Source organism: Micrasema longulum, unplaced genomic scaffold (genome assembly GCF_059751315.1).
Source record: "Micrasema longulum isolate JH-2025_06_02 unplaced genomic scaffold, ASM5975131v1 h1tg000180l, whole genome shotgun sequence".
NCBI classification, from domain to species: domain Eukaryota; kingdom Metazoa; phylum Arthropoda; class Insecta; order Trichoptera; family Brachycentridae; genus Micrasema; species Micrasema longulum.
Window position 1 is genome coordinate 1856579 of NW_028277385.1, and position 138422 is coordinate 1995000.

The window sequence follows — 138422 nt, forward strand, 5'->3', positions numbered from 1 at the left end:
CACTGTCCTGAAAACTGAAGTGCGCGGGTAAAATCACAATTTCTAGAAAGATTTTTGCAAACTCCATTTCTACAACAAATTGAACAAAACACTCACGCTTTATAAAAAGGGACAAACGATTTAAAAGTTCGTAAATGCCCTGGTTTTATCTTTTAGCGCTTTTCAAAAAGTCGCTAAGTTTCACTTCCGACTGAAAAAAAATTACAAACATGAGCGCTAAATAATAAAATACAATTTCAAAAATGTTTTGAGTATGTTCGAATGTTTGTAGAAACGCTGGATTCTCTCTCTAAGCAAGAAATTAAGATCTAAACTTTCTGCTGCAAAGAGGGAAATCATTAAAAATAAATTATGGATGTCTAGGCATTTACATGACTTATGACCTGTCATTGACCACATTAAGTGGCCACTTTACATACTATGTAAATTTACTATTCTGCCTATGTTAAAACATCTTCATTTCCTCATCAAGCTCACGTCGCACCGGCTGGTGGTCAAGGAACGGCAAATACGCGTTAGGAATCACTGAGCGTATGGCCATCAGTTAAGTGTCGCAAATTTTGAGGGCTCAGGACAGGTTTGTTGTGCATTAGTTGTTCAATATATTTTATATAACAATATTTAAATTTAAAATAAAGATATCGTTTCCGAAGATGTGGCGCAGGCAATTAAATCAGTAATTATTCGTGGATATACCCAAGTATAACTCCTCTCATATTTTCATACGTTTATTAAATTAATTAATTTCTTGCAAATGAATGTTAAGCAAACATGAGTCCGGAGCTTGCTTCTCCCACTCCTTGATTTTGCATATGTATGTTAACCAGATGCTCATTCCGAAATGCTTGATAAGTTGAAACTATTGAAAATGGTTTGTATACGTTATATCTTGAATCTTCGCTAATTTGACCGCGTAACCGAATATCGCACGCAACTATACTGGCTTAGTATCAGGCATAGAAAAAACATTCACACTTTATCACTTCTTCACAATATTTTGAATAATCCCACTTTGTCTGTTTATCATGGATTATCACTTCGTTCTTGTTACGAGAGAACCCTTTTAGCACCCATTCAACATCTATTTTTTTTGCCTTCTCTTTCACATTAGTAGCCGTTCAATTGTGTAATAATTCACCCACCAATGAACAAGGCGCCCCATTTAAACCAAGGTTGAAATGTCACTACCTGAATGTTTAAGTTGTTCCTTTCTCCTCCTTCTTTCTTTCCCATCCCCTCCTCTCTTTATAATAAAGTGTAGGGTTTTAGTTACTTTTTAATTCAAATTTTGTACAAAATTATCAAATTTTGTATTTACCTAGAATATGTACATGTATTTTTTTCAAACTGAACGGTTTGGGTAGGTAGGAAGAAACTTCTTTAAGGCAATATGCCCTTCCGTATATGTACGTTTAAAAAGTGTTAAATAAACAAAAAATAAAACTTATTTATTGTGTATGCAGATAATTGGTAGAATTCCATATTTTTAAAAAAATAAAGTAGAATAACAATCCAATAAACTTGTTTTATTTTGGATACATTGCCAAATTAAAAAATAAAACGTTCAAATAATTCATTACTTTAAGACCGTGAATTTCCAAACAAGGGAAAATTTTAAGATTTTACATGAAATATTTCTTATTTATTTAAACATTAATATTTTCTCCTCCATTTTTTTTACGACCGAGAAAACTTCAGGTCTTTAATAAAAGTCGAAAATCAAAAAAATAACTGCGCAGTTGATTAACAGAAAAATAAATTCTACCTTTGATTTTTAATTCCAAGTCTACTTTTAAACAATGATCAAAGGCTTTTGACTGCGGATACCTTGAAATAAAAACGGAAGTCTTTGATTGTTTAATAGAAGACGTTTTAAAAATCATTGTTCAAACAGAAAAATAAACTTTATTTTACTGAGCTAACAGTTTCACTAGGTATGATGAAAGTTAAAAGTGTTGAAAAAAGTATTTTTTCAAATGCCAAAATATAATAAATTTAAAAAAAATTAAAACCCGAGTGAAAACCGCATTCAATTATGTTATGTTATTATTTTCTGTTTTACTATTTATTTCATACATTAATTTGATTTTTTCTCATGTCTGTTCAATATTAAACAACTTCAAATTACTAAATAACTATGACACTGTAAAACAGTGTAACCATTACGGTGGAACATCGTATAAAGGACTATATTGAAAGGTTGTTTGATTATTGATCGAAGGAAGATTATTTTTTAAAGCTTTCCTAATGTGAAATATTTCCATTTTATTTACTTTTGACTGATGGTTACCCTTAACCTATTAAACTCAACCCCCCCCCCCTCCATTCCCTCTACCTTTTTTCAACTATTTCTCGAACAACTTATAATATTTTCATAATTTAATCAGTCCGCGTTTATCCTAATCAGTGCATGTGCTTATTAAAATGCATGTCGTGTTGGTTTTACATTTTTGTGCAACAACTATGGTGAAGGTGTATAGTGGGTTTTGCATGTTGGTTTAATTGGTGTCCTGATGAAGAGACGAGTACGTCTCGAAACCGGTAGACATAGAAAAGTCGGTAAGTGGTTATATACAAATATTTAATAATATTTACTGAATTATGGTTGGTTGTGAATCTTTAGTAATACATTAATATAAATGTTCATAAAAGCAGAGATAGAGAGGGGAGGAAAGTAAAGTCGGGACTATACCATGCCTTCTCCTTTTTATGTACTTTTTATGTGATTTTAATCATACATATTTTTTTCATTTAATTCTTTTCCCCTCTCATTCTGCAATTATAATAAATTAATGTGAAATCTGTAATTGGTCTTACTTTTTGAAATTGTTTTCTTGTATTTTGTGTTTATTAAAAAGATTGTTATTTTCATAATAAATAAATGAAAATAAAAATAAAATAATGATAATAATATTCATACCAAAATAGAAATACACACATATTTTTATGAACAAATATAGAAAAGTACATTCATGAATAAAGTAATTAAGTAGCAAAGGAGATACTAATTTAAACATTGTTTGGTTGATAACTTATTACGTTGTTCTTGAGTTTTTTTTTATTAATGTATAATTATTTTGAAAGGGATTTGGAGTTTCTAAACGTAACTAAGAGAATATTCCTACACAATATATGGATCTAATATGGGTATTTTTTTACTGTGGTAAGTAAAAACAAAAGGGTTCGACTTGATGAAGCACGTGCCTCAGTACGAAAATAAATCGATAGCACAGTGTCAAACAGCACTAACTCGAAAAACGCTTGTTCAGAAAATCCATTATTAAAAAAGTCTTATTCGGGGCTTTCGTGGTATGTATTTTAAGTTGTAAGTACTTCTTGCCGATTTTCGGTTAATTCTTCAGCATACATCATCTTCGGCATCATCAGTGATACTAGTAGAGGTTAGTCGTATATTGTCAAGTCTTTTTTGGGTGTGCGTGTGTAAACATTGCTGTGAATTAGAGGTGGTAAAAATAACAACAACAGGGAAATATCACATTTTTTTCAACATTTTTAAAGGAATAAGGGTATTAGAAATACTGCCGTGTAAAAAAATATTTTCTGTTAATTATTAGTAGCATGGAAAACGTTTTTAAATTGTTATTTAACCCGCCAAAACAGTCATTGCATTGGCCACCCCCCTAATGCAACTCGATTGATGTTAATTTTGATTTATTTTTCTTAGCCAATCAAATATTTATAAAACATCGTCACGAATTTTGACGTCACAATTATCAATGCCAAACATGTCGCGTTTTTCTAGTGAAATACTATTTTAACATATTACAATGAAGATGAAGAACATTTTCGAAAAGGTAATATAGAAGTCTAGACATCTACAGGATTTATGACCTGCCATTGGCTGGTTTAAGAAGCGGCTTTACAAACGTGTAACATTCACCATTTTGCCCATATTTGAACATCTTTGAGCATCTATATTCCTTTGATTCTTTCACCTGTTAACGTTTTGAAGTTAAAGAGCTGAAACCTTTATTTATGCGGGTGAGATTCATCTGATTGAATTATATTACCTACATACTAGGTAATGCCTGAAATTTTTATTTTTCATTTTTTATACTTTTTTATGGACCAGGTGAATTTATCAACAATATCAACTTATCAACAAATTTGGACAAACTCAAAATATTGTTGACATATTATTTTATATTTTTTTTTTTTAAGGTTATGTACGAAAATATTTTTTCACAATACCCAAATTGATTTTGGAAATACAATTAATCTGTCTTAATCTATTTCATATATTTTTACCGTTATTTGAGATATGTGATATTTCCCTATTATTTTAAAACAGTTATTCTTCTAAAACAGCTGAAACAGTTTCAAAAAAAAAAGCTGTTACTATAAAGAAAAACTAGTCATAATATTAATGTTATCCAAATTAAACCATTTCTAAAAATAACAGTTTAAAGTGGCGTAGGAAAAACCTCTGGCCACTTCCCCCGGAAATGCAGTATTTTTGTTACGTTTGGGGAGTCACGGTAATAAGCGAGCAACCGTATAGATTTAGCACGCCCTGACTATTTTTTCGTTACGAATACCTGTCAAGTGTTACTTGTAACTTGTTTCGGCAGTTGCTTGACCGAATTTTTTGCCTATGCTGCTTTTAACTGTTACTGAAAAACCGTTTTATTTTTCAAATGTGAAACGGTAACTGTTACTGCTATTCCTTTTAAACAACCGAAACGCCCATCTAACTATGAATCGCTGTATATTTACGTTAAATATGAACTTTCTGACTTGCTTCACTTTGATACTTAAAAATTGAAACGTCAAATAGTTTGTGCACAAATAAACAAGGAAGGATGATTGTGAAAAAACTTAATTACCTACCAGACGAGGTTCCATTCCAAATTAATTGTTTTTAGAAACGGATTTTTTTACATTTTAAAATATTTCTTCAGAGTTCTTCCAGAACCTGGATCCCAAAAAAGAAGAACACAGAGTTATTATCAATTCATGTTATTTTTAAATCAACGCCATGTTATTTTTTGTGCCACACACCAATACAAATATTTGACAAAAATCAGAGAAGAAGAACAGGTACTCTACTTTACTCTACACACAACTTAGTGATTACTTTTTAGTAAAATTTACAACATTTCGAAAATGGCACTAATTTTGAAATATTTTCTAGTGCATGACAATTACAACTATCTCTATGTATGAAGAAAATAAAGAAAAAATAAATAAAATTATCACGAATCTTGACTTCACAACAACCAAGGCCAAAACGTCACGATTTTCTAGCAATCTATTTTTATTTAATTTGTTTTTTACGTTTATGTATGAAAACATTTCTCCACAATAACCATACTGATTACAAAAATACAATTAACTATTCTAAATCCATTTCATATATTTTTATCAGTATCCGTAGTGTGTGATATTTCTCTGTTGCAGTCGTGCTCAGGGCACCAAATTATTATTCCAACTGCAACATATTTGGATCATTTTTGAAACTGAAAGGTAAAGTGATTAGTCTTATATTTCAGGTGCCAGTCCAAGAACAATGAGAGTTCCCTGACATTTCATGATCAGATCGAAACAGTTTGTAATAATTCGTTGAAGATGTTAGGATTCGTCCTGCGTACTGCCAGGGTTTTTGGTAATAACAAATGACAACAGGGATGGAGAATACCTCAAATAAGGGAATCCGGAAGTCTAGGCATTTACAGGGCTTATGACCTGTCATCGGTTGGTTTAAGTGGCCACTTTACACACTGTGTTACAATTAACAATTTTGTGTATGTGTGAACATCCACATTTCTTCATTTCTTCCATTTGTTGATTTTAGTGAAGTTAAAGAGCTGAAACCTTTATTGCTGTGAAGAGATTCATCTGACAAAATTATTCCACATACTAGGCAACGCCTGAAAACATTTTTTCAATTTTTCAAACATCTTCTTGGACCAGTTGGTTTCATTAAAATATTTTACTGTGTCCAAATGTTCGTAGACAAAAGACTGGATTTTACCCCCTCGGGAGTCATTAAGACAAATAACATCAGGGATGGAGAATACCTTAAATAAGGTAATAATAATTTTTGGTAATACACGAGTACTGAGAATTCTTTATAACTCGTCGATGCGAAGTATACTTGAGAGTGGCTCGATGATTTGGGAACCGTGTGAGTTGAAGTACTCTTTTATGGTGGAGAGGGTTCAAAAGAAACTTCTTCGGTTTCTCTACATGAGGGAGTGTGAATATTATCTATGGCTTTATCCCACTAAGTTCCTCCAGGGTATGCTTGGTTACAGCAGTTTGATGACTAGGAGGAATGTGTATTTAACTACGCATTTCTTTCGATTGTTGCGCGGTATTATTGACTACCCTAAGTTAATGTAGTGTACTTTTTAAAATTTATTTAACGCTTTATATACATTTACAATATATAAACATAGGGCGGGCATATTGCCTTAAGGCAATTTCTTCCTACCTACCCAAACTGTTCAGTTTGAGAAAATCACAAGTACACGGACATTTACTCAGGAATTATACTTAATCTTATAACTTATTTAAAAATAATAAACACTATACTATAAAGAGATAATATGAGATGGGAAAGAAAGAAGAAGGAGAAAGGAACAACTCAAATATTTAGATAGTGATATTTCAATCTTGATTTTTTATTTAAATTTTTTTGTTTTTCTACAGCAAACATAAGAGGTAAAACAGAGTATTCAAAAAATAAAAAATATTTACATAGCAATGAAATACATGTTAATAGTAAAAATAGTAAACAAAAAATCCTTCAAAGGCATGGCCTGTTCGTGGGTATACAAGAAAATGTTAATGATTTTTTGCTCCTGTAATAAATAATGGACAGTTATAATATTTTTGTGTAACATAAAAAAGAGAAAATAAAATATTCTGTAAAAGATTCTTTGGTACTTTTTGATAGGAATTTAAAAAAAGGAAAAAACAAAAATATTAAAAAAAAAAAAAAACATTAAAAAATTCCTTATTATTAAAGGGCAACAAGATATAGCATAAAAAAAGAGCTCATATCTTTAGTTTGAATCTAGGATAGTGCGTGTTTTTTAAAAGAGGGAACATTTGGAAAGTTTGGAATTAATGAAATATTATCAGTAAAAAAAGAATTAAAAAATTTGGGCCTATAAAATATGCATGTCTCTGTGCGAGCCTCGTTTTACAATTACAATGTGGTATTTCTAACACACGATTCCTTCTTTGACTTGATCTATTTGAATTACTTGTAAATAAATTTTAGTTCTTAAATACATATTTAAAACATTGGAAACAATATATAAATGTAAATAATGAAGAGACGTCTCTAAGATTCTAAGATAAGTGGGTAGGTTATTCTACAACCGAGCAGCTACAATTGTGCAAAAGAAGGCAGGGAAATTAGAGCGGTGAAAGGGTATTCAAAGGATTCTCTCGTTACTAGAACGAAGATATAGTTTTAGCTTTTATGTTACGTATAATTACCTTGGACAGCGTCAGCATAGACTGTTTCACATTTCAATAAACAGTACCAACTTGCCAATGGTTATGCCTGTTGAAAGGACTATCTCTATTTTGAACAATATAACTTTGGATATTGACATTGTTCACGTTTCTGAGGGAGTTTTTCGTTACAAGATTCTCTTACATTTTTATTTATTTATTTATTTTATTTTCAGTTCACAAACAGTAAAAGATATCGCAATATAAATACAATTTATAAAATAAAAAATAACAATAAATATCTTTCACTAATTATATGTGAGCACCAATAGTCACAAAATAAAAATTAAAAATTGTATATAGACCAACAACATATTATTCTCTGGATATTATGTAAACCTTTGTGTTATTTTTATATATACCTAATTTTACTTTATTATTTTAATTATCTCTATATGTATCAATGAAAAGATATTCCATTTTAATAAAATTGAAAAAATTTAAAATGAAATTATTTCATGACATTTCATGTAGGTGTTAGGTGCTTGGCAATGTGGTGTCTAAAATGAAACTTAAAAAATATTATTATCTCCCGCTAGTATTGCTGACAATATTCAAATGTGTGTTTATTAAACGAAAATATTTATGTAAAGCCGACTACCTCCAACTGTTTACTGTTAATTATTTAATTGATAATACTCAGAACAAGCATAACGTAATATCGAACTTCACATAATTGCCAATAATATTAGATAAGTCTAATCCGTTCAAACAAATCTAACCACAAAAGGGGCATTACGTGTGTAAGGAAGCTTTGAAATATGTGATTATCACTAAGCAAACTATAAGTATCTAAAAAATGAATGTTTATATGAAAATAATCGTTTGAATCGAGCTAATGACCTTAGTTCGTTTCTTATCTTTCTTAATTACTTCACATGCGATTGGTTCCCTTGGGACACACATAATTGGCCCTTAAATCTGTAGATTCCCTTTCCTTGATTCCATATTAAATCTAGTCTTCAAACTAAAACTAATTAATTTAAGCTCAGGATTAAGGCATTTCTGTTCATTGAGTCAACATGTTCTAGTGCAAAGAACGATTAAATCTATATCTCCGATAACTGACACAACTCATATAAATCTACAACACTGATTTAAGTATATAATCCAAAATAAATTATTATTATCTAGGTATTCATTTTTTTTTCATTTACGCTTAAGGGGTTTTACAAAAAGCAAAAAAAATGCACGCTAATACACTTCAAAATAAAGCACAAAATATTCAGAAAAAAGACGTGAAATTAGTTAAAAATATATAATGAAGGTTGACAAGAAAAAACAGTAAGCATATATACAAAAAAGGCAAAGATATAAGTTAATAAAATAAATGCTGAAAAGCTAACTAAGTAAATAAAGTGTAACGGTTAGCAAGAAAGAAAAATGTGAGTAAAATTAATAATCAAGCAAGCATATTATCGAGAAAAAAGATGAAATAAAGAAAAATATAGTAAATGCGTATTTGTGCATACCTAAGAGCAATTGGATATTATAGAAAATAAAAACAGGGATAGGGTAAAAAAAAAACAAGTTAGTGATTTTATAATTTATGAAATTTAATTGTCAATTGTTTGACGAGCAGCTACAAATAAAATTGATGTTGTAGACTTGGAAAATATTGAAGTATTGGACAGAATGCCTGCAGGCGTTCCATAAGTGTTACCTAACCTATGCAGTTTCGGTATCAATGAACTGTTATGTTTATTTGAAGAAGTACTGAAGCAATGAAACAATAAAGTACTCCTAGTGCTGACAGCAGGTAATCTAAAACATAGAAATTTAAGTCTTTTTAGGACGTCAAAAAGAGAGTTTAGATTCACATTATGAGTGAATTTTCAGTTTATATATTGTAGAAATTTATTTTGAACTTTTTCTATATTATAAACATTAGCATTATAGCAAGGGACCATATTTATGAATTAAATTCTAAATTACTTTTACTAAATATTATACTCTTTAATCCAACCAATTATTAGTTCCTTAGTTTTGAAACCCAAATGCCTGATTGCCTGTTTATTTTATTAATATTACGAAGAGAGATAGTATTAGAAACGAGGAAATCAGACGCTAGACTTTAGTCTAGCGTCTGATTTTTTCTAGCGTCGTTGACGTGATAAATCGTATTGCCAAACTAAAATGGCAATGGACAGGTCATGTTGCTAGGCAGGGAATGGACAGATGGGTATCCTAAATTCTCAGGTAGAGACCATTAGACCGGAAAAGAAGCATAAAAAGGCCACAGAAAAGATGGGCTGATGATATATGATAGTGAAACCCCAAAAGAGAGGGGATTGAAAAAAAAAACTAAGAGAGGCCCATATCCAGCAGCGGAGAGACAACTGAGAAAATTAAGAAAAATATTCAGCCGTAAATTAATATTATATTTAAAAGGCATGCGTATTTTTTTAATTTGCAACAGTATCATACCAAGCATAATTAAAATAATTTATAAAGGTAATTATTATTATAATTTATAATCAGTGCACCCAAGAAGAGACAGGTACTTCTTGAAACCGGTAGACATACAAAATTCGGTAAGTGGTTATTACAATTATTTAGTAACATTAAATTCCACACAAGACATGGTCAAAATAGTTTTGTTTTCAAACGAACAAAAAATTACAATAATAATTATCAGTAAATAAATTCAAAGTAATTTTAAAGAAATATTTTGAACCCAAGTGAAAACCGCATTCTTTCGGATTCAATAGGAGAAGTGGCTTTGATAAAACGGTTTTTAGATCTCAGACGCGATGCCGTTGATTGGTGATGATGTAGGAGATGTCTAGGATCGTGGATATTTGTTTGATAAATAATATTATTTATAAAGTTTTTCCAATGATTTTTAAATTATTCGATGTATAAAATAAGGATCATTTTTATACTCTAATTCGCCATTTTTTCGTTAAAGCCACATTTTTATGACTGTAGAAAGATAAAGAATAAATATAATCCACAGGAATTGTGAAAAAGGATTTTTTTTATTTGACTTTATTTGGAAATTAATCTTTCATGATGATATTGATATCCAAGACTCTGATAACTTATTAGTACGGTAAATCTGAATTAAATGGAGGTTTGAATTACGAGTATAAAGGTTATAAAAGGGATAGGGGTATATCTAATGTACATTTTCATTTTACCTTGAGCTTTAGTCAGTGAAAGGTCAAACAGCTTTGGCAAAACTTAAACTGTTATATATTAAACTACCTTACAATTCGTTGCATAACTCACAACTAACCCTTTTAAAAGACAAACAACAATTTAATCGTAAACTAATGAAGCAGTAATTTTGGAGATTATTCAAAATTAAACGGGTGTTTTCTACGTTTCATGTTTTTTTTATTTACTTTAATTTGAAATTTATTTATTTATTAACCCTTACAGATTACCTCAACAAAATAATTGAAAAAATAAAAATTTCATTTAACAAAATAAAAATATTTTTTTAAACTCATATTCTATTGTAAATGATAATATTTTTAATACCTTATGTGAAGGTTGTATGAGTCTTTTGTTTGGTTTTGTCTTAAAGCATAAATTTAAAAATTGTTGTATTATTTCTGTCCCTTGTTTATTAGTCTTGACTGTCTTTATCTCATTTTAGAATGTTTATTTTTATTTTTTACATATTTATTACAGCAATTTACAAGTAATTATTTATACAACAAATTAATTAAGTAGTAAAAGTAAACATATATACTTTTTATTTTTGCTGTTGGTTCACCTAAACTGCCTAACTAGGGATAGCTTCCCCGTTCTAAGGCAGTAATGTTACATATGATATTGTTCTGATATTCTCGTATTGTGTATATGTTTATAAAAAGTGTCCTTTTTCACATATACATATGATCACTCAACACCATCTGGACTCAAAGAATCTTATTCAGACTGATAAGAAGTTATTTCTAAAACTCAATTATGGAGAGTGCCAATTTTCCTGATGGACATCTATGACATCGTCAGCACATACTGTTTTACCTCCCAGCTTCCAAAACCAACATCCCTCTGGTCATGCCGATGGAGAGCATGAGTACTTTGGAAGCTGGCATCTTTCAGATAATTGAAACTATGTATACTCTTGCTATTGGGCCTTTGTGATATTGGGCCATCAGTTAAGGGTTCCTGGCATGATTCCATTCTGTCTTAATTTGCGCCACAAATATTTTGTTTTATTTGTAATGTTATTTTGGTATAATAAAAATTAACAGTATTTTGAGTTTGTCCAAATTTTTGTAGACAAGGACTGGATTTAACTGTTAATATTAACATATTACAACAGAGATGAAGAACATTTTAAAGAAGGTTATATAAAAGTCTAGGCATCTACAGGGATTATGACCTGTCATTGGATGCTTTAAGTGGCCACTTTACACGCTGTGTAACATTCACCATTCTGTTCATATTTGAACATCTATATTCTTTCAATTATTTAATCTGTTGATGTTTTAATAACTTAATAAAACAATATAATCATCTCTTAAAATACCGATCAATGTGTACTTTACTCTACCCATATAGCATTAAAAATATATTTATGCAAGTTGTTTGAACTGTTTTTGATGTAAAAACGTTATTTTTATTCCAATATAACAAACTTATCTAATTTAATACTTACTTATACAGAATCAAGAAAGGGGTGCTGCGTTGGTTTGGACATGTAGAGCTAATGGACAACGAAAAAACGGCTAAAAGGATCTACGATGCGAATGTTGATGGATGCAGAAAACGAGGAAGGCCGAGAAAGACATGACACGAGCAAGTCCATCAAATACTTGAAGATGGATATGTCAAAAGTAAGAATAATCGGCGTGCGTGCGAAGAGAAGATGTATGAATGTAGAGGGAGCGAGGTCTGTATGCCAAGATAGAGTGATATGGCGTTCTATCCTCTTTGCCTACCCCTACGGGGAAACGGCGTGATGGTTTGTTTGTTTGTTAAACAATATAATCATCTCTGAAAGAATCGATCACTTAATACTTTACTCTACCTTTATAATGACGCTACATTGGTAAACCAATACCAATCGTAGCCTGTCATGATGAAGGCAGATGTTACAGAAAAGTTTTTTTATTTTTTTTTTATATATTATTTTTTTTAAATATATTGCTGTAAAAAATATATAACATATTTACCTTCCTGAGAAAAGAACCAGGACCTCATGAACGGTGGGAAAATACATTATTTTTTAACAAATAATTTAGCGTTTGTGTCATGTACTGTCTTCCAAAAAAACTCAAAAAAATATATAAAGAAAAATCGCAATATTCGCATTTTCGACTTAATCTTCATTGAGTAACCTAAAGAAACTGAAAGTCTTATGCCAAAAAATATTTATGATTAATTTTGGTATTAATTATACAAGTTGATAAGACTTTGTGAACTAACTTAGTTACGCATACATAAATATTGTTTTGAGTTATGCGAGTTTAATATTTAAACAGCTTTTGCCCAAAACCACGGTAGCTGTACTTTATCATTATGTTTAAGGTACCCATTAAAATATACAGCTAAAAAAATACAAAAAGTAAAGAAAAAGCTTTGTCCTTCTAACTAAATAACTCTTGTTATATGATCCCAGGATAACGTTGCGATAAAAATGGTGTTAGGGTCTGAGTATGTTAAGAAAGAGCCATAATATTACACTACTTGGCTAATTGTATCTCCTGGGAATGTTATAATATAAACTTTAATGATAGAGCTTTTGCAACACGCAGTTTCCAATTTGTTTTTATTTATAATAACCCTACAGTAAAAGTATTCATGTATTCGAACCACACGATGATCTCCGTGTCCAAGCGGATTAAGAATACAGTTTTGTGTATGGAATAAAACCAGAATCTTGGATTAGTGGTTTTAAAGCGATGGGTGCTTTCAGGTAAAAAACCTGAATTAGAAAATCGAGTGGAAATAAGTCCACCTCATTTTGTAGCGGTTTATGCATTTGCCTATCATTTTCGAGGTTCTAGATTTTATATATCACTGAGTGTGGAAAGGGGTACGATGATTTAAATGCGGTTTTATTTTTACGTTAAAATTAATTTGTTTACTAACCATACAAAGATTTTCTTATTTATTTTTATTAATGTTCATCGTCGTTTCCTTATCTGAATCCAGTTGTATAAATACTATTGTATTTTTTCAAGAAAATTTATGCAGGTAAAATTATCAGTCTTACGTGGCAGATGGCCAGTCCAGGGACTATGAAATATATCATTGGAAAAACACCTTCTTGAATCAGGCTGTTGTCCAGTGGCTAGTGTTGTAGACGCATAGATCAAAATTCCTTGTTTTACACCCCACGCTACCACAGCTTGATTCCCATTTTCTAATAGTAACTTATTTAAAACTCGTAGAAAAATGGTACTCAAAATCAATAGGTTTGGGTAAATCATAGGAATTGCAAATGTTCCTTTTTAACCTAAAAAATTAAATTTCATGTTAATTTTTATAAAAGAGATGAAACCCGAGACCTCTAGCATGGTAAGCAACGCAATAATCACGAGACTGACAAAATATAAAACTTAATCTTCGTTCTTAAATAATGCGCTGTCACCGGTCGAGATAAAAATATTATTCTTCAAATTAAGATTGAGGAAAACAAAATTCTTTTTAAAGAAAGTAAAGAACCTGAAATTTAAGTTTTCTTCTAAAAATAAAATACAGTCCAGCTGACAACATAATTTTCAAATAACTTTATATAAAGCGCGGGCGATTTCAAACTCACCCCCATTTCCTGAAAATAAAAGAATGCAAATTTTCGCCCCGGAATTTTATTTTCGACGGAAAATGGTGGGAAACCTATTTACTCGACAGGAAAATTGTTTCTTCTCTTCCTTCTAAGAAAGTACTTGTAGTTTGATCCCAAAGTGTTGGGAAGTACGTGTATTTGCCTTGGAATAGATTAAATCTCCCTTACTGAACTTTGACGCATGTGTATGTATATAGGTTTGTATATAAATACATGTTCACATAATATACATATGTATTATGTAAAGAGGGTGAAATTAGAAACACATCCATTGAATATTGACACTTTCTGTTTAATATAGATGGCTGGAAGCGTCTGCAGTTTGATTAATTTGAAATGAGTATTAACTCTCAAGGTACTTATAAGGTTTGGTGAAAAAATACAACGAATATTTGTATATCATATTTGAACACGTCATTATTGGAAAAAAAATATGGTCAATGCTAGTTCAGAACCGCGGGAAAACGATGTGTCTGTGTTTAGGAGGGACAAAAAAAATCTCATTTTTAAAAAGATAAAAATGATGTTAAATGCAGTTTATTTTGTGTTGTTGATTTCCATATGAACAACTATTTTTACAATCGTATTCGTATATACAAAGCTTATAGTGTTTTGATAACGTTAAAAATAAACATTTTATTTAGAACGAATTTTTACGATTCTAATGATTAACGTTATTTTTCAGGTTTAAAAATGAGCACACATACAGAACGGCTCTCAGTTGGCGTAACGATCGCCGATTGGGGTTCTAATAAACATTGCATACAAATTTATCTGCAAAACGTCATACATACCGTTTGTCCAGGGCGCATAACGTATAGTTTTCGGGGTATTAAAAATAAGCATATTTTAAACCTTTGTAGAAAACTTATCCGACGTCGCACAAAAAAATTAGAACCGTTATCTAGGTATTTTTTTTCTTATTTTAAAAAAAAAATAATAAAAAAACGTAAAAAAACCCTATTGTGGCAGTTAAACTGACAGTTACGTATGGCGTATTCGCTGTTTTGCCTTTACGCAAATCGAGAACGACTCATCCGGTGTATTGGATTTAGAGATATACGCCATATTGCTTGCTTCTTTAGTGGGGATGATTCATTCGCGGTATTGAATTTAATCGAAAGCATTTATTTTTTCTAAATTTTCTATTTCTAAATGAAAATATGTTGAGTTTATAGTTCATGATCGATGGCACACACGTTTTAATCGTTTCACTTGAAATATAGTGCGACGACCGATGAAACAAGTAATTATTTTATATTGAATACAATACATTATATTCTAAAAGACATAAGAGCGACGTTCTGCAGTACATTTACGCCATAGGTACATGGCCAAAAAAACGTGGCTAAATGAACGTGGCCTATAAAGAGACTACAGAGTGTGGTAACGCCCAGTTAGCCCCAGTCAGCCTGAACAGTCATTTCTACAAGTCAGATCAACGCGGTCACTCAGTTCCAGCATGTAGTCCATCCTCATTGCCTCGCGCTACATAATTCAATGCATTATTTATTCGCCATGTAGTAAATACACATTGACCATCAACCTCGTGTCTTCTATCAATTTCTAGCTTGGGTAGGAGCACAACAATTTTAAACCTACATAAACACCAATCAATGCCGTTTGATCAATTCACCTGAAAACGCCAAAAATACTTATTTAGATCTTTTTGTCTCATTCGCGGTATTGAATTTTCGTAGACGCATTTTTTCCTATATTACAAGACACATATTTATATTTGATGAAATTCATTTCAGCCATTTTGGACGCGTGGTTGATTTTTGACAGACAAGCTAGTAAAACGCGTTTAAGTGATTGGCGAATTTTTAAAATTATTCCAGAACCAAAATGACGAACGCCCGCTCTAGCCTCGCGGCTTATTCGCGACTTTTTGATTTAAAAAAACCTGAGCGCATTGACGTTCCAGAAACTGTATTCACCGGACTTGTCACCCCGAGAATTAGTAGTTTTTTTTAAAGATGAAGAGGACTATAAAATAACGAGATAAAGACCGAATCGCTGACGTAACTGAATGCCTTCCAATAAGTGCATTCCAGAAATGTTTAAGGATTGGTAAAAACGCTGACATAACCACCCCTAATATTGTAGCATAAGTGTTTTATATCCGATAGTGGTTACTTTGGAGAGGAAAATATTAGTACTCATGTTTTTATTTATATACACATATTCAACTTAAAATAACAAATTATTTTCGATACCTGTTTTTTTTATATTTATTTAAACGCCTTGTAGTTTCACACGTTTTACATATATAAATAAGAACACAGACATATATTTTACACAAAAGTAGCAAAAAATAAAAACGAATTAATAAAAATAAAAATATGAAAAATTACCTTACATATTAAAACTTTAAACGATGAATATTTAAAATAATATTATTCAACCCTTTCAGTCCAGATGTTCATTAAAATAAATAAGACATTTTAGATTTATTATAAAGGAATTCTCTGTCTTAAATGATATTTAAAGCAATTTTTTTATTCGCTTCACAAAAACATTTATTTTTGTAAATAAATATTTATTATGTAATAATAACACATTGTTTATGAACATTGCCGAACATTTGATTTAAAATAAAAACGTGATGCTTAAAAAAATCTCCATTATCATTTTTTTTGTATACTATCTTATTTTGAATCTAAAGGAATTAATTTAGGTCTGAAATACATAGTTGAACCAAAAGTTTTCTTTGAAAAACCAAATTACGTATCTGATTTTAGTATCCAGATAATTAAACAGTGCAATATTATTTATGTAGGTACTTCGAGAAATAGTTGATTTAAAGTCGTTAAATTGTCTCTACTTGTATTTCAATTATTTGTTTTATAGCTCTGTTAAATAAAAAGCATTTGTTACGACATGCTTTTAAAGACGTATTGCCCTTGTCTTACTTTAACACAACAACAGTAAAAGCTCGGATAAAAGCTTCGAAGCTTAAAGGATAACGGAATAGTTCTTTCCTGCAATGGGATTGAGACTTGGAATAATAATTACTTATAGTGGAACAGCATTGGAAGTTTTTCCTTGCAAGGATTGTGCTAAATAACCCTTACTTTGTATTGTTCATTAAAAAAGAGACATGCGAGGTCTTTACTCGACCTAGAAAAGTGATTAAATCACTTTGTTTCGAGAGATTCCCTAAAGTAAACAATAAATTAAAACTTACGTAAAATATGTATGTAAGAGTTCTAGTTGGGCCGATGATTTATGACGTTTATTATTTTTTTAAACATCAAAGTGAAAGCGGTCTAAAAAGTTGCATTATGGATCACATTGAATCCAAAAATTATTTTTTTAAATATTCCATACTACTTTTGGCCTTCAACCGAGGTTTGAAGTTTATCACTGTCAGAACATTTTGTTAATTATCTATACTGCTAAAATTATTTTTTTGTTATTAAAGATATAACTTTATCACATTACAAATTCGAACACGTTTTTAAACTACCGAAATACAAAAATTTTACACTCCGCGGAACTGATTCCGTTGAGCGCCTGGTATATAAACGAAAACAGTGGCTCATTAAAACGATGCTACTCATTTATTACAAAATAAAGAGCAACTCACGCTCTTTGTTGCTTAATTAATATAATTTAATGCACATTATAAAATTTAATAAGGTTGATTTTCTTACTTAAATACGAAATGACAGCCGATTTAGCGCAAAAAATCGACTTTTTCAAAAACTTCAAACTCTGGTTGAAGGCCAAAAATAGTATGGAATATTTTTTAAAATATTTTTTGCATTCCGAATAATCCAAAAGGCAATTGTTTTAGACCCCTTTCATTTCGAAAATCAGAAGAAAAAAAATATCGGCCTACCCTCATTGTATTTATTCCTGCCTTAATCTAAAGGCAGGGTTTACTTTGTAGTATCTGGCGCGTACTAATTCCGTGTATTTTATATGGTAAGAATTGCACTGCTCTAGCGTGGTCTGTCGTGGGTGTTATGATGCAGTCCCGGTCAAACGATTTTTAAGTCTGCGCCATAGTGACGGAGGGGGGTTATTTGTTTGACCTTAAAATAGTACCAGAATAATTTAGGAAAGTCCGAATATTAACTTAATTCAAATTATTAGTATACTATATATTAATCATCAATATGTTTAAATTATACACATTTTTTATTTACACTTCATTAAAACACTAATGTGGTAACGAAAAAGATTATAAAAATTTTTAGTTTTTGTGAAGAACCAGAAGATATGTTTTTAAAAAATTAATTTATTTGAAAAAACCACAGAAAAATTATAAACGATTCATATTATATCATTATGTATGAGTCCAATTAAAGTTTTTCACCACTAAAAAAATATAAAAAAATTGCTATAAATACTAAAAAACAGATTAAAAATATGCGTGAGTTTATAAAAATATTTTTTTAAATATCATACGAGAGAGTTAAATGAAATAATAATAATTTCACTTATTTGTTTATAAATTTGTATCCACCACTTAATTTTTTTAATTACACTTCGACCGGTTTAGAGGTTACTACCTTATCGAGTCAATAAAAATGGTTTTCGTTTAGATAATTTAGAACGATTAGAAATTAGTAAAGCCATTAATCAAAAACTTCAAATAATAAATAGTCAATTAAATTTAACTTTGAGTCCTCTTTTAAAACTATTCCCGTTATGATTTATTTTATCTTCTTTCTCTCTCTTTCTTTCAATTTTCTATCTCTTTCATACAATATTTTATTATATAAATAGCAACGCGTGTAATTATAAGTTAGTTAAATTCCTGACGATGAGGTAGTAACCTCGAAACCGGTCGAAGTGTAATTAAAAAAATTAAGTGGTGTATACAAATTTATAAACAAATAAGTGTAAAATGTCATACCACAAAGTGAAAAATGTTTTTGATAACAATAATAAAATAATAATTTCGTTTCCTAAGCGTTCGGAGAGATGAAAAGGATAAAAAAGATTAGGGTAAAATATGAAAAAGGAAGGATTCTGTTAAGGAGATTACCCTTAAAACGCTTATAAAGAATAGAGACAGGAAAAAGTGTGATAATGATACATATTTACTTAAAGCAGTTTTAATTTAAAAAAAATGAATAAGTTTTTAATCAAATATATCAAGGAAATTATAAAAGATTAATAGGCAGATTTTCATTATTCATGCAATGATTTTTTCATTATTCATATTTTCATTTTTCATGGAATGTCTTGAATAAGTAGAAGAATTTGCAAATCTGAGAAGCATGTTTTCAAGAGATGGAAGAGTAGAAAAAGATATAGAAAGGTGGGTGAATGTGGGCAACGAAACGAACGGCGCACTAAGCACAGTAATTGCTAATAAAAATATGTCAAGCGAAGCTAAACTGGCAGTGCACAGCGGAGTTTTAGTCCCAAAACGTATGTATGGAAGTGAAACATTGAACTGGTAGACGAAGGATGAAAGCCAAGTGAACGCGGTCAAAATGCGATCTCTTAGACGAATATATGGGAAATCAATGTATGACAGGGTTACAAATGATGAAATCAGGCGAGAGTGTAAATCTGAGTCAAGTATAATTGATAAGATTAAGAAAAGGTCTCTGGGATGGTTTGGTCATGTAGAACGAATGGACGACAAAAAATGAACGGCAACGTGAGACGAGGAAGACGAAGGAAGACGTGGCATGATTAGATAAACCAAAATCTTAAGTCTGGTAATGTCAAAAGCAGACAGAACCGAGGGGCATGTATGACAAGATGTATGAATGTGGAAGAAGCTAGGAATGTATGCCAAGATAGAGGTGTGTGGCGGTTCATTCTCTCTGTCTACCCCTACGGGGAAATGGCGTAATGGTAGTAGTAGTAGTAGGAGCATGCAAAACAACACTGATACTCGTATGCAGAAACAAACCTTAAGGTGAGGAAGGTACATTCTATTGTCTTCACCTTCGGGTTATTCTCTGCATTTGAAATTAGAATGTATTTTCCTCATCTTAAGTTTTGTCTCTGCATACGGGTATGAATCACACACCAACAACTGCAACAGTACACAATCCTATCATACCAAGAATATTGAAACCATATTACAAATCAAAGCTCTAAGTATAATTTTTATAAGAAAAATAAAACAGATACGTAAGGGTAAAGTTAAGCTAACTCTTAAAGAGTCAATTGACCTGCTACACATATATATAAAAAAAAAAAAAAATTTTTTCTTTGTTATCTTAATTCTAATGATTTTCCCTTATATGTACAGTCCGGTGCATCAACAAGTTCTCCGCCTTCTTCTTCTTCTTGCAAAATGGCAGCCTTATTTTATTTTGGTTTTTAGTTACATATTCTCGTTCACATTAATTATAGAAAATCCTTTTGGTCAACTCGTTATAAACTCGTCAAAAAATATCCGTTAAAAATCTTATGAACAAAAAACATGGTCTCATAGCGCGTCACAATCACAATACTGTTTTGTGAAACGTTTTCTTCGCGCATTGAGTCACTTTTCACAGCCACGCAAGTATGTTAATCAATCTAAGCCAACATGATAAATGATCAATAAAAACGACATAAGAGCTCTCAACACACCTAACTACTCCATAATACGACATATTGTTTAATAATTAGTTTTCCATAATTTATACAAATAAACGTTTAATTTAGCTCTGTTTTAGCAAAATAAATTAAATTTGATAAATACGCTGTTTATTTTACATATGTGCGTCCCTCATCATTGCCAAAAACCGACTAAATCTGTTTCACACTGTGGCGGACAAGCATCAACAGCCGTGAGGTTGGCAGGTCCGAACTTTGCTTTGGCCCGCAACGCGTAGTCCGCTGCAACGTCAACCCTGACGAGGCTACTAAACACCGTACATCAAACGTATTTGAGACATTTCATTCAGACAGTTCGTGTTGTCTGACCACTATCTCTCCGCCAGTGCTCACTATTGTAAATTCCTTCTGTACAAAATAATAGGCTGTAACCCGTATGTAAATACTTAATAAATAACTTCTATTATAATCCATCTTTCTCATTTAACCCCACCCATCCTATAACAAAAACACTGGCCACAGAACAGCGTCTCTGTCATCCTTGTTGTGAATTTTATCTTCATGGTCTCTCTTATACAGATTGAGTGTTGTATTGGAGGACATTTATTCTTCGCGTAGCAAGGATTAATATTTTTTGTATTAAAATCCAGCAGTCGTACATTTTTTTCCAAATCTGGTGTAAAAATGTCTATTGGAAGATTACAAAAACACAACTTGATAATTTAAAAAAATTAAAGAGATAAATCAAGTCTTGTATCGTGTGTAGACTAGTGTGACATCACAGCCATACAGTAAAATCAGATTAAAAACATGACAAGTCATTTTCATGCATTGGCACTGAGGTTATCCAAACATGTCGTCATATGTCTTAATGGAAAGCAATCGTTTTCAATTAATATAGTTTAAATTTATGATCTGTAATATTTCAGACATTGTCAGGTATTTTATTATAAAATCAGTTCCCTACAAATAATGATTTGAAATGATCGGGGCTGCTATTCCAAATGCTCTTGCGGCTGTAGAAAAAGCTTTTATCTCGTGTGTTTATATACAAAATACGCGAGATATAAGTGTTTTATAATGGGCGCGAGAGCGCTCAGAATAGAAGTCCTGTTCGTTGTATATCTTGTTAATATTGAAAAAAATTGCAAAATTACTATACTTCGTTTAATGGTTTAGAGTAAACATTTTTATTGTAGTTTGAAATTTTAATAAGACAGTAATTTCTTGATAAAAGTATTACTTATTAAAATTTAGTACCGCAGTACCACAGGTGTACTTTATTTTTATGTTCATTTGTACTGAATTTGTTAGCTGAGGATATCATTAATTTTTTTTTAGTCAAGACGTTTACTTTGAAAGTAAAAAGGATTGCTTGGAAATAAGAAATATGATGGTGACGAATAATTTATATAAAAAAATATGGAACGCCCATCACTCCTATCATCTTCTTCTGTTTATATGTACATTTATACTTTCATTTATGTATTTATTTTATTTACATTCACATACATATATGGATGGGTATATTACCTTAAAACAACTTCCTTCTACCTACCCAAACCGTTTGATTTAAGAAAATACATAATAACTATTATTTATGTTTAAAGCATTAATTTTGTGGTCAAACATTTTACCTAATGTTAGTAAATCCCGTCTCTTCGTCAGGACACTCACTACACCAACATGCAATTACTAAAGTACATCTCCATCTTCGCCATCACCGTAGTATATATGAGGGCGTTGGAAGCAAAGATAGCAACCTCCAAAAAAATATTTTTTTTGGTTATGATATCATTCTGTAGTTTATCAACCGCAACGCGTAGTTTTTGTTATTTTTCTTGAAAACACCAAAACAGGAGTTTGCTATCTTTGCTTCCAATGCCCTCATATTTTACAAAAATACATAAATCACATTCAGATTAATAGAGGTGCGAACACCACCATGTCAAAGCATGCACTAAGCTCAGTTAAAAAATATTTAAACGTATACTGAAGAGTTGGTTGGGAGTTGAGAGGGAGGGGGGGTTGAGGTTAATTTTCAATTCAAATGTTCGCATCTCTAAAAATCTGCATGTGATAGATGTATTTTTGGAAATACTTTAAATATACTTCGGTGATGGCGAAGGTGGAGGTGTATTTAAGTATTTTCTTGTTGGTGTAGTGAGTGTCCTGACGAAGAGACGGGTACGTCTTGAAACCGGTCGACTAAAAAAGTCGGTTAACATACTAATATTTACATACATAGTAGATGTAATAGAACCGTTTTATTTATTTGTATAAAGAATATATATATATATTTTGTCGGCCTCGTTGCTTAGTGGTCAGCGCGTTTGCCTACCATGTTAAAGGTCTCGGGTTTGATTCCCTACATGGTTGACATGAAATATTTATCTAAAAAGGGGTTTTTACACCAGAATGTTTCATAGTCCCTGGACTGGTACCTGAAGCGTAAGATTGATCATTTTACATTAATGTAACTTTTTTTAAATCAAAATACAGTACGATTGATGTACCGTTAACCAGAGCAGTGCCCTATGCACCATTAGGTGCGGAAAGTGAATGATGATGATGATAATGATATATATATTTACGTATACGTATTTAATAAAGGTTAATTGATATTTATATCCGTCTCTTCGTCAGGACATTAATTAAATTAACATGCAAAACTCACTATACACCTGATCCATAGTTGTTGCACAAAAAAATAAAACCAACTTGTCGATTTGAAACCCCATGCTTTAAGTAGACATCCCTTACATGAGTCTCAAAACCAGTAGGCATAGAAAAATTGGTAAGTGGTTATATACATTTAATAACGTTTTGTTAAATGTTTGATGGGAAAGTTAATGCTTTAAATATTAAAATATAAATTTATTAATGTTTAATTATACACAAAAATGTTTTAAGTATGTCCAAATGTTTGCAGACAGGCTAGAAATACTCAAAACATTTTTGAATCAACTAACTGGTGAAAGAAGAAGTATAAAAATTAGAAAATTGTTTTCAGGTGTTACCTAGTGAGTGAATTAGTTCAGCCGGATGAATCTCACCTGCATGATAAAGGTTTCAGCTCTTTTACTTCACAAAAGTCAAGAAATGGAAGCGTTGAGAAAATGTGGATGTTTTAACATAGGCAGAATGGTAAAAGTTACACAGTGTGTAAAGTGGCCACTTAAATCAGCCAACGACAGGTCATAAGCCCTATAAATGCCTAGGCTTCCATATTCCGTTCTCAAAAATGTTTTCCGTCTGTTGCAACATATTAAAATCTAAATTCTACACTTTAATAAGGAAGAGAGGGGGTTAAAGTGGTAAGGGAAGAAGCAGTAGAAAAACTCAAGTATTCAGAAAGTGACATTATAATCGTAATTTAATTGTAAGCGGTGATTGGATGTCTTTGAGATTATTGGGTTGTTGGCTTAGAGTAATTATTCGCTAGCGTTTAAAATTTTTGGTTTAACAATAAACTAGTGACGGGTGGTTATGGTTCGCGCTGGCAATTCTCGACTTTAGCACCTACGGCCCGTTGTATTGCTAAAAACTATAGCTGACTTCGTGGTTAATAATCATGGAATAGTAATTGTCCATGTGAGCGACTATATTAGTGAAGGTTTTATTACTTAATGTTTGTTGTATTGATATTTAAAGAAAATTTAATGTTATGACCTGTATCGTTTTTTGAATTGAAGGAATATCATACAATACGTCACATCCAATCCTGTCGCCATTGATATTTTTAACAATATTTTTTTTTAAATACATAATAATAAATCTTTATGGAGCATAATTTGAGCGAAAATAAATTTTTCTTACTCTTTAATATATTCGGGAGTAAATATATAATGAGTGTCACTGTCATAATTTAGAAGCTGAGAGTTTTTAAGGCTTGTCCCCCCTGGTACAAAGGATTGGCGTATTCTTCGAAGAGCATTTTAGGGGGAGTCACGTTTACATGCCAGAATAACAACTTCAATTGTTGTGTAGAATAACAAGTGTAGACTAACTAGTGTAGAATAAGTGTAAAATTAGAAGAGAAATAAAGCCTTATTTACAGATCTTGAGAGTTGAATATCTAAATTCGAATTGAAGAAATCAGAGTAAAAAACATTAGGAAACTCAATAACGCAATTATTGATATGACCATTTTCTTATCCGCACCAAGTAATACAAAGACGTTATAGTCAATGACAAGTCTTACGCCCTACAAATGCTTCGACTTCGTCTGCGTCTGTCGGGTCCGCTAGTAAATATATATAAACATTAATAATGTGCTATAAAATCACTAGACTGTGTGCAAAAAACTAAATGCCAGTAATAAAATAACGGTATATCTCAGATATATTATGAATTGAACGTTTCGAGTAACCCTGCTGTGTCATTAAAGTTAATCCTGCCATCCGTAACCCAATGTCAACCGGTAATCCATTATCACCTTCATAGCGCCGTGTTGACATTGGTCCCTAGAATGCAACTCCCACCATGGATCATTAATTCTGATGAGATTTCTCTTGGAAAAGCGCTGTAAAAGCTCATTCTAGAATGCAACTGCTTTTAAATGGATTTAACCCCTCATAAATAGACGCAAAAACCACTTTTAATTTATTTTACCAACGATTTATTTAGTATATTTAAATGCCAATAGATAAGCATTTTTATTATTCTACACGGCTTACCGCCTTTTATTGTACACAGTAATACAAAATTAAGTATACATACTAAATTAGAACACGTGGTAATAACATTAAAATAAAACAAATTACTTTATATAAATTTAATTAACTGCCTGATGTACTAAAAAACAAAAAGTCGAAAAGCAAATCAAAAAGTGTTACAATTAAAACATATTTCTCAAATCTTTTTTAAAGTGATAGTTATATAATTTTTGTAGATAGTGTATAATACTGTGTTTTAAGTTTCAAATATTATGTTAACTTACCATTTTGGATTTCATTAAGTGATATTACGTATTGTCACGAAAATTTTTTCTTTTCTTTTTATTTACCGTCCCAAATGAATTTAAAAAAAATAAAATTCCACAAAGAAGGAAAACATTGTTGAGAAGGGAATATGGAAGTCTAGTCATTTATAGGGCTTATGACTTGTCAAGTGGCCACTTTACACACTGTGTAACATTCACAATTCTTCCCATGTCAGGTCATGAGCCCTGTAAATGCCTAGAATTCCATATTCCCTTCTCAACAATGTTTTTCCTCTCTGTTGAAATAAATTTATATATGAATAACTCCTTAGGGAGGAAATTCAGCCAGTCTGCAAGCATTTGGACATACTCAAACATTGTTGATTTTTCAAAAATTTGGGAGTATAATATCTTGTTCGTGTATTTTACGTTTTATCAATAATTTTTTTTTTAAAAAATAGGATTCAAGAACAACATTAAAATGGAAAACAAACATAAAGACATGATCCATAATACACTTGTATATGAAGAGAAACCTAATATAATCAAGGTAAATTTGAAGTAAAAAATGTGATTTTAGACATTTTTTGATTTGTGAATCACTCGTGTTAAAAATATTCACAATATTTCCCAATTTATTAGCAATAAATTATTACCAACTTATTAATAACGTTCTTATCATTTACGTTGGTTGGGCAGTTTTGTTCTAGAAATATTTTTTGTTGCCTTGCACGTCTTTGTGGTATTGTACAATATCAGGAGCTCAATCACAGATGGCTATCGACATGCTAAAAAACGTGCTAAGTATTTGAGCAATCACCACGAACAATCATGAACACGCTGAAGTTAAAGCGGTCGCGTTGCAAAACGCCATAGATAAGTTCCTGTGCGAGATTCAACCAATCCTCTTGAACTGACCGAAGTTGAATTTCGTTTTGCAACGCGACCGCTTTAACTTCAGCGTGTTCATGATTGTTCGTGGTGATCGCTCAAATACTTAGCACGTTTTTTAGCATGTCGATAGCCGTCTGTGATTGAGCTCCTGGGCAATCAGATAGAGATTTTTAATCAACCATTTGATCTATCATGATTATATTTATATGAAATTCTAACAATTTATTCGAAATGTGCCGTTTGAATAATAATGAAGTTGCAAATTTCAGTCTTTCAGTTCAGAAGTGGGTTTAAATATACTGAAATTTGCAAACTACGGCAGCGAACGAGCTAAAATGTTACATAAATATAATACGGTAATAAATATTCTGAAAATAAATAAGTGAAGGTACGGTATCGTAATATGCTAAACCATAGTGCTATGGACAAATGTTATATTTTCTAAATATGAAAAGTTTACTGCAATAATGATAAATGTTCCAGAAATGTTGTTTTGAGAGTTTTAAAAAGTTTTTGATAGTTCTAAAATGGTAAATGCAAAACTCCGATTTAAAGTTGAATGAATAGCTAAACTGTCTGAAATTATACAATAAGGTGGTGGTCGTTTTATATACTGACATTTATCATAATTGTCAATTATTTCTGTGAACATTAGTGACGCTAAGAATTCTGGTCGGGTAGGTGTCTTTTTAAAAAATGATTCATCTTAAAACTTACTATGATTTTAATAAGTTTTTAAATGAGAAAATGTACTACTTCGATAAAGCAATCGAATTGCGTGCTTAGTTTAAATTTGACATATTATGGACATTTATCATTATTTCAGTTAACCCATCAGAAATGATGTTTTCAATGAAACGAATTTAAATAACATTGTTTACCAAAGTGGATTTCTGAAGAAAGATAATTTTCAAATACCGTTGAAACCCAAGGTTTTGTTTGCGGAATAATAATTTGTTTGAAGTCAACTTGTAACAAAACTGCGGCTCGAATAAAAAAAAATGTGAAACTTTTCACATTAACAAAATTTCGATTGGAATATAAAGGTGCATTATAAAAAAAGGAAAATGGAAGCCTGAGTATTTACAATGCTTATATTCTGTCATTAGTTAGTTTAAGTGGCCACATTATACGGCGCCTAACATTAATCATTCTGCTTATGTATAAGCATGGGTATTTTTAAAATTATTTCATCTCTTTATTTTTGAGAAGTTAAAGAGCTGAAATTTTTATCTAAACATATTATACTTTCGCGTTCTCTAATAATTTATTTATTACAGTCTGCATTATTTTACAGGCTGTTTAATCCATTACGTAATGCAGACTGTTAATATAAGTTTGAAGTTAATAAATAGAAAGCAGATAGCTGCTTAACTCCGATAAGTACAGAAAAATAGATCAATATTATCTGCAGAAGCCGTATTCAGCAAGCAAATCGCCTTATTAATGGGTGAATTCTGGCTTGCATTTGTACGGCTCCTGGGTGTGTAAAACAGTGCATGAGATCTCGCTGTGATATACATAATTATTGGGAACTAAAAAACTGATCTCTTTCAGTATGATACCAATATATACATACATAATATGTATATAAATATATTTTCACAATATAAAATTGCTATTAAGAAATGGATAGTGGAGGTGGGTTGCACACGGATCGATGAGTGGATCAAGCTAAATAGGTAAAATGTGTAGACTGTTTGTGAAATTTGTTCTATTGGTCTATATATATTGGTTATGTTTTTTATGATTATTTAAGTTTTTTATTGTTTATTATGTTAATGATAATTAGGTTAATTGGGTTAATTACATTTTTTTATTGTTATTATTATGTTAATTTTGTTAAATAGCAAATCTAAGGCATGTTTCACATTTTGTAAAATGTTTCCCTCGGCACGGGACACCCCAGTGAGGGAACATTATTCTGTATAAAAAGATAATACAAACAATGTTAAAGTATAAATAAATAAATATAACATAATTATGTCTTATTGAACTATGATATTTATTTTTCTTCTTATAGGTTTTTTCGTTTTCGTAATATTTTTTAACGCCTTTGCAAAATTGAATTTTGTGACCTTTTTGAAATGGAAGTCTGATCTTTATTTTTTATCTTGTATTTCAATTATGTTTACGTTGACTCTCATATTTTTTTCGAAAATTCCATGTTTATATAAATATAATCAAGGAATTGCAAAATATTTTTTGTCTATGTAGGTATTTGTAATTTATTGAACATCATTTTGAACATCATTCAAACTTTGTGTTCCTATTTTATTTAAAAAATAATTCTTAAAGCTTTATCTTGTAATCAATCAATAAAATTATTCTTCTATTGAATGTAGGCTCTATAATTATGCACAATAGTAGATGCACATGAAGAAATAAAGGAAAAAGAAAAAAAATAAATATTAAAAATTAATTAGAAAAAATATGTAATTGAGAAATTTTGATAAAAAAATTGTAGTATTATTTAAAGTTTATATTAGTTCTTAAGATGTTAAAAAAAATATTTTTTTGTATAATTCATCCAGGATTAGTTATCGTTGGCTAATACGCGGGCTTATTACTACTTTTGACGCCGCTTCAGAATATTGAATTTAATTATTTATTTATTTAACTTTTTGTAAATAATGTTCTTTGTACATTGGCGGGCTTATTGCCAAATGGCAATTTCTTCCAACCAACCAATAAAATAAAAGTTTTGTTTTTATAATTCAAGTTACAGAACATATTCAATAGAAGAAAAAAAAAGTTTAAAATATATAAAAATAGAAATAAACGTATTTGTTTATAAATTACCTTAAATCAAAACTATTACTCAATGGGAAAAAGGAAAAAAGCGGAAAGAGGAAAAAGGAAAGGAGGAGAGATTAAGGAAGAGAAAGGAGATGTTTCTTTAGACGTGATTTAAACAGAGATAATGTAGTAACATCTTTGATGGTGGATGGGAGATGATTCCACAGTCGAGCCGCATGGACACTATTATATTAAAATTATACTTAAAATTTAAGTAAAACGATTTATTTTATCACATTTAGTACTGACAATATTCTAGCTAACATGATTAATTTAGCTAATAATAATTAATAATGATTAACATGGCCAAAAAAATTTTGTTTTGTTGAAAAACATGCTGCTACTGTAGTTTATGAGTAATTAAATCATTATTGTAAATAACTTTGTGAATAACTTGGCATAAATCCTTATCAACAAATCAAACTGAAAAAATATTTTGTATTCTTAGACAAAAACCTTGAATACCCCCTACCATGTACTATAACTTTCTAGAAAGTATTAAGTCTTGCGGATGAAATTATTAAGAGCTTAAATTATTCATGAATAAAATAAATATTCCAGGTCGGTATTGCTTACTGAAATGAGATTCCTCTTTATTTCTCATTTCTTATTCTATGTACAATTTACGTTTTACAATCCCTTTAAATTTCCTTGAAAATGCAAATATGCATTAGGAGTTCGATAAAAATAACAAAGGAATGATTTATTTGTGCTTTTGTTTTGACAATATTGAGAAACGGTGACCCTTTTATATTTCATATAATCAAAAATAAAAAGAATTCAGCTATATTGGAAATGTAGAAACGTTATTTATTTATTTACGGATATTGTTAATTTAGACAATTCATTGAGATTAATATTACAATATAAGACCAGTTAAAAACATTGAAAAAATAACAAAAGAAGAATTGACAAACATAAGGGACATCAAGGCAAGATCTAGACGTTAAACATAACATTGTAATATGTCATCTTTATATATATAATTCCTCTGTACGTGTGATGTCACCGAACGCCTCCTAGACGGCTTAACTGATTTACGTGCGGTTTTCAGAGAAATATAGATCTTTGCGCTGTGCGTGTTCGTAGATATTATAATCTTTAATCTTATTTGTAAAAAAGAAATAAGAAAGATAAATGTTTTATTCATCAATCTACCAGGATTGCATTCGAGGAGAATGCATTTACAAAAAAATTGTTTTTGAATGTTTACAAAAGGCATTTGATCCTTTCCTTAAATTCCTTATAATTTCTACCCTTTTTTTATACTGGATATTAGGTAATACTAAAATAATATTAAATAAAAAATCGTTTTCCTACATAAGTACACCCCTATGTTGGTGAGAAGACCGAAGTTTGACGTTAGCAAAAATAATGCCATATTTGGAAAAACAAAAATTATATGTTTTCGAATTCAACCATAAACAAGTACCTAGTAACCAACTTATCAATAAAAAGTATTTTTCCAAACTAATAGCAGGCAAGCCAATGTTTGGGCAGGACAACGTCTGTCGGGTCCGCTAGTATTATATAAAAACATAAGAAAATTGAGAAACTTTTTTATACGTGAATTATAAAAAAATATAGTAATAGTAGAAGGAAATATGGAAGTCTAGGCCTTTAATTAGGTTTAGACTAGTTTTTGGCTAGTTTAAGTGTCTGCTTTACACACTGTGTAACATTTACCATTTTACCTATGTTTGTACCTCCACATTTCGTCAATTCTTAAAACAACTTTTCATATTTTATACTTCTTATACCAGTTAGTTTAGCCAACAATGTTTTGAGTATGTCCAAATATTTGTAGACAGGCTGAATTTCCACCCAGGGGTCGATCTAAATTTGATGCAACAGAGAGGGAAAATATTTTGGAGAAGGAAATACGGAAATTAAAGTTCTTATACATTTTCAGGGCCTTTCACTTGCACAATATTTTTTTCTGGGCTATGCTGTGTGCTGTTCGTACTTTTTACTAACGTTCTGGATCACATTACAGCGTCCGTCATCAGGGTTGATGTTATTTGTGTGGATAGATGTGTAAATATTAATTACTTAGATTTTGTACCGTGTCGCAGTCGTTGCGGTCTACAGTTTGTCAATTTGAAATCTGTGGCGCTTCACAATTTACAGTTTTATGCGATTTCTGTATAACTGTAATCTTTGTCTATTTTTTTTTTATTTGAAAATTTACTTATAAACCCTAACGGATACAAAAAATACAAAAACTAATATAAACATTTTTTATTCATACTCTGTTGTTCAAAATAATATTTTTTACATCTTTTGAAAAGTTTGTCTGAGTCTTTTGTTTAGTTTTGTCTGGTAGTTTATTGTATAATTTCAGTCCCTGGTTGTCCTTGTCTTGTTTTAGAAAGTTATTTATGGTATTTGTCTGATATTCTCGTATTATGTCCACATTGACTACAATTTTTTACAAGTTTTATTTCTTCGTCTACAATAACATTAGTGGCTAATTTGTGGATACATTTTGACGATTCTTGTTGAAAAAGTTCAGTTAAATTTAATTGCTTAGTTTGTTTAAAAAGTTCTCTAGTTGCAGTTAGATAGGGAAGGTCATATACTAACTTTAATATTTTATTTTGTTGTCTTTGTTGTCTGTTTATGTCATTTTGATATCCTGCTCCCCATAGTAGTTGCGTATAACATATTTAAGTTTTTACATAGGCTTCATACATTAGAATTTTTTCCGTTTTTGAAACAACGTTTTTGATTTTTTTAAAAAGACTCGATAATGTCGCCACTTTGCTAATTAAATTGTTGATATAAATTGTCGGGCTATATATTATATTGTCGGGCTGTTTGTAGATCTTGATCGCCTCTTTTACCAATCGAGTTTGGTGACTTTTTCGTTTACCCTTATTACATACTTCTATTTTTTCGACACACGGCATAATATCCCAAAAAATTTTTATGCAAATATGGAAATATTTTACTTCTCTTTTACATCAAATTTGAATCTTAATAACTCTCTAGGGAAGAAATCTTGCCAGTCTACAAACATCTACAAACAAGAACTGACGCATTAAGAAAACTTTTTTTTTCATATGTACGTAGTGTCTTAGAGTTTGGTTCACTGATTTTGGAATCCTCAATATAATATTTACAAAAATCGTATTGAACATATTCAAAACTATTTTTTTAGACTATTACATTTCAAAAATAATGTTTCATTTTCAAATAGGACTGAGTCCGCTAATTTTAACAAGGTTCAAAATCTCGCAACTCGGCGTACAATGTTAGATATCAGCTTTCTCTACAAAATTGTTAATATCGTAATTGATAGCCCAGAAAAGAGGCATTTCATATCGAGTCCTTGTCCGTAGAACTCGTCAATCTGTACTCTTTGAAATTCCTAACTCAATGATATTTTTTTTGAAAAATAGCACTATCGAAGAATATAGATTACCTATAATGACAGTTTTAGTGACATCGACATATTACATTGTAAATACCATATTTTTATCAGATCTGTTGAATTTACTGTTTTAAATTTATCTCCTGCTTGACTTATAAATTTTAATTTGACTTTTAATTTTATCTCCTGCTTGACTTTAAACTTTTAATTTGACTTTTAATTTTATCTTTCAATTTTAACTTTTAAATTTAATTTTAATTTAAACTTTAAATTTTAATTCTTAATTTTAACTTTTAATTTTAACTTTTAATTTTGACTTTTACTTTTGATTTTAATTTTAAATTTTGATTTCAACTCTTAATTTATACTTATTTATATGTAAGTCTGCTACCTGCATCTAATAAATTATTGTTGATTGTGAATTTTTACGAAGAAATTGAAATGTTCGTGGAAGCAGAGAGAGAGGGAGGGAAGTAGAGTTGGAGCTTTACAATGTCTTCTCACTTTTATGTACTTTTTATTTAATATTCATATTTTTACTTTTTAAGAATTCAATTATTTTTCTCCTCCCCTCTTGCATTCATAATAAATTAGTGTGAAATCTGTAATTGGTCTTACTTTTTTAAATTGTTCCTTTGTACCTGGTGTTATATAAAGACTGTATGATTTCCTTAATAAATAAATAAATTTAGACATACTCTAAACATTGTTAGCTCTTGTGTGGCTGTGATGTCACACTAGTCGACATAGGATACGAGACATGATATATCTCTCTTATTTTAATATGATTGAATCGTATTTTTAAAAATCTTCAAATGGACATTTTTACACCGGATTTGGAAAGTAAAATTTGTACAACTACTGTACAGGATGTTTATACATCCGAAAAATATGTATCCTTGCTACGCAAAGAATAAATGTTCGCTAATTCATCAACACATCTGTATAAGAGAGAGCAAGAAGATAGAACTCATAACAAGGAAGGCAAAGACGCTGTTCTGTGGCGGTTGTTGTGTAAAACAGATTCAGTCAGTTTAAGACAGTGATGGGGGACGCACGCGCGTAATATGAGAGGTATATTTATGATGTTTAATTTATTTTGCCATGACAGGGCTACATTATATGTTTATTTTTCATAAATTAGGTGAAAAGGAATAATTAAACGGTATATCTCAATGTTTTTTTTCTTTCATATATTGAATTTTATAATATTTCGTCTGTTTCTTGTGGGTAAAACGATGTTACATCACCGCGCGCAAAGGATAATAGTTAGCCATAAACTGTATATGTATATGAAGTCATAAAAAAATATACAATAGCAAACTCAAGTTCTATCAAAAAAGTGTTCGATTTGTCTAAAAAAATGTTAAAAGAGAGACAAAGCGAACCAAAACGAGATAAATATTATGTGTTTTTACAGGTTATTTAAAGTATTTACTCAAGGATATAAAGGTCCTTAAGAACTTTTCAGTTATATTCCCGCGCGAGATCTCGGTATTGTAAATAATACGTTCTTAACTTTTCCAAAGGTCGAAATCCTATTGAAAACGCATGTCCCAGGAGAAATATAACACTCTGAGAACCTTTTCGTATTCTATGAAGCCGTAAGACGTAAAAATAAGGAAACGAATTCGCGCTGCGATGCCTCTAGGAAGCTATGAAATACGAAGCATAAATAATCCTTAAAGAAGGAAATAGTCCATATTTTATTTATTTATTGTATTAAAATGAAACTACATTCATATTGGTTAGCTAACGGCAAGTTGAGACCAGTTGTGGTCCCGTGTGTAATGTCACGGACTTCGGTTAAGAAGGTCCGAGGCTCGAATCCCGCTCTACCACAATTCGATTCTCATTTTCTAACAAGGTAATTTACGAAAATGGCCCTGAGATTGAAATATTTAGGTAAATCATAAGAACGCAAATAATTAAGATACAAAAAAAACATCACACTGTTTCCCCGTAGAGGCAAGGAGAGAACACCGAGTGCCACTTAAATTTATCTTTACATACATATCTCGCTTACTTTACATTCACACTCTTTTCATGCACGCACAATGATTATTCCGAAAGAAGAAAGTACATTATTGACAATACTATGGACTCTAGCAACACTAGGCGCTATGCGTACCAATACAGCAACGCAATACGTTACCAGCAAATGCAAAATTAAATTCAGACTCTCATCGTTCAGCGCTGGTTTCGGTTGTCCCGACACGACACGACATATTTAACGACTTTCAACATTCCCCTAAATTAAATCCATACATCACGATTACGTTCAGTCAGTAGTGTAAGCATTAATTTTAAAGTAGTTTCCCTTAATTTTAGTCAATTAAGTTAATCATAAACTCCTCATAAATATTTTTGTGATTTTTTTGACAAATAAAAAACACCAATAAACTTGAAAATAATATTCATTCATTCTTACGGAAAAAAAATTACACCATTAGTTTCACAGCCGTATAAATGCCTAGACTTATATTTTTCCCTTTTGAAAATGTTCTTCATCTCCATTGTAATATGTTAATATTTGTGAATTTCAAATTCAGCGTTGATGGTGGTTCATGATGGCGGTGTCGTGAAGGAATTTGGCAAAAGTACATGAATTTTTGTTGCCATGGACCATCCGCTTAGAGTTTCAGGATGTTAAATGAAAATAATATAATATTTCGTTTGGTAACTTAATGCGTTGTTAATTACAACAGAGTGCCTGAAAAAGCTGAAAGCGGATACTGAAAATTCTCCTGAAACCTTATTAAGGTTTTCAGTTAATATAGAAGGAATCTTCAACACTAACTGAAGTGAAGTGTTTTAGGAATATGTAAATGGTTATTATCTGAATACGGTGTTATAAAACCTTTTAGTAAGTTAATTTCTAAAAAAACTGATAAAATAACTTCAGAATAATTATTATTTTTAATAATTTCTCCAAGGGGTGAAGTTTTTTATTAAGACATATTTTTTTACATTTAAAAGCAAATAAACAAAAAAAAACGGATTAAAACATAACGAAAAAAACCCAGCCCAAAAAAAGCCTATGGATATACACGATTCAATACGTTACTGCAGTGCACAGTAAAAAATACACAGAATAAATATTTTAATATATCATAAGGAACAAAAAAATAAATTCAAACTCTATGTTTTCCAAAAAAAAGTATCTCTAAGAAATTATTGCAACTTATTTATTAAGACTTTACTTCTATCTAGAGATGGTGAACGCTGATTTGCTGAAAGTTTCGAAGGTTTCCATACAGTTTTTTATCCCATCCCATCTTTCATCATCAATTTTATTTTTATTTTTTCGTATCTTTCAGAATTTTTTTTATTTCTACCTGAAGCATTGTTATCAAATTTGAAATATTTACGGTAGTTTGAGATGTAGTTGGTGACAGTCAGTGGTGTAATTTCAATTTATAATTTCTTTTTAGAAGACATTTTAAAATTTGAACAGTTAAATTTACGTAAGAAAAAAGTAATTGATTAATATTTACTATTTTTGCTTCAGTTTGATACATTGACATCCACTGACTGCTTCTCAAAAGTTTTCCTTGCGTCATATTTTCAAGTTGATAATTTGGACAGTAAATATAGAATTTTAAACTCTAAAAAAACATAATAAAAGACCCCACCGTGCTAGATCCTCATTTTTTCATGACAAAAGCAGGCCTCATGGCCCTATTTCAGTGGTGAATTACAGTATATAACATCCAGGCTTAAGATAAACAGATTTAAATTTTTGTGTTCTTACAGGGAATCGAAGCCAGAATCTTCCGTTCGTGAATCAAGCGTCTTAACCATTATACTACGGTATTAGTTGGCGATTACCGACGTTTGCTTGCTGATTAATATTTAAAGCGTTCACTTTGTCATCAAACATTTCAATTAATGTAAGTAAATCGGTAATCAGATGGCAGAAGGGACCATCTGTAATGTTCAAAAATGTTCAGAAGAGCTGAAATACGTCTCAATTTCAAGACTTTAATCCACAAACTAAAATATTTCAGTGTTTCTTTTCAATAATAAATTACCATTCTAAATGACGCTGATTTAAAAAAAAAAATCTGTGTTTTTACTGAAATATTAATCAAAACTTTTGAAAACTAAAACATAGACAAAAATACAGATGGTCCCTTCTGCCATCTGACTACCGAAATATTTGAATGTAACAATTCACCGACTTTTTTATGACTGGCTTCAAGACGTACCCTTCTCTTCGTCAGGACACAAATCTCTGTACACATCTTATCCAACGCACGTTGATATAAGTTTCTAATAGCGTGTATCCTATAAGCATGTTGGTTTTATATTTTTGTGCAGTTAATATGGCGAAGGTGCAAAAAATATCAATCGTGGACAATAGCCACGGGACTCCAACCCGATATTTAGTCAAAGAAGGTTGTAAGTTTAATTACAAAGTACTTAAATTTATTTTTACGAAACATTTGAGAGTCCTCTTCATAGATCTTCATATAAGAAAGAAAGAAGATGTTTAGTGTCCTTTTTTTTTGTTTTCATTTCGCTTAAATATTTTGTTATGCTTAAGCGTTATTTTACAATATTTTTAAAAACCTTTTATTCTTTTTGAAATGTGGTTTTTTGAGAAAAATAGTTTTTGTTTCTTTGACTAAATTTGATGAAAATTTTTAAATAAAATGCTATGGTAATTAATCAATCATTTTGTAGGCAAAAAAAAACTTTGATAATGTTATAAAATATCCCGGACACAGAAAATAATGAGAACCCCTTGGCAGATTTTATTTCGTTTAATTAAGAAAACAAAGTACATTCAATGTATTTTATACATGAAATTCTAAAAAGATTATTAAGCTTTGCATCAAAAATAATGAAGGTAATTCAATAATGGCGTAATAAATATCCCGAAAATGTAAATCAGGAATTTTGTAAGCGTCGAAATGTAATTGAGTTTAGGATTAGGGTCGTGTAGGAAGATTGAAAAGGAAATATCTAAATAGGTTATATATTATTTAGTTACCTTCGGAGGATTTTCATTAAAATACTGGTTATGTTGAAGTAACATGCGACATTTTCATCTGACAGAAAATCCAGAAAAAAACCTGCTAGAGTGAGTAAAAAGATACACACTTAACTTCAAATGGGTGTACCTAATACTTTATATAAAAGTTTGATTAAATATAAATATACATGCTATAATTTTTAATTTAATCGGCATATACGAAAATAATTTAACACGTATTTTAAATGTGAAAACTTTGTATGTGAATTTCTAATGAATCGCCACACAGCATAACAACTCATAAAAGCAATATGTCTTTATATATAGTTTTATAAATATTGCATATTTTTATCATGTTTTTGATCATGCGAAACATCTGTGTAGTTTTTATCGTATTAATATATCAAAGAAAATTTAAAGAAAAACACACAATTGTTGCGTCTCCGCCAAAAATGACAAAAACGGTTGCATGAAAAAAAGAGATAAAAAGTGAAAACTTCTTAGACGCACAGCGAAGGGGAGGCCTACCTAAAACCGTACAGCTTCTTAGGTTAGGGCTCTGTAACTAAGTTATTTAAAATAAAATAGTGAGTTACATACAGTACTTGTTTTATTAAAATGTGTTGGAATTATTACATCTGACAAAGTTAAACATACAACTAAATAAAACTTAAAAAATTTAAAAAGATTTCAACGAAGAACATATCACAAAAGGAACATTTAAGATAATCTTTATTACGAAGTTAATTTTTTTCATATACACAACCTCTGATTTTTCGGATTTTATTTTTAATTAATTTTATAAAACGGTAAACGGGTTTCAAATAAAAACATACATTTTCGGATGTATTTCTAGTAAAAAACATTCTTAAAAATAAAATTATATATACATAATAACTTTTCATCCAGATTACGCTTGCAAAATTAAGACTTAACTCATGTGCAATATTTTGAGTTCGTACAAATTTTTGTAGACAAGGGCTGGGTTCTGTTGTAATATGTTAATATTAACAGCTCCCCAGGAAATTGAATCCAGTTCTTGTTTACAAAAATTTGAACAAACTTAAAATATTGTTGATAAATGCACCTTGTCTATAAAGAAGTATAGAAATTGAAAAAAAAAATTTTTTCAGGCGTTGCCTAGTATGTAGGTAGAGTAATTCAATTACACGAATCTCACCCGCTTAAAAAAGGTTTTAGCTCTTTAACTTCACCAACATGAACAGATAAAAGAATTGAAGTGATTTAGATGTTCAAATATGGGCAGAATTGTGAATGTTACACAGTGTGTAAAGTGGCCACTTAAACCAGTCAATGACAGGTCATACGCCCTGTGGATGCCTAGACTTCATTATTTCCTTCTGTGAAGTGTTCTTCATGTCTGTTGTAATATGTTAAATTAAACTCATGAACATTTTAATTTTTTTTTTAAACGCCTCTACTCGTACATTCATATTGATTATTTTTTATTCATACTTAGTTTATACATAAAAACGAAGATTTTAAGATAAATTTGTTAATAGAGTTCAGGACGATAAATTGGAGTTATTCGACAAAAAAAATCGGTTTATAAAAGGAAACACAAGCATTAAGTTCACAAATTTTTAGGTATTTTTCATAAATTCAATTATCAATTACACTTTTAATGATCGTTTTAATAAATTTAAATGTTTACAAAATAGTTCACTCTTCTTTATGAAAGCGTTTTGTTTGTAAATTTTTCATTTCTGCTGTATGCTTTTTAGCAAAATTTAATGCCTTTGGACAACCTATACGATTATTACAATTTTGCTTAACACGTGTAAAAAATAAATATTTTCAACCAAAATGTTCTTATATAATAGACATATTATAGGTAAATTTTCACTTATTTATTTGACCAATCTAATGGGCATCTTCAGACTGGTGAATATTATATGGTGTAAGGATAATTGATATAAAACTAAATATTATCTTAAGTGTAGGTACATTTAAAAATAAGTTGAAAGAGATACAATACGCAATAATTTAAATCAAACAAAGCTATTTTCTTTAAAAAAAACTAAGAAAACTTTATTGCATAAAAAGGGTTCGAACTTAAATATTTTTAACGATTTTATTTATTTAACAATTAATTTTTTGAATCCCACAAATTTTTGTGATTCAAAATGCATTTTATTTCTTTTAAAACCAAAATAAGGTTTTTTCTTCAATAACATTTTTATTTAATGCATTATCTTTAAATAATTAGAAACAGTTTTACTACTTATTTATTATTGATATTTTTTTATTTTACTTAAATACTTATTATATAAGAGTACCAAAATGTACATGAGTTTCATTAAAAATTCAAGAGGCGTAATCTGCCGGTCGAAAAGTAATTAAATTATTTTGTTACACACAACTGTTAAGTATATTTGGTATCAAAAATACCACAGAAAATGAAAATTATTATCTAATGTTTAATTACTTTATATTTTGAATGCGTGATTTTGAAAGAATGGCGTTTTAAAATTGCGGAATTGTATAACAACAGCTTGAAACATAAAGTTAAAAATAAAATAAAATATTTTTAATTTGTCTAAATTTTTGTAGAGAAAGTTGGATTCGACTCCTTGGGTAATTATTAAAATATCGTTGATTTAACTAAAACTGGTGTGGGGAGGAGTATAAAAATTGAAAATTATTTTCAGGCGTTGCCAAGTAGGGAAAATAATTCAGCCTTAAAATCTCAAAATCCAAAAGGGAAGTCAGTTAGAACTTTTACAATTCACTCAATAAATTTTAATCCAATGGACTACAGTGAACTAAAAGATTTGACAAAATATAAGCTGTCGTCCCCTCCTACGATGAAAAGTTTGACAACAGAGACTATTTCATTAGTTTTGCAAGATGAAAGCCTAAGTCTGATTTTTTCATTTTCCGTGACATTTAACTATTGGAATATCCGTCAAAACTGTCACAAAATCTGCAAATAAGCGGACGAAAAAATAGAAACGCTTTCGTTAGAGAAAGTTTTTTATCAAGATCAATGATTCCAAAACTCGATAAAAAATCTAATTTTAAAACAACGTCCTTATAAAAAAAATATTTTACTAGAGGCAAAAAATGTCTATCGCCTGTTACGTGTTAGGTAGTTATTATTTTACAAATCAATTTAGATGTTTCAAAACTTTGGTACGCGATTTCTCAAAACTGTTAATTTCTAGATATAGCTTTAGGAACTGAGATATCGATATGCTGATTCAGTATTTTATGGAGGAACGTAAATAATAAACCATCATCAAATTAATTTAGTTAAACTTCTTAAAATACAATGAGAACGTGTTTTACTAAAAAGCATCAAAAATCGTTTTGCTTATAATATTTAAAAAAAAAATCCTTTTGGTAATTTTTTTTATGTGAATCTTTATATGGTGAGTTATGGATGCATGCCAATTAAATAAAAAATCGGATAGTGCCACCTAATTGGGTTTACTATTGGTTTATTTTATTCGGGGACATGACCTAAGAAAATAATACATAAAATCGTGTAAATACAAATCTTGATGTACATGTACTTCCCAAAAATTTCATTTTTTGACGCAGTTCAGGAAAAAAATCAGATTTAAGATATTTATTAAATAGTATTGTTAATGTTCTTGTCAAATGAAAAACACATGTGCTGTATTTGAGTTTGTCCAAATGTTTGTAGACAAACGACTGGATTTTACCCCGTCGGGAGTCATTAAAATTAACAAATTACAACAGAGATGGAGAATACCTTTAATAAAGGAATATGGAAGTCTAGGCATTTACAGGGCTTATGACCTGTCATTGGCTGGTTTAAGCGGCAACTTTACGCACTTTGTAACATTCACCATTTTGCCTATGTTTGAACATCCACATTTCTTTAATTCTTCTATTTGTTGATTTTAGTTAAGTTAAAGAGCTGAAAAACCATTTTATTTGATGTGATGAGTGTGACTTATGATGATGAGTGTATCCTACGAAAAATCTTATTAAATTCAACACTCTTAAATGTTAACTAATTTTATTGAGTTTTTCAAAAGTTTGGAATAAATTTCTATCTTTGTTATAAACGTTATTTTATGTATAACATTTGAGATATCATATCTATAGCTCTAATAATTTGTATTCAAAATGTTGGAAAATTCATGAAAATAGTGATAGAAAAATGCCATTATTTTTTTCAAAGATTTTTTAAAATATAATGCAAACTGATTTGTTTTATTTTTTAGTTGGAGAATATGAGATTTTACAACATAAAATATGGAACATTCCTGGCAAGTTATGCTACAGCATTCCTTGTTCAGGAATATTTCTACCCCTTTGAAACTCAACCAGTTTAGGTCACGATATGGTAAGTGAAATATTATAATCTCATAATAATAGGCAAATAATGCATACTACATTTTAAGCTTTTACATACTGAGTGAAAAAACTCCCTCAAGTCACTGTGTGGTAAACTGGAGTTTCCTTAGGTTAACTTTAAGTAACCTGAGGTTAGAAAATCACCTGATAATAATCGTCTCTTTTCATCTTATTTAAATTATATCTATGTCTTGCTTAGTGATCAAATTAAATTATTTATCTTTCTCTCAAATGAATATTTTCCCATATTTTTTGACCCGAAGGAGAAAATATTTCATTTTAAATTACATAATACACCTTAATTTGTGATCCATTTTTTTATTTGTTAAAGTTAACCGGAAGATTGCAAAACCGTGGTAATTTTCATTATAGTTGCCGAGATATTAATAAATTAAAGGCAATTTGAAACGTCGGTTACATCACAGGAACAGGCGGGTTAAGTGCTTTCAGGTATTGCCTAGTTGGTAAAATAATTCGAATTTATCACATTTCGATGACGGCTTATGGTTTTTTACTTCACAAAAATCTGCAGTAAGGCAATTACTTCAAACACCCGAAAGTCATTCTAAAGACAAACGGTCTTTTTATCGGTTTTGCTCATACTTAAATATTTTGTGAGTCTTAAGGTACTTTTGAAATGCCAATTTCATAAACCACGGTATTTATTCAATTTAACTCTGCTCCATTAATTGTCCCTTTCATTGCGATTTGTACGGAAGGCTTATGAGAAATATCTTCTTCTTCTTCATAACCAGATTGCAATTACGTACACAAACGGTAGCATTATCCGTGTTTATTCAAGATACACACATCACAAAATAGGTAAGAACACTTTTGAGAAGCATTTACAGGTCTTATAACCCGCCATTGGTTGGTTTAACTAGCCGCGTTACACACTGTGTAAACCATTTTGCCTATATAATAAATTGCAGAGTCATCTGCAGGCGATTACTAGTACTTAATTTAACTCGGAAGAGTCTTAACTACATAAAAAAAAGTAATCTGCTAATTAAAATACTTAACTTCAATATCAATACATAGATGGCGCTCCAACTCGCTTGTGGATGGTTTCTCGATTCGTAACATATATACAAAAATCAAAAATGTTACCTGTGTGGATATTCGCTAATAAGCGGAATGGGGAATGTTGTAGTACCTAATTAAAGTGGCCACATAACCCAGCCAATGACAGGTCATAAGTCCTGTAAACGCTCGAATATCCATAATCCTGAATTTGAAAAAATTCTACCTCATCTCTGTAGGGATATACATAAAAACATTTTGCCTATGTTTGAGCATATATACTTCTTCAATTCGTCCATCTGTTTATTTTGGTAACACTACTTCTCTATAATGGGAAAGGACGGTAAAGAACATTGGTGTTGAAATTGTCAAAAGTAGTACCTACCTATTTATAATCCTTTCACTGTGACTTTATTAAATTGATGTCGTTAATAACCTTTAAATAAGAGGTGCTACATGCATGATTATGGGATTTACCTTTTACTGACTTATATCTTATGTGAAAAGGCATACGTCGGAGTTAGGTGATTTTAAAATAATGATAGTAACAATCCAATCTGACGTTATTTAATTCATAAAATTATTGTAATGGACAAAGGCTATTGTGATACAAGGAAATACAGTTTTTTCTACCATTCATGTTTGAAATATGGTCATGAGGATAAATGACGGTATCCGACAAAGGCTCACCATATAATTTTCGAAACACACAGTGAAAAGGCCAGTCAAAGTAAAAGAGTTAAATTCAGTTAACATTGCGATGTATGAAACTAAAATGTTTTAAAGAGAAACTCGTTTATTGAAAAAAAAAACTTTTTTGAATGAACGAAACCGAATGAAAAATCCACGATCTTTGAAACGGTTTTGGGTGTGTTGAGGAATATACTTTTGCTGTTGATTTTAGTGAAGTTAAAGAGCTGAACCCTTTATTGTTGTGATTACATTTATTTGATTGAATTATTTCACTTACTAGGCAACGTCTTAAAACAATTTTCTAATTTGCATACTTCTTTTTGGACCGGTAGGTCTAATTCTAATATTTTTAATTTATTCAGTTGTAAATCCCGCTATTGAAATAAATTTTTACATCGTTCAGTAAAAAGGTGGTAGAACAAAGGGAATATGAATGAAAGCATTTAGGAAGAATGGTAAATTAACACAGTGTGTAAGTTTATTTTATAACAACCACCCAACAGTGATGTAAATTTCTGGATTTCTATGTTGCCGTCTCAAAAATGTTTTTCATCTCTGTTGTAATAAATAAATATAAAATTAAATAATATTTTGTTCCTTTTTACAGAAAAAATTGCCGTTGCTTTCAACTGTTGTTTCTTTTCTCGTTGCTGTCCCTTTTTATCTGTTTTTAGAGTTGCTTTTCAGTATTGCCCATGCGGTGTTGATAAACTGGTGGAAGAAAAGTTTAGACACTTAAGTTCAAGCATATGACACTCGCAATGTAAAAACGGTGGCTTGCAATTGTGACAATGTATTACTAATGTAATTGCACATATTTAAAATTTGTAAAATCAAATTTGACAACTCAATTAAGACGTAGAAGAAGATGTATCGTTCAGCCCTGAGAAACATAGTTCCTCTTTCTAATCGTAACTTAAAATAAGTTGTTAACTGTTAAAAATAATTAAGTGAGTGTTAATAATTAGTCAATGTGCTGACAAAAAGTAAAAAATAAGTCTTTATCTTATTGCATCGTTTTACACTTTATTCTTAACAAAATATGTTACAAGTAGTAAACGACGGAAACTTTCAAACAGAGCGCCTATTACTTTAAAATTAGATAAATTACATGGTTCCATTAAAACCATTTAAAAAATATATTAACAAATTACAACAGCGATGGAGGATACCTTAAATAAGGGAATAAGGAAATCAAGGCATTTACAGGGCTTATGACCTGTCATTGACATTTGTCTACGGACATTTGGACAAACTCAAATATTGTAAAAAATATTTTTTGTGACTTGAAAGTACCTAAATTTTTTATCTGGAACACTATCCCCCATAATAAACAGTGCTGTTGAAAGTTAACTCATGTTTTTTTGTTAAATACATAATATATTAAATACCTACGTTCTAATAAAATGCAAAATGATAAAACAATCCTAAGACCACTCTCATAAACGCATTTGTATTATATAAACGTAAAAAAAAAATAAGCTAAAATGTTGCGTAGCTAGAACAAAACAATTCAGACCAAAATGGACACCAAATCATCGAAACAATACGCACCATCCCTCGGTTACAGCAATTTCAGGAATAAACGAGCAGCAGTCTACAATAGCTACTCTTCGGATATCTTTCTTTATTTCGTAACCACAATGTTGGAACAGTGCTTTATTTTTATTTTTGTTTACTTTTTTGCATGAACACTTGACAAAATCTCTAACCTTCTTAAAGTTTATTTTTTGTAAATTTATTTATGTAATTTTAAGTTGCTAAAATTCCACTCGTCCATGCGCTTTGTAGCAGCAGGACGATTGGTAATCTTGCTTCAATATTTAAATGTTATCAACCATAAATTTTGTAAATTGGGTCTAGAATTCCAACAGTCCATGCGTTCAGTAGCAGCAAAACTTGTTGTAATCTAACTTCTATTTTTAAAAATGAGTTTTTTTTGTTTTTACTTTAATATCATTCAAACAATTTACTTTATTGTCAAATTCAAACAAAATATAAAAGAGGACTAGATTACTTACAGTCCATGCGCTCTGTAGCTCCAAGACGTACTGTAACCTAGCTCCTTTATTATGTTGAAATTGAAATATATTATAATTTGAAAGGAGGAACTAGAATCCCAATCGTCTATGCGCTCTGTAGCTGACGTGTAGGGATATTTATTTATTGGACTGCGCCCTTGAGGCGATTTTCACAAAAATGGCGCCATATAAATTATCCAACTATATATATTAAAAAAAATATATTTTTTAAAAGAAATATTTGCGTTATTATGATTTACCTAAATACTAAATTTTGAGAGCCATTTTCAACGAGTTGTAAATAACTGACTATTAGAAAATGAGAATCAATTGGGGGTAGAGTGGAATTCGAACCAAGGACCTTTGATCTGTGAGCCCGAAACACTAGTCACGGGACCACAACTCGACTCATATATATGTAAAGATTTTTGCTAAATATTTTGTCATTAAATATATCAATTACTTGCTAAATTATGTGCGAATAAGTACATAAATATAAAATGATTAAAATAATTGTGACTTTTGAAAAATGCCCATAATATGCAAGTTTCTACTCTCAGTCAACGCAGCCGAAGTTGAGGCAAACCCATTACTCATACAAATAAATAGCTTGAATACAGAGTGTTCCTTTTCGGTCCAATTTATATTTTATTAAATTATTTTAATTAAGGGTGATGTAATTTATAATAAACCCTATAAAATTAATTAACATATTGACACAAATAAATTACATAACACATTCTGTCTTCCTTGTTATAACTTCTATTATCGTACTCTTTCTTATGGAGTTAAACCGAATTATTGTTGCGTTGGCATCACTTTCATTCATATGATTATTATTCGTTATTCAACGATATATTTTTTTAAATATAAAAATCCTGCATGTGAGAAAATGTGAGAAACTGTCCGTTTCAAGATTATAAAAAATATAACTTCATCATTCAAACAAGTAAGAAAGATATATGAAGTTTTGTTTCCTATGTTGACTCATGTTACACCATAACCACACAAGAGTTAATTACAATGAATATCCGCCAAGAAATTTTACTTACAAATACGGAGTAATATTTTACAACTAAATGTTATAAAACGTTGAACTAAGCTAGTAAAGTTTTTTGGTAAGTTCAAAGTAATTTTATAACAAGAAAATGAATGATATTACCTATGTTAAATCCTATTTTCTTTCCTTGCCATATTTTGTAACCTCGAGACAGATAAAACTTTTTTTTCTCTGCCGTATTGCATTTTCTTAAATGTGCTTTGTGACATATACGAGCAAATTATTTGTGACATCTCGTGTACCAAGATTCTGTAGTAAAATAACAATCTGTGTTAGTAACAGCACAAAATGTCCAACTATATTAATAAAATATGAAAAAACGCTTACGTCTCAAAACAAACCAAATTAATCAAAAACTTTTTGAGAAAAATTGATAAAGACAAACAGAGATAAATAAGTTTTATTAATAATGGTTTTCGTAGATTTACTGATGGTTTTTGCGACAGTGTAAAATTTTATCTATCGTTTCCTTATAAGTATTATGTAGGTATTTTTTTACAATTATATAAAGGGATGTATATTCAATAAAGACATGAAATTGAAGACAGTATGTTAACAAAAAATGACATATAAGTACTTACATAATAATATGAAATCAGAGATAAAAATAGATAAGTCTACCAATGAGGAGAAAAACAGTCTCAAAAATGACATTTTTTTATTTTTTTTGAGTGATACCGCGTGTGTTGGATTTATTCCGATGTTTTAGCTACCATTGCAGGAGCCATCTTCGGGGTAAACTGAGTGTTTTGTAAAAAAAAGTACGTTTAAGTACAAGTTATTTGTACCCTGTCTCAGTTGGCAGTAGGCACATTTCTATTCATTTTTGTAGTATGTAATGCTGGGAACCATGTTAAGTTTAATTTAAGTCCGTCGTCTTTGTTTATGTCATTTGGGTGTCTGTGTATTTTGATTGCCTCTTTTATTATTCGTGCACTGTAATTACTGGGTTTATGCAAAATTTTCGGTTCAAAGGCGAAAAAATGTCCGGTGTCTATAAAGTTTTCCGCTATTGCAGATTTGTCAGGATGCCCAAGTTTACACGCTCTTTTGTGTTCGTCAATCCTTTTCTTTGCTGTGCGCTGTTTCTCCTATGTACACTTTATCACATCCTTGGCAACTTAGTTTATAAACAGCTTCCGTTTCCAGGGGATTCTTATCTTATGGGTTCAATAAATGGTTCTTTATTTTTCCCACAGTCCCAAACGTTGTTCCAATATTATGTTTCTGAGCTTTAAGAATTTAAGTTAGTATAAGCTTAATCGATAAATCATAAATACACATAATAAACAAATATCACAAATATACAAATAAAAACAAGTTGTTTGCGTTTGCATTCATATATATGTACATTACAAAATAGGGTTGCTTAATCCATACATATAGAAATAATAATAATTATAAGTCATTAAAATTAGGGCTCTACAAAAATAACACGTGGGTGTACATAATATCTTGAGAACAATATTAAGTGAAAAAAGTAAAAGAATCTTGCAACAAAAAACTCACCCAGAGACGTGAAAAATTTCAATGTCCAAAGTAATATTGTTCAACATAGAGATAGCCCTTCCAACAGGCATAACCAGTGGCAGATTGGTCCAGTTTATTGGAATATGAAACAGTCTTTGTTGGCGCTGTCTGTGGTAATTATCCGGAACATAAAAGCTAATGCTCCGCATAATTTTAGGGTTGTCAATAATACCGCGCAAAAATCGAAAGAAATGCGTTGTTAAATACACATTCCTTCTGGTCTTCAAATTGTTGTAACCAAAAATACCCTGGAGAAACTCAGTAGGATAAAGTTATGGATAATATCCGTACTCCCTCATGTAGAGAAACCGAAGAAATTTCTTTTAGACCCTCTTCACCATAAGAGAGTACTTCAACTCACACGGTACCCAAATCATCGAGCCACTCTCAAGTTTACTTCGCACCAACGAGTAAATAAAGAATTCTCAGTACTCGTGTATTACCAAAAACCTGTTTCGATCTGATTATGAAATGTCAGGGAAGTCACAAAAATGATGCCAAGATCTTTTATCTGGCCTCCCTGTATAACAGATGATCGATGTACGCTGCGTTTGATTTAGCAATGTAGTGCCCTATTCTCCACCAGGTGCAAATAAGAGTTTGATGGTGATGATAAAAGTGCGTTGAACATAAGGTACAGCCTTTCCATCACATATCGCACACCGCATCCGAGGACATAACGAACATTTAGGACAAAAACGACTCAACTCAAAAAATCAACTTTTTGGGAAACTACAAAAGAAGAATGTAAATTGTGACACCTTCGTATTCTTTCGTCGATTGTTTCATATTTTCGAAATGAGCACCAAATTTGAGTTAAAAATTATACTGAAGGCTTTCAGCTATGAATCTAGGAAAAAAAGCGTTAAAAATAAATTATTACAAGTTTAAACAAGACATTTATTTAATGAGTCATTATTGGATTGAAAAAAACAAACAAACAAATGCGCTTTGATAAATACGAGAATGACATAGTTTTTATTAGGTCAGATCAAGTCACCAAACTTATGTTTTTATTTATTCACGAAATGACATAAACTTAAATAAGTCACTAAGATTATTGGTAAGTGTGAACGAATCAATCACAACGCTAAATTGGTAGTTTTGATATTTTAAAAATAAAGTAAAGTTGCCATTTGTATCGGAATAAAATCAATTCAACCGGGTTTCGGTCACTATATGTTTGTCTGCGTTGCGTTCCTCACACAGCAATATAAACACAACACTTATAGCGTCGATTCCGCACTGACACGGAACCTAAATTTTCTGAGTAACAAAGAGACCGATGTAACGGTTTTGTTGTATTCCCACCCGAATGTTGCGCTTTTTTTTAATGCAGAAAGATGGATAATGTTCATTGAAGTCGTTTTATGATCTTAACTCATTTTGAGCTTTTTTTTGAGTTAAGTTGTTTTCGTTCTAAAGGCGCGATAAGTATCCTTGGCGGTGCCCACATTCACGAAAAAGTTGCTCGTTGCCGAACGAGAAAAGCTGCCCGAAGGAGCTCTCCGTTATTTGAACATAATGTACATTGAAATCTGCTTTCGGAATATACAATGCCAATATATTCGCAAAACACATACACATACGTGGATAAATTATGTTGTAGAAGTCTCTCCAAATTCCCCAAAACACTTTAATCCGATTAGAGTGTCCCGAGGGAGGCCTTAAACGAGTAATCAAGGTTTAAATCCCGTTGTTTAGAGAAGATGTTCGAATGCAATCTTAGAATCCATCACGCTATTGTCATTAGGAACTGGAGCGAACCGGTGATCTTCGTAACTGGATGGGTGGCTTAACCCTCCCCATGCCACGCCCTCGGACTAAGGTCAAAAGAATAATATATTTTCACCAAGGAAATACAGAAAACTTTTATCAACAGTGATTTGAGTTTGTCCAAATGGTTATAGACGGGGACTGGATTTCACCTCATGAAAAGTTATTAAGATCAACATATTACAACACAGATGAATAACGTTTTGAGAAGGGGGTATGGAAGTCTTCGCATTGACAGGGTTTGCGAACCATAATTAGCTAGTTAAGGTGGTAACATTAAACACTGTATAACATTCGCGTTTTGTCTATGTTTGAACAATCATATTTCTTCAATTCTTTCATTTGTTGATTTTTATGATATTAAAGAGTTAGTTACACACCTTTATCTATGTGGGTAAGATTCTTTGGATTGAATTATTTAACCTACTAGGTACCGTCTAAATGTGTTTTTCGATTTTATTACTTCTTCTCGGATCATTTGGTTTATTAAAAAAAACACGTTTTATCTGGCGCGGTGTGAGACACCCGGTACATTTTTAAACGCTCATTTCTTTTAGAATGATGAAGCTCAGTGTTATTTTTATTTTATCAACTATTACACTGATTTTGAAAAGGAATTCGATCGTGTGGATCATATCATCCTTCTGAGAAAAATTCTTAACCTTGGAATACGAGGTGACGTATATCGATGGATATCATCCTACGTAAGCAACAGGAGCCAAGCTGTCGTACTCGGAGGTTTTCGATCCAATTTTATAGATATTACATCGGGAGTTCCTCAGGGTTCACACTTGGGTCCTTTGCTCTATAATGCTTACCTTTATGATATATATGCAGTCATCCATAATTCAAATTTCTTGATGTATGCTGACGATAAAAAAATATATTTGAATATTAAAGATACTAGTGACTGCTATAATCTCCAAGACGATCTTCACCGATTAACAGATTACTATGAAAAAAATTTCATAAATGTAAATGTCTCAAAATGTTTACTCATTTCTTTTTCACGTAGCTCCAAACCTATTTCACATCAATATTTTTTAAGTAATCAAGCTATACAACGAGTTGAAAGTGTTCGTGATCTTGGTGTGATTCTAGATAAAAAACTTACGTATGAAAACCACATCGAAAATATAGTGAACCGGGCACACAGAAACTTAGGTTTTGTTATCCGCACTTGCCAAGTTTTTAATGATATTGGTAGTATCAAATTAATTTATTTCGCTTACGTTCGTAGTCTCCTTGAATATGCCTCCTCTGTGTGGTCTCCCCAGTATTCCATACACAAGATAAGGCTTGAAAATATTCAGAAAACATTTTTGAGACATCTCAATTGGAGATCCAGATTTTACGGACCTTAACTATAAAACTTCTTGTCATAAACATAATATACTTAGTCTTGAGGATCGTCGTTTGTTATTAGATATGGGTATTTTACATGACATTCTTAATGGACGTCTTGATAGTCCTGTTCTGGTTTCTGAGTTGGCCCTTAACGTACCTGGCTACCGCACCCGTCACACGAATCTATCTCTTTTCCATGTACCCACAGTTCGCACCAACTATGCTCAGAACTCTCCTCTGATTCGCTTGACGCGTAATTATAATTTATTTTTCAATAACATAGACATATTTAATTACAGTAAACTCACTTTTAAAACAAAATTAAAAAACTATTATTTGAAAAAAATTATGTTTCGTTATAAAAAAAATATATTTATATTTTTACATTATAATTTTGAATTGTTTCCATTCACTCATATCAAATACACACTTACCCTGTCCTTAAACCTACCCTCACACCCATATACAATCACACACATATTCACATACCTACCAAAACCACACTCCACTTTTTTACACACGCATCCTCACACACAAAAAAAAACTCGCACACATGCACTTCTATAAATTATATTTAACTGAACTGGATTTTTATAATTGTATTAATGTGAAAAACTGATTTGGCTTTATTTTCTGTTTTTTTTATTATGTTGTGTATATTTCTTTGTATTGCTGTTGTTTTTCTTAATAAACAAAATAAACTAAGCCAAAAAAAAATTGTATTATCAGCGTTAGAATTTTTTAATGGTTAATGATCAAAGGTTCTCTTCCGCTTATTCTCGATCAGTTCTGCCCATTGGTTTATTCACGGCAAACAAATCAGAAATCCTCCATAACTTTCTCATAATTGATTGATTCATATGAACGCTTGTATCAAAATGTTTTTTTTCGTACTTTTTTAGGAAACTTTTCGGTACAATTTTGTGGTCCAATTTTTATTACGCGCAAGAAAATATTTATTGTATCCAATTTTCCGTAGTTCTTAATTTCCCAATTGATAACGTCGCACCTCCTCCCATTTAGTAGTTTAAGTAATATGACTGACATATTGATAGCTTGCGTTGTTTTAGTAGTGCCTTGTGCGAGAGGTGAGATAGGTGGGTTCAAATTGCGTTCGAGTGCATCACACCCATCAAGTTCATAGTTTGTGTAACATTTTCGAATACAAATAATACAAGGACAAAGGCTTAAAATTTAACCAAGTTAAAACGAAACGTCAACAAATATTTAAGATAATTTTTTTTTCGCTAAAATCACAATGATTTTTCACTAAAATTCAATCAATAATAACACAAAGAAAAAGGAAAAGAAAGTGAGATCTCTTTAGATTCATATAGGTACTTAAGCCTTTTATAATTAAGATTTATTCATTGGTTTCATTTACTTGCCATCTTACTATACTATGTTTCATTTATTGATTTGGTCTAATACCTACACTATTTTTTAATTTATTTAATTTTATTTCAATAAAATACAGTTATTTCTAATTTACTGAACACTTTTTATTATATTTTCTCATAACTATTGTTTTCTGTTTTTTGTTTCAAAGAATGAATTTTTTATTCATGTTAATATTGTAAAAAATCGGGTTATGGTCCCGCGGCTAGTGTTGCGGACTCACGGGCCGATGTTCAAATCCCACTCTAATCCAACTTGATTTCCATTTTCTTATATTGAGTCATTTTCAACTCGTTGAAAATGGCCACCAAAATTGAAATAGTAGGGTTGATTATAAAATCGCTTATATTTCTTTTTATTAAAATATATATATATATATAAATATATATATTCTTCGTTACAATTTATAAAAAATTTGGATGCCTGAAATATGCCCAATAAAATTGTAATTATTCTTACAAACATTGGTAATGATAAATCGATTCCTAAGTAGAAAATGGCTGCCATGATTGAAAATCTGAATCTGTAGCATATCAAAACTGTTATAGACAGATACGCACTTTTACTAAGCCTTATAGAAGTTGGGAGTTGTTTCCAATTCGGGTCATTAAAAGTTTGTACTGAGTAGCAAAATAAACTTTCTTGGCTTTTCTTTTGTTTGGAATACAGATTAAAGGACCCACCATAGATTAATTAAGGTTGTCATAAAAGAAGAAAAAAAACATTTTCTAATTCAAATCGCCCCACTGAGAAACACTAAGACGACGTGATTGGAGAGTAGCTAAGCAATTATGTTTGTAAGTACTGTACTACTTGGTGGATAAGATTTTTGCATTATTTTGGTAATTAATGTACCAATGCTAGGCCCAAAGCATCATTATTTATTTATGTTTTAATTAAGAATATTATATCGTATCTGAAGCCAGAGCCAGAATCCTGGTCAACTGTTTTCGACTCGATGGCTTCTCTCAGTAGGACAGTAATTTTTGAAAAAAGCATAAAGTCATACTGTTAAATTTTTTTTTTTCAAAATTTATAAAAAATGCAATATCATTAAGGCCTGTTATAGGAAAATAGATGAAAAATCATGAATACCCCAGTCACTTAACTAACGTGCACCCCTGCTTACTGCTAATAACCGACTGAGTGAACCAACGTTTTCTTTTATTTTTGTCTCTTTCATACAAACATCGGCCACAGAACAGCGTCTCCGTATAATTGTTGAATTTTCTATTCTCGTGTTCTTTCTTTTGTAAGGGGATCACTTTTATTTATTTAATTATTCCCCGCATAGCATAGATAAATATTCTTACACATTCATAACAAAAAAAACTTTCCAAATCCAGTGCAAAAGTGTCGATTTGAATATAAGAAAAAATACAACTCCATTATTTAAAAAAATAAAAAAGATATATAAAGTCTTGTATTCTATATCGACTCATGTCAGGTACATCATAGCCACACAAGAGTTAAATATAAATTTCAAAAAGCAACTAGTTGAAGCTTATTATTGACCAATTAAAAAAAAAAGTATGAGCAAAACCTATAGAAAGACCCTCGGCCTTTGAAACAATTTTCGGGTATATGGAGGGTGCGCTTGCGCTGCAATATTTCACTGTCCCAGGACTGGAACCTGAAGCGTAAGACTGATTACCTTACCTTCATGCAACTGATGATTGTGATACGCTGCATTTGGTGTTCCATTGTGCCCTATGCACCATCTGGTGCAGATAGGGGTTTAATGATGATGATGAATATTTGAATAATTACCATAAGTTTCCATTAATATACGCGCAATATGTCAGCATGTACAACAGGCAACTGAAGGGTTAAGTTACAGGGTGGAACATAATTATAGTGTTTTTCTTGATTAGCAAGTATCCAATTATTTTATATGTGTTTACCGTCATCCTCGTATAAATACTGTTCTGTAGATATTGTATATATTATCTACGTATGGAACGATTTGATAGAGTTGTCTTATATGGGTACCAGAAAGGTTTGAAATTAAAAAAAAAACTATATTGGTTTTATTTACATAATCGGTTAGTAAAAAAAAATAAGAACAAAATATTTTGGAGTAAAAAAACTTCGATATTCGTAAAATTAAGTTCAGGAGAGCCAAAAATGTTAGGCTGTGCACGGCCGGCAGTGTTCGCAATCCTGTTCCAAAACTTTGACTGCGTTTTTCTCAAAACATCATTTTCCGCTAGTTTTGCCGCGATGACTCAAGAACGGCTAAAGATATCGACTTGATAAAAAAAAAATTGAAGATAAAGATGTATTACATAAACTAAACCAATGTCTGTTTATAAAAAAAATAATTTTTAATACAAATAGCTTGAATTTTTCGAAGTTTTTCATTTCTTGGCCATTATTGCTCTAATTTTGACAATTCTTTATAAAATTTTGGTTTATTGTATAGAAAAAGATTCGACCAACAAAATGGCGATAAGAAAAAAAAACCGACTCGTTCACCTGGAATCGCGGAAAGAAGAAAGCAGTTCGCGAGTTGCGCAGTCGCCTTTAGATATAAATATACCTCCAATTATTCATGTTTTTGAAAATTGGCTTGTTTTGTTACATAAAAAAATTATCAAAAAAGAAAATTTGTTTCTGTTTATTTGTTCGTTCGCAACCCTCATTCGAATCTCACCCAGCTTTCGGCCGTTGGAAACTTTCTGGTCCTCTTAACAGGTATGGAGTCGGCTGTCCATGGCATATGTTGGTCCTTCGGTTTAATTTTTATTGGCCAATTAGGTCTTTTTGGATGGCTTTTAGAATCATTTTTCATTAATTGCCTTTCGGACTTTCGTTGTTTGGTTTATCAGACCAAAAAAACCCGGAGAAATACACATACTCGCACGCACCCTTTACACTCATACACAAATACTCACCCACTTATGTACACTACACACTAAGGGCCTTACTCATAAACTGGGCATAAAGTTACGCCTAGGTATAGTAATAGGGGTAGAATAAATATGATGTTTCCATCCTTTTTTTACCACCATGCCTAGGCGTAACTTTGACAGGTTTATAAGCAAGGCCCTAAATAACACACACTATCTCACACAAACAAGAATGCTTGGACGCAACATTGAAACAATCAAATACACTGGACCCTCGTTTAGCACGGTTTCTATATAACACGATCCAAAAACTAAAATAAAATTTGTTTTAACTCTTGAGTGGCTGTGGTGTAACACGAGTCTACATAAAATACAAGACTTCATATATCTTTCTTTTTTTATTTTAATTATGAATTTGTATTTTTGGTAATCTTCAAAGAGATATTAAAATTTGTATAAATATGCTGCATTTTAACTCAAAAAAGTATGTTTCCTTACTATGCAAAGGATAATTATATGAATGGTGATGCCAATACCACAATAAGTTTGTTTTACTGTATAAGAAAGAGAACAAACATATAGCGTTTAACAAGGAAGACAGAGACGCTGTTCTGTGGCCGGTGTTCGTGTGAAAGAGACAACAACAAGAAAAGGAATTCGTTTGATCAGTCGGTTATTGGCAGTAAACCTGAGGACACGTTTGTTATATGACAGGCGCGGCGTATTTATGATTTATAATTTATTTTGCGATCACAGACCTAAAATATTATAGTTTTTTTTTTTTTTTTCAGTAGTCTGAACTTCAGAATATTCTGTTTGAGGTACTATAATGTTACATCACCGCGTGTAAAGAAATTCGAAGCCCAGCCTTTTAAGAGTTAACATAAGTTTGATAATGCGTAATAGTAATATTAATTAGTAAACTGCCCTACGTCGCTCTTTTACTTACTTGGCAGCTAATATAATTATATGATAGTGAATAATCGCTGTAAAGATTTTTTAAAGTATTTTGTCATATTAAAGAAAAAAAAACATGTTTAATAAATGGTAAACAACTAAAATTTTTCCTGCCCCAAATTTATTATACACAAGAAAACTTAATGTGTAGAAAGTGTCTCCCGTGTAGAGGAATAAGTTCCAGTGTAACTCTAAAAATATTGAAATACTCACATTGTTTACAAAAACCCCGTTTTTCACGTAAAATAAAGAGGGGTATTAAATAAATTAGTTTGAAAACTTTCCAAGGTTAAGATAATCCTTGCAAAGCAAAAACGGAAAAAATATATTTATTCAATCAAAATTTCAATACAAGAGATGAGTTTTCATAAACTAAGGAATTTTTGCGTAAAAAAGATGGCAAACCTGTTTTGTAAAAGAGCTTGTTATTTTGATTATCATATGTTATTTTTACTGATTACATTAAATTTAAAAATAAGGTCTTACAAAAAACACCACTAACAGGAAAGTATAACATGCTTCGAATTTCGATAAAAAAATATAAAATGGATTTCGAAAAATTAATTGCATTTTCACATGATATTGTAGAGAAATGTTTTCATACATAACTTTAAAAAACAAATTATTAAAAAGTATGTTCCTATAAAAACAAAACATGTTTGCCTTGATACAAGAAGGCCTATTATATACACTACATACGTACATATATAGAGGTCTTGCCTTGATAAATGTGACTTCAAGATTCGTGACGATATTATATTTAAATTTTAAACGGTCACAAACAAAGCTCAAAATTTACACGAATCGTGGCGAATTAGAGGCATGGCCAATGCTACTAATGGGTAGTAAAAACATATTTTTTTTACTAGACAGTATTTTGTAGATACTCATTAGTTTAAAATTGTAAAAAAAGTCATATTTCCCTATTGTCTAGTTTGTCAAAAATAAACATCTAATTATTTAATTAAGGAAGATGCCTTCTTAGGCGAAAGAACTCTTTGGTCAAATTAAATCAAAGTTAAACTAAGCTAAGACGTTTTATTGATAATTTTATCTAAATAATTAACTATGGAGTTCTTTCAAGAGATATCTACAAAGACATCAATATAATTATTTAAATTACAAAAAAACACACAAAACAATAAGACATTGGTTTTTATTTATTTATATCACACATTTTTTTATTGACAAAATATAATATACCGACACATTTAGCAACACACATTTTTTTGTCTGTTTGGTACAAGTTTTTTTTTGACATGGCTAATTTATTGGATCTCAAATATACAACCTTATCTCTATTATATAGAAATGTGGTGGCGTTGTCAAGCTAAAAAAAGTGCTGGCCTCGTTTCTTTATGCCATTGGTCAGGAGGAGTCGGAGGATTTAATTACTAATGAAGGCAGATAAACATTATGTCAAAACCTCTATCTGTTTATGTCTAAACGTTAGTAATATAATATGTTAAAAAGTACTTTTGTGTTAACGAAATTTTTCACAAATTCATTAAAAAAAACACGTGCCGGCCTTAGTACGACGTACTAACTCTAGTTAGAATGGCAATAATACGAGTACAATGAGAAAGTTTAGTGGTTTAAAAAAAAAAAAAAATGTTAGTAGACTATTAAACTAAGCCAGTTTTTTTTATTTTTATGTATCGCATTGTCCGAGCGATGATTTTCCAAAGTTTTGTATTTCTGAAACTACTCCAAGTGTGATTTTTCAAGTTTTCTTCCGCTTCTTCTCGGTCAGTTCTGTGGATTGGTCCGTTGATGGTAAGTAATCCGGAAAACTTTCACATCTCTCTTATCATTGGTTGATTCATATGAATTAATAACGTCGTTAAAAGTTAAAGTAGAGTACGTTAAAGTAACAATGTTTTGAGTATGTCCAAATGTTTGCAGACTGGCTGGGAGTGGTTCATGTTTAAATTTATTGCAACAGAGGGGGAAAACATTTTTGATAAGGCAATATGGGAATCTAGGCATTTACAGGGCTTATGACCTGCCGTTGGCTGGTTTAAGTGGCCACTTTACAAAGTCAACAGATGGAAGAGTTAAGGAAATGTGGATGTTCAAACATAGGCAGAATGGTGAATGTTACACAGTGTGTAAAGTGGTTACTTAAACCAGCCAACGACAGGTCATAAGCCCTGTAAATGCCTAGATTCCCATATTCCCTTCTCAAAAATGTTTTCCCTCTCTGTTGCAATAAATTTTAATCCGTTAAAGTAGTTTGTTTTTATTAATATTTTTTTTTTTGTACATTTTTAAGAAACTTTACCATTTAATTTAATGCTTTAATTTTTACCGCGCGTATGAAAATATTTTTTGTATCCGATTTCCCGTAGGGCTGAAGTTCCTCATTAAAATAATGTATAATGTCTAGAATTTATGAACTCTTGACCTATTTTCATGTATGTTTATCAGTTTTTTCCTCTTTGTAAACTGTTTTGTAAACAAACAAACCATCACGCCATTTCCCCGTAGGGGTAGGCATAGAGAATAGAACGCCATAACACTCTATCTTGGCATACATACCTCGCTTCCTCTACATTCATACATCTTCTCATGCACGCACGCTAATTATTCCTACTTTTGACATGACCATCTTCAAGTATTTGATGGACTTGATCATGCCATGTCTTTCTCGAATTTCCTCGTTTTCTGCGTCCATCAACATTTGCATCGTAGATCCTTTAAGCCGTTCTTTCGCTGTCCATTCGCTCTATATGCCCAAACCAACGCAGCACCCCTTTCTTGATTCTATCGATAAGGCATGCCTTACACACTTCACGGATCTCTACATTTGTGCACCTATCATACATCCTTTTACCACACATTCGCCTGAGGGATCGCATTTCGACAGCATTTTTGCATTTTTGCAGCATTCACCTACTTTCATCGTCATTTTTCCAATTCCGTACTTCGCGCTCCCATACATTAGAGTTTGCACTAGAACTCCGTAAACGAATACATAAATAAACGCGAGGAAGTAAAACAGCTACAAAAAAAAACAATGAATACCCGAACATAACAGAAATGTGTATTCAGTATATTCATACAACTTTTTTAGGAATAAACGAGAACTACTCATAAATAAATATTTATTGGAAAATAAAATGGAAATAATATTGTACCGCTCAGTAAATCAGTTTAAGGCTTACAAATCAGAGTAGTTAGCCCAATAGTCACAGAGTATTTGTTCAGAGCGGACACGAGAGCGAAATACGATTTTGATTACAAAACGAAAGCGTGACATTTATTTTTAATTTTTTATATTTATACACGGGGTTTCTTCCATTTACATAACATGTTATTGAAATAGTGTTTATAAAATAACAATACAATATGAGGCATTAAAAGATTCACACATATAAACAAATGCCTACATATTTTATGTATTAGCGACAATAAAATACCTACACTGCCCACTACATTAGAGAAATCATTACTATTTTAACCCGAACTATTGAAGTTGATTTCCTGTTTTTTGCAGATAATATATTGGTAACTTTATTTTTGTAGTTGGGCAGTGATAGATTAAATTTTTATCAGAGATGGAATAAAAGGTATAATGATAGCAGAACACCAATGCCGAACACTCTTCAAGTGGATTGGCAGGTCTGTTGACGAATGACCCTCTTCTACTGACGAGTTTTCTATGGTTTCCTCGTCACTAGAGCAAATGCGAAGAAGCTCCTGAAACAGGCCACTGCCGAAAAATCTCACCTGATCCTTAAATATTATAAACATATCAACTAAATGAAGTTTTTTATTTAAGTCAATTTAATAGAACATTGTTTTTTGAAGTAAACAAATAAATGACTTTAAAGAACTCACACGAGAGGTAGTATCATACATGATAAATATAGCGCAGGAAATTGGTAAAATAAACCAAAGTAGGGAACAAAATGCCGAACACTGCTCTAGTGAAACGGAAGGCCTGTTGACTACTGCCAACAGGCCGGCTTTTCCTGAAGAGTTTTAAGTGGTTTTCTCTCCACGTGAGCAAATGCTGAGAAGTTCCTGATTAGCCCACATTAATATATCCCTCCTGATCCCAATAGTTTAGATAAATTTTAAGATATTTAATTGCAGAAAAATCCACTTTTTTAAATATAAACTTTGTATATTATAGGCAAGGTAAATAATAAAGCAACTCCCATATTAAAAAAAAATATTAAAAAATTACTATCCCTTTAAACTAAATATTAACCTTGTACATTACAAGCAAGGTAAAAAAATATGCAACTCCCATATAAAAAATATAAAAATATGTTCTTATATCAGAATATAAGGCTTGTTCATAGTAAGTGTCATGTATTATATTAATACGTAAATTACATGTTAGAGGAATGAATTTAATTCATTGGCAAATCGATTAATATGATTTTGCACTGAAAAATCTTGCGCCAAGGTAATGCATTTCACAGTTCCATTGTTTTTTGGAATAAAGATTTTTTCTATGAATTCTTTTGATTTTTTAATTCACGTTAATTTTCCTGAAGCATTGGCTCTACATTGGTTAACTTTATTCAAAGAACCGCTGTAATCCGACAAATCAAATTGCAATATTATCACCATGTAAGTTGACACTGATCCGAGAAACTGAAAATTAATGAAAACTTTAATCATTTTATTAAAATCATTTTGATAAAAATAAAGTTTTGGGAAATGGATGATGCTGATATTTTTACATTATAAAGTATATTTAATTCTTATGGTAATGCAAATTATTCAAACTCATTCTGTGAACCTTAAACTCTTTTCTATCACCAACTTTAGAAAATTTTCAGCACCGGATTTTTAAAGAATTCGTAATATAATCTAAGTATTATTATAAAAAAATATTATTGACTTGTGATTTTCAGTAATAAGTATTAATCACAGTAACATTAAATTAATGAACTTAAGTGTTTAAAAACACATAGAGAATGAAACTCTCGCAAATACCTTTCAAAAACTGTGCGAACAAAACAACTGCGCTTCGGACTGATTATGCCTAACTTAAGTCAACAAATTGACGATTTGTTGTCACGTTTTCAGCACCTTAAAACTGAACCGATTTGGGCGCTTTTTTTAAAGAAAAAGTATCAGAATAAAATTTTCTGTGTTAATACATTTTGCGTATTTCAAAAATAGTTTTCGCATTTGTATACCATACGTCTGAAGATGGCAGATAAAACCTTAAGGGTTTTTGGAATGGTCCTAGTTTCCATAATAAACCATTTATTAAAAAACAAAACGATTGGGACATGTCAATGGTTAATATCTAAAGTGTGTAAAAAAAGTGCTTTAGTACTATAATCCAGGGAGAGAATACGGAATACGTTTGTATGAAGACAAGACAGACAGATATTTTGATGAATTGAGTAGGTACCTAAATGAAGTTAAGTTAATGAAAAAATTTAAGTATAGTAAACGTACCGAACACAAAAATGATACATCCAGAGGGAAGAGGCCAAAAGCTGTAAATTTAGCTTTATTGTGTAGAAGTTGCAATGAAAACATCATAACCTGAAAATGAAAAATATTTTATAAAGTTACTCAGCAGGCTCTCAACTTTTTAATAGTGTTAATAGATCTCTATAAAATAAGGAAAAGTAGACAAAAAATGTTATTCACCATTTAATATTCAGAATAATATTTATTTACACTCACGTCATTTTTATCTTTAGCATCAAACCGCAGACTGCGTTCAAGTCTATGTATTATAATTGCTGTTTGCTCGCACTGAAATTAATAAAAATTTCAAAAACTAATTATTTTTAACTATTTTTGCGACTGAGGAAATCAAAAGAACATGTTTTTAATGTAGTTACCTTTTTGGATGCCCTGGATGCGAAATGTGCTATTAGAATAATTAGCATTGCATCAAATATTATGGATATCGTTGAAAACAGGAGTACACATTTATGTCTTAATTTATAAATGGTTGCGAAGAAGTTATATAACTTGATTGTGACAGTTATAAAACACAACATAACACAAAGTAATATCTGGAATGAGAAAGCTTCCTCTATTTTTCTCGCAATAAGGCACAGTTTATCGTGAATACGTCTTACAACGGAGAAGCGAGTACTTTTTGCCGCCACTGGAGTTACCCAAAATATTTCGTTCGAGTTTATACAACTCGAGTGAAATAGGCTGAGGTAATCATTTAGCAATTGATATCTTTTCGCCAACAAACAAACCAAAGAAATAAATTGCGTTTCAGTAATTATCTGCGTCCACAGCGGAATAGACTGAGCTAATTCCAGTAAATGTTTCATCCCGCATGATTTTCTTATTGTTTGATCGGAAATAATGAAAGCCAACCCAACTAAAAGAAAGGGAAATAGAACTAATCGGATGTTTTGTCGGGTCTTTTTATACGGAATCTGCACATTCATTATCAACAGCTCATTGTCAATTTCATGAATAAGCGACAGAATAGAAATCAAGTTGGTTTTTCGAAATGGCACCCAACCGACCATGGTAAGCATAACCATTAACCCGACGAACGTTTTAATGCGTTTTATGTAGGAAGCTAACACCGTTACCTTAAACATAGGAGGCGCGATAACATTCCAGTCGGCAAAAAATATGTAAACGAAATAGGCGTAAATCATGAAAAAAACTAAAGAATTGAAATTCGAAAAAAAATTATTATTTTTTATTTTAAGTGGTAGTTGGCCGAAAATCTGCGATATCAAAATGATATCCGAAAGTGCTGTAAAAACAGTTTCACCCTTTTTAAATTTATTTTTCGATGAAAATTGCATTATTTTCTGTTGCTTTCCCATTGATTAAGTGTGCTTCTTCGACTGAGAAAAAGTTATTTTAAATATCTTTTATATACAAATAATATGAATAAACCCACTTAATGTTTTTGACGCTCCCCTTTCTATTTTACTTTCATCGAGTTCTTAGTAAATACAACAAGTCATTCAATTTTCAGTCCTTTCAAGATTACATAAGTAGGTACTCAACGTCAATTGTACTTGTGCTCCGTGATTTAGTATAATATTTTATTTACCTACATACAGTACCTATTTAATAGAACTTACTTTGTATAAAATTGATGTTAGATTTTAGAGTTTTCATTATCATATTTTGACTCAATGCTGAGCACCGTGGTCTTCAGGACATTAGATATACGATACGCTTCCATTTCTCCCGGTCCTAGGCCAAGTTGAAGGCATTGTTCAATGAAGACCCCGTTAATTTCTTTATTTGGTCAGTGTATATTTTAGGAGATCGTTCTTTTGGTCGCTTACATTCAATTCTCCCTGGTACCAGCTTTTCGAAACTATCTTGCGGTATGTCCGAAACAGCATAAAATCCCCTTTCTGCGTGTCGTGGAGAATCACAGTTACAGTTTTCCACATAATAGATTTAAAAAATGATCACCACATAAATTTACTAATAAATTTAGTTAAAAATTTTATAAAATCACCAAAATGGTGTTACTTTCAGAAAGTTCCTCAAGACTCAGACCTCAAGCATGGCAGGTAAACACGCTAATCAGTTGACCAAAAGGCGGACTAATCTCCACATTATTTCCTCTTTTTAGATACATATTCAGTCAGAAACACTAATCTAGAGTTCTGATTATATTTTGCATACAAAGTACTAAAAAATATAAACAAAAAAACAGTGCAAATGCAGAGAAGCTCTTTGAAAATACCATAAGCGAAATTCTTTCCTTTCCAACATTTTTTAAATAATGTAGATAGCCAGGAAAAAGAATCCACCCGTGAAATAAGCAAGGTTTAATTACTGTCACTTCAATACAAAATATTTAAAAAACATACTCACAGCTGTATCCTTCATCCTACCTGCGCACAGGTCAAACATTACATATAGGCTTATTTATTTCGTTATATGCTGACATGCTTTCTCCTTAAACATTCCAAAGAAAAGGCTTTATTGATTATGGGTACCGAGGTATACTTGTAGGTACATTGCTTTTGAAATTTCTTATTTTTTAGGATTTTCAAGGCTTCTAGATTTGGCGATATTCGCATCCCAAATACTATTGTATCCGTTATTATAATGTTTATTTGCTCCAAATGCAAACCACCGTAAATTCCATTACGTAATTTTGTGTATGGTCGTTATAGGTGATAAGAGATAGGACCTATTAGACAGGAGATATGACATTTTATCAATATTCAGGTTACTTTAATTACTTTTTTAAGATCAAGCTTTGCTTTTCTACAGCTTGTGTATTTACACTCCTGCGCACTGCTGATTTCGTCACCATTTGGGTAGGTACTAACTATACAAACATCATCAGCCAGCAGTCCGGAAAATGGAATTCGAAATGATCTGAGAAGCTATACGAAATGATACAAGCATAATCTTTTTAATAAAAGTGACCTTAATACGAAAAGGCATCTTAATTTTCAAGAAAATCAAAAAAATCTATTTCCCATGAAACAAATATTTTGTGGGTTGGTTTCATTGCTTGCTGTTTTAGAATTTCATTTGAGTAGTGATGTATAGTCGGCTAAGATCGGTATAAACCGAATAGTTCATTTTTCACAGCAATAATCATACATATAAAAATAATAGCCAATCGATAATAATCAATCGTACTCACCGATCGTACCCAGGTATGACTACCGATTTTTTTTCTTTGTTTACAGCTGAACTAAATTTATTTATTTATTTATTTATTTATTAACGGACATAGTCCATGTATACAATTTATAAGGTTTAAATATTACAATAAAAGAGTAGTTTAAAACATTTAAAGAAAAAAGAAAGAAGCATTGACAAACATAAGGGACATCGAGACAAGATCTGGACTATTTATTTAGTGCTCGTTTAAATCGTTGTAAACTTAAACCAAAAAAGTCCAGATCCTGTCTTGAGTTAACAATACGACAAAGGCGGGTCATTGGAGAATTTAGGCCATAGTTTGTTCTATGCTGATCGATGAACAGTACTTCACTGTTTCTCAATCTACGAGTCGGAATATTGAATTTTACTTGTCCCAGTAATGATGGAACATCGATTATACCATTTAGTATGCCGAACATATATATGGAGTCAATATTAGTTCTACGTTTTTGTAGACTAGAAATATTTAACATTGACTCTATTTCAGCATAAGAATAATTATCTCTCTCTAGTCCAAGCATCCACGCTATTTTTCGAAGCAAGCGATGTTGGACTGATTCAATGTGATTTATGCGATTGACATAGAATGGAGACCAGACCACTGAGGCATATTCAAGAAGAGGGCGAACAGTTGAGCAATAAAGAGTTTTGATTGTACGGACATTAGTAAAATCAGAGGATATTCTGTTTATGAAGCCAAGTAATTTCAGTGATTTATTTACTGTATTATCTATATGCTCGTTGTATGTCAGTTTATAGTCCAAAACAACTCCTAAATCTCTGATGGACTTGACTACATCAATTTTGGAGTTTTCTAATAGGTACTCGAAGGAAATTGGTTGCTTTGTTCTATGAAATGACATTATTTTGCATTTTTTAATATTTAGTTCTAATTTATTGACTTTACACCATCGGTTAAAAGAGTTAATGTCTGATTGAAGAAGAAAGCAGTCTTGTAAAGTTTGAATTATTTTGAGAATTTTGTTGTCGTCCGCGAAGAGCCAAAAACGAGAGTAAGAGAATGATTTAGCAACATCATTAATAAACAAATTGAAAAGCAGGGGTGCCAAATGAGCACCCTGAGGTACACCCGATGTAACATCAATACTGGTTGATAAATAGTTATTTATCCGAACATTTTGTGTCCTACTAGTTAGATACGATTTAATAAATGATAGTAATGGATCTCTTATTCCCAAGGCATGTAATTTATACATGAGAATTTTATGATCTACTTTGTCAAATGCCTTAGAAAAATCTGTATAAAGAACATCAATCTGCTGACCATTTTCGAGTGCTTTGACAATAACCTGGGTATAATCTACCAGGTTAGAGGTGGTTGATCTGGCAGATCTAAATCCATGCTGTTCATCGATTAGTATATTCTTAAACATGGGCGTGATTTTGCTAGCAATTATAGCTTCAAACATTTTAGGGATACAAAATAATGTTGAGATAGGCCTATAATTGCTAACATTAGATTTATCGCCTGATTTAAAAATAGGCCTTATATAACTTATCTTCCATAAGGATGGAAACTCACCAGATGACATAAATATACAAATACAACCGGTAAGTCACCACAGTTGAAAGGAAAAATGTTCATTTTACACAAATGTGCTAATAATCACCTTACAACAGAAAACGGAATATATTTTTTATTCGTAAAAATACAATTAATAAATGAGATAATATTAAATCCTCTTTAGTGAAATTTAGGATATTTTAAGTTTTTCATTATATGTTTTTCAAAGAAATTAATTAAAATATATATTCAATGTTAACATTGAATTCCAAAATATTTTTTTATTTTCTATGAAGATTCAAAATTTTATGTAGATTCAATAATACCATACTACGATTTAATAAAGAATAAAAAAGCCGGCAGCTATTTGAGTCATACATTTCAACTTATTTTATCCTTCGCCGCTGATGATCAAATGGAAAGTGGCAGAAAGTAATTAATTACTTTTGTTTATTTTTCACTCTAATTGGTCTTATATTACTGATTGAATTAGCATAATCTTTATGGAATAACATGATTAAATATTAAAATTATTAATAACACCTTTAGATATAAGGATTTGTGCTTTCCGAAACTAGTAATGCATAAAAATAAATTTAAATGGTCTAAAAACAATGTGTTTTATTAGTTTTATTTGTAATTTGTAGTTATAATATTTTTGTTAACCACAGCATAAAAGTCCTATGGGTGTTTAAAAATAATGAAAAAATGTTAGTACAAGCGATTCTACCGATTTGAGTTATTTATTTATCGTTACTAAACAACACTATACATTGGAATCACGGATACCAACATTGAGAAGTGACACTGACAGTTGAGTAGAGTCGAATGTTTATAAAATAATATGTGACTTTAGTTAGTAACGTATTGTGCCGTGTAAATTTAATTGTAATTTTCATTTGTGGATTCATTTTAGAATTTTAGCGGCTAATTTTTCAATATACGTTTTAATTAATCCGGAAAAGTTACAAGAATGGAAGAAAGTCTTCTTGATAACGCCGCTCAGGCGACTTCCGAACTCCAGGAAGCGTTATCTACCGTTTCTTCCGAGCAACAGAGAGATGAACTAATACTGGAGCATATAATTAATTTATCCAAGTCAGGAACTTGTGTTTTAGACCCTAACGAAGGTACGTTATGTCCAATGATTTAATAATAACGATCCACCGGTTTTATCGCTGCGTATAACTATGTCCAATTTGAATTTTTTTAATCGAAAACTTTTCTCAGCACCCATACCATACATGTATATTTATAGTATTATTATATTCATTATAAGGGAGCAGCTCAAAGCTAATATGCTTAAATCTATTTTAACGAAAGTTAGCTGTTGGCGCACTATAACTTTTCCGAAACAAATCTAGTCCATTTTTGAACCCATTGAGGCTACACATTGAGATCAGTTCTCGTGGCAGCTTATTCCAACCATCAACAACCCTTTTGCTCAGTAAATGCTTCTGTGGATTTAGATTGTATCTCGTTTTCTCCAGCCTGAGACTGTGGCCTCGAAGACGAGCATCTTGTTTAAGCTTGAACATGGGATCCAAATTTGGACAGCTATAGTGACTGTTGAGTATCTTGTATGTGTCTATCTGGTCACCCCTTTCTCGCCGTTCCTGCAGTGCTGTGAGACTGAGAGTTTCCAATCTCTCCACATACAGAAAGACGTTTTAGGCTCGGCGACAACTTTGTAGCTCGTTCTTATGATCCTTATAAACTAACTTAACAAATCATAAATAAATAAAAGCTAATTAAAAAATATTTCAATTGAACCTTACTAAATTTAACGTAAACATTGCTAAATTTGCCAAATAAGAATGTAGGTTAATAATGCATCCCGATTTTTCATTAATATTCTAAATATGTTATTTTGTCTGATTATAGCTGCTGAGTGGGTAACAGGACTAGCGAAAAAGGAATCTCTTTCATCCTTTTGCTTAGGCCGATGTACCTTGATCGATTTTTTCACATATTGCTGCATTAACTGCCAACATGTGTTGCCGGATTTAAAAGACCTTGAAGATCTTTATGCTGGTGATGAAGGATTCGCTGTGGTGAGATACAAAACTCAGTTCTCAGCAGAATCATTTAACCCCTTTTCAACTAGGTTTATTTTAAAACGACATGAATTTTAAAAATGATTTGCAAAGTAGGAACTGAGCCTATTCACTTGTGGTTTTTAAGAATTGATTTAGTTAATCTTTTCAGGAAACTTAAATTTTTTTGGAATAATTCACAAAAGCAAAATTTATACCATAAACATACTGCCGTGTTCGTGTCTTTAGAAATTCTGTCATCTGAGGTAGCTGTTTTTACCAAGCTGTAAAGATACTTTTTTAGATTTCATTATATATATTTTTTTTACCATCAATAAATATTTTAATAATAATTCTCATATTTTTTTAATTAATATTTTATATCAACCATGTCGGGAATCGAACCCGAGACCTCTTGCATGGCAAACGCGCATGAGTTATACACCACCATTTTTTTAAAAAGAGTGTTTTCACACTAGAATATATCATAGTCCCTGTACTGATACCTGAAGCGTAAGACTGATCATCCTACCTTTATACAACAAAAATGATCAAGATACGCTATGATTGGTTACCAATGCAGTGCCCTATGCACCATTCGGTGCGGAAAGGGAATGATGATGAATCACAAATATTTCTTATTGTTTATCGCCATTTTTAAAAAAATATTTATAATGTTAAAAAATGCTTTATTTACCTTCCTACAAAAATTTTTCAGCAAGTTTTTTACCCCTCGCAACACAGTTTTAAAAGGACTCCTAAATTATTTGTAAAAAAATATTTAGACATTTTTCAAATAATAGTACACATCAATAAATATTAGATAATTATTTTTAAAAGACAAAATAAAAAAACCAACATATTCTATTCCTTGGCAAGGGATTTTCGGAATGAACATGTGTTTATATTAAATTTAAATTAAACGAAACAAATGTTTTTAGGTCGGAGTGCACAGTGCGAAATTTGAGGCAGAAAGAGTTGCACAAAATGTTCTCCATGCCGCACAGAGGCTCGGAGTATCGCACCCCATACTAAATGATCCTAAAGCGGAACTATGGACTCGCTTAGGAATACATTGCTGGCCTACTCTTCTTCTTTTAGGTACTAATTATTAATTAATTTATTTTTGTCACTGTACCAGGCTAAAAGACCCAATTAAAGTGAAGAATTACAGCACAGAACACCCGGGTATAACAAAAATCCAACAAAGTTATTATGATCTCACCAAGGAATTGATCCTGAAACTTTTTTTCCGAGCCATGTGCGGCCTAGCATTATCATGATGAAATAACTCTTTCTTGATATTTACCAACTGCAGGCATTTTCTAATCAATTCTGAGTTTAAACGACGAAGTTGTTCACTGTAAACATCTGCATTAATGGTTTGATTTGGTTTTAACAGTTCATAATAAATAACACCATACATATCCCACCAAACGCTTAAAAAAATATTTTTAGGATGCAAAGATATATCTGCTATTAGTGTGGGCTGCTTATCTTTATCTGTCCACTGTCTTACTCTTGTGAAATTGTGATAAACAATCCATTTTTAGTCACCTGTTACTAAACCGTCTAAAAATCCCTCTTGTTCAAAGCGAGATAAAAGAGAACTGCGGATGTTTATTCGCTGCTGGCAATCGGCTTCAGGTAGCTCATGTGGTACCCACTTCTCAAGCTTGGATACTTTCCCGCTCTCTTTTAAGTGATGAATGATTTCTTTGAGATAAATCCATCCTTTCTGCAATCTGATCCAGTGCTAATTGTGGCTCTGACTGCACAAGACTATTAAGAATGTCGTTGTAAAAATTAATAGAATGTCTAGAACTGGGCTCATCATCAATACTGCTTTCTCCTCCTTTTATATTTTCTAAACCATTTCTGAGCAGTCCTAATACTGATACTGTTCACCATGTACACTGTTAATTTTTATCGCTGCAGATCTGGCAGTTTCACCACACGAATTTTCTAGGGAATCTAGTCATAGGGAATCCTATATATGCTATAAATGCGCACAAACTTATGGACTGACCTGATATATATATTAAAAAAACATTTAGAAATACAGTCGAACTTGGTTATAACACTCACGTAAATAGCGAGATTTCTGATGGAATAAGGAAACTTTTTTTGACATTTAAGATTATGGTGTCCTCCATACATTTATTTACTTTTAGAACCAGTTACTTCTCGGATATACTGTGGACGTCGGGATAGTATGAGGTTTATGACACTATATAAGTGTCTTAAGTACCTATTATAATTGGTGTTTTCGCCGACAACACTGGAAAAATATCACACACACAGTTGAGATTGCATGTAAAATATCCAAGCTTTGTGAACTCAGTACTGGCTCGACACCACATTATAATTTACAACTTCTTTTGTAGTTTATGAATGACATTTTTTATTTCGGGGGTTTTTTTTAATTTTATTCTTTTTTTTAATGTGGGTGATGTTATATCTGTTAAAAAATATCCCTTAAATTATAAACATGTCTACTAACAAGAGGAAGTATCTCTCAATTCTTGAAAAAGCGGCAATTATTTGTGAAATAGAATGTGGCGCAAAAAATGTTGAAGTGTGTAAATTTTTTTCTTAATCCTTATCCAGTGTCAACATTGTGGAAAAAAAAGAATTTTTATTTATCTGCATTTAAAATATAGAAAGTGGTATGTTTGTAAGCATTTATTATAATTTTCCTCAATATGCAGTTTTATTTTTTAATAGTGCATAATATGAACTATACGTATTATTTATTATTGTAAATATTATTTGTTTCCTTTTTTTATTTGGCGATTGGATAAAAAAAAATCTCACTGGTATAACGAGCAAATTCAGTCGGTCCTATCTTCCTCGTAATAACCAAGTTTGATTGTATTTAATTTAAAAACATTTTTTTTATTCATACAAAATAATTTACTCCAATTTCGACTTTTGCGTACTCCTGGAATATATAAACTTTTAAATACCATCCCGGTTTTCTCGCAAAAATAATTAGTTTTTTACCCACTGAAACAACCCTGGAATATTGTCCTATGGTGCAGAAAGAGGAATGATGATAAGTTGATTAACTCATGTTGTTGTTGACAACGAAAAAAAATAAAAAAATAAAATTAATCCTCCATGTGCATACAATGTGATTGATGTTCATCTAAAACACAATTGAACCTCTTCATATTAGTTCATATTTTTTCAATCATTGTAAATTAAAATTAATTTATTGAATTGCAGATCCTGCCGGTAAACCTATCTTAGTGTTAGCTGGTGAAGGACACAGAGAAATCCTGTTTCAATGCGTTTCTGTAGCTTTGAAGCATTTCAGAGTATCGGGAAATCTACAAAAAAAGTTTATTCCTCCGACACCTTCCTTCACAATACCTGTTCTCAAGAATAATTTAAGATTCCCTGGAAAGGTTTGTTGATAATTCATATCTAAAAATAATATTCAACTTACGTAAGTAATTATTCAAAATAATGATGTAGGTAAGATTCATCTGACTGAATTATTTCACCTACATAATCTTACTTCTTAATAATATATTTCAACAGAGATGGAAACCATTGTAGAGAAGCGAATATGGAAATCTAGGGATTTACAGGATTTACGATATGTCATTGCCTGGTTTAAGTGACCACTTTACACGCTGTAAAATTCACCATTTAGCCTATATTTAAACTGCTATATTTCAATTCTTCCATCTGTTAATTTTTGTGATCTTAAAAAACTGAAACCTTCATTGATGCGGGTGAGATTCATCTGACTGAATTGTTTCACCTACATACTAGGCAACGCCTGTTAGTGGTATGGGTGGTATGACAGGTCATTAGCCCTGTAAATGTCTAGACTTTCATGTTCTCTTTCTTCTTCGACTTCTCTAAAATGTTCTCCATCTCTGTTGTAATATGTTAGTTTTAAAACTGTATTGTCTTTTCAGATTATACTCAATCCTTTTATTAAAGTTGCACCCAAAGAACCATGGATTACAATTTCAGATTCTGGAAATAATCGTATTTTACTGGCGGATTTAGAAAATAACATCATTCACATGATTGGTGGCCTTGATGCAGGTTTAAAGGTAAAATAAAAACTTTTTGCATTCTGTGTAAATATTGTATTATTTAAATAATATGTGAATAGTGTAATGCTTAAATAATCTGAAAATTATTTGCGTTTTGTTTTTGAAGGATGGTTCTCTTAATGAAGCCAAATTTAATAACCCTCAAGGAGTGTGCTGGTTGGATTCAACATCCTTAATCGTATGTGATACAGGAAATCACGTTCTTCGTCTTATTAATTTGCAAAAAAAGAAAGTTAAAACTTTTGCAGGAACCGGTCAACAGGGCAAATACGGAGATCAAGGTAAGCTATATACATTCTTTATAACAATAATTATTATACACAAATTTACACATTTTAGGTACATATGGTTCCAATTGTAATTTTATGGGGAGTAGAGACTTATTCACAAGATTTTTCTATGCAAAACATGGCTGTGACTTTTGTCCGCCGTTTATTCAGATTAAACATGCAAATCTGCCTAAGTTCATCTTGATGTTAAGTGCCTTCTCTCCCACTTTGCTATAACAAAGTTAGTCACATCTAGGTACACCCATATAATATGTCAATTTCTTTCATTTATCTGTCGTTTTCTGTAATGGACTTCTGTCTTTCACACACATATTAGGTGTACAACTTGGCTTCCGTCATTTTCCTGTAGATGGCTTTAGCGCTAAGTACTGGTCAAAATAAATACATCTTTTACGTCATGCAATAAACTTGGGCATCTGTTAGCATAACCTTATAGAAATATTAGTCGATTGAAAATGACAGTTTAAGAGCCGAATTCTCGTCATTTGCGGGAGGTTTTAATTTTCTGCTAATATGAAGAAACCTGCGGCTGAGGCTCATTGAATGCTCTCAAATACTTATGGTGAGGCCGCTATTAGTGAAAGAACATGTCGTGAGCGGTTTCATGATTTTCACGTCGAAGACAGCCATAGGGGTGGAAAATAGAAGATTTTCGAAGATGCAGAATTGGAGGCAATACTTGATGTAGACACTTGTCAAAGTCAAGAAAAATTGGCACGATCATTGGGGGTGACTCAACAAGCAATTTTGAAATGCCTTTAAAATTGTGGGAATGTTTCAGAAGCAAGGAAATTGGGTGTTGTACGGAGAAAATCATGGTTATTTCCCAGCTATGCTTCCACGTCGACTGCCAAACTGAATATTCACAGCTCTAAGGATAACCTGATGGCATAAGCTCCGTATTTGGTGGGATCAGCTCGGCGTAGTGTATTATGAGCTGTTAAAATCGAGTAAAACACACATATGTGATAGTTATTGAATCCAATTAAAGCATTGAAAGACAGTCGGCCGCAATACGAGAGATACGATAAAGTGATTTTGCAGCATGACAATGCTCGACCCCACGCTGTGAAAATAATCAAGTCATGCTTAGAAACGTTGAAATTGGAAGTCCTACCCCACCAGCTTTTTTTCTAGATGTTGCTCCCCCTGACTGATGGCTGACCAACACTTTCAGTCTTATGAAGACGTAAAAAATTCAATTGGTTCGTGGATCGCTTCGAAAGATGACCAGTTTTTTCAAGGCGGGATTCGTACGCTGCCCGAAAGATGGGAGAAAGTAGTGGCCGGCGATGGACAATATTTTGAATCATAAATACATAACCAGTTCTTTTACTATAAAACGACAGAAGCAAAGTTGTACACCTAATAATACATTATATTGTAGATATGTATATGTTGTATATGGTGTATTATAACAATGGGAAGAAATAATATCGGAAATATTCCTCCTTTCAACACTACATTTGGTCAAAGGTGTAATGATTATTTTTATAATGAAAAAAAGAAATCGAAATGTAGCTGAATCAAATTAGCATAGAAGAAATTTAAAAAAAAAATTGAGTTACATATGATCAAAGTTAATTAAATTTTGAACACTGTACAGTCCTTAAATCATATTTTTCTAGTGAGGAGGACTCTTAAATTAATTTTGTGTAGTTTAAAAATAAATGCGTACTTATATAACTAAAAAAATATATATTGTTATGTGAATAATTTAAGATTTTTACAGTTTGTTATTACCAAAAAATATTTTTAAGGTGGTCTTAAGTTTCGTGAACAAGCTCTGGCGTCTCCGTGGGATATTGTCCTTTACAAAACTCTTGATATGGACTTGTCAGTACGATTACCAGCGTCGAAAAAAAATGACTCTGATGATAAAAAAAAGGTATCTTACAGTTTTTGTTGATCTATGCAAAATTTAATAAATCGTCGCGTTGGGGAAGCAAGGTTCTATCTAAAAAAAAAATTATTTTTTACATTGCACTTTTATTATATTTATATTTAAATATCAGTTCTATCTGCATCAAAATTTGAAAGAAAAACAAAATTAATCCTTAATTATTATTAAGTTTATTAAAACAAAAATGAAAAAAAATATTAGATTAAATAATATCTTTATTTCAAACTTTCATGTCTCAAAAAAAAACAATCTACCTCTATAATAGATACTCGTTTCCCCAACGCGACAAAATGTTCATAAAAATAAAGGATTTCATTTCTGGTCTCTAAGTGTATTCTTTTTTAGAATTTCAAAATGCAGTAGGTAATGTTTTAAAGCAGTTTTCCTTTCTACAAAACTGAATTTTAGAGCCAGATATATAATCAGTTACCTATACTTGTTTTTCCACAAATATGGTCATGATACCGCTTTGCATTTAATAGTTTTTTTACACCTTTTTTACCAGAATACAGAATTTATTTATTTGATTTCAAAGGGAAAAACTGACGATGAATTGAGACGTGTCATATTGATAGCATGTGCTGGTTCGCACCAGATTTGGGCGCTTTTCTTGGATACTACAATATGGTGGAAGTACAAAACATATGCTGAAGGTAATAATCATCCTCTTTTAATATTTTCAGACTGAGTTCGAAAATATGTAAATCATTAATTAAAAGTATTTTTTTGATTTTAGGTACTCTTGTTGCTATTGTGGGCAGTGGTCGAGAAGAAAATAGAAATAACAGGTATCCTAATTCAGCTGGCCTTGCTCAACCATCAGGCTTAGCTCTTTGTAAGGATTCTTTGTTTATAGCCGATAGTGAGAGCTCTACTGTCAGGAAACTCGACTTATCTTCGGGACAACTATTTCCTCTAGTCGGAGGTGATCGGAATCCTAGTGTGAGTTATTAAGTTATTAGTCTTTCTTTGTGTATCCAGACAGTTTTATATGTACATATGCAGGCGTGGTGACTTGAAATATAAAAAATATTCCAAATCTTTACGGGGTAATATAATGTACTGAAGCTAAAATCATTGTTCACTATGAATAATAACCACCATCTCAGAGGTCATTTATTAAAATTTAACACTACTTCCTTCTCATCCGACCCCAAGAAGAACTTCCTGACACACAGAGTTTAGAGTAATGGAATAGCTTTATCGGGGAAGTGATTGGTGCACGCTCAGTTAATGTGTCAAAAAACCACCTGTACAAACACATAAATTTATGTTTTCCATTTATATTTTCTGTATTTTAAACACGGTGCAATAGATGTATAGACTTGGTCTACATTAAAGGCGCACGGTAGGAATCCGGTAATGTATTTTGCCGCTGCCCGGTTGAGTTTCCATAAAAATTGGTGCCTTGATATTCAAAAATATTTTATTTTATTAACACATAGTACAAAAATGTATTTTACAAACATTTAAATATAAACATATTTGGTTTAATTAACGCATACACTACTTTTTACCCAAGATTTAGAAACAAAAATAAAACCTAAAAATTATATAACATATTCAAAAGAAGTTTAAAACCATTCAAAATAAATGTTAAAATCAAATTAAATAATAAAAAATTTTTAAAGGATTAATCTAACAAACAAGAAAATCACTAAGCACTGTTTCATAAAAACGCATACAATACTTTTTACCCAAGATTTACAAATAAAAATTAAACCTAAAAATTATAAAACACAGTAGAAGCTTAAAACAACTTTTTAAAAAAATGTAAAAATCAAATTAAATAAAAAAATATTTGAAAGAATTATTATAACAAAAAAATCACAAAGCGCTGTTTCATTAATATATAATAATTCAACTAGAGGTTTAATCACCATTCACCGTCCGTGAAAAAGATAATATAATATATTTGTGAATATCGACCAGCTAATTTTTATCGAAACTAAACGGGATAGTGTCACAACACATCGTATTCCATGCTCTTTGGTTGTAGACCCCTACTACATATATGTACATGCATCAGATTAATGCTGCTAGTGTTTATTAAAATAATAATAACACTCTTTAATTTCCAATTGTACATAATACATATGTAAAATATCTTAAATTGTAAAAAAAATAAATAAAACAACTTTGTTTTTAACCATTAATTTTCTTAAAATCTTAAATTCTTCGAAAAAATCTTAAATTGTTTTATAAATCTATATGTGTACCACCAAACTGGTGATGTTTCTTTTATAAAAATCATTCAATTGCTTTATTTTGTTTGTTACGACCCATGACGCCAAAAATTCGAATTTGGCGCTGATGGTCTAAGCGGAGTCTGAGTTAATTTAACTATCAAAGTATGTGTTTCCTAATTTAGTGGAGTAATATAGCTTACATATGTTAATTTCATGATTTCATAAGTGTTTTCTCTCCATTATATTTATTTAGTGTTTGTATCACTGATATTGGTAAGTAAAAATGTTATGTTTTTTTAGAATCTATTTGCATATGGTGATACCGATGGAACTGGTTATTCAGCCCGACTCCAGCACCCCCTTGCAGTTGCCTGCTGTTCCAGAACTTGGAAGCTCTATGTCGCTGATTCATACAATAACAAAATAAAACATATTGATGTTGCAACTTGCAACTGTACTACTTTATATCCATTCGACAAAAACAATGCTAACCTCACAGAACCGGGTGGGATGTGTGTCATGCCAACGGGCATTTGCTTGTATGTGGCCGATACAAATAATGATAGAATAGTTTGTATTGACCTCATTAATAACGAAGGAACAGTTTTAAGCCTCAAATTCCCCAAAGAAGATTTGCCTGCTACCATCAAAAGTAAAAGTGAATCCAGGATTAATATCACGCCGTCTGTTATGAAAAACATCAAAGTGTGTTCTTCGGTTGGAAGTAAACTGATTTTGAATATAAACTGCATCCCAAAAGATGGCAATTCTGATATTCATTTGACACCAAAAGCTCCTCAAAGATGGGCGATTAAAATTTTGAATAGCTCTTTGACTAGTGATGCCATTAATGAGTGGGATGTTATATTTACGAAGGAAGGAAAAGACCTCCCTGCGAAGTTTGAAGCTAACCTCAAATCTAATGTTGGAAAAAATGCAGAGAGAGTAATCTGTGCTGAGCTTACCATTTCTCTTTGTGAAAACCACATTTGTTTCATGAAATCTGTCACTTCAAATTGTTTCCTTTCAATGAAACCAGACTATAAAAAGATCGCTGAATATAATATGGATTTTACTGTAGATTCTTCTAGGAAAATAAAATGCGAAATTGAAGAAGAAGATGATTAATTTGTTCAAAGTCTCTAAAAATAATATTTTCAAGGAGTTAAATAGGTACTATACGTACTATGGCATTTATGGATATTTTAAATACTTAAAAAGTTTGATAAAAAGGAAAGCAGTTCTGGCGATAATGTCCACTATAAAATAATTTTATGTTAAAGAAAACAGTCTATTTTTTTTATTTTTACAGTTCTGACAATTATGTAAATAAAACTATGTATGTAATACAAATGTTATAAAGGTTTACATGTATATAAAAAAAACATTAATATGTGACTTGTACAGATGGTGTCATTTTTGTACCAATTTATGAATAAATAATATATTTTTAACAATGCATAAGATTTTTTTTTAACTTTATTGTTTTTAAGACATAGACCATTTTGTGAACGCATATTAACCTTCAAAAATGTAAAAATGAAAGCAGTTCTGCCACGTCAAATGTTGTAACTCTGCTAAAGTTGAGTAAGAGAGATTTAAACTACACAGTTTTCTGAAATTATACTTTTTTAATGCTCAATGATCCACTATGAATTTTAAAAAAAATGCATTTTAGTCATTCAAATACGTAATAATTGTATGTTTAATCAATACTGGTGGAGTTTTAGAGAAAAAATATGTCAACAAGAATACAGCCATAACACCAAAGAGAATAAAAAAAATTGACTTACATCGAGAAAAAAGGCAAACTCATAATAAAGCGATCGAGATATTTTATGAAATCCGAGAAGAGGTGGTAGTAGTTACTATGAATTGAAAAAAGAAAATCTTAATTTATCATAAAATCAATACATTTGTACTGCGATGTGGTGAGTAAAATAATACTGTGTATCTAAAATGTTCTCATGAGAATACATTTTGAAATTATGTGTCTGAATACATGAAAAATAGAATATGGAGTAGACTATGAATGTATGTATTTGTGTATGCTTCTGACATCTCTGGAAAAAATATCAAACCCTAAAAAATAAAAGGTGTTTGTTTTTGTGTACTAAACTTGTTACCATGGTTACGATGTTGATGTTTACTTCTTTTGCTTGTCATTTCCAATGTTTCGTGTTAACTTTAAAATAAATCCATGTTAGCAATGTTAAGCCAACATTATCGTACTTTAATTATTGTTTTATTGTATTTTGAAAATTCATTATTTGTGCTGGGATTTGTTGAGATACTTACATACACTCCTGCAAGCAATTGTTCAAACAGACAGTTTTTTGATTTGGAATCTTTAAAATGCATTCCCTGTGGATCAGGGTTTGTTAAATCTAATGGTGGTATGTAAAATAATAACTCGAGGTGTTCATAACAATGAATAAATTCTATATCATGATAGAATTTTATTATTTAATACTTATTAACCTTTCAGGTTTTAAATGTATCTGTCCGCCATCAAACAAAATCATAGAATCACTAGGTAGTGATTCTCAACAACAGTGTTTACCATGTAAACCTACAGAATATGTGTCTCGTGAGCAAAGTGTTTGTGTTCCGAGAAGTTGTTACAATAATACAAACGGAAAGCTGAACTGCAATTTGTGTAAAAAGAATCAGATTATGGGTAAGACAATAAATACGTATACTAAGCACAAGACATGTGTTCCATTCAACAAAAGTTTCGGAGCGTATCTTGTATTTGGTGGGAAATAGTGTTTTTCCTTGTATATGCTAAGCAAATGTGAAGCAGTACGAAAGAACACCTTTAAATTCAGAAGAAGCAGCATAAATAGTTGATCCTTTTTATTCTATTATGCGTTTTGTATGGCAATGTTGTTTGATAATTTTATGAACACAATTTCAAATTTGCGTTATGTGAAGCATCATCTCTATTCGATTATACCTCAGTGGTATGTCACAGGGTATTTGTAAGTACAATAAATTTATTCAAGGCGATAAAATTCTGTTAGTGTGTAAATTGGTATCAAATTACGAGTTATTTAGAAAATGTCCCTAAAATTGAAATATTTGGGTAAATCTTTTTTTTTAGAAGTATCTTATTTACATAGAATGGGTTGTGTTGTGTGTCTATATTATTGCATTGAAATTGTTTCAACTGTATAAGACCATTGGTCCTGCTATAAAATTAATATTATTATTGATATAAATTTCTTTATACTTATAAAATGGGAAAAAGAACAAAAAGGATTAAAAATAAATTGACATGGACAGAATTTATGAAAGAAAAAAATTAAAAATTACGGTCTTAGAACGGGGAAACTATCCCTAGTTAGGTAGATTAGATGACTCTATACTTTTACTAAACCTTTTGTAATTATTATTTAACTTTAAATTGCCATAATAACTATGTAACTATAAATAAATAAAAAAATTGCCAACAAAAATAATTTAACAGAAAAACATAAAATCAGGAAATTTGGCCTACTGAGTAAAAAACTAAACAATGCTCTTTAACTAATTTTTAAATCAGCTACAGTAAGTTCTCGTCTGATTTAGCCTGATGAAGCCTTAGAATACTGCAATCCTGAAGATATCTTTATTTTGCAAAGCCAAAATATTATTATTATTTTTTTTTTTTATATTAAGGCAATCCATCCTAAGAAAGATGATTTCTGCCAAGGGTAAAATTTATTTAAAAGAATAAAAATCAAAAAACATTTTTAAAAAAAAACTAAAAATTTATCATCTTTTTTGAGAGGAAGCTTCCTATATGGTGGATAATTTCAGGATCAAGGTTTTTGGACTTTTGATAGACATCATAAAAAAAAAACATCACCCATACTAAAAGTACTAGATCTAAAATTGAAGGCAAAATAAACATTCCACAGGTGAACATTTCTTTTGCCCAAAGGGATTACATTTTTATAGGCCCTCGTGTATACAATATGCTACCACAACAAATATTATGTTCAGCTGGAAACACATTTAAAATTTATACAAAAGAGTGGCTTTTAAAAATGGGAAGGAGCCAGTTGGCAACATTTTTTTTTGTCAGTGAGTTGTATTTAAAAAAAAATGTTTTGTTTAATTTCATATATTATTATATTTCACTAGATTCTACTTTCTATCATTTTCTACTTTCTATCATTTTAGTTTCATACACTTTGACAGTCCCATCAATTTTGTAAGATTTCCATATTTTTAAATATTATATTTTTTTTATAATATATCCATATTTATAATCATCTCTAGACATTACTAATACTAAATATGCTGTATTATATCAAAATAAATCAATGCTGCCTACCTTAGAACAGGTATTTACGACACCTAGTTATGATAGACATAAGCTTATTATTGTAAAACACCTAATTTGACTTAATTGTACCCTTTTCACTGTTTCGCAAACAGGAAATATATTATTGTATAATTTACCATAGTAAACGCCGATTTTCAGCACTAGATTGAACTGAACTGAAGATGTAACAAAAATGACTAACTCGTCTGTTATTTATATAATAAATTACAATGAATATCCATCGCAAACTGAAACATATCCCATATAATTATCATCTTATATATATTATCAGATTAATTTGAATGTATTTCTGCTTTTGTTGTGCTAATTTTATTATACATATTTGTGTTTTAGTTACTCACAATCTAAACGGCTCAGTGTTGCCAACAATTCAGTGCATAACTTGTAGTTTCGGTACTTTTCCCAATTCTGATAAATCATTTTGTCAGCAATGTAGTTTGAGAACATCAAACTCTATTAAAAAAGTTTGCAGCTGTGGAAAAACTTCTACTCAACTTAATGATGTTTGTGTTCCGAATACATTTATTGAGAATACACCATCCTTGACAAATTATAAAGAAGGTTTCATATCATTATACTACGAGAAAAACTGGAGTTTGAATAAATTTCTTTGCTCAGTAAGTAAAATATTAATTTTTTAGCTGAATATTTCTATTGATTTAGCTTCTAATATATTGCAGATTAAAGAATAACTTATTCACACAGCAAAAAAATATCTTAAAATGACTAATAATTTTGTACATATTTAGTACTATATCATTTATTGACTCGGCGTTAACATTGTGGAATAACATATTGAATTGTATAAATAAAACACTTTGTTTTAAGTCCACTGAGTTTATATATTTAACACGACATGTTTCGGACACGCAGTACTGTCCATCTACAGGTGTATTTAAAAACTGTTTTTAAATACACCTGTAGATGGACAGTACTGCGTGTCCGAAACATGTCGTGTTAAATATATAAACTCAGTGGACTTAAAACAAAGTGTTTTATTTATACAATTTAGTACTATATCCGTTGTAACATATGGTTTATTCCAGCTACAAAATGCAACTGCTTGCCAAATATTAGCTAATATGTGTGTGCTGTCACTTTACACTATGGGAGATAGTAGTCCTTGCAGCAAATGGCAGAATCAGAAAAATCCTGGTAAGAAATTAAATTTGATACCTAAACTGTATACATAAATTGTAACAGGAATAAAATAACATTATATAAACAAAATATGAATCTATCGACAAAGTTGTATTAAGCATCATAATTATTTTTATTTTAGCTATGCCAGTTTTAATGTACGGTGAAGATGAATCGTATTCAGTACTTTTACGTAAGAAGATTCCCGTGATTTATAGTTTAAATGAAAACTCTGAGGTATGTGGTATTATATAAATCTTGCGTGTTTCTTGATTTAAACAGTTTTTTTTTTAAATTATTTTATTTTATTTATTCTTCACCACAACAGGCCAGGAGGCCCAATTACAGTGGTGAATTACATCACAGAACACCCAGGCTTGAGAAAATACACATTTTAATTTTTGTGTTCTCACCGGGAATCGAACCCGGAACCTTTCGTGTGTGAGTCAAGCGTCTTGACCACTACACCACGGAGGCTGCCAATTAAATTTGTATATAAAAAAAAATGACACAATTTATACATAAAATGATTTTTTAGGTAAACCATGTTAACATTTCTGCCTTTTCTATAAACCTTGATGGAAAAATAAAGGAAATCAGTGATTCAAAATCAAAATGGATCGTGCCATGCCCATCTATTTGGAAACTGACTGAACCTAATATATTCAAGTTTGCCGTAAATTACAGGTACCTCACATAATTCTCTTTCTGCACATAATGTTGCATAGAGCATGGCAATGGCACATCAACCTCAGCGTATCTTGATATATTTTTTTGTTACATAAAGATAAGATGATTGGTCTTACACTTCAAGTGCTAGTCTAGGGAATATGAAATATTCTTGTGTGAAAGCAACCTTGTAAATCAATATTTTATATGAACGAATCAAACCTGGACCTCTCGCATGGTAGCAAACGCGCTCGCCATTTGACCACAAGGCTGAGAAATATATTGTTGATTAGTAAATAATCTAAAATTACCTACGTTATCCTCTTTTAGCTGTGTTTTTTTGTACTTCAGTCCCTACATATTATGTACAGTAGAACTCCAACTATCCCAACTCCGACTATCTTAATCACTTTCAGAATTTCAGAAAAAAAAAATTAAGACTGAAACGTACTGCAATTTGCAAAAGAACGATTCTGTCTTCGCGCACTATTGTCCTTCCCCCTGGGTATTGTTCTCCCTTCCTTTACTGTTTGTTTGCAAGCTTGGAGCTTGGTTAAGGCAGTCACATTAAGACGCGCGTGGAACACGTTGAAAGGCATAGAAGCTCAAGAAAAGGAAAGGGAAGAGACAGGAGTATCACTTGAGGAACTTAGAAACATTATTTTGAAAATTCCTGGATGCTCAGAAGTAAGTGCTGAAGATATAGGAGATCGGATGGTGTGTGATTCTTAAGACCCTTGGTTTCAAATTCTAAATGACGATGAACTTATTAAAAGTGTCAAAGAAGAAGATGATACTAACATGCAAGTTGTCAAAGCAAACACAGGACCATCAGCTAGTGAAGCATTTGCCGGCCTTGAAACTGGAGGAGCGTCAGCCCGAGTGTGACCACACCACATGCAACATCTCACTGTCGTACATACTGTACTAATGTACAGCACTTGTAACTACGCTTAACGTTTAAAAGTGTTGCTTTTTCATTTAATCAATTAAAACCTATTTTTCTTTAAAAATAGTTTTTTCTCCCATTTTCAACATACATACAGTAATGAATTAAAATAGTCAATTTTTTCGGAAAAAACCGTTTATCCGAATTTAAGATTATCTGAATGGGGTCTGGTCCCAATTGATTTGGATAATTGGAGTTCTACTGTACATTTATCCTAAAGTATAAAAAAAATCCTTATTGAAAATTCAATGTTCTTTTATTTAATTACCTATAAACTTTCCCCAAATATATATTTATCTTTCCCGCTTATATGAAATAAATAGACACATTATTCCTTTACTAGTTACATCTAAGATATAGCAAATCCGTAGTCCTGAACAATTTGAAAAAAAGACAGAGCATGTCATGATACACGATACCTATGCAATTATTTATATTTATACCTATGCAATTAGTTACATCTAAGATATAGCAAATCCGTAGTCCTGAACAATTTGAAAAAAAGACAGAGCATATCATGATACACGATACCTATGCAATTATTTAGTAAGAAAGAGATGATATAGGTACATATTTCCTCAGTTCATATTATTTATTTGTGCGTAACTCGTTATCATAGGTATAACACTACCTGGTAACTGTCAGATATTCATGTACCTACTTTAAAATTAAAATAATAAATACCTAAAATATAACTAATCATCCAATTTTTTCATTCATCGGGTTGTAAATATTTACTAGCGAAACATAATATCTGTAGTGACTGCTTCTCACAGTTAGTGTAATTTAGCATTTTCTCATCACATACGTCGGCATTATTATTCAAAGTCTTGAATCTAAAAATGCCATATATTTACATATTTATTTTATTTGATTAATATTTTGTTATTTAAAAAAAAAAATTCTTTATACTTAATCCATCAACAAATATTAATATTTGAAAAAAAAAAATAAGTACTTACGATCCGTGTCCTACTTTTACTAGAGATGTTATTTATAATATTGTTTTATTTGTAGATTTAAGTGTAAAATTGGTGTAGAACAGTTGATTTTACAATCTGACACTTTGTTTTATGAACCATATCTGCACTATTTCGATAAAGAAAAGTCTTCACTTCCAATGCTATATACAATTCCGGTTTTCATTCGAGGAAGACTAATTGATTTTAACAAGGTAACTCATATAATTAATTTTGTAAGAAAACTACATTAAAATATTCATACTGAAATACGTAATGAAAAATTTTTTTATAGGAAAATGATATAAATACATGGCAACTTGTAAGAAGATTTTACATTTTTGATAAAACCAGTGGCATTACTGAAAATGCAAATGGGCAAGAAGTTCTAGAATCTTTCAGATATGCGAAGAACATCCACGTTAATATCAGGTAAATGTTTTGAAACTAGAATAATATTCAGTTAGAATGTTTTTAGACTAATCTTAATGTGAAAATGTTTGATTTCAGAATCAGACGCAAAGGTAAAGAAGAAAGAAACAAAATCTATCCACCATTGTTCATTATTGAATATGATGAATTGTCAGAAAACCAAATAAAATCCAATGCGGATGTGGCTCTAGAGTTTGCAGTCAATTATGAATTAGACGGAGGAAGTATGATTCATGGAATTGAAGTAAGAAATTAAAATAAAAACACTTTGATTTAAACACTTATTAGTTAACTAACGGTAATTAACTACCTAACGGTTATAGAGTTACACTTGCTCCCTTGTAAAGGTATAATCTCGTAATGAATATGGTTGAGTTTCTGGAACAAGTCGGTAACTACAAATTGTCAAAAATTGTTATTTTACTCTATTTAATATTAAAGTTTCTTTTAGTGCGTTCTAGCATGTGTAACTCCGAAAACGGTCAGTTGTTAAATAAATAATAAGTGGTTTAAAAAATGAAGTGTTTTTATTTAAACTGGGGAATAAATAACCACAAAGTGGTTCAATATTTCTTCAAATATAAATTTTAAGAAATTTAACATTTACTTGGAGGTATACATGAAAGAATATCCATTAAAATTGATAATATTCACACGTACCATTCATTTACCGTGTAACTGAAAAAAAAAAACATACTTTGTACATATTTTAACACTAGTTTAAATAAAATATAAAGGGCATAGAGGAGGTTTACCTAAAATTCAATGTTACCTTTATTGATAATTCATTTTATAATGATTGACAGAATATCTGCTTTTGATTGAATTCACATAGTACCTACTAGTCCAATTAAAGTTGGAATAATGAGTAGGTACCCAATTGAAAATAATTCAAATGAGTTATATCATTTTGTTAATTTGTAGTAGTTAAACATTTTATTTACTACACCGGATGAGAAGGTTCTTACATAATACAATACAATTTAAAATTATAGAAAATGTACAGATTATCTTATTTACAAGGAATTTAAAAAATAATCAATTCAGTAGAACCTCTATATTTGTCAGCCCCCATGTTTGTAATATTTGATAATCATCACTTTTGATGTAAATTTTTCATCATTCCCACCGCCACATGTTTACCCTTATTAAATCAAGTGCTACTGAATCATTGGCAAAACGGACCCCATAATCAGAATTGGAATTACTGTTGGCTGCTATTTTAATTGATGAAACTCTAGTTCTTAACACTTACCATTCTCTTTTTTCACTACTACTACTATGTTCGAGGGGGTACCCAAAAGAAGCCGGACTAATATTTGACTTGAATGTTAGTTATAAAAATTAAAACGGGAACACCACTCAAAAACTTTTTTTTTTATCATAGCATTATGTTTGTAGGCCATTGTTAACATTTGAAGAGCTTTTGTGCCAGTTTTACGAGGAGGAAGCAAAGTTTCTAGTTCACGTTCTTGATCATCCATGGCAAAAACGACGAGCACACATAACAACTGTCATAAAAAAATTCACACTAGCCAAACGAAACCTTCTTCAGTGACGACACTTAGGATTCTGACTGATAAAAGGTATTAACATAATACAACAGAGATGAAGAACATTTTAGAAAAGGGAATATAGAATTTCGGCATCTACAGGGCTTATGACCTGTCATTTCATTCCCTTCTCTTCTTTATCTCTGTTGTATTATGTTAATATTAATAGCTCCCTAGGGGGTTGAATCCAGTCCATGTCTACAAAAATTTAGACAAACTCAAAACATTGATGATAAAAGGTAGCTTTACATGATCCTATAAGCAGAACCCTGTAATACAAAAACTTCGCCCACTACAATTTTAGTCCGGATTCTTTTGGGTACCCCTTCGAATATCTATTTAGTACAATAATGTTATAGGTTTGTGTCATTTTAAGGAGTTGGAAACAGACAAATTGAATTTCAGTTATTTTGTGTGGGAATTTTTTTTTATTCAAAAGCGTTTCAAATTTTTGGTTTGGATTTCAGTTTAACAACAAACCTGTAACGGGCACTTTCGGTTTGCGCTTGCAATTCTCGACCTGAGTACCTACGGCCTGTTGTGTTGCTGTAAACTGTATCTAACTTCGTGGTTAATAATCAGAATGGTTTTTGTCCATAAGGGTGACTCTATTAGTGGCGTATTATTACTCTAAGGGAAAAATTGTTTCTGGATTAATGACTAATATAAAAAGTTCTGTTGTATTACTAATATTTTTAAAATGGTAATGTTTTGCGTTCAGAACAGTCTTATTACGTACGTACTTTAATTTTATTGCTCTTACCTATGACTTTAAAAGGACAATAAGATAATAATATTTTTCTTTTATACCTACTTAGATTGCTGTGGGAACACTTTCTGCCTTTGCTTCGTTATATTCCATACTGCAAAGTTGGTCCCACACTCGTCATTCTGGTAGACTTGGCTTAGACATCTATACCGTGCTGCAGTTTTTCATTATTATCTCGGGAAATTTAGCAAACACCTTCTTCATAGTAAGTTTTGAATGTATTGTAAATGTGTAAAATATACAAGTACTTACATCATAAATATATTTATTTGATTTTTAGGTTGCGTTTGGTGCCAGCACCTTCTCATTTGTGTTGTACAAAACTCAGAAATCTGTTTATGCAGTGCCTCCTTCAGAACGAGATGAATCAGCTATTCAATCTTACATAATAGTAGCATTTACTTTAAAGGTTTGTTTTTTATATTGATTCTCACACATAGACATGTAAATAAACAATACAAATCAATGGTAATTCTATTGTAGGTACAATGTGCATCTATAAATGTATCAGAGTAAATGCGCCAAGTAACCCATTATTACTCCGAGATGAATGTGTTATTAGCTTCTTGCACCTTAGTTCTTAGCTCAAATTGTGATTTTCTTGAAGCCCGGGTGTTCTATGCTGTAATTTATCACTTTTAACAATTAAACTACTGTTAAATCAAATAATAAATATCAAAAACATTCAAAATTATCTGTTAAATTTTCATTACCACTTTGATTTTCGGTTATTTTTAATCTTGAAATAGGGCACACATAAATATATCCTTATGTTTGTTCTAATAATAACAATGTACCTACATGTATTGAATTTGTAAGTTGTTTAACACATATTTCTAAACCTTCTGTTTGAATTTAGATATTTTTATTTCTTCATATTCGTCCCGATAAAGAAGTAGTAACCTCAAAACCAGTCGATGTGTAACTGAAAATCAAAGTGAATCAAACAAGTTTATAAACAGTTGAGTGTTAATAGTAAACAGGTTATGCTTTCGAATACCTATTCACTTCTCAAATCATTATGTTATAATATGACATGTATCAATATAATTAGTATATTGTAGCATGTATTGTTATGTATTGTATTGTTATGTATTGTTATATTTAATACAGCGAAACTCCGAAATTACGTCCACGCAATTTGCGTCTTCCTCCGATTTACGTATATTTTTTGAAGTCCCATTAAATTTTTAATTTTTTAGTGCATTTTACGTTTTTTTTCTGCAATCGTCTGAGAAATTTGCAATCCGCACTGATATTAGTGAAATCTGACAGGTCTAGTCTGAAGTTAGTTTCTATCATTATATCAACTTTTTTGTTAAAGAAATTTGTAATTTTAGTTGTGATTTTAAAGACAGTTTATTGTGTTTATTGCCGCCATTCTCGTGTTTTTGTCAGCTCATGAATCTGAAGTTAGTCTTTAGTCATTATACCAACTTGCCGGTTGGAAAAAATGACATCTCAATCTCACTGAAAGCTGACAGCTCTATAGTCTGAAAATAGTCTCTATTATTATACCAACTTGTTGGTAAGTTAAATCAGTAGATGAAATTATTGCCGCCATTTTTGTGTTTTGATGCTTATTGTGTTTTACAGACATTTATTATTTATGAATAGGATATTTTGAAGAGTTGCAATAAAAAAATGGTTCAAACATTTCTTCATAAATTTTTGAATAAAAAATAATTTGATAATTTTTTTTTCCAGTATCCTTGATTTACATTTTCCCTCTGTTTACATTTTTTTTGCCGGTCCCTTAAAAAACGAAATTTAGGGGTTTTACTATAGTATTATCAGTAATTCCTGGGGTAATTCATACAGCTAGGTAACTTACAATTAATATTTACTAATTTTAACATATTACAACATAGATAGAAAGCACTGTAGAGAAGCAAATATGGAAATCTAGGGATTTACAGGGTTTACAATATGTCGTTGCTTGATTTAGGTGGCCACTTTACTCCATTCAGCCTATATTTCAATTCTTCCATCTGTTAATTTTTGTGATGCTAAAAAGCTGAAACCTTTATTGACGCGGGTGAGATTCTTTCGACTGAATTATTTCACCAACATACAAGGCAGCACTTGAAAATATGCTGCTAAACAATTGCTTTGTGGCACTGAACTGACCTGAATCAAATATGCTCACTGTAAAGCAACAAATAAAACATAATGTGTCAATTTTTAAATCTATAATAATTGAGGGGTTAAATAAAAAAATAATAAAAAAACAAATTTAACCAACAATGTCATACATAAAAAAGATAAGATTACCAATGAGGAGAAAAACAGTCTCAAAGAGTTACCTTAAGAAATAGAAAGCATTGAAATATTTCAAATTAATTTGAAAAAATATGTTCTTGAGAAATTTTGATAAAAAACTGTAATGTTATTAAAAGTTTATATAAGTTCTTAAGATGTTAAGAATAATATAATATAAGAATAATATAATAAATAAATATGTATGAAAATTTTTATGTTTTACATGAAAAAATCAACACTGATCTTTTGAGTACGTAACGGTTCTCATGAAATAATCAATGAATACATTTTTTTATGCTTTTTATCTTCTTCTTCTTCACGTGTCATGTCGGGTCCCTCCGACGTTGATGATCACTTGGGAGAAAGCTTCCCTATCCTGAGCAGTGCGAAACAGCTCCTACACAGTTCTATGTCGAACCGGGAGATTCTTCGCACCCCTTGTCCATTTAAGGACCGCCCGGGACTTGGGGCCATTGTTTGGTTTCTCTTCATAGTGATATCCTGGGAATTATTGACCGAAGTGGTTTCCCGTTGCCTTCTTCTGTGGAATTTTCTGTCGGGGTTACCTACCCTTAGTTGGAGGGGTCCCGTTTTATGGCGCTGGACACTCGCCATTCATCCTCTCCCTATCTGCTATGGCACTGATGTTCATGCCAGTGGCCACATTGCCCAGGGCTCGCGGGACCAAAGAGACCACTCATGGATGCTAGGGAGTAGGACTATTGGTAGTGTTGCTGATGGAATGCAACTGCGGCATTACACGGCATTTTATATGTGCATATTTTCCAGCAAAATATGCACCACCGCGGCCCTACCAAAATTTGAGCCCCTTAATGCTTTTTATAACCAATTTTAATTTTTAGATTGTAGAAGTGTTGGCCGTAAACTGGCGTCAAATAACGACCGACATTTGTTTTATCGACTGGGAGAAGCCCAACCATCCTGTTAATGAAATTGGATCAAGAGGAAAAGGTTGTCAAATAATTATTTTATAATAACTCATTTTCTTTTTTCATGTAGCTGGATTTGTTTTGATGTTTTACCTGTATTTTTTCCAGATGTTAAATCTGACCAACCAGTATCATTTTGGAGGCCATATTTTGTGGCAAACGAATGGAATGAAATACAAACACTTCGGAAAATAAATTTACCTGCTCATCTTGTTGGGTGTGTTTTTGTATTAGAAGTAAGTCACTAATTATATTTATCGAAGTACACTTAACTCAAGTTTATTGACCTGCTTAATAAATCACTTTGTGTATTTACAAAAAAATATGTCATGGGTGGCCAAAGCGTTGACAGCGTATCTATTCCTAGTCGCCTGCCACTTTTTTGGATCTACTTTCTTCTATAAATTTACACTTTCTACAATTAATGCAACCAAAACAAAACATCGATCCTGTTTGATGGATGACTGTTTGGCAGCATGTTTACGAATAGCTATAAGTAGCTATGAACCAAATTATGATAAGTTGCTGAAAATATGCAATGTCATATTTCCAGGTCGCCCTCTGATACTACATAAATAGTTCATATTTACAAATTGTAAAGTTAATAATAAGCATATTGCTTGCGGTTAATAAATCTATACCAAAGTAATGTTTTTTTACATATTATTTTTATGTTTGTGTGATGTCATCATTATTTGCCATTATTAAAATATTTTTTATTAAATTGGTATTGATATTATCTATGTTTGTTTTCAATAACTTATTTTTAGCTTTAAATGACTTCTTTCAGCGTACGTAGAATGCTGCCAAAAATTTCAATAGCAGGTTGCCTGTAGTAGTTAAAACTTTGACCACTCACACCCTATTTTATGTTGTCGGTACATGCTCTTAAGCCCGTGTCCGGAACTAGAAAGTTTTATGCATGGAATAGAACCAGAACCTTGGTCATGTGTTATAGACTTGATGACTACTCTCAGTTAAGAATCTCTGAAAAAGGAAATCGAGTGGAGCTTAGCCCGTCTCAGTAAGCAGTTAGGTCCCAGGTTTGATTCCAGTAAGGTTAACGATGTGAAATATTTATTTGATAGGTCAACAATGTTTTGAGTTTGTCGTTTCGAGAGATAGGTATCTTTTCACTGCAATATTTCATAGTCTTTAAAATGGTGCTTGAAGTGTAAAACGGATCATTGCTGATACTCTGAGATTGATGTACCTATGCACCATTAGTTACGGATAATGATGATTTTAGAGTGTGATTTATGAAGTTCCTCTGAGATTGGTATTCAATGGAGTTGGTTGTTTGTACAATTGTTTTAAAAAACCGATAAAGGGATTATTTCAGTTAAATTGGTCGAAGAAGCTGGTCGAGGTCCTGTCGTACTATAACAGACTCCAGATCGGAAGGAAGATCATACCGTATTCTTTTACAACTTCATTTTTGTCTTGCAATTTACGACCAGTAGAAAATAGCACCAAATTTAAAATGTTTGGCTAAATCAGGGTTCCCAACCTTTTTGTACTTTAGAGCACATTCTAAAATATTGGTAGGGTGGCGGGCACCACCTATTTTTAATTGACAAACTCCTTCCATAACTTCTCTTTTTCCCATAATTTATTTTCTTATATTCATAATTTATTAATAAATAATAAACAAAAATGTTTCAAATCATAAAATTATTATTCAAATTGCATACATTCAGAGATATGTATTTACAAAACGTTAGCAAAGTAAACAAAAAACACAAATACAAAGAAAACATTTTATGAAAAAATATAATATCAACATGTCAATGTGATCTTTGGCATTGCTTATCATTGGCCAGTGCCTCATAATTAGGAGAGTATGACGATAATCCTGTTAGCATAATATAAATATTATAAGGTGTAGTTTTTTACTCTTATTAACTTAACTACTAATTATTTTCGCAATTTGATGCAAATGACAAAAATCTTATTCCAGAAAAATTACAATTCCAGAAAATATCATGCTTTCAAAAAACAGTCATTAGTCCTTCCATATTATGATTGCCAATAATGAAACAAATGTTTTATTAACTCCTAATGGACGTACCTTATAGTACTTTTTAATGACCCATTAAAACATATTTTCATCGAACAGTTACCTGAGTTTTAAATACATTTATTTTGTAATTTTAGATCTTTGGTGCATCTTCTTGGGCCAACATTGGTATTGATGTAAATGATGGATCTAATGGATTTCTAACATCACCAGTGTATCAGCTTGCCACAAGTGGCCTCATATTCATGATGCTCTATTTCATTCAGCTGACCATAGGGATACTGATTTATGAAAGATACATAAAGAATTTTATCCAAGATTTTATGGACATCTGTTCCATATCAAATGTTTCAATATTTCTGCTGGATGGACAACTCCATGGATATTATTTGCACGGAAGGTAGAAAAATTTCACATACAAATGATTAAAATAATTACTTTTACCTTAAAACAGATAAAAGTTTAGTAGGGTAACTGAAAACAACAAAATAAAATATGGACCAATATTTAATAATTCAACTTACTAACATTGGATGTACGTAACAACAAAATATAAAATAATTTAAATCAAATATATTCTCAATTGGTTTCTTTTTTGGGTGATACCATGGGTGTTGGATTTGTTCCGACGTTTCGGCTACCATTGCAGGAGCCATCTTCAGGGTAAACTAAAAAGAAACATATTGATAACAGTGACCGTGAAAACCTTTGCAAATATATTATGATTTGAAATTTTTATGTAATTGATTGAAAAACATTATGAAATACATATTTGTTTATTAAGTTGTTACAAAACGATCGACAAACTATAATTAAGCCAACATGACATTTTTGTTTGTTTATATAATAAACAAATAAATTGATTTACCTGTGTCTCTGGAAAATATTTTGCTAACTGTTATACATTTTTTTTAAATACAGTTGTCAATACCTATTTAAAACATGTCTCACAAATACCTTGTCATAGAAATGTATTAAAGTAGGATTAATAAAATAATTAATAGTTACAAAATATATATTTTAGATGTGTTCACGCCTCCTGTGATACTGATGCTCGAGGTTTGCAAACTGGCTTACCATACAGGGCATTTGTCGTACGATGCACACCTGACTTTCGGTAGGCAATATCTATCATGTGGTTTGTAAATTAGAAAGGATATTATTTTTATTACGAGGCATGCTCATAATGATTTATTTTAGTTTGTACTATAGCCGCCTGAGTATTCACATGAATTCAAGAGACCTAAAGTGGCAATGGCAACATCATCTAGCTGTTGGAAATGATCAAAATGTCAATACATCAACCTTAAACGGTATGTTTTTTATGCCATTCTTTTTTAATAAAACAATTCATTCAAGAACCGGGTTGTGGTCCTGTGGTAATATTGTGGACTCACGGACCAAAGGTCTTAGGTTCATGTCCCACTTTACAACAAATTGATTTCCATTTTTCCAGCACAAGTTATTTACGACTTTGAGGAAATGGTCTGAAAATGTAAATATTTGAGTAAATAATAAGAACTCAAGTATTTTTCTTTTTATTAAAAAAAATAATAATTAAAAATGTTCCCGTAATTTTGGTCTTTGGTTTTGTTTGATAAGCGCAACTTAATTGGGTAATGTTATATATTTTTTAATGGCATGTTTACTTCCTTTAAATATAAATTAAAAATAAACTAATATCTAGTAAAAAATAATTAGATTGGGGTCAAGCAAAGTACACAATATGATTAAAGACTTTGATTTTAAGAGATTTAAATGCATCACATAAACAAAGATAATTTTACATAGCTTTGTAAAAATATTTGTGTTGCTATCTAGATTAATTGTGATTAACTTTTTTTATCTAACAATGTTTGAGTATGTCCAAATGCTTGCAGACTGGCTGGATTTCATCCCTAGGGAGTTATTCATATTTAAATTTATTTCAACAGAGGGGAAACATTTTTGAGAAGGAATATGGAAGTCTAGGCATTTACAGGGCTTATGACCTGTCATTGGCTAGACTTCCATATTCCCATCTCAAAAATGTTTTCCCTCTCTGTTGAAATAAATTTTAACTTTTTTTATGTCTAAAGCATTTAGTGAATTAAATAAAAATTTACTTTTCAACACTGAATTGTTTTCAGAAACAAATAAATTAAATTAATACTCAATGTATGTACTTGGCGGATTATTAATCAAAATAACAATAAAATTAAAAATACATTCAGCTTTAATAACTAATATATAATACAACAAATAAAAACATAATAAAAATGATTAATGAATACACCTTTTAAAAATAAAATTTATTGCAATAGGAAAGAGAAGTGTTAAAACAGGATAATGTTGATTTAGTAGCTGGTGATTTTTAACTCTAATTTACATCAATATAATATTATGATATAGCTTGTTTGATGCTGTCTAGATTGTTTATTTGTTTTTATCTTAATAACATTTTTATATTTTCATCACAATACTACGTTCAATGTTAATATTTAATACATTATTAGAGCCTTAGAATTCCGGCTGCTATTAATATGTGAATCTGTAATAAAATAACATACAGTTTCATTATGTTAAATAAACAGTGTAGTAGTGAATATTTACATAAATGTATATTACTAATGTGGTTTTCATACTTGGTTTGTTATTTTATTATTAGCTGAGAATAATGAAACAAATGGATTGCAAATAATGTACGTTTTATGCTTCAGAATTACATAGCTCTAGGCTCAGATCGGCTAGCCAGACTTCCAGAAGGGATAAAGGAGATAGAGTGAGTGAAGTAATATCAGCCCTACCGCCTTCACTAGAAAGGAGAGAACAGGCTTCAAGGCTTATGAACAAATTTCTGACTGCATTTTTTGATCATGTAAGAACGACATTAAAAGGAAATTACTATTCCAGTTTTTTTTATTTTCCAAGATTTTACCCTTTTATGGTACAGTATGGTATATATATATAGGTAAAGAATCGGGTTGTGGTCCTGTGACTAGTGTCGCAGACTCACGGATCAGAGGTCTAAGATTCAAACCCCACTCTACCCCAAACTGATTCCGTTGAATATGGCACTAAAATTGAAGTATTTTGGTAAAGCATAAAAATGCAAATATTTCCTTTTTATTATTAAAAAAAAAAAGAAAGAAATATCTACTTTCGTATAATATAATTTAGGTACCCAAATATTTCAATTTCGGGAGCCATTTTCAATGAGTTGTAAAATAAGAATCGAGACATGGTAGAATGAGGTTTGAACGACGGACCTCTGATCTGTAAGTCTGAGACGCTAGCATGTGACCACAACTCAATAATAATTTTATTTCAAGGCATAAATTATCTTGTAAATTAATTGTCTTGCATGTCTTTTGTACTTTTTTGTAGAATATTTCTCAATAAAACTTCATAGTATGATTTTGATAAAAATATCAATAGAATTTTTTTGTTAAGATTTATTGTTTTATTAGTTTATTATAGAAATAGAAGACTTGTAAAAGCTTTGAAAAATAAAAATGGTCACTGAATATTAAAAAATTGTGGATTTAATTATCACTCTTATCTTATTTTGATGATAAAAAATTATAATTAACATCCACCAAGAATATTTTATTTTTACTTTTTTGAACTTTGAATTTAAACTTGAATGTTTTTGTTTTATTCAACCCAACAAAAACAAAATAGTATCTAAACCAAGGAATTTTATTGATATTTTTTTTATCAAAGTCATTAATTGTTTTATTATAAATTTGTTAATTACATTTTTTAAAAAAATGTAAAGAGAGACACATTGCTCTCTTTTTTTTTCTTTTTCAGATGTCATTTAAACATTTTGAAAGTTTCTGCAAATATGCTTCAGCCAGAATTTTATTTCTTTTTCGAAAACTTATTTGTTTCAACATCGATAGTATTTTTTTAACATTATTCGTAATTTCAATTGTTTCTATGAATAAGAGGTATTTTTATTTTTTTTATTCAAATATGTAGGTATTTAGTTAATGGTGTGGTACTATTATTTACTAAAGACTGGTGTATTGTAATCCATTAATTCAGGGAAAAAACACCGTGTGACTAAATAATCTTTAGGACTAAGCTAAATTTATTGATTGATTTAATTCATTGAATATAATACAATTGAGATATATTTGTAATGCTCAACTGTCATAACTAAAAAATTCATTAAAACTGCATACGAGTGCATAATAGGACTCTAACATGATATTTATTTATAGTCATAGTATATCTATTAAGTTTCGAAACTAACAATTAAAGATATTTTTCACTAAATAAATGTTGTTATTATATATATCACATTATAATTATATTGAGTACATTGTTTTATATTGATCTGTGGTCAAAATGTGCAAAACTTGCAAAACTTGAATGTCAATATATTTAAAGTAGTTTTCCCCTGTTTGACACATTTAGAGTTGAGGCGCTCTACATGGGGGGGGGGGGTGCGATATTTGAGTTAAATAATACGGTAAAACTCCAATTATCCGGATTAATGAGTGAAGGATTTGATTGCTTTTTAACATTAAAAACTTACTTAAACATGTCCAGCAAAGTTAATTGCTCAATAAAATTTAAATTAAAGCTCTTAAATTAATATTTTCAGCTTGAAATTATTAAACGAAAAAAATATTATTACATCAATAGATATCGTATATATTATAAATTATATAAAATATCTTTTTTTTTTGCAAAACAAGTTTTATTTTGAAATGTTGACACATAATATTCCATCCACAATTTCTCTTTCTTCTCTAACTCATAAAGTGTCCATGTCGCTCCACTGAGGAATCATCTCCCATCCACCATCAAAGATGTTACAACAGTATCTCTGTTTCAATCACGTCTGAAGAAAAATCTCCTTTCTCTTCCTTAATCTCCTCCTTTCCTCTTTCCTCTTTCCTCTTTTTTCCTTTTTCCCATAGAGTAATAGTATTGATTTAGGGTAATTTATATACAAATACATTTATTTCTATTTTTTAGATTTTTAGCTTTTTTATCGTTATTTTTTTGTGAATATGTTAAACATGAATTATAAAAACAAAACTTTTATTTTTTTGGTTGGTTGGAAGAAATTTCCATTTGGCAATAAACTCGCCAATGTACAATTAAAATTATGTACAAAAAGTTAAATAAAAAATATCTATTAAATTTTTAGATTTCTATTAGTATTATTTCCTAATTAAATTAGGTTTTAAAATGCTATGTATAAAAATTAAGCATTCTTGAATCTATTATTCGTAACATTTATAAAAAAAGTTTATGGATTTTTTTTACATTAATCATCATCATTATTTCCCTATTGTCACTTAGTGGTTCATAGGGCACTGTATTGGCACTCTAATTACAGCGTATCTAGATCATTTTTGTTACATGGAATGTAAGGTGATCATTCTTACACTTCAGGTGCCAGTCCAGGAATAATTCATTATTACTCTACCAAAACCAACATTTAAACTAAATAAGTTCTCACAGTTTATTTCAATTTGTCAGTTATTTATTTATATTACAAGTTATTTACTTATGTTAGTTAATTTCTGATTTTAGGCTTTAGAAGATTTAGATTATGAAGTGAGAGAAAAGCGTTGGATAGAAAGGCTTTTAGATGTAGAGTTGATCAATGAAAGTAACAACAAAACACTTCTGCTGTACAATGCATCAGGAGATCCACAGTCCTTTCAAAGGACTATTTGGTAAATTGTTGTTTTCTATATGTTAATGATTTGTATGTATGTAAATTGTTTTATTTTTACATTATTTTGTATTTTTGCAATATTTTAATAAATATACAAAATAATAAGTCATTACATTTTTCTGCTGCACAATGTCAGCAGATTCTCAGTCCTTTCATATGAATATTTGTTTTTTTTTTAACACAAAGTTTTTGTTTCATTTCTGTTTTTCTGAAGATAATAAGAGACACAAAAAACATGACAAATTAGTAAATACTGTATTCTCCTTCATTATTTTACAAAAAAAATAGTCATTAATTCATAGCATCTTTACCGCACACTGTGCAAATATGGCGAGCATCTTTGGCAGCTTTATTCTCTCGATTGAACGCAAACAGAAGGGGTGTCGAAAATGCTTACTTTTGTCTTTTGTCATTATCATTTTGAAGACTTGCAATCAAATAAAATAACATATATGTAACGTAAAAGCAAACACAAAATCTTGTGGAGCAGAATTTTTTCTTTCAAATAACATATAACATTTAATTTTAATTTTGGTGCTCATTTTTTAATTTGGAAAAAAACGGACTCAACGTAAGTTATCACAAACATGATAAATTAATGATAAAACATAAATAAATAGAAATTTCGTTTCCATTTTAGGTATGGACAAGAATGGACGCTGGCCACTTTTGATTTATATTTGTTTTGCTTTGTGCAAATGATTTCTGGAAGCTATATACTAGCGGCATTGGTAAATGTCGTAATTTGGAAGGTATTTATTTTTTCTATTAAAAAAAAGTATTTCATGTAAAAAAAATAATCTTCTAAACAATCTCTCTTTCAACAATATAATATTAAAAAACGTAATATTAAAAATAAATGTAGAAAATATTAACATAATATATAATGCCAGGTTTTGAATACGTCGATGATAGTTTTATGTCTTGAATAGAGGGTGATTTTGGAAATAGAGTGAATTTATTAACTATGATTTTCTTTTGGGCTTGACAGGTTTGACGTTTTTTTGTTTTGTAGATAGATGTCTGAATCAGGGTGTCTTTGAAACAGGCAAAATAACGTGAAAAGGTTGCTCTGTACGAACTGTTACAGAATGGCTGGTGAGGGGTGGTGACGGCTCTGGTTTTCCCGGTCGAACTTGTTTTTCCCGGCCTACTAACAAGCTAATGAACTAACATACCCCATCGCCCTCAAAATGAGGAACTTCAGCCCCGCGGGAAATTGGATACATTTTTTTTATTACGCGCAGTAAAAATTACAGCATTCAATTGTACCCCGATGTTTCTTAAAAATGTATGAAAAAAATGTTTTCATATAAATTAACTACTTTGAACGACGTCACTAGTTCGCAGAACTGACAGAGAAGAAATACGATATTTTAAAAAATCATAGCCCTGGTAATACGATACACAAAAATTAAAAAAAAAAAATTATAGGATAAGTTTAACTCTATAAAAAAAAATAAAACTGAACTTCCTCATTGAGACAATTGCTACAAATATTTAAAACATGTTTTGTTATTATTTTTCCTAGTCCATACTTCGCTCCCATACGTCCGGGTCGGGACCAGGACTCCAATGTGAACTACTAATTTTGTCTTCTGCGACAAACATTTATTTTCCAAGGTTGTTTTAAGTGCACCGTTCACTCTGTTCCCGGCATTTACTTTCCTTCCAATATCTTTCTCAGTCATTCCATCCCTAGTAAACATACTTCCTAGATACACAATATCTTTTCATAAAATTTCTCTACCACTGCGTATACTGTTAACCCTTTATAGGACACATATTTTAAATTGATTTATGTTTTGAAAACCTAATGAAATATGTTTTTTAAAGACAATATTCGATAGCCTAACATATTTACAAAGCCAACAAGTCATTTCTGCTTCTCAAATATGAGATATTCTCTTGTAAAAAAAAACAATCTAATTCAGATTGGCAAAGAAGAAAAGAGTAACGACCTGTAAAATTTACGATTTGGCAGATACGACCTTTAGCCTTAGCTGTGCAGTATACCTTTAATAGAATGTACATTTATTGATTTAAAAAGACGATGCGATGTTTCTTTGTTTTAATTGACTGTTATTTTTTTTTCAGTTTTTATCAATGTGTCGAAATTTCGGAGGGAAAAAGAATTTGGCGAAGAAAACTCTGATTGACGAACGATTTTTACTTTAAAAAGTTTTTATATACCACTAAGCCTGTTCTGTGAAAAAATTTAAACATATTATGTACACTAAACTTTTTTTTAGTACTATATACATTGAAAATATCGATTACCAAATAATATAAGTGCATATTCTCATTTTGTTTCGAATAAATTTTCCCCTAAAAATATTTGTTTTATTTAATAAAAGTCACCCATTTTTATCAGCCTTATTCAAGAAAATATTTTATTTCGGATAATAGGTTTTAAATAAATAATTTATTGACGTAAGTACCAGATGGTCACTGCTTTCATTCATGTTCATGTTCAGTTCATGTCAGAACTTCGGACGAGAACCTGGCTTCGTGGACATGGAATAATGATGATGATGATATTGATTATAATTTGTATTATGGATAATTAATTTAGCGCATCCGAGATTCTCACCAACCGAAATCCCAAGAGCCGATCAACTGAGGCCCGCAGGGCCTATTTATTTATACCATGAGGACAGATTCATTAGTAGGGCTGATTTAATAAAGCCAAGAAGACAGATTTATTTAGCCCTTAAGGGCCGAATTTATTATCATGTAATAGTCGGCAACAGCTGATTGTTATAATTTTAATTTACAGATATTTCAGTTTTCAATTTTAACCGCTTACTTACCAAGCTGTTTGCAGAGATATTTAATATATCTGTTGATTTTGTGGAGTTTTGGTAGCATTATTTTAAGTGCAATATTTTTATTTACTACACTTAGACTGCTCCGAATAGTAAAAAATGAATTCTGAGGCCTTTAGGCTGAGGATATTTTTAGGTGCCAGAGATCCTAATCAACCGAGGCCCAAAGGGCCGATTAACTGAGACCCGTAGGGCTTAAAAACGATGCCCAGAAGGCTAATTACACGAGGCTCGAAAGTCCGAATTTTCTAGCATGTAACAGTCGGTGATAGCTGTTATTATCATTATTATTAATAACTTTTACGTAAACACAGTTGTTACTTTTTGAGAGTTACTATCTTTTACATGGACGCAGTTAATACTTTTTAATCAACTACATTCAGTAGCAAAGACAATTTAATGTAATTAATGCAGAATTTAGGTTGGCAGAGAGGATAGAATGCCACACACGTTTGTCTTGTCAAAGAGCTATATTTATTTGGTCCTGCCAAGTCTTTTTTGGCAATCTTCACCCATTGTGACTGCCTTTCTCGTAATGTATTATTATTGTACTCCATTAACCATTTCCAAATGGCTTAGTAATCTTCCCAAGAATAAAGTATCATCGCCAGCGATTAATGTCAGTTTTAACATTTCTTACATTTTAAAGGATAAACAAACTGATACACAAGTTTCTCAAAAAATATATTTTCACATGCCATTTCTTACGGTCAGACATTTCTTTTATATTTCTTTCCTAATTCATAAAGATCTTATTTTTATAATTTCACCCCCACCTAAAGCTGCATAGTGCACTCCATTAGTACAATTAATTCGTCGTATCTATAAAAAAGATAGCATCTGTCTGTTATATAGAGGTAAGGTGATTGCTCTTACGCTCCAGCTACCAATTCGGGAACTACGAAATCTGCGGCTTGGATTTAAAAGGGCCTATGTCGTAAATTGCCACACTACAGAAGAGTATTTTTTTAGCCATCTGTGGCGTTATAATGAATATTCTGACATGTTTGAAACTAATATTAAGAGAAATTGCGGATTCATTATAATTCACGCAAACGTATTCACGTATGTACTCCCTGGATAGTGGCACTAGAGCATTTTTTTTTTCAAATTAAAGATATTTATCATTGGCGTGTTTCTATTGTTTTGCATTTTGAATTGTTTCTCATGGGATCTAGGACCACCCAAAAACGCAAAAAAGCGCTCAGATACGGATCTTCGAAGATACGGTATACTATACAAATGGGATAAACCATTTTGAAAAACGGACAAACTACCGAAAAAGATCATTTCATTCTGACACCCTTTCTTAAAAAAAATGACATTTATATTATTTCGCTTTAAAGCATTAACTTTTTACTTCGGCTCTGATATTGCCGGCACAAGGATGATATTTATATTATTTCGCTTTAAAGCATTAACTTTTAATATTTGCATCAAAGAACACGTAAGATATTTATAATATATTTTTTCAGAGTTGGCCAATCACTTTATAAATTTAAATTACGAGTTTAATAAGGATACAAGAGTTTGAATTTAACATTTAAATACTATAAGCGGTCTGATTTTTTTTAAAACGGGGTTGTTTCAAATTACAAAATCCTAGACAAATAATATTCCCTCTAATAACTAATCAAATGTCATTTCAATAAAGTCCTCTTATTTATTTAAATATTAACCAATCATGTTACTTTCAACGTCTTAGCTCTTTCCCTTCCCAACCCCCCACACCCACTAATTCTCCAAAACACCACTTAATATTATCATTAAAACTCGTGAATACTGTATATACTACGGTGAAGGTAAATGGGAAAGTATATTTAATATGCCCGTTCTTATGTATATATTTGTGAACTGTACCAACTGCGATAAATATTTTAGTATTAGCATGTCGGTGTAGTGAGTGTCCTGACAAAGAGAGAGGTACGTCTCGAAACCGGTAGACATGAAAAGTCGGTACGTGGTTACAAACTTATACTTACTAACATTAGTTAAGATGTTATTTATGTTTATCCCTTCTCAATTAGGGGGTGAAATCTAGTCCTCGTATACAAACATTTTGACAAACTCAAAATATTGTTGATCAATTTCGGTTACCTTATTTTGCCTCCTATTTTTTATTTTTTTACGTCAGTCGTTTTTGACGCATGTTTGCTCAAGTTATAAAATTTTCGCTGGAAAGGCGAAAATTCTCCAGAAGATTCTTGATTATTCAGATTTATTCATTCTGGGTAAAAAAACACTGAATTTTGTTCCTTCATTATATTGGTTTTACATTTCCCTTGTAATTCACAGTACTAGACCTATTTGTCTTGTTTGGATTTAAAAATAAAACATCTAATTAATTCGTGTCTTGCTTATTTCTACGCCCTCTCCTTCCTTTTTTGTTGACCTTTAGGTCGTGAAAAAATTCATTAGAATCTCAGCAAATTGCGGAATAATGGTAATTAACATTATAGTACAGAGTGGCCTTGATTAACTTAAAGCTGTTTTTTGAATGAAACATCCACTGTGTTTGAATAAAACTAATTTAATAATTTTAACAAAATATATTATATTATTACCAAAAATTTTTTTTTCTGTAAATTACTGTAAACGAAAGATTAACCTATGTGAATTGTAAAAAAATAATGATTTTTTTTGTGAAAATCATTATTCAACTATTACATGCTTCAATGTTCAACGCAATAGAATTCCTTTATATGTGTTATATGTCATATCTTGAAGCAGTAATAAGCCATTAAAATAAATTTAAATTAATAGTAAAAAATATCCTAACTTTAACATCGCACTCATATTCACTACGCATTGTCACACGCATACAATACACATATTTATACTTGCACACATATACACATCCTTACGCGCACATAATATTTATAATATATATATATATATATATATATATATATATATATATATATATATATATATATATATATATATATATATATATGTATACATATATTGTAAACGGTATAGTTCAGTGTAGGTTGAAAAAAATTTATTTGGTCCCAGGTGGGCGACATTATAGAGATAGATTATCAAAAATCAATAAGCAAATTTTTAAGATTAAAAAGAATAATGCAGATAACCAAATAAAGTACCTACAAACACTTACCATTTCACCAGTTTCGCTCAATCGGCAAGAACATGAGATTTCTTCAAAAAATAATATTATGTTGTATAAATCTAACTTTATAAATGAAATCAAAAACGTTATCTATAAAATACCTTACTGTAAAATGGAACAAATATGACTTAAAGATCTGGATTTTATGAAATAAACAACTCGTTAGTGAAATACAAAATTTTAATAAAAGAAGCAATTCTCTACAAATGTACCAAGATTAGTTAATTTAAAAATTCAGAATTCTGCCTAGCTAATATGAGTAAGTGGTTGACAATAAGTTTATCTAAGAAATAAATATTTGTAACGATAATAATGACAAGTGAAATAGATTCTTGATTGTTTTCTTCTCGAGATGATATGAAATAATATTGATTTTACAAAATAATATCCGCAGATGGGACTCGATTTAAGATGTCTTCGGTTGGTGTATTTTTACTCGGCGTTGCCTCAGTTGATGATTTTCCAGAAGATTATTTGTCGACATTTTAATTCAGTAAATGATCGTCTGCTTTCTCGCATTTGTAAATTTGTGTCTCATGATCTTGAAGAAAACTTTAAAATGCTGACATCGATTTTTCCAGATATTTACGAATAAACTTCGTAATAATTAGTGATCCATTCGAATCACGGAGTAAATATACTACATTATAAAATCCTTATCATCGGACAAAGTAGATAAAAGATGGAGTAAATAAAATAAAATAAGGTGAAAAAGGTAGAGAATAAAGGTAGGTAAAGAAAGAAGGGAACCTGTATAAAATACAATCTCATTAGAATGTGATATCTCTTTCTACAAGAATTTCGGTAATAAATTAAAAACAAATAGGCTTACGTTACGTTGAACGTTCTCTTTCTTGAAGGACTACATTTTTGAAATGTGCGATCGCTTCTCTTTGAGTCTTTGGGCGGTAAATGGACTGTTCGTCTCTTCAAATGGAAAGAAATCTACTTTTAATGCACGGATATCGTATGGATGAGTTACTACCGCGGCCGTCAGATGGCGCTAAATCAGGGAATTTAGAATTATAATCCAGTACTAAAATGCTTTCAAAACGGGGTACGTTTGACTTGTTTTTTACAACGTTACAATATATGTATATATATATATATATATATATATTCAGAGTGTTCTTTAAACCCTGTAACATCCGAAATCACGATGATCAGTATGAGCAAGAAAACATATTAGCATATTAAAAAAAAATTAGAATGAAGAAAATTAAAAAAAAAAAAATATTTAAAAAAAACAAATGGTTGCTTACTTCTGCAGGGAAAAAGCATGGGGGGTACGAATAGTATTTTCAAATTACTTTATATTACAATTTCATATGAACTAATTAAACTAGTATTGATTGATTTGGTGTTTATTTTGTAGAACTCCATATTTAAACTTTTAATTAGAAATCAAACACTGATTTGAGTCTACTGAATACTTTATTTTATTTTTACAAATATAAACATATGAAAATAAAACTTCGTGACAATTGTTTCGCCTTATTAGGGCGTTTTCAAACGAATTTGTCAAACATTTTCAAACAATTGTCACGAAGTTTTATTTTTATATGTTTATATTTGTAAAAATAAAATAAAGTATTCAGTAGACTCAAATCAGTGTTTGATTTCTAATTATAAGTTTTAATTAAACTAGCACGAATCAAGGCAAATGGAGACTTAACAAAAGAGATACTATTTGTGACCCGTATCAAACAGGGAGTAATACTTCATCCTTTTCTTTTTAACATTATTATGTATAAAATAATAAAGGAGGTGACTTCTTTGAGTATGGGTTACAAAATGAAAAATATACTAATCAATATTGTTTTTTATGTCGATGTCACTGCAATATTAGTAGAAAACAAAGATGATCTTCAGAGGATGCTCTAGATGTTTTACCTTGCTTCTAAAATATACAATATGACGATCTCTGTCAATAAAACAAACTGCTTCAATATATCAAAAGCGCCACGCAGATGCAAACTGATCATCGATAATATACATATTGAACAAGCCCTGTGGTTTATTTATCTTGGTGTACACATCTCCAGCAACAGTGAGCGATGTAATGTAGTACGAGCTCAGACAAATAAAGCCACAGCTGTGGCTGGCTGACTGCTTACGGGACACATAGAGAAACAAACGCATGCTAACTGAAAGTATAAGTAAAGTATAAGACATGCGTCCGGCATGACCTACGGGATGGAAGTGAGAGCCGACACCATCAGGACAAAAAACCTACTCAAAGTAGCGAAAATGGGAACGCTACGCTCCATCGTAGGCAGAACTCTTAGAGGTCGGATCAAAAATGAGACGAAAAGGTATATCTGTGATTTAAGACATAGTAAAGGACCATGTGCACCGCATAAAAGATACGAGGCTTGCGAAAATTACTCGGTCTGAAGCAGCAGAAGACTACAAGGAATGCCGCCCGAAAACATGAATGGAAGCTGGACGTCATCGTCTCAGGACAGCTCACCGCCACAAACAGTCATACGACTTAAACCAAGAGGAAGAAGAAAAAGAAAAATTTGATAATTAAAGGTTGATTCTTCATATTCTTAATGAAAATTAAAAACCTGATTGATAAATGGAGTGCGTCCTTACGTGGTCCTTACCATTCACATTTTAATAAATTCTTCTTTATAAAATCGGGTTGTGGTCCTGTGGCTAGTGTCTCGAACTCACGGACCGAAGGGCCGTGGTTCGAATCCCAATCTACCTCAACTCGATTCCATTTTCTTATAGTAAGTTATTTACAACTCGTTGAAAATGGCCCTCAAAATGAAATATTTGGGTAAATCACAAGAACACAAATATATATATATATATATATATACATATATTTTAATATTATTAGTTTCCCTTATATGCACAAATTATGGATATTGTTTTACTTACAGTAAAGCAACAAATAAAATATGAAGTTGCAATTTTTATTCATAAAACAAATAATGGGTTAAATCAACTAAAAAATCTAATAAAATTTAAACAATAATAGTATACATACGCAACAAGAGATAAAAAAAGTAAAATTACCAATCAGAAGAAAAACAATCTCAAAACTCATTGCGCAAAGGTTTGATGTTACAATAAGTTACCTGAAGAATTAAAAAAATGGAAAGCCTCGAAATATTTAAAATCATTTTTTTTAAATGCGTTATTAATAAATTTTGGTATAAAATGTAAGGTTAGTAAGATGTAATGTACCACCTTTATAAAGCACAAATAAATAATAATGCACGCGACACTGAATCTGTACATCAATATTTGGTACGGATCTCAATAATTCGTTTAACGAAAGCATTATGATTTATGATTAATATTTCGTTTGTTGTGGGGGTTTGAGGTCTATGAAATATTGCGTAATATACATCTACATAGTTTTATCTGCTGTAAGTAATATAAATCATTTTGTTTGTTCGTGTTTGTTTGTTCGTCTGACGTGTTATGAATTTTAAAAAAATTATATTTTTTTAGCTAATACTGAACAGTATTTGTAGCAGTTGTATTAAATGTATGTACTATTTATTTTAAGTATTTGTGTCTGTGAGCGATCAAATAAATTATTTCAATCTACCAGCGCAGCATTTCTATGAAAACTATTAATCACCGGAAAACAAGTGGAAATTCTTGATGGAAGTTTATTGTAATTAATTATATAAATAAAAGACGAGTGATACATTAATCCACAAATTTGGAATATCCAGTGACCGGTTTCATCGCTTTGGTGACATCTTCGAGACCAGTATCTTTATTAAGGAGTTCAATGTATTAGTACAAAACAGAGGTAAGGATAGACAATTCAAAGTTATATGAAAGTAAATTAAATAAAATTATTTTTATCTTAAGGATCATTATCAAATTTTTTTTCGGGTTAACGAATGAGTTGATATAATGCTATTTTAATGAGTTTAAGTATTTTATTTTATATTTAGTGTCCCATCCTTCGTGAGTGTGATACGCCATAAACTTGACAAATTAGACATTCTCGAAATTAATATATTAAAAAATAAACCCGACGTAGAATTACTTAATGAACAGATAACACACGTGCATTCTCCATTACTTTATCCATTGTAATATATTTTTACTAATGACTTTTGACCCTTTGTTTTTCAGAAATCATAATTAACAAAAATCACACCACAGTCAGCCTATCATAATTATTTATTATTTGTATGTGAGATTTTAACTTCTGTTTTTTATTTAAATTATGATTAAAATTACAATTAATGATTCATTCCGAATTTAAAACGTAATTTCGTGATCTGTCTTGTTCGGCGTGATTAACACCCGAAGGTGTTCTCAATTATTCACTTCAAAATGTTTTTTTTAAAACTTCCCGCTTTGCGCCCAAAGAAAGTTTCGCCAACTTTATTGAATTGTGAGACTTAGCGGGTCCTTAATTAGCGAGGTTCCATACACCTCTTGAATTCCGACCTCAGGTGTTTAACCCATCAAATACCACGAAATTCAATTTGCAACAGTCTCAACTTTTGGCAATTCAGACGTGCGTATGTTAAATAGTTAAATGTTGGAAGTTGATTAGATCGAAACTTGTTAAGTCTTGAAATTGATTCTGTCATTTTGACTTGCAGATCTACATAATATGTAAAATCTCAACTTCAGATAACGTTAGCTTTTGTAAACTTTGTTATTTGATATGGAACATGAAAAATAAACGAAATGTACCCATGAATTACATAATATTACACATAACTTATTCGCGAATTCGATTTACAAGTTTCACATAAATAATTTTGTCTTGATTTGCCTTTCTCAAAGAAATGAAAACATACGCAGTATTTTCCAATTTTTTTTTCTGACATGTTTAGCCTACTTTCAATTTATTGTGAATTAGCTCTTTCGGGTAATTTTGTTGTGAACGGGAAGCTAAAATCAAAAAATATTCACCGAAAAATCTATAGAAAAAAGTTTCTAAAAACAGTACCCCACAAATATTATAGTATTATTATGTTAATATAAATAAATACCTCCCCACTAACATTGTCAGGTGTCAAAATAAACATAGTTTAACAAAACTTGAAGCTTTTCAAAACTTGAATTATTTAGTATTGTTAGGTTGTATTCAGAATATAGAAAAAGCAATAATTACATCGATAACTATATTTTTAGTTCTTAAGTCGAGTAAAGAGAAAGCATTTTTTGGTATTTTTTGCATAACATTTACCCTTAATATATATAATAAAAATTTGTGTTAACAAATATTGCGTATAAAAACTCACTGAGGCATTTTATACTAGGCTTGTCGGCGAATTTTTTTTTTCAAAAATCACGTTAACTATACTATATCTCGAATACAACAAATGTATTAATTACCCCTACTTCTTGTAGTATTTAATGGGACAGAAAATAAGATACACGAAAATTCGATATTTAAAACAAAAAAATAAATAAATACAATTATGTAGCGAAAATGCTTAAATAATGTTTACAGCTCTTTGACTTCACAACTAATAACAAATATAAGAATTGAAGGAATACGGATGTTCAAAAGAAAAAAAAAAGTTTAATAGTGAATAAAGTGATCACTTCAGCCAGCCAATGACAGGCTTGCAATTGCTTAGATTTCCATATTCCCATATCAAAAATGTATATTAGTTGTAATAGATCCTTTCAGGATTGAAAAAAAAACTGTTTTGTTATATGTATTTATTTATTTTACCTGAGAATATAATTTATTGCTATAATTATCTATGTTTTCTGGTGATTAATAGTTTTCATAGAAATGCTGCGCTGGTAGATTGAAATAATTTATTTGATCGCTCACAGACAAAAATACTTAAAATAAATAGTACATACATTAAATACAACTGCTACAAATACTGTTCAGTATTAGCTTAATAAATATTCAATTATTAAAATTCATAACACGTCAGACACGAACAAACAAAATGATTTATATTACTTACAGCAGATAAAACTATGTAGATGTATATTACGCAATATTTCATAGACCTCAAACCCCCACAACAAACGAAATATTAATCATAAATCATAATGCTTTCGTTAAACGAATTATTGAGATCCGTACCAAATATTGATGTACAGATTCAGTGTCCCGTGCATTATTATTTATTTGTGCTTTATAAAGGTGGTACATTACATCTTACTAACCTTACATTTTATACCAAAATTTATTAAAAACGTATTAAAAAAAAAATATTTCAAATATTTTGAGGCTTTTCATTTTTTTAATTCTTCAGGTAACTTATTTTAACATCAAACCTTTGCACAATGAGACTGTTTTTCTCTTGATTGGATATTTTACCCTTTTTATCTCTAGTTGCGTATGTATACTATTATTGTTTAAATTTCATTAGATTTTTTAGTTTATTTAACTCATTATTTGTTTTATGAATAAAAATTGCAACATCAATTTTTATTTGTTGCTTTACAGTAAGTAAAACAATATCTTTATTTTGTGCATATAAGGAAAACTAAAAATATAAAATAAAAATATTTGTGTTTTTATGATTTACCCAAATATTAAATTTTGAGAGCCATTTTCAACGAGTTGTAAATAACTCACTATTAGAAAATGGAATCTAGTTGGGGTAGAGTGGGATTCGAACCACGGACCTTTGGTCCGTGAGTTCGAGACACTAGCCACAGGACCACAACCCGATTTTATAAAGAAGAATTTATTAAAATGTGAATGGTAAGGACCACGTAAGGACGCACTCCATTTATCAATGAGGTTTTTAATTTTCATTAAGAATATGAAGAATCAACCTTTAATTAGCAAATTCTTCTTTTTCTTCTTCCTCTTGGTTTAAGTCGTATGACCTGTTTGTGACGGTGAGCTGTCCTGAGACGATGAAGTCCAGCTTCCATTCATGTTTTCGGGCGGCATTCCTTGTAGTCTTCTGCTGCTTCAGACCGAGTAATTTTCGCAGGTCTCGTATCTTTTATGCGGTGCACATGGTTCTTTACCATGTCTTATCATCACAGATATACCCTTTTGTCTCATTTTTCATCAGACCTCCAAGAGTTCTGCCAACGATGGAGCGTAGCGTTCTCATTTTCGCAACTCTGAGAAGGTTTTTTGTCCTGATGGTGTCCGCTTTCACTTCCATCCCGTAGTCTTTTCCATTCCACACATGTCTTATACTTTACTTATACTTTCAGTAAGCATGCATTTGTTTCTCTGTGTGTCCCGTAAGCAGTCAGCCAGCCACAGCTGTGGCTTTATTTGTCTGAGCTCGTACTACATTACATCGCTCACTGTTGCTGGAGATGTGTACACCAAGATAAATAAACCACAGGGCTTGCTCAATATGTATATTATCGATGATCAGTTTGCATCTGCGTGGCGCTTTTGATATGTTGAAGCAGTTTGTTTTATTGACAGATATCGTCATATTGTATATTTTAGAAGCAAGTTTAAAAAACATCTAGAGCATTCTCTGAAGATCATCTTTGTTTTCTGCTAATATTGCAGTGACATCGACACAACAAATTATATTGATTAGTATATTTCTCTTTTTGTATTTATTATTTTATACATAATAATGTTAAAAAGAAAAGGACGGAGTCTTACTCCCTGTTTGCTACGGGTCACAAAAGGTATCTCTTTTGTTAAGTCTTCATTTGCCTTGATTTGTGCTAGTTTAATTAGTTCATATGAAATTGTAGTATAAAGTTATTTGAAAATACTATTCGTGAAAATTCGTTTAACAGGTTTTTCTTTCAATTTTGCATGTACGGTTAATTTTCAACCTTTTGATGTGTTGTTCAAATATTTTTTCGTGTGTAACGAACGATTCATTTTATAAATTCAAAAGAAAATCAAAATTAAACATGTATGACCGAAAATTACGAAATATTCAAATGATGAACCTACTTTTGAAGTCAATTTTGAAAGCGATATAATTATTTAGAGGGTTTTTACTGAATTTCGTGTAGGTACATTTTCTAAATACCCGTAGGTCAATGATGTGAGTTCTTTAGAGGAATTCAAATATTCTGGGTGGCTTAATTGATAGAACGGAAACTCAGGGCCCCGAGGCTTGAAAGGATCCGAGGCCTTAAAAGAATATCCCCACAAGTAAAAAAGTTATTGTGAAAATTACGGAGCGGAGGTTTGAAAACCTCAACCCTACCGGGTATACAAAGGCCCTGGTGCTTTTTTTCATTCGCAAGGGTTAGAATGATTTCGATGAAAGTATTAGATCTGAATTTCTATTCAATCAGCTAAGTTTCGGTTTTAATATTGGAGAGAGAGATTTCTCTCTTAGATGAAAGGAAATGTTGATATATTGTTTGCTTTCTCGGGGTAATCTATTTTAGTAATCTATGGAAGCTACCGTTATTTATCTGAATGATTTGAGTAATTTGCCAAACTCTGTAACGACCTCCCAAAAATGTTTAATATACTAAATAACGGTTGTGAAAACTGATGAGTAAATAATGAACCTCTCAAATCATTCAGAATTTCGCAATGATTATTTTAATTATTAAAACCTATTCATCCCGCAAGGACATTCCCAAATATTGGCTAAACTTAAATTAAACTTTGTGAATAAAGGGTACAAAATATTTATTTATTTTTACTTTATTTATTTATTTAAAAGTACATTACTGCTAATTACAATGTACATAAATGATTTAATTAGGTTCCTACAAAAACATGATAAAAAACCACAATATATTATTAAAGTCCATATAAACAATTGTAAATAAAGAGGAACAAGTCACTGAATACGCATAATACAATATTATCAATGTATTAAAATAATATTATCAATGTTTTTCAAAATACAAAATTCTGGCTTTTTGCTGATGACAACAAGATTCTTAAACTTTTTGAATCTCCCATTGATTTCCTTCTTTTCCAACATGATATTAATTGTTTTAATGAATGGTGTAGCATCAATTGTCTTCAACTTAACGTTGACAAATGTAAAATAATATCTTATTATCCACGAAAAAAAACCTGTACAATTCAACTACAAACTAAAAAATACTTCCCTTTCAATGGTTTCGTCAATAAAGGATCTTGGCATTACTTTAGATAGTAAACTCTTATTTCGTGAACACATTGAACTTCTCGGTTTTATCAATAGAATGACGACGGACTTAAAAAATATTAATACCATCAAAACTCTTTATTGCTTACTAGTTCGACCCCATCTAGAATACGCTTCTTCTATTTGGTCTCCATTCTACAGGACTCTTATTAGCCATATCGAGTCTGTCCAACACCGTTTACTAAGAAAAGTGGCATGGTTTGTCGGATTACAAAGGGGTGATTATTTCTATTTTGAAATAGAGCAATCTCTTTATCTGTCTTCATTGGAGAGACGTAGAACTGAGATGGACCTAATATGCATTTAAAAAATACTTAATAGTTTAAGTGATGTCCCACCTCTGTTGCAATCAATTTCTTTTCGTGTTCCCAACCATGTCATCAGAAGTCAAAATTTGCTATATATTTAATCTTCTAAGAGCAAATTTCGTTTTTATGCCCCAATGTCCAGAACGTGAAGATTAGTCAATTTATCACACGACTTGGAATTCTTTGGGATAGATCTTCCGGCTTTTCGTAGATCTCTTTGCGACCAAACAATGTGGGATGAAGTTGGATTGGCATGGTTTAGCTCGAAGTCTTTGGTCTTTCGTTTTCATGAATATATTTTATACCATTATTATTTTGCCCTCGCTTGTCTTTGCTACATACTTTTATGTTATTTTTGTTCAGTTTCTTGTATTTATGTTTCTTCATGTAACTGTTGTAATTGGCTTAGCCCGTAAATATAATAAATAAATACGAAGAGTCTCAAAGGGTAATCCCAGCGGGGAAAATATCCACCTCTCTTAGTAGGCTGTTTAACAGACCAATCATTCTCCCACCGGCATCATCAATGGTGAATTTGTCTTGCATTCTGAAAGAGTAAATGGTCTGTGTTGCTTAGCTCTTAAATAGTTGCTAGGTACAAATAATTTTATGCGTTACTAAATTTTGGGATTGTAAATTAACTCGTTTAAAAGTTTAAGAACCATCGTAAGCAAGGCAATGCTACCTCTGGCCCGCAAAATTGTGATACCAAGCATACCTAAAAGGAACAATGCTGGGTACTGCAATGGGTAGTATCCATACTCTCTCATGTACAGGTAAAGAAGGAACTTCTTTTGTGTTTTTTCAACCATAAGTGAGTAAATAGCTCCTACAGCCCCCCCTCTAAAATGCTAAGCGTTAAAATTGAATACAAAAGTTTGATAATATTCAATTGTGAGAAGTGTTTTGAATTATGTATCACAAATCCCAACATTTTGGAAGTTGAACGACTTACATTGGCTATGTGACTATGAAACGTCAATAAGGTATCAAAGATCACTTCCAAGCTCACATGTAAAGGACAGATGTCAGTTTTTATGAGCTTTAAAATAATTATGGCATCTGCCGGCAGTTCACATGATCTACATTTCTGTTTAATAAAATTTGACATTAAGGCTCTACTTTTCAAGATAGATAAACAACAAAAAAAGTCGTTACATGGAGATAAGGGTGGATGTCAGTTAAATACTTTAATAAAGTCATAATTTAATATAAATGAAAACCATTCTACATGGTTTAAAACAGTTTAGGTTAATTGCACTAAGCGGGTTCCTTACGTACGTTTATTTTAACGTCTAAGAGGTTTGAAAACTTAAAAACGTTATATCTCAAAACTTCATATTTTGACATTTATCCTTTACACCTTTTACCCTTCAAATGTATATGTTTTGTTTCATACGATCTTGGGCTGTAGTATGTGAACTGTATTTGACACAAGTTATTTATAACATTATTTTTGGTACGTGTACTTGTACACACACAAATCTGGATTTTCTCCCAAGGGGGAGTAGGTATATATTTTTATTTATATCCCTACAGAGATGAGGTAGAATTTTTTCAAATTCAGGATTATGGATATTCGAGAGTTTACAGGGCTTATGACCTGTCATTGGCTGGGTTAAGTGGTCACTATAAGTAGGTACTACAAAATTCCCGGAATGGGGAATGTATATAGAATAAAAATACAAGTTATTTATTCTTATAAATATTACAAGAATTGTTAAAAAAAAAGATTAATTTGTAGTAGGTAGTAAAAAGATTTTTTACTTTTATTTTCAGTAAACATGGATACATCATTGTTAACAAAAAAAATATATTATATACATGCAAATATAATCACTAAACAAAAAAAAAAAAAAAGTTGAAATAAAATTTTATTCATTGAATTCACAATTGATTCTTTCGCAGGACACTAGACTTGGTCGTCAGCGGCAAGGCCAAAAATAAATCTTAATCACTGCATACGGAAAACTGATGAATTAATTGTACAATAAGTACTTTAATAATAACTGTAAAACAACATATTACGTTTAGTTGGTCTATGTTGAACACGAAAATTGACGAATCAGAGCAATCCATTTTCTTATTTAGTATTCGATAAATAAATAAGGCGTCATTTATTGTTTTACTGCTCGATAGTTATAGTAGATTGAAATTAATCTGAATTAATTTATTTTATATGGTTGATAGATGATTGAATTAAATATGAATATTTTTGTGGGCTGATAAGGTCGGAAAGGAAAAACATATTTAAGTATTTATTGCTTTAGGAATAAATTTATTAGTAAAAAGATTCTTTAAGAAGTGTGAGAGTTTGCTTCATCTTGGAATTATGTTCTTAAATTATAGCAGATATTCTTTGTCCTCAGCCCACGCGTCGAAAAGTATTCTTTCAGTGGATATTCAATATGTTCATAGCATTTATATTTTATTTCTTTAACTCTTGAGTGTCTTTGATGATCACACTTGTCTACATTTTGCTATAACAGGGCTTAATTATTTGTTTGTTTTTGGAAATTAGGGAAAAACTTTTTTTTTCTTCGTATGTCCGTACTTCAGAATACTGCGTCTTTTGCTTGTAATAACACAACGTTATATCACCGCGCGCAAAATAATTATTTACCACAGTATTTTTGAGTTAACTCATTTAATTGCTTTCGTCTGCCTTTTGCTGTATTTGGCTATCGTGAAAGACGTATCGGGTTCGATTCCCAACAATATCAACAATAAATATGTGTTTTGAATTCCTTTACTGGATTTGTCTTGAAATATGTTTTTTTCAATAGGGACATAATTTGACAATGAAAAATTTCAGTTTCACGAGAAATCGGATTCAAAAGATGTTTTCTTTCTCGCGGTAAATATAAGAGCATTAAATTGTACCGAAAAATATCTTGAAAATATACGAAAAAATTTAAAAAAAAAAAAAACGCACTACTTTAAACGACGTCACTGGTTCATATAAACCAACCAATGATTTGAGAGCTGTGAAGGATATCCGGTTTGCTAACCGTAAACGAACCAATTGGAAGAACTGACAGAATAGAACTTCTGACGTCACACGCGGAGTTATTTCAGAAATGTAAAACTTTATATTTTTACGAAATATAAAAATAAAAGAAAAACAATTTTGGCTTAGTTAAGTAGTCTGTTAACTAATAAAACAAAATAAAAAAGGACACTGAATTTCCTTATTCTCTGACTGGATTTGAAGAGCAAGACAAATATCTATGCTTTTTTTTAAAAACCAATCGAGATTGGTTGCAGTTGGTCTAGGAACTTGTGCAGTGTCTTTTCCGTAATTTTATGCGAATAATGGAAATCTAATTTTACAAAATATACTGGCGATAGAGCTTTGACAATAGCTGAACCTTTGGCTTGGAATGCACTTCCCCAGGTGTACGAAATTGCGCAGCAAAAGTTCTCTTTAGAAAAATTTATTAATGTGAACTTACTTACTTTAGAAATATTTTTCTTGTGACTTGTAACTAGTACTTCGGTAAGCCATGGAATACAACATTGTATTGAACTAAATTATTTATATTTGTGTTAGTGTGCAAAGGAAGACTTAAAAAAAATAATCAGCGCCTTTAAGACGATCACTCACAAAAATGGCGCAATGAAAACTGACAAAAAATGTAATTACAAACGGATGGTCTAGGTCAGTTAGCCAGTTTTAATGGAAAAAGTGAGGTTAATGTCAAATGAAAGTTGTAACTAAAGCAACATATTTCGACAAAATGGTAACCAATAATTTTACCCATTGTTTTTATAAAGCTGACCGTTAGGTCTCTAATTTGAGTATATTTCAAATCTTGACTGGCTCTCTGAGAAACTCTTATTTTCAATAAGTTATGGGCACTTGCAACACCAAGTGCCAGGCCTTCTAACACACAAAACTAACACGTCATCAACTCCTACGAAACGAAAGTCGAAATTAGACCTTCTTCGTTCAGCGTTGGTACTTGATTTGAAACGCAACGTAGTTATCGACACTCAACACAAAACGTAAAATTAATTAATTTACTGTAGCGGCTTAATTCAATCAGTTCTGTCTACATTTCTCATTTTTATATTCGAACATTTGTAATATTTGATTAACTTATAAAATTGGTAATAAAACTACGTGGAATATAAAGGTAAATCTTTCATTTGAATACACGCAACATATACAGAAAAACTTCTGGTTAGTCAAATTTAAAAATAATTATCTTAACACGAAAACAGTTCACTATAATGTAATAAATCATTGCTGACATCCATCTATTATTTATTTGAAATTGCAATACAAAATTATATGTTTATGTTAAATGAAAAATTTTATTTTATGTTTAATTTTGGTAAACATTTTTTCTGTTCTGATGAATTGTAAACACCAGTTAAAAATATGCAAAATATAATTTTTGCTGTAAAAAACGATCAATGTTGGCAATTCAAATAAAAGGAAGAAGAAAGGTGTGTCATATTTTCGTTTCCGAGTGGAATTTAGTTAAAAGAGAATAATATTATTATATTGTTGTACTTCCGGAGTATTGAGTGATACCCATTTAATATGTATGCAGTGTACTACATCTATATTAATATTCAAAACATAGGTTGTCTGGGAGCTTACCTCACAGGGTGAGTAGAAGTACTTGAAACATGTCCTATCTTCGTAAAATATACTCGACATAGGAATGTGGGTATCTGAAATAATCCTTCATAGCTTAAACGGAGAAACTCCAATACGTTTGATAAAAGGTGTGTATAATATATAAGTAGGTACAATAAATATATAAAATGGAGCCAGTCTAAGCTGAAACTTTTAAAATCTTTACAATAATATTTTGCCTATGACCAAATTTTTATGGACTAATTTTATAACCCATTTTCTCAGACTGATAAGAGGTTGTATCGAAAACTCAGCCATGTTAGTGAGTATTAATTTTTATGTTCCTAATGGTTATCTCCAACAGCGTCAGCACAGACTGTTTTACCTCCCGGCTTCTAGAACCAACCGGCCTTTGTTTATGCTGATTGGAAGAGTAATCAGGCAGCTGAACGTTATCACTTTGGAGATGGACATCTTTCACATCAGTGAAACTATGTTTAAGAGGCAAATACTCTTGCTATTGGAGAGCATTATACCTAAATAAGGTTAAACCTTTGCTCAATGGTTCCTGATTCGATATGTAGTCTCAATATAACGGCTGAACTATTTTGTTATTTATTGTATTGTTTTGGAAAAATAATTTAATTTAAATTTCTATGAATTTTTTACATTGAACGCTTATCCGCACCCGGCGGTGTTAGAGCACAGCATTTTTTTAAATCAAATGAAGAGTATTTCGATTGTCTATTACACTATTACATTGTGTATTAAAGTAGTCAGCGCTTACGTTTTACGCTTCAGCTGTTTAAGGACAACGAACTACTTCAGTTAAAAAACTACGTGTAAAAACAAATGTTTCAAAAAAACAAAAGGGTAGTAAGCGAACATTCCAAACACTTCAATACGAGGATGTTGAATAATATTGAAATTAAACCCTCTTAGGATTTAATTAAAAGATACGATTATCTCAACCATGAAGATGTGTCAAAAAATGTGAAAGGACGCTTGCTGTCACTAGATATATGGGAATCACCCGGAAACCAAATGCCATCTGTCACCTAACCTACTATCGTCTTAAAGACAGCATATACATTTTCAGTATAATAAACAATAAACACTTAAACCAGGTAATGCCAGGTAAAGCCATAAACCCTGTAAAAGCGTAGACTTCTATATTCCCTCTATAAAATGTTCTTCATCTCTGTTGTAACTGTTATAATAAATTAATATAAATAACTCCGAAAGGAGTTGAATACAGTTCTTGTCTACAAAAAAATAGATAGACTCAAAATATTGTTGATAAAACCAGCTGGTCAAAGAAGAAGTTAAAAAATCAGATATTTTTTCAAGCATTTCCTAGTCAGAATGTCACCCGCATTGATAAAGGTTTCAGCTCTTTAACATCACCAAGATCAATAGATGAAAAAAATTTAAGGAATAAAGATGTTAAAACAAAGGCAGGATGGTGAATGCTACGTAGTGTGTAAGAGGTCATAGCAAACTCCCTAGGAAGGAAATCCAGCCTGTCTACAAGCATTTAGACATTTTTTTAAAACTGTGTATGTTGATAACTAAAATAAGTCATACAATTCACAATCTAGTCCAGAAACTATCATAATAAAATAAAATCATGTAAAATTTATACGAGTGTTGGATCCCAAGGAGTCGAAAATAGATATTCGTCAATGCTATTGGTTGTACGAGTATTTCACACTCTGTACTGTATTTTTCAACTTTTCAATGCGTGAAATCAAAGAAATAAATTTTGTTATGCATGCAATATAACTCTTAATCATTACCATTCTCCTTTCCGCACCCAGTGGTGCATAGGGTGTTGCATTGGAACACCGAATGTGGTGTATTTTGATAATCTGTTACACAAACTAGATAGCTAAAGAATCTTGAGTTTTTATCATAGTTTTTTCTAACCTTATTTTTAAACCTTTGTCTTGTAGCAATCGACAGTTCTAATGGCTTCAATTGACCGGTCAGCCATCTCTGCTCTATATGACAAAACAAGCCGCACCTCGAGGGATCACTGGTTAAACCTGTGGATGTTAAAGAGATCACCCCCTACTTAGGATCTTGGCTTGTAAGGGGAGATTTACCAATATGAAAATACTTGACTTCTACTCAGAAACCAGGCTTTTTAAAGACCTGAAGTTGGAGGGTGATAATTAATTTACGGAGAGCCGTAACAATAGATCTACACAGGTCGAAGTGACGTTAGGAGCTTATATAGCACTGACTCCCATCTACAAGAACAAGAATAAGGTACCAATTAAGTGTTATATGCACCATTAGATGTAGATGAGGAAATTACGATGGTAAGTGTATCGATTTATACAAAACATTTTTAAAGTATATTGGACCAGGCTGAATTTATTTAAAAAGGGTTTCTACACCAAAATATTTATTAGTCCCTGGGCCGCAATAACAAACGCTATCTTCATCTGTACATATTGAGTCAGTATACTTAACTTCTGTACCATTTGTATCTACCTCGGTATGTCCTACCTACTTGTCATCTCGACATTTATATGATCGAAACTAACCAATGAATGACCTTAATGATCTAGTCCGCGTTCCTTACTTCATTAACATTTAAAATAGTTCTCATTTATATTTTACAAAGGCTTCTTTGATAAAAAGTGCCTACTTGAAAGCGATTATAAACTCGATTAAAAAATCCCAATTCAAGCAAGAAATTCTCGCTTGAACATGATTTTTATCTGGTTTTTGGCAATCACCTAGACGGTACGCTTAACAATCGTCTGTATTTATCTAACAACTAATTACAGAGCCGGCTCTTTTAACGTCTCGATACCTTCACTCCGAAATATAGTTTTTTGATAATAGCAACTTTCTAACGCATAGATACTCTTATACGTTAATAGGGCAGATCTAGCGACATTTTTCTTTGCATCTAGCTGCTCATTTTTTTATTATTTAAAGGAATAACCCACTAAACCTCTATATTAAGGCTTGTCAGCAGGTGGGATAGAGGGGATATGGAATAAGGTAACTACAACACTACAACACCCAGACCAATTGAGAAAAAAAAATCTTAGATTCTTTTCTTGCAACTGGCGGGAATCGAACCTGCGACGCCAGTTTCACAGTTGACCGACTACCCAACTGCGCCACGGCGCCTGTTTGAAAAATTCAAATTCAAAATTGACTTTTGTCTTTCTCATATTTATAATAGGCTTAAAAGAAAAAAAAGTGCCAACCTCAGAACGATTAAAAATGAAATAAATCGTAATTAAACGAAAAATTGCTCGGAGGAAGAAATTTTTTGTCACTTTTAATGCATAGATAAACGTATCGAGGGGTTCTAGACCCGTTGGTACAATCCGATGTACTTACATCAAAACTTGATGGTGGGGGGATCGGTAGTGTATCTTTGTAATCGGTGGGGAGAATTTTATCTTTAACGATGACGTCACACTAAAGCTGTCATTTTAGTGCGTAGATATGTGTACAGTGACGTACGCTTCTCCTTGTTTCATTTCGATTTACCCTCCCTAAACTTGAAGGTGGGAGGTCGGTAGTGCATCTTCGTTATCGCGAGAGAAAATTTATCTTCAATTTACCGTCAAGGTGAAGGTATGACGTCTTTGTCTTCCAATCATAATCGAGGCCCTGGAATGGAACTTAAAATGTAAGACTGATCATCTTACATTCAAGTTACAAAAATGATCAAGGTACACTGTGCTTGGTGTACCAATGCCATGTCCTATGTACCATTAGTTACGAAAACGGAACAGTTCAATAAATACTGTATTACTGTTAAAGTTTTTTCTTACATGAATTTTCTTCTTCATTATTCCAAACTGACGCTACTGAACTCTATAATGGGTTTATCATGTAGTTTTAATGTTTGCATTTAAATTCTATACGTTGGCGTTGGCACATATTTCATGACAAGTATAAAATAAAATATTCTATATAACATTATATTCAAATGTGAAAACTAAGACTTTTATGTGTAAATACACTTAAGACGGCTTATGTGTAAGATTAATGCAATGTAGGTCAACATTTCTAAGCTGGTAGTTACTTTACAGTTCATTCAACGCATTGTATACACCACAATTTTAAACATTAGAGTGTATCAACACAATTAAAAAGAAAATAAAAGGTTTACAAAGATTTTGAAATATTTCGTCAATATTCTAGAATTTCTGTGAAATAAAAGGGCTAAAAACGTTATGAATGTAGAGGAGTTCTTATCCAAATGATTATAAATGAAAAGTTTATTCAATCATTAAAAAAATAAAAATATTTTTAAAAAAGCCCTTTAGATACCCCAGCGTCAAGTTATTTGAGGAATTTGGGATCTTAGATATAAGGCAATTATAAATTTTAAGAATAATAATATTTGTCGAAGTAAACTATTCTATCAAATCCCAAAAGGAACACTCCCACACTACCAGAAGTCAAACTAGAGGATGGGTCATGGGGTCTATCACAAACTCTGAATTCGGGAAAAGAAACTTCAGGTTTCTGGGCCCCAAAATATTCAATATGTTACCCAAAGATTGCAAAACTATGACCCGGATTCAATTTAATAAATTTGTAAAAAATTGATTACTGGGTTTAGGTCGAGAAAAATCGGAAAATTTACTCAAAATACATTCCTAAATAATAAATACATATTGTAAAACTGTATAGTAAATTAACAAGTGGGTTGTAATGTTATTGATTATTTTTTGCATAAAAATGTCTGCCTTAAAACAGGTTGTATCTAGTCAGGCAGACTAGACATGATCCAGAGAAATCTATTACCTAAGTGTGTATATAGTAGATAAGGTAATTGTTGTTTTTGTTAAAAAACTATGATTATTATTATTGTTATTATTATTATTATTTAGTATGTAAATACACGCTATAAAAGCTTTTTCTACGGCCGTGAAAGTGTTTGGAATAGCTGCGCGGGTTCTAGTTTGACTTCTGGTAGTGTGGGAGTGTTCCTTTTGGGATTCGATAGATTAATTTACTTTCACAAATATTATTATTCTAAAAATATATATTTGCCTTTTATCTAAGATCTCAAATTCCTCAAATAACTTGACGCTGGGGAACGTAAAGGGCTTTGTTAAAAAATAATTTAAAATACGCGCACTAACGTCCGCGACAGCTTTTGGAATAGCAGACCTGTTCATTTTCAGTTTTGTATTATTTCATTAATTTTGTACATCTAATTTATCATCAAAACAATTTATCAAAGTACTTTTGTTTCAAAACTGAGTTAAAATTCTCCGTATTTTCGAAATAGTTTTCATCTTTAACTTGAATCTAACGTTTCTCCCCATTCTCTTTTCAACTCTACCTTAACTCCACCGTAAATCATCTTGGTTTGTACGTTTAATAGACCAACTATAAATCCGGTAAGTTTTTCCTTCAATTTCAACTTTTTCTTCTTCAAATCTCCTTGTTTTATGGCTTTATCCCGGATTCCTTTTTTCTTGGCACGTATTTTGATTTTTGAATATTATCATTTGAGAGCAATTTATGCTTTCGATTTGATATTGAAAAAAGCAAATGGATTTCTAATCGAATCACGTGTCGCAGGAACAGCGCGTGACATAACAGGCTTTATTGTAATTTCTTGAGTATTTGCAGTGATAATATAGAAGTTCCTGTTTTTCGGTTCTAAATATTCTAAATGGCTGTGTTTATTTCAGAAAACGTGTTTGCCAAACGCGCTTGAGCGGAATGTGCACTTTGAATTTTAAAACGTAACACGTGAATTTTATGAGGAAAATTGTGCAACATACATAGCTTGCAATATAACTAAGATACATATGAACAACGATGGATATTTCAAACGCTTTCGGCATATTTTTGTGGAATTTTCATTTTTATGTTTTTGAAAGAAAATCTGTTAAAACGTGTACTTTCACAATTTATCTAATAAAAAAAAAACAGTTAAGTTGTTGAAATAACTGACTTTGAGTAACGACTTTCATTATGAGAAATAAAATACATATCTACTAATAAATTCAGTAAAAAAATCTAATATTATAAGTTTTAAATTTCATATTTTATAATAACTTTAAAGTACGTAGTTCGTTTTCAGTACTCTGATAGAAATAGTCTCTTTTTTATTTTTAATATTTGTTTTTAATATTTTTTTTAAAATATAAATTTATCAACGCCGCCATCATTTCTATTATCACATCCAGCATTTTACAGAATTTATATAGCAGCGTAACATTTTTTTTGTAATAATGATTTTTTTTTCTAAGTTTCTGACTGACTTTATTATTTATTCTTAAGTACTATGTGTTTATTTCATCTTGTTGCTATTCTTTCTATTATTTACAGAAATAAATCCATTTTGTTTTTATATCAATGCCTTGACTTGCTAGAAATATAATGCGTATTAAGAGGAAACACGGTCGTACTTTTCTTCTTACAAACACAGTCCCGTATTTCATTCTTGAATTATGGCACCGCAGCAATGTTTTTTTTACCTACTCTATATATATGCCATCGGCGTGTCTCTACTTTTTTTGCTTTTTTGATAAATTGTTTCTTTTGGGAGCTAAGACCATCCAAAAAGTAAAACCGTGTAAAAAATCATGTTGTGGTCCCATGGCTAGTGTCTCGGACTCACGACTTAAAGGTCCGTGGCTCAAATCCCACTTTACCTTAACTTGATTCCCGTTCTCGAATAGTGAGTTATTTAAAATTCATTGAAAATGCCCCTAAAAATGAAATATTCGGGTAAATTATAAGAAGGCAAATATTTATTTGAAAAAAAAAAAAAAAACATTTTTCGGTAAACAGATTTTGTTTTCATTTGTTCACATTATTTACTGTTTTTTTTTTTAAACTTATTTATTCATCATCGAAGCATACATATCATTCCAGGCTCAACTTTATAATGTAAACCCAAATGTCACACGTTATTACGACAATATTGAGAGCGTTTATTGAAAAACTAGTCGGTAAAGCAGACGCTATTAATATGATAAATATAATAATCCGTTGCCGTTCCGTTGCTTAAGTACTCTATTGACCAGTAAAAACATTCACACAAAAAGATTTTTGTTGAATATCTTCCCTAAAATATATTTATAAAAATATATTTAAATTTATTTTATTTATTTTTCACACATTTATTACAGCAATTAACAAGTAATTATTTACACAACAAATTAATTAAATAGTAAAAGTAAATATGTATATTTTTTAATTTTGCTGTTGGTTCATCTAAACTGCCTAACTAGGGATAGATTCCCCGTTCTAATGCAGTAAATTATGTAACTTATAATAATATTAAAAAGGAATTACAGTTTTATCATGATGTGTGCTTTTTCAGTCTTAAAAATAAACAATAAATATCCAGAGAAAACATAAATATTACCAAAATCTCCATATCCTAAGTCCTAAGTTATTACAAGTAAAACAAGAAACCAGCTTACGTCCTTCTTCATCGGACAATAATTTCTCCGACTCCCTCCGACCAATATGGATTAAAAATGCAGTCAACACCTTCCTCAGCCTGGCAATCCCACCACATTTCCACGAATCTGGGATAAGGTTATATACCCTCGGGCCTATATAATATTGCTGCCTTTCACCCAAAAAAGTATCAACTCCTCTCTATAGAATTAGGTCCTTATTGGAGTGTCTAGTATTATGAGCATGACAAACCCTTGCGTATTTTTCCCTGTTGAGATGTGTGACCGCTGTTGACATGTTTAAAGGTCTTCATTAGAGTCATGATTGAACCGATGATTTTTTTTTTTACTATAAGGAACGCTTACAATTATTTTACAATTATTCTGCACTATTTCAATAAACAAGTAATATGTTGGAAACTATATTGGTAACTTTGTCATTATGTTTTCTAATCATTGTATGCTTTTATTCGTAAATACCCAATAATCGATACAAAGACAATGACACCAATGCAGATATTTATGAATATTCGAAACAAAATGAAACTCACGTTTCTCGTTGACAATTCTCTTTCAAGATTCCGTCGTAAAGCAATGTTTACGACTTTTTAGATCAAGTCGAAGTGCATGTCGATTTCTCAAAATATGTTCGCATTCGTGAACATGTTTTAGTATTTCTGTATGAAGCGAAGCGAACTTTTATCTGTCGACACAACAGTGGCTTTACGTAGAATTTTTAAAGGTGCTTATTCAAGTTGAGAGGAATGTAAAGCTCTGTATTTGAAAACGATTTCACTGACGAATGTGTGAATGATTTAGTATATTATAACAAAGTTTTCTATGTCCAGGAGGAAGAGAAGAATGTGGGTAAAAATACCAAAAAAAGAAAACCGGGCGGAGAAAAGCCCACCTTGCAGTGTAGCAGTTGGCGTATTCGCTTACCACGCTTGAGGTCCTAGGTTCGATTCCAAGGAAGGAATTTCAACATGTAATTCAACATTCCGATATTTGTTTATAAGGTGGTTTAACACTGCAATATTTCACTGTCCTTGGACAGGCACCTGAAGCGACTGATCACTTGACCTTCCTGTAACACATCATCGAGATACACTAGATACACTTTGTAAATGGAGTGCCCTATATACCATCAGATGCGTATTAAGGTTGGCTGATGGGGATGAAAAATAATCGTGTCTTTTACATAAAATTGTCTTTTTGTGGGTGTGAGACTGATCAGTGATCATGTTACCTTCAAAATAGGCTATCATTGGTGTATAAACTCGATTTCCATTTTTCCAGCACAAGTTATTTACCACTTTTAGGAAATGGTCTGAATATTTAAATATTTGAGTAAATAATAAAAATCCAAGTATTTCTATTTTTTTTATAATAAATTTTAAAAATGTATGCACCAGAAAGGGAATGAAGATGTTTTTTTAAATGGGGGTTATTATTTAACTTGCGTATTACGTACAGTGGTTATATTCCATAAAGTGTATTTTTTTGCTTTTAAGAAGCTTCTATTTTTTCTTTCAGTATTGGGATCAGGAATATTCTATAGTGGGCCAATCAGGAAATTCTTAGCATTATTTTCTCTTTTGAAAAGGAAACCACTTAAAACTCTTTAGAAGAATGCGCCCTTTTGTAAAGGGTATTTCACAGACCCTGGACTGACACCTAAATTAATCAAAATACGCTGAGGTACCAATGCAGTGCCGTATGCACCACTAGATGTGGAAAGGGAATTATGATGATGGTATTGAAACAATAAGAAAATAAATTATATTCTTCATACTGTCTTTAACTATTGTGTGGCTGTGATGCCACACTAGTCTACATACAATACAAGACTTGATACTCGTATATCTCTCTAATTTTTTAAAATGGTGTAGTTGTACTTTTTTGTAATCTTCAAATGGACATTTTGACACTGGATTTGGAAAGTAAAATTTGTAAACTATGCTGGATTTTAATGCAAAAAATATTTCTCCTAGCTACGCGTGGAATGAATGTGACGCCATATAGCAATAAACCTGAAGAGGGAGCACAAAGATAAAACTCATAACAAGGGAGACGGAGACCCAATTTTGTGGCCGGTGTTTGTGTGAAACAGATTCGGTCGGCTATTGACAGTGATAGGGGATGCACGCATGTAAGATTTTGGTATAACAGGGCTAAAGACACTCCAATAAGCTAGACTAGACACTCAATAAGCTAGGCTAGACACTCCAATAAGGATCTGATTCTACAGAGAGGACTTTTTTGGCTCAAAGGCAGCAATATTATATAGGCCTAAGGGTATATAACCTTTTCCAAGTTTCGTGGAAATGTGTTGGGATTGCCAGGCTGAGGAAGGTGTTGACTACATTCTTAATCCATATTGGTCGGAGGGAGTCAGAGAATTTGTTGTCCGATGTAGAAGGACGTAAGCTGGTTGCTTGTTTTACTAGTAATGAATTAGGACTTAGGATATAAAGACTTTGGTATTATTTATGTTTTCTCTGGATATTCATTGTTTACCTTAAAGACTGAAAACGCACACATTATGATAAAACTGTGAATACTTTTAAATATCATTATAAAATACATAATTTACTGCCTTAGAGCGGGGAAGCTATCCCTAGTTAGGCAGTTTAGATGAACCAACAGCAAAAATAAAAAATATGTATGTTTACTTTTACTACTGAATTAATTTGTTGTATAAATAATTACTTGTATATTGCTGTAATAAATATGTAAAAAAAAAGTTAAAAAAAAAAAAATCATACTTTTATTTTTATAAATTATGGAAAAGGAATAATTAAACAGTATGTCTGTATGTTTTTTTATTAAATATCTGAGCTTTAAAATATTTTTAATCTTCCGTTTGTGGTAACACGATATGAAATCACCGCACGTAAAAAACTGTTTACCACAGTATTTTGACGAGTTAAACGTTTAAAATTTAACTTTATTTTAAATACAAAAAAGTGGGGAGATATTTCTCTTGTGGGAAGATAATTCGGTTAAAATCTTGGCAAAAGTAATTCCGCAGGAAGTTTCTTGCTGAACAATTTAAACAATAGTAATTAAAATAGTCAATTTCAGCCTTGGTTATACCGGGAACAGCGTTTTATCAGCAACGAAATGGGAGCAGACGGAAGCATGAACAAACGAATCAACCAATAAAATTGCTTTATTCCTGAATTTTAGCCAATCCCGGAGTACATATCGAAACAAATTCGTACACGGAATACAATATGTCGGAACAACAAGTTTACGGGTTTTAAGTCTTGTTTTTTAATCTCATCATTTTTTTGTATATTTTCATTGAGTAACATGAATAAATATTCAATTAATTAAATACCTAATAACTTTTATTTAAAAATAAGTTTCTCATTTCAATACTAAGTACACTAAGTGCACTTCCGCTTACTTATATAAACAATATTCACATTCAGAAAAAAACAAGAAAAATACGGTTTCTTAATCATGTGCAGGAACACCTGTCGATAATAATAAGAATAAAAAGTGGGTAAAATTAAATTTTATTGAAATACTAGCAATAAAATAAAACAAGTTTTACAACAAAACATTATTTTGGTTTCTTTCTTAATAAAAAATCTTTGGGACAAGCGTTAATTACTAATAAAGATTCGGTCAATGAATTAGAAAAAAGTGGTATAATAAATTAATTAACATGTAACTGTCCTGGCTCATATTATGTATGTATTGAATAAATAAGAAAGGGAATTGAACGTACACTCAAAGAACATTTAGCTTCACATAAATTAAATAACGAAATATCAAATTATGCATCACATTTAAACAAATTAAAGCACAATTTTGACGAATCAAAAATGATCAAGATACACTGCGAATAGTTTACCAATGCAGTGCCCTATGTACCATTAAGTGCGGAAGTGAAATGATGGTGATGATGATGATGATTGACGAATCAAAAAATACTCGTATTTTACAAATCGAACATAAAGGTCCAAAATTTAAAAAAATCAGCTGACAAAATTTAAAAACTCATCCATATTAGCCCCCTTAGTTTGACCCCGTACATTACAATAAAACAATTAATATTTTTATAAAACAAAACATTCCCTTGCTTTTTCATTAAAGTATAATTGTATCTCTTTCAACTTGTTTTTTTAAATGTTTAACCTATACTAAGAATAATGATGGTTTTGCATAAATGATCCTTAAGCCCGTTTTATATTGATCAGTAAATGGTATAAGATCTTGTGCAGAATTTGGCACAATAAATATTGTGTCGTAAATACACAAATTGGATGAAATATGTGGTCGAATTCCAAAAACACAAAACACGTTCTATTTTTCAAACAATATTTGAGCCAATATCTGCGCGCGCATCCCGCTATAATATTGTTAACTGTCATCTGTCAACTTCAATTTTCAAGGCGTATTAAATTATTTGTTGTTACTTGTGTAATTATATTTATTTAATTTGAATGGAAACTAAGAAACATTATAAAAAAATCAACGATTTTTTTATTGAAAAATAAAATAAGTATGCAGATATCTACGAGTACCTACATAATGTTTTTATGTTTTCTTGAGTTGTATTATTTTCTAGATATAAATATTAATCAATGCCAGTGAGAGAACAATTAGCGAAAATTGTAAAAAGGGAATTAATACCGGAGGATTTCTTTTGATTTTTTAAAACCGTAATCTAAAAATGCTGTGCCAAATAATACTATGCATCATCATTCCATATCTGATCCCTAGTTGGATCATATGGTGTCCATAAAGAGCCTCCGGGCATTTCTGTCAGCTCCCAAATTAGGTTCGCGTCCCGTAGTTATCACTTGAACTGCCGAACTACAAAGCATTTAAATAAAATATGTTCCAGTGATTTTGAAGATAATTAATTGAAGAGGAAAATTATTAATATAAAATAAAAATACAACATTTTTCTTAAATTCTATGTTAAATGATACCTTCAATAATCGTAATAATGAAATTTTTTAAAATAGTTTAGATCAAATCTTTTTGCGGCATTGAGTTTTTTGTCACTCTTTAGGAAGAACATTTTGGGTAGACTGGAAACTGTAGATACTCCAAAAGCTGCTAGGAGCAAATGTTCACAATTCATGTTGATTTAGAAGCCTAATATTGGTTGTTGATCGCAATAATAATAATATATAGTTAGTTGTCAGTAAGGGCGTCGTCACTAAATAGCTCGGTTTACGAGCTGTAAAATGTCAAACAGCCCGTAGTCCGTAATGGCGTCAAACACTACGTACTGCGCGTGCTTACGTGCAAGAAACTGTCCAATATAAAGCAGCTAATAAAATGGCCCAAGATTTGGCACAATAATTATTGTTAAAAAAACTGCACAAGATCTTGTACCATTTTATGCCCAATGTAAAACGGCCTTTACACTGTGTAATATTTACCAGTCTTAGGAAACCCATTAGGGGATGAAAGCGCTAATTGGTCTTATAAAAAATTGAAAGTATACCGAGAATTTTTAAAAAATAGCTTGTATTTAAATAAAAGTTATTAGACATACAATAAATATGGGATTCTATCAAGAATTTTTAGCAAATAATTTTAACAGAATTTCAATAAATGTTAGTAAATATGTATACCTATTTAGCCACCCTTATGTTAATTAAGTAAAATTGCAATAACCTGTAAGTATAATGATTGTAATTATGATACGTCAATTATTTCATCATATAAATAGGATTTAATTAAGCTTGTCCATTTTACAAAAGATTCAAAAACGTTTTTACTCATTTGTACATGTTGTGTTCACATAATATATATTATTATAATTAATGAACAATATCTAAATTTTTATTAATATCCCTACAGAGATGAGGTAGAATTTTTTTTTTTTCAAATTCAGGATTATGGATATTCGAGCGTTTACAGGGCTTATGACATGTCATTGGCTGGGTACAGTGGCCACTTTACGTTTTACAACATTCCCCATTCCGCTTATTAGCGAATATCGACACAAGTGACATTTTTTTGATTTTTGTATATATGTTATTAAATGAGAAATCATTCACAAGCGTGTTGGAGCGCCATCTATGTATTGATATTGAAGTTAAGTATTTTTAATTAGCATATTACTTTATTTTTATGTATTTAAGACTCTTCCGAGTTAAATTAAGTACTAGTAATCGCCTGCAGATGACTCTGCAATTTATTTAAACTTATATTTTGACCAGATCTTATTACACAACATTATTTTAGGTACGTGTATTTTGTACATACACAAAATCTGGATTTCTCCCAAGGGGGAGTAGGTATATATTTTTATTAATATCCCTACAGAGATGAGGTAGAATTTTTTTTCAAATTCAGGATTATGGATATTCGAGCGTTTACAGGGCTTATGACCTGTCATTGGCTGGGTTAAGTGGCTACTTTACGTTTTACAACATTCCCCATTCCGCTTATTAGCGAATATCGACACAAGTGTCATTTTTTTGATTTTTGTATATATGTTATTAAATGAGAAACCATTCACAAGCGTGTTGGAGCGCCATCTATGTATTGATATTAAAGTTAAGTATTTTTAATCAGCATATTACTCTATTTTTATGTATTTAAGACTCTTCCGAGTTAAATTAAGTACTAGTAATCGCCTGCAGATGACTCTGCAAAATATATACCTACTCCCCCTTGGGAGAAATCCAGATTTTGTGTATGTACAAAATACAGGTACCTAAAATAATATCTAAATTGATCAAATTTTGGTTATTTCACCAACGTCGTATGTATTGTTTGGTTGGGGAGGTTCCTACACAAGTATTATAAACTCAGTAAAAATAGTACAAAGATTAATAATTAAAGTGATTAAAAAAAACCATCAACATTTCCAACAAAAGAACTATTTCAATTTTTAATGTTCCATCAATTGACCAAATATATTTAAAAAAAAACCATTTTACAAATCTATAAAGACAATTTAAAAAAATCTATACATTAAGTTATTCACGTAGATGCCAATATCATACTAATATTCCAAAATGTCATAGTTAACATTTTGAAAAAAGTTATGTATATCGGGGAATAAATTTCTATAACAATTTGCCCGACGAAATAAAAGTTATATATAAATGTCTTAAAATTCAAACAAAAGGTAAAAATATTTGTTTATCAGCCTCATTATAATTTATATGTTGCCTTTTAACATAGAAATCATATTTAAGTTTTTTATTTTAAAATTAAAGAAATAGTTTTTTTAATTTTTTCTACGGTACTTAAAGTTTTTTTGTTAAGTATCTTGGAAACCTTATTTTATAATTTTCTTCACCATGTTATATTATGTATGTGGAAGGGTGCATATGTGTATGTAAGTGAGTGTGCGTGTGCGTGTATATGTGTATGTAATCATACATGCGTGCGCACGCATGCTCATTTGCATGCATATGTAAATGCACTAATTTATAAAAAAATGTTTTATACACCTTCATTTATTTTTTTAAAATATATGTGTATTTTCTACTTAAATTATTAATATTGTTATCCCACAGCAAGCACAAGAGGTTGCTTTTTTTTGGTGTGGTATTTCGTTTCGTTTTTGTTTCTGTACCTTTGCATTATTATGTATTTCTTTTTGTGACATGTAGTAACTTTATATTATATTAAAATGTTTGAATGTTTCTAAACCCTTATAAATGAAATATAATGTATAAATTACCGACTTTTCTATGTCTACCGGTTTCGAGACTTTCCCGTCAGGACAATAATTACACTAGCACATAGTGAGATTGGCGTGTGTAATACGTGTCCTGACGAAAAGACGGGTACGTTTCGAAATCGTAAGACAAAGAGAAGTCGGAAAGTAGTTATATGTGTACAAATATTTACTTACATTTTTATTTCGCTTTTTTTCTCATTGAGTTTTTGGTAAGAAAACCTGAAACCTATCACGAAACTCTATCATTGGTTTAATCAAGTGAACTTGTGGCTGTTTATAAAATCATCATCATCATCATTTTATTTCCGCACCTAATGGTGTTTAGGGCACTGTATCGGTTCACCAATCGTAGCGTTTCTTGATCGTTTTTCTTACATGAAGGTAAGATTATCAGTCTTACGCATCAGGTCCCAATCCAGGGACCATGAAATATTCTAGTGTAAAAATGCCAAATATTTAATATCAACCATGGCGGGAATCGAAGCCGAGACCTCTTGTATGATAGGCAAACGCGCTGACTATTACACCACGAGGCCGAGTGTTTCGTTTTTAATTAAATATTTTTTATTGATTGTTTCGTTCATTTTAAAGAAACATCGAGAAACAACAATTAAGTGCTTTAATTTTTACAGCGTGTAAGAAATCATTTTTTATGTCCGATTATCCGTAGCACTGAACTTCTTCATTCGGTTGGACTTGCCAAAAAATAGCCATCCTTTTATTTTTGGCAAGCGATTCACTGACGTGAACAAATAAATACAATTTAAAAGTAAATAGGAATATTAAAGGATCAATAAATACATTTTAGGTTTTTATGCGCGTCTTGGGTTTAATTTACGACAAAGTTGGCATGGACGATTGGTTTTAAAACGTATATTTATACTAAAGTATTAATTTCATAGACGCTATATAAATCGAAATATGTATCTTCTTACCTTCATGTAAAAAATAATATATGCTGTGGTTAGTTTTCCAATGTAGTATCCTGTGCACCACCAAATGCTGAAAGGAAATGATGATGATGATGATGAAATACATAAAAAAATAATATCAATAGTAACAAAATTAAGTTTCACAAACAAAATAAACGAAAACAATATTTAAAAAAAGTAGAAAAACATGATAAAAAAATATACATTTTTTGTATGTAGGTATGTATATAAAAGCACATTGACGTTTTTGCATCTATCATACATTTGTCTGAGAAATCACATTTTGTCAGCATTTAATCTGCTTTCTTATTTTTCACTTCCTCACATTAGCGTTGGTATTAAGACTTCACTGTGACCTGCTTATTTCGCCTTCTGCGACCAATATTTAAATAAAAAATACGAATACTTAATAAGGGAAAATTAATAACACAGTTTGCTGTTGAAAACATAAAAATGAAAATAAAATTATACACATGTGGCGTGAGCAAAGCCGATATAAAATTTATTCGTCAATGGGTCTACGCGTTTTGAAAGCAATCTTTGGTATAAAAATAATTGCGACATAAAACATTTAGGAGTTAATGTGAACTTGAAAGCACTAGTTTGTTTTATTTTCCATACAAATGTGAAGGTTGGTTTGCATACGGTAAAAGGAACAACGTGCTGTGTATATGTATAAATAAAAAAGAATAAATGAGTATCCTAGTAGAGATGTGGTATGCGGTGCAATCACAACCTCTATCAAGGAAGATGGACTAGAAAAGGAAGCCACTGACCTGTTTTGATCGATCCTAGTTCCTGCAGTGGTTGTGGCGATTCCTGATGCGGTACCAAATACGCGTTACGTGGAAGGCTTTCAGCAGCGAGCTCCAGTCACCACACCGCACCGGCGCGATTGGCTGGACATTACATATAAAGCGGCGCGATGATTAATTAAATAATCACGTGTATGGACACTATGTCTAGTGTCTGTTGGTAAAAGAATACTGAGGTGGAGTAAACACGGTTAAAGGTAGATTGGATGTTGAAGTTGTGACAATAATAAACTATTATTTCTTTATGTAATACGTGAATACTCTAAAAATAATCCTTATCTGCGAATTCTACAAGCAAGTCAACATTAATTCTTTTTCTCATTAAAAATTACACATAACGCCAATAAAAAATAAATCGATATGTGTAGTTGTACTGTCAGATTCTTATTTTTTATTGATTTTGCCGTGCGCGATTTTCACATTTAAAATTGAATAGATTGAACATTGAACCGAGTGAAAAAATATTTTTTTGTCGAACGCAAAGTTAGTCTTTAAAAAACTAGTCTGAGGTAAGAATCGGGGCCGAACGGATGGTGGGTTGCTTGATATAAAGGTATTGATAGATCTGCCTATGAAAAACGTGTTTTTGTGTATTTATTAAAATATCACGCGTGTCCGCTAGCCTATTTCCTGTACTTAAGTTTTTGATAAGACTTCTTTCCATTTTCAAAAAAAACAATTAAATTTTTACGTAGTAGCTAAGAAACCGGTCCATAAGAAAATAAACGATGAGTAGGAATAAACAATGGAACAATTCGATAATATGGCCGTAGTTCATATGAGGAATGCTGCGAAAATTAATACACGACGAAGCGCGTTACGAGGTAGTTTTCAAAAAAAATTTTATTTTATACCAAGGTGTATTGGAATTATTGGAGAACTAACTAAATAATAGTAAAAAATGCGCGGGAGCGACATGCACGCGAGTGGCTACTGTCCTTTCCATGCGCGTTAGGACAATTCGGCCGACCACGGTGGTAATGGTAATCCATTGTCCTAAGGAGATAGCCTGCTCGTCTATCTCTAGGACAATTTCTCGGTCAATTACCCTGTCTTCTAAATTTTTATTCACACGAGGACAAAAGGTCCGGTGCTTGGGACATTGTAATATGATCCTGTCCTAGTGTGAACGTTACTTAAAAAAAAAAATATTCATTATCGCGTTGAATTTTTATACGGCCGGTTGTATTATTTTTTAGGCGCGCGGCATGGGTATACAGAAATGAGCAATTTGGCGAATATGTTTTGTTATCAAAATTAAATGACCTATTTTTAAAACCCGGCTTATCCACAAAATACGAAACGCACCTTTTTGTTTGCTCACGGCGCCATTGTAAAACATTACCCGTGCTAAATTGAAATCTGCAAACGAGGAAAAGCGACCGCAACGATTGGAAACCACAAAATAATTGGCTTAAAATACCGTGTGGAGAGACTTACAACTCACTAACTATAATTATGTTCACCGAACACACATTGAATAAAAAACATTGTAATATTTACGTTCAAATTAATTCTAAAAATATAAATAAAGAGCAATGTTGGATAAAGTGTATATCGCCATTTTGTAATGAAAGATAAGGTATAGTTTAATATTTTAGGTATGAGTTTAAACATATCAGCATATGTTAATTTGGTTTTTCTTTTACTTTTCTTTTCTTTCTTTTCATGGTCATGTCATACCATATATATGTGCTATAAGCTTTTTAGTAATTAAAAAAGGAATGGCCCACGCTCAGACGCTGTTGTCTTTGTGGCATTTTTTCCAATTCATGTTACAGCTTAATTTTAAGACGTATTTTTCCAAAGTGTATTTTTGTAATTATATTTCCATGTAAATTAATATATGTATGAAAGGATTTACAAAAAAAAACAGGCAGAATGGTGAATGTTGCACAGTGTGAAAAGAAGCCACTTTTAAACCAGCCAATGACAGGTCATAAGCCCTGTAAATGCCTAGAACTCCATATTTATTTCTCAAAAATGTCTTCTCTCACTGTTGCAACAAATTCAGATTAAAAATGAATTTAATAAAAAATTTAATCACATTCCTTGGTTAAGTTTTCATTGATATTTTCATAACAATCATTAACTACGGAGCTTTTTTAAGAAATTTCTACAAAAAAAACGATATTTATATTATTCCAATAAATAAAATTTCGTATTTGTTTTAAAATAGGTTTTTCTTCTTATCTAAGTACATGTACAATACTTGGCATACCACCGCCGCCATCGCAAGTTCTTTACCCAGAAAGTTCTAGAGGATGTGTGCTATAATTGGAAATGCTACAGTAATTGGATATTTTAAATCTAATGGTCAAAAATGAATAAATGTACTGCGTTCATTTTAAGGACAAACCCACAAAAAAGCTGTATTTTATGGTGGAGTTAAGTCCTTACGTTTACTTGTTTTTGTTAGATTGTCAAAATACTGTAGCACCCATTCTATATAATTTGCCAAATTCGTTGAAAGGACAGTAAAAGTAGGAGAGTTAAATTCGGTATGAAAAATTGAAATTTTCAAAGATGTTTATTAGCAAAAATATATTGCCTTTTATTACGATCAA

The 138422-nt window shown here is 31.0% G+C and overlaps 3 protein-coding genes and 1 long non-coding RNA gene across 5 annotated transcripts; 2 read left to right on the top strand and 2 right to left on the bottom strand.

The window, feature by feature from the left end:
- Positions 1-50118: 50118 nt before the first annotated feature.
- On the bottom strand, positions 50119-63023 carry LOC148283898 (putative gustatory receptor 28b). The gene is made up of 4 exons (XM_088243034.1): positions 62574-63023; positions 62413-62484; positions 62179-62268; positions 50119-50241 (listed from the first exon to the last, which is right to left on the bottom strand). The coding sequence occupies exons 1-4, from the start codon at positions 63021-63023 to the stop codon at positions 50119-50121; spliced, it is 735 nt and encodes a 244-aa protein (XP_088099160.1).
- A 4646-nt stretch (positions 63024-67669) lies between these two features.
- On the top strand, positions 67670-78844 carry LOC148283899 (NHL repeat-containing protein 2). The gene is made up of 10 exons (XM_088243032.1): positions 67670-68016; positions 68771-68940; positions 69864-70023; positions 72154-72335; positions 72858-72998; positions 73108-73282; positions 75052-75179; positions 75730-75847; positions 75931-76136; positions 77684-78844. Exons 1-10 carry the CDS (start codon positions 67860-67862, stop codon positions 78509-78511), a joined length of 2265 nt encoding a protein of 754 aa, XP_088099158.1. The 5' UTR covers positions 67670-67859; the 3' UTR covers positions 78512-78844.
- A 617-nt stretch (positions 78845-79461) lies between these two features.
- On the top strand, positions 79462-101443 carry LOC148283900 (meckelin). 2 transcript variants are annotated; one of them, XM_088243031.1, is made up of 20 exons: positions 79462-79779; positions 79872-80063; positions 82053-82336; positions 82766-82874; positions 83002-83096; positions 83398-83546; positions 85495-85651; positions 85732-85868; positions 85947-86112; positions 88240-88395; positions 88471-88599; positions 91316-91424; positions 91511-91638; positions 93560-93822; positions 94447-94539; positions 94623-94735; positions 96122-96279; positions 98961-99106; positions 99749-99860; positions 101206-101443. In XM_088243031.1, exons 1-20 carry the CDS (start codon positions 79584-79586, stop codon positions 101284-101286), a joined length of 2973 nt encoding a protein of 990 aa, XP_088099157.1. In that variant the 5' UTR covers positions 79462-79583; the 3' UTR covers positions 101287-101443. The 2 variants fall into 2 exon arrangements, 1 of the variants encoding a protein (XP_088099157.1); XR_015825476.1 differs by lacking the exon at positions 98961-99106.
- LOC148283901 (uncharacterized) lies at positions 87870-89132 on the bottom strand. The gene is made up of 2 exons (XR_015825477.1): positions 88904-89132; positions 87870-88812 (listed from the first exon to the last, which is right to left on the bottom strand). It is a non-coding gene; the product is annotated as an uncharacterized LOC148283901 (long non-coding RNA).
- Positions 101444-138422: the final 36979 nt, after the last annotated feature.

Coding starts and splice junctions, on each gene's coding strand:
- LOC148283899 (XM_088243032.1), top strand. CDS start 67,860: ATGGAAGAAAGTCTTCTTGATAACGCCGCTCAGGCGACTTCCGAACTC. Junction 68,941..69,863: donor GTGATGAAGGATTCGCTGTG/GTGAGATACAAA, acceptor AAATGTTTTTAG/GTCGGAGTGCACAGTGCGAA. Junction 72,336..72,857: donor ATTTAAGATTCCCTGGAAAG/GTTTGTTGATAA, acceptor TTGTCTTTTCAG/ATTATACTCAATCCTTTTAT.
- LOC148283900 (XM_088243031.1), top strand. CDS start 79,584: ATGTTAGCAATGTTAAGCCAACATTATCGTACTTTAATTATTGTTTTA. Junction 94,736..96,121: donor CAATACATCAACCTTAAACG/GTATGTTTTTTA, acceptor TTTATGCTTCAG/AATTACATAGCTCTAGGCTC. Junction 96,280..98,960: donor TGACTGCATTTTTTGATCAT/GTAAGAACGACA, acceptor TTCTGATTTTAG/GCTTTAGAAGATTTAGATTA.
- LOC148283898 (XM_088243034.1), bottom strand. CDS start 63,023: ATGAAACATTTACTGGAATTAGCTCAGTCTATTCCGCTGTGGACGCAG. Junction 62,485..62,573: donor CATCCAGGGCATCCAAAAAG/GTAACTACATTA, acceptor TATTAATTTCAG/TGCGAGCAAACAGCAATTAT. Junction 62,269..62,412: donor ATGCTAAAGATAAAAATGAC/GTGAGTGTAAAT, acceptor TTTCATTTTCAG/GTTATGATGTTTTCATTGCA.